The 137,132-nt window shown below is 40.8% G+C and overlaps 19 protein-coding genes and 1 long non-coding RNA gene across 31 annotated transcripts in view; 11 read left to right on the top strand and 9 right to left on the bottom strand.

Annotated features, from left to right (window-relative positions):
* The window catches only part of tmpob (thymopoietin b), a 3,974-nt gene extending 435 nt beyond the window's left edge, over positions 1-3,539 (bottom strand). Inside the window, exons 1-6 of the mRNA XM_047033899.1 lie at positions 3,002-3,539; positions 2,649-2,766; positions 2,343-2,513; positions 2,165-2,250; positions 1,959-2,062; positions 1-1,529 (exon numbers count right to left, since the gene is read on the bottom strand). The exon at positions 1-1,529 is cut by the window's left edge and continues 435 nt beyond it. Coding sequence (XP_046889855.1) covers positions 1,196-1,529; positions 1,959-2,062; positions 2,165-2,250; positions 2,343-2,513; positions 2,649-2,766; positions 3,002-3,229 — 1,041 coding nt within the window. The 5' untranslated portion in view covers positions 3,230-3,539 and the 3' untranslated portion in view covers positions 1-1,195. The remainder of the gene's footprint in view (positions 1,530-1,958; positions 2,063-2,164; positions 2,251-2,342; positions 2,514-2,648; positions 2,767-3,001) is intronic.
* A 1,795-nt stretch (positions 3,540-5,334) lies between these two features.
* On the bottom strand, positions 5,335-9,770 carry LOC124476641. The gene is made up of 5 exons (XM_047033898.1): positions 9,231-9,770; positions 8,912-9,029; positions 8,606-8,776; positions 8,146-8,186; positions 5,335-7,561 (listed from the first exon to the last, which is right to left on the bottom strand). Exons 1-5 carry the CDS (start codon positions 9,459-9,461, stop codon positions 5,861-5,863), a joined length of 2,262 nt encoding a protein of 753 aa, XP_046889854.1. The 5' UTR covers positions 9,462-9,770; the 3' UTR covers positions 5,335-5,860.
* A 16,692-nt stretch (positions 9,771-26,462) lies between these two features.
* Positions 26,463-28,492, top strand: pthlhb (parathyroid hormone-like hormone b). The gene is made up of 3 exons (XM_047034484.1): positions 26,463-26,812; positions 27,110-27,217; positions 27,853-28,492. The coding sequence occupies exons 2-3, from the start codon at positions 27,111-27,113 to the stop codon at positions 28,241-28,243; spliced, it is 498 nt and encodes a 165-aa protein (XP_046890440.1). The 5' UTR covers positions 26,463-26,812; position 27,110; the 3' UTR covers positions 28,244-28,492.
* Positions 28,493-29,451: 959 nt separating this feature from the next.
* LOC124476401 (galanin receptor 2a) lies at positions 29,452-31,554 on the top strand. The gene is made up of 3 exons (XM_047033521.1): positions 29,452-29,460; positions 29,563-29,637; positions 30,637-31,554. Exons 1-3 carry the CDS (start codon positions 29,452-29,454, stop codon positions 31,552-31,554), a joined length of 1,002 nt encoding a protein of 333 aa, XP_046889477.1.
* Positions 31,555-31,823: 269 nt separating this feature from the next.
* LOC124477274 (cytosolic carboxypeptidase 2-like) lies at positions 31,824-40,126 on the bottom strand. Its single transcript, XM_047034973.1, has 20 exons — positions 39,969-40,126; positions 38,921-39,123; positions 38,623-38,805; positions 38,381-38,488; positions 38,142-38,292; positions 37,266-38,051; positions 36,994-37,153; positions 36,759-36,885; positions 36,491-36,591; positions 36,278-36,375; positions 36,019-36,082; positions 34,548-34,631; positions 34,399-34,446; positions 33,919-33,999; positions 33,666-33,719; positions 33,443-33,518; positions 33,115-33,306; positions 32,979-33,033; positions 32,140-32,274; positions 31,824-31,910 (listed from the first exon to the last, which is right to left on the bottom strand). Exons 2-20 carry the CDS (start codon positions 39,048-39,050, stop codon positions 31,856-31,858), a joined length of 2,688 nt encoding a protein of 895 aa, XP_046890929.1. The 5' UTR covers positions 39,051-39,123; positions 39,969-40,126; the 3' UTR covers positions 31,824-31,855.
* Positions 40,127-44,067: 3,941 nt separating this feature from the next.
* Positions 44,068-45,911, top strand: LOC124477275 (shaker-related potassium channel tsha2-like). Its single transcript, XM_047034974.1, has one exon. It carries the CDS (start codon positions 44,448-44,450, stop codon positions 45,894-45,896), a length of 1,449 nt encoding a protein of 482 aa, XP_046890930.1. The 5' UTR covers positions 44,068-44,447; the 3' UTR covers positions 45,897-45,911.
* Positions 45,912-48,848: 2,937 nt separating this feature from the next.
* LOC124476831 (potassium voltage-gated channel subfamily A member 1-like) lies at positions 48,849-50,757 on the top strand. Its single transcript, XM_047034218.1, has one exon. It carries the CDS (start codon positions 48,949-48,951, stop codon positions 50,425-50,427), a length of 1,479 nt encoding a protein of 492 aa, XP_046890174.1. The 5' UTR covers positions 48,849-48,948; the 3' UTR covers positions 50,428-50,757.
* A 10,597-nt stretch (positions 50,758-61,354) lies between these two features.
* On the bottom strand, positions 61,355-68,696 carry cnot4a (CCR4-NOT transcription complex, subunit 4a). Its single transcript, XM_047034421.1, has 13 exons — positions 68,461-68,696; positions 67,030-67,245; positions 66,678-66,875; positions 66,182-66,268; positions 65,984-66,085; positions 65,693-65,818; positions 65,326-65,450; positions 65,014-65,217; positions 64,874-64,931; positions 64,518-64,773; positions 63,914-64,390; positions 63,418-63,642; positions 61,355-63,242 (listed from the first exon to the last, which is right to left on the bottom strand). Exons 2-13 carry the CDS (start codon positions 67,201-67,203, stop codon positions 62,908-62,910), a joined length of 2,367 nt encoding a protein of 788 aa, XP_046890377.1. The 5' UTR covers positions 67,204-67,245; positions 68,461-68,696; the 3' UTR covers positions 61,355-62,907.
* A 460-nt stretch (positions 68,697-69,156) lies between these two features.
* zgc:136858 (uncharacterized protein LOC678543 homolog) lies at positions 69,157-73,891 on the bottom strand. The gene is made up of 18 exons (XM_047034353.1): positions 73,632-73,891; positions 73,432-73,546; positions 73,121-73,295; positions 72,861-72,972; positions 72,665-72,771; positions 72,190-72,316; positions 71,749-71,869; positions 71,562-71,647; positions 71,216-71,352; positions 71,051-71,110; positions 70,908-70,971; positions 70,722-70,816; positions 70,497-70,625; positions 70,254-70,368; positions 70,001-70,138; positions 69,696-69,862; positions 69,506-69,588; positions 69,157-69,418 (listed from the first exon to the last, which is right to left on the bottom strand). The coding sequence occupies exons 1-18, from the start codon at positions 73,702-73,704 to the stop codon at positions 69,220-69,222; spliced, it is 2,103 nt and encodes a 700-aa protein (XP_046890309.1). The 5' UTR covers positions 73,705-73,891; the 3' UTR covers positions 69,157-69,219.
* A 228-nt stretch (positions 73,892-74,119) lies between these two features.
* LOC124476654 (interleukin-17 receptor A) lies at positions 74,120-78,227 on the bottom strand. Of its 3 annotated transcripts, XM_047033918.1 has the most exons (11): positions 77,956-78,227; positions 77,687-77,711; positions 77,432-77,563; positions 77,177-77,301; positions 76,968-77,082; positions 76,809-76,856; positions 76,562-76,716; positions 76,354-76,428; positions 76,193-76,262; positions 75,981-76,088; positions 74,139-75,794 (listed from the first exon to the last, which is right to left on the bottom strand). In XM_047033918.1, exons 1-11 carry the CDS (start codon positions 78,040-78,042, stop codon positions 74,890-74,892), a joined length of 1,845 nt encoding a protein of 614 aa, XP_046889874.1. In that variant the 5' UTR covers positions 78,043-78,227; the 3' UTR covers positions 74,139-74,889. The 3 variants fall into 3 exon arrangements, with proteins under 3 accessions (XP_046889871.1, XP_046889873.1, XP_046889874.1); XM_047033915.1 differs by having other exon boundaries at positions 74,120-75,794; positions 76,809-77,082; XM_047033917.1 differs by having other exon boundaries at positions 74,120-75,794; positions 76,574-76,716; positions 76,809-77,082.
* A 1,108-nt stretch (positions 78,228-79,335) lies between these two features.
* LOC124476558 (troponin I, slow skeletal muscle-like) lies at positions 79,336-82,836 on the top strand. The gene is made up of 9 exons (XM_047033763.1): positions 79,336-79,414; positions 80,593-80,624; positions 80,759-80,762; positions 80,876-80,917; positions 81,088-81,219; positions 81,372-81,461; positions 81,560-81,733; positions 82,182-82,271; positions 82,381-82,836. The coding sequence occupies exons 2-8, from the start codon at positions 80,614-80,616 to the stop codon at positions 82,266-82,268; spliced, it is 540 nt and encodes a 179-aa protein (XP_046889719.1). The 5' UTR covers positions 79,336-79,414; positions 80,593-80,613; the 3' UTR covers positions 82,269-82,271; positions 82,381-82,836.
* Positions 82,837-83,418: 582 nt separating this feature from the next.
* Positions 83,419-86,220, top strand: tnni4b.2 (troponin I4b, tandem duplicate 2). Its single transcript, XM_047033764.1, has 7 exons — positions 83,419-84,494; positions 84,617-84,620; positions 84,807-84,848; positions 84,969-85,100; positions 85,346-85,435; positions 85,541-85,714; positions 85,873-86,220. Exons 1-7 carry the CDS (start codon positions 84,484-84,486, stop codon positions 85,957-85,959), a joined length of 540 nt encoding a protein of 179 aa, XP_046889720.1. The 5' UTR covers positions 83,419-84,483; the 3' UTR covers positions 85,960-86,220.
* LOC124476561 lies at positions 85,611-87,191 on the bottom strand. Its single transcript, XR_006957049.1, has 3 exons — positions 87,075-87,191; positions 86,883-86,925; positions 85,611-85,691 (listed from the first exon to the last, which is right to left on the bottom strand). It is a non-coding gene; the product is annotated as an uncharacterized LOC124476561 (long non-coding RNA).
* Positions 87,192-87,738: 547 nt separating this feature from the next.
* Positions 87,739-90,513, top strand: LOC124476556 (troponin I, slow skeletal muscle-like). The gene is made up of 9 exons (XM_047033761.1): positions 87,739-87,793; positions 88,705-88,737; positions 88,851-88,854; positions 88,940-88,984; positions 89,140-89,271; positions 89,393-89,482; positions 89,689-89,862; positions 90,033-90,126; positions 90,218-90,513. Exons 2-8 carry the CDS (start codon positions 88,727-88,729, stop codon positions 90,120-90,122), a joined length of 546 nt encoding a protein of 181 aa, XP_046889717.1. The 5' UTR covers positions 87,739-87,793; positions 88,705-88,726; the 3' UTR covers positions 90,123-90,126; positions 90,218-90,513.
* Positions 90,514-91,222: 709 nt separating this feature from the next.
* Positions 91,223-93,570, top strand: tnni4b.3 (troponin I4b, tandem duplicate 3). The gene is made up of 8 exons (XM_047033762.1): positions 91,223-91,277; positions 91,814-91,845; positions 91,979-91,985; positions 92,193-92,237; positions 92,356-92,487; positions 92,707-92,796; positions 92,931-93,104; positions 93,239-93,570. The coding sequence occupies exons 2-8, from the start codon at positions 91,835-91,837 to the stop codon at positions 93,317-93,319; spliced, it is 540 nt and encodes a 179-aa protein (XP_046889718.1). The 5' UTR covers positions 91,223-91,277; positions 91,814-91,834; the 3' UTR covers positions 93,320-93,570.
* A 404-nt stretch (positions 93,571-93,974) lies between these two features.
* bpgm (2,3-bisphosphoglycerate mutase) lies at positions 93,975-97,479 on the top strand. Of its 2 annotated transcripts, none has more exons than XM_047033759.1 (3): positions 93,975-94,073; positions 94,659-95,293; positions 95,838-97,479. In XM_047033759.1, the coding sequence occupies exons 2-3, from the start codon at positions 94,693-94,695 to the stop codon at positions 96,011-96,013; spliced, it is 777 nt and encodes a 258-aa protein (XP_046889715.1). In that variant the 5' UTR covers positions 93,975-94,073; positions 94,659-94,692; the 3' UTR covers positions 96,014-97,479. The 2 variants fall into 2 exon arrangements, with proteins under 2 accessions (XP_046889715.1, XP_046889716.1); XM_047033760.1 differs by having other exon boundaries at positions 93,981-94,073; positions 94,671-95,293.
* A 211-nt stretch (positions 97,480-97,690) lies between these two features.
* Positions 97,691-117,733, top strand: cald1b (caldesmon 1b). Of its 7 annotated transcripts, none has more exons than XM_047034762.1 (17): positions 97,694-97,822; positions 104,527-104,614; positions 104,940-105,045; positions 108,322-108,459; positions 108,566-109,010; positions 109,161-109,691; positions 110,036-110,077; positions 110,213-110,277; positions 110,574-110,823; positions 111,069-111,203; positions 111,949-111,992; positions 112,155-112,233; positions 112,376-112,507; positions 112,857-112,952; positions 114,064-114,135; positions 114,852-114,888; positions 116,185-117,733. In XM_047034762.1, the coding sequence occupies exons 3-17, from the start codon at positions 104,972-104,974 to the stop codon at positions 116,199-116,201; spliced, it is 2,157 nt and encodes a 718-aa protein (XP_046890718.1). In that variant the 5' UTR covers positions 97,694-97,822; positions 104,527-104,614; positions 104,940-104,971; the 3' UTR covers positions 116,202-117,733. The 7 variants fall into 7 exon arrangements, 5 of the variants coding, with proteins under 5 accessions (XP_046890719.1, XP_046890718.1, XP_046890717.1 ...); XR_006957088.1 differs by lacking the exons at positions 97,694-97,822; positions 104,527-104,614 and adding exons at positions 101,624-101,646; positions 114,248-114,272 and having other exon boundaries at positions 116,188-117,733; XR_006957087.1 differs by lacking the exons at positions 97,694-97,822; positions 104,527-104,614 and adding exons at positions 101,624-101,646; positions 114,248-114,272.
* Positions 117,734-117,962: 229 nt separating this feature from the next.
* On the top strand, positions 117,963-122,466 carry tnnt2d (troponin T2d, cardiac). Of its 2 annotated transcripts, none has more exons than XM_047034768.1 (13): positions 117,963-118,117; positions 118,854-118,905; positions 119,022-119,032; positions 119,126-119,143; positions 119,224-119,245; positions 119,361-119,418; positions 119,526-119,642; positions 119,745-119,822; positions 120,151-120,264; positions 120,394-120,506; positions 120,692-120,782; positions 121,021-121,064; positions 122,277-122,466. In XM_047034768.1, exons 2-13 carry the CDS (start codon positions 118,871-118,873, stop codon positions 122,320-122,322), a joined length of 747 nt encoding a protein of 248 aa, XP_046890724.1. In that variant the 5' UTR covers positions 117,963-118,117; positions 118,854-118,870; the 3' UTR covers positions 122,323-122,466. The 2 variants fall into 2 exon arrangements, with proteins under 2 accessions (XP_046890724.1, XP_046890725.1); XM_047034769.1 differs by lacking the exon at positions 121,021-121,064 and adding an exon at positions 121,368-121,405 and having other exon boundaries at positions 117,968-118,117.
* A 95-nt stretch (positions 122,467-122,561) lies between these two features.
* Positions 122,562-131,806, bottom strand: dnm1l (dynamin 1-like). Of its 2 annotated transcripts, XM_047034766.1 has the most exons (19): positions 131,506-131,806; positions 130,171-130,315; positions 128,781-128,827; positions 127,995-128,066; positions 127,765-127,851; positions 127,409-127,571; positions 127,198-127,318; positions 126,858-126,989; positions 126,535-126,741; positions 125,981-126,101; positions 125,681-125,836; positions 125,303-125,392; positions 125,086-125,178; positions 124,944-124,997; positions 124,675-124,746; positions 124,000-124,158; positions 123,807-123,916; positions 123,521-123,680; positions 122,562-123,318 (listed from the first exon to the last, which is right to left on the bottom strand). In XM_047034766.1, the coding sequence occupies exons 1-19, from the start codon at positions 131,605-131,607 to the stop codon at positions 123,262-123,264; spliced, it is 2,148 nt and encodes a 715-aa protein (XP_046890722.1). In that variant the 5' UTR covers positions 131,608-131,806; the 3' UTR covers positions 122,562-123,261. The 2 variants fall into 2 exon arrangements, with proteins under 2 accessions (XP_046890722.1, XP_046890721.1); XM_047034765.1 differs by lacking the exon at positions 124,675-124,746.
* Positions 131,807-131,899: 93 nt separating this feature from the next.
* dnajb9a (DnaJ heat shock protein family (Hsp40) member B9a) lies at positions 131,900-134,104 on the bottom strand. The gene is made up of 3 exons (XM_047034767.1): positions 133,919-134,104; positions 133,439-133,667; positions 131,900-133,319 (listed from the first exon to the last, which is right to left on the bottom strand). The coding sequence occupies exons 1-3, from the start codon at positions 134,000-134,002 to the stop codon at positions 132,883-132,885; spliced, it is 750 nt and encodes a 249-aa protein (XP_046890723.1). The 5' UTR covers positions 134,003-134,104; the 3' UTR covers positions 131,900-132,882.
* Between the last annotated feature and the right edge of the window lie 3,028 nt (positions 134,105-137,132).

Below are 137,132 nucleotides of genomic sequence, written 5' to 3'. Positions count from 1 at the left end.
CAGATTTTATTGGTCACTGACCAGATTAAGTAGAACTATTGGACCACAACTCAGTGCTGTCTGTTACAGATTAATTCAGTATACATGGAACAATAGGAATAGGACTGTATGGGGGAACTAATTAAAACATCCAGTGCCAGTGATGGGACTGAATGATCAGGTTCTTCATTTAGCACAACAGCACCAAAACAAGTCAACTCAGTTACATTGGGATGAGTAAAATCAGGGGCAATGAGCCAGTTTGATGCCATGCCAAACCAACTAGACTGCAGTTAAAACTCTAAATTTAAGAGCATAACATCATAATCACCATCAGTATTAACTGATGAACATAAGCAGTAACACCTATTGTGTTTTTAGCTTGAAAATAGACAGCATCCTCATTCAATTATAAGACCTGATTTGACACCATTAAATCAGAACACCAATCACTTTAAATTTAGACAAAAATAGGCTCCAACCCCTGACCATTGATGCCTGATGAATGTTTAAGTTCTACATTGCAGAAATTGGTTATAAAGTAGTTTATAAGACAATTGTTCTGTTTTTATACTTTTAAAAAGGTATCGATTGGTGTTTTTCTCCTACAGTACGCACCTGTCCAAAAGAAAAGTCAAGTGTGTAGAGAAATTGTCCAATTAGACCTGAGCACTGTTTAAAGAAAATCTGAAATGATTCTACATCTAATCATACATTAACACACAGTGAAACCTTTGTCATTATTAGCATTTTTTTCTTGTGCTATAAAACAGGAAGGAAACAAGTGCCAACAGTATGCAGACACTTCACCGTCAGAAAAACGCCTGTCACAGACCATTAGAAAACTAGTCCTTAACTACAACCATGCACGGACACTGTCCTTTCCAATTCACATTGAGTTCTACATATACAGTATACACACAAAGACAAACACTCCACATTCTCATGAGACTGTGTTTTTCAGGTGCTCCTGCTGTTGGGTCAAGCAACTTCCTTCTACCACACGCAAGTGAAGTAGGAACAAAATGGGGAGAAAATCTACCCTTCTCAATCCCAGGTCTGTCCTCAAAAGGGTTAACCAGGTATAAAAAGCAGAGCTTAATCAGAGGATAGTATAAAAAGCAGAGCTTAATTAGAGGAGGATAGCAAAGGTGTGGTGAAAAGAAGCAGGTAGAAGGTATATGGTGACACGGGGAGGGTGAGGTGGTATGACGCCTTACTTGCCGCCACTCTTTGCGGCACTCTCACTGCCGATGCCCAGGGGGGTGGCCACCCTGTCAAGCAGGCCTTTAAGGGAATTGATTTGCTCTGTGTCTAGGTTCTCGTAGGCGTAGTAAATAGACCCGGCCACCACAATGAGCACCAGCAGCCTCAGCAGCACAGAGACAAAGCCTCGTCGGGCTGGGGTCTTCCCTGGGCCTGCAGCATTTGATAGACCCTCTGAGTGGCTCTTAGTGAGCACGTTATGTAGCAGGGACTCATCTAGCCAGTAGTCACCAGGCTTAACTGGTCGACCCGCTGCGCCTCGAATAGGTCGTCGACAGGTGGCACTGATGAAAGAAGCAAAGCAGATTATGTTCATGATCCTTATCTCTTTTACACCCCTAATAAAAGATCAAACTGGTCTCATTGTATCATCTTCAGACTTCACCCACACGTATAGACAATTTGGGTCAAGAAGTTGATTGAACCAGTATCTGACATGGTTAAACTTCAAACATGCCATACTTGTCTGCTAAGGAAGTATATCAACAGAAACAACACAGTAGTAAATTGTGTTCTGGGTTTAGTATAAATGGGCCTCCTGACTTCTTAAATCAACTTCAAATGTACAGGGTCAAACCCCTGTTTATAGTGTGAATGGGGTGTTCCTACCTCTGTCAACCACTGGATGTTAACTTATTTTTAGTCAGAATTGTATGTTACAATTCAAAGAAAGCTCCTCTGTAGACAAAGTGTGTAGTCAAGGACTGACTTACCCGATTCCTATGGGTGTACTGAGCTCATTAGCAAGTATATCTTCAACCACATTCTCAGCGCTTTTCTTGGGGGTCTGGTCACCAGCTGCTTGCTTCCCCTCCACCTGTAAACAACCCCCATTATAATTAAGGTATTTTACCTGAAAACACTTTTGAAGGGGCCATTTGTCAGAAACTTGGTAAAGTAGTGCCGGAACGACCCTCACCTTACTGTGTCGTCTGCTACTGGTCCGCAAAGTGACAGGAGTCTTGCCTCTGCTTCTTACAGGCTTCTCCACAATAGGAACAGGCTCTGTCCAGATCAAATCCAGATCAATTTATACAGAACACGTTTATCAGGTAGAGCTAATTGTTGGTGTATGTCGGTCAATGGTCTGAGCTTACCATCTTCCTTGTCACTGTAATGGTCTGAGTGTGTGTTGCCATTCTGAGGACTGTCAGCTTTGGATGCCTCTGTAAGTGCACTAGCAGTCTCGGGTAGGCTGGGTGTCATCTCGAGTGCAGACTGGTCCAGCAACTTTGTTAGTTTATTCTCATAAACTTTCCGAGTGGAGGCTGAGGGGAGAAGAGGGAGTTCAAGAGGGTAAATATTTCCTTGGAAAAAATGAAAGCATAATGCTATTGGATGTCAATACTACTTTCTCACACAGATGACCTAATACGACTTGAATATTTTCCCTCTTGACTCACCTACAATGGGTCCGGCATCTATCCCATGCTTCATCAGCTGGTCTTTCAAGCCTTCATCCGTCAGATCTGTGACTTCTACCTCTTCAGAGGCAGGCTTATCAGTCTTTCTTGTTGCTTTCTGTAAATGCATTATAGGAGTGAATGTGAGTATCTACAGCAAAAGCGTATTTGTTTACAGATGTTATAATACTGAATGTGAACCTTGCACCAAGCGTTTGCTTTAAATGGAAAGGCCGGTTGACATTGTTAATTGTACGTACAATTATTATAATTTCATGCACAACTACAATTTTATGAACCATGTATTCTACTTTAAACTACTTAAAATGCATTTCGGGGTAAAACGAACTCACCCTCCCTGATCGACTTTTGTTGGAGACCGGAGCAGGCAGTTCTTCGTCACTAGAAAATGTGTCTGGCGGCGAACTCTTTTTGTTCAATACGGTCAACGTTTTCCGATACAACTGGACATAGACTTCTTTTTTATGTTCTCCACTGGGCAGGGTCACATTGTTGGCCGTAAGCTCACTTTTGAGCTTATCCTTTGTAAGAACTGACGGATCTTCAAGGAATTCTGCCATACCGAAAACGTGTTAATGAAATAATGTTGCCAAACAGAGAACGCGCCAGGCGCCGATTTAGCGAGCCAGCTAGTGCTATTTAGTTAGCCAACTATATTTAATATTATGCTATTCACCGGATACTTAGCTCAACAGTCAACCTAGCGTTACGACTGTTTAACAGACATAAATAAGCACAACAATGTTTTGTTTCATTTAAACAATTGTATTGGTATTTGAAAGTAATTAAGTAATTTTCAAGCTAGTTATTTAGCATCCGTATCCAGTGGTCCGCGGTCGGAACATGCAACTCCACAATAAGGAAGCGCCGTATTGGATGCAGTCTGCCAAGAAACCCGGGGCTGATTGGTTTGTTCTGAATGGAACGTCAGGGCCCGCCACAAAGAACCCCCGGTCGATATTTCTGGCAAAACCAGATTAGGCTGCTTAAAATAAAAACCGTGTTTGATTCATTTTCGAAAAGACAGACAATAACGTGAATAAACAACTCACTTAAAGTATTATATATTTCGATCAATATTCTGCAATTTGTTTTCAGAAAGCCCTGTCATTTTGGTAGCCAACCTTGTCAAATCTGTCTTCATTAAGCAACCAGCAAATCATATTCTAGGCCTATTATATGTGAATGTTGTTTTTAATGAAATTTAGAGTAACTATGTTCAACTCATATCAGAAGATGGCAGTGTTAATCTACCATAGCTGCTGTGGAAGTGTGGAGTTGGTGGTCCTTATTAAAACATCTACATCCAAAATCCTATTAGATTTGGAACATCATCATTTTAAGAATGATCTATTAAACATGCAAATATGCACATTATTATTACAAGAACGCAACTCAAATCCCCATCATGGATCATGTTATTCTATATGGTTGAGTAACATTGTCTCAACATGTTTGTTTCAATTCAACATTGTTGAATATACTATAACAAGGGGCAGCTTGCTGTGTGTTGGACTCATCATAAATATGTATTGAAATCTGGTCTGGTGGTCTGGTCACCAGCTGCTTGCTTACCCTCCACCTGTAAACAACCCCCATTATAATTAAAATATTTTACCTGAAACACTTTTGAGGGGGCCATTTGTCAGAAACTTGGTCAAGTAGTGCCGGAACGACCCTCACCTTATTGTGTCGTCCGCTACTGGTCCGAACAGAGACGGGAGTCTTGCTTCTGATTCTTACAGGCTTCTCCACAATAGGAACAGGCTCTGACTCAGGAACTGTTATCGCCTCTGACAAATAGGCATTCAAATTAAGAATGAAGGCAAAATCCAGATACAATTATAGACAGTGTTGGGAATGATACTTTTAAAACGTATTCCGTTACAGAATGCACGCCCAAAAATGTAATTTGTGACGTAGTCCGTTACATTACTCAATCGGAGTAACGTATTCTGAATACTTGGATTACTTCCACATTGAATTGTACTGTAGGAATGCGGCCATCAAATTCTGCTTACTAAACAGGCCTATTCTGGGGTGTTCTTCTGTTCCAACTGGCTGAATGTGTTCGACCCAAGTCTCCGTGAAAGTGCAATATATTATGATTTGCTGTAGAGGAACAAAGACTATAAGGGGTATGTTTATGCAAAATATGTTTTGCTTGGTTAAAAAAAGAGAAGAATTTACCAATTTTACCTTTTGAGTTTATTTACTCAGCTGTTAAAAGTGGGAAAATAGACAAACAAAATATTCTGTTTCTGTACAGAATTTGCCATTACATGTATCGTTTTTTTTCACTAAGCGATTAAGTGCATAGGAACTTATCATCTTAAAATAAAAAGCACCAGAAGGAAACCTGCATTTTCCCTTACCCCTTTCCTAATTTTACAGGATGAAAACATAACAGGATGATAAGAAACATTCCATAAAAATGTAATTTGTTACAGCTGACTATAATCACATTTACATTTATTCATTTAGCAGACGCTTTTATCCAAAGCGACTTCCAAGAGAGAGCTTTACTAAAAGTGCATAGGTCAATGATCATGAACAACAAGATAGCCCCAAAAACTTTGCGGGTAGCCAAAACATGAAGTATACATTGTGAAAAGCAAATCAGTGGCAATAGGAAAAAACATTAAAAGCATGTAGTTAAACAAATTACAAGTTAAACAACATGAACCTCAAAAGTGCAAGACTGCACCTGTAGGAAAGCAAGCAACAATAATATAATATACAGCGAGTTCAAGTAGTACAAGCGTACAAGTTGTTAAATCAGTTAAAAGGAATTATTGTTTATTGTTCTTTCATTAAGAATGACACACTAATAACGGTCCATCAAAATAAAACAGAAACTCAAACTGAATGTGATGATGGCAAAATATATATATTTTTTTAACTTTGCCACCAAATATAATTTTACCCACACCAAACAATGTTATATTGAAAAAACAACATTACTTTTTGATAATGTAACAAAGGCTAGCAGCAAAAAACTATCCAAAATGTCAAGGTTGTACATAACATAGGGTGAAAAACTATTTTTTTGCAAACATTTGCAGTAGGAATGTAAGGTGTTGATTTTATATGAATGTAAGGTGAGAAAAAGACAACAATTGGTTGAATGCCTGTGAACTTAAGGACCAATATGTTTTGAGCCACGTACCTACATATTTGACCCACCTACTCTACATGTCAACACTCCAGTAAAGTCGGTTGTATCGCAGCAGGATAGCCTGCTCAAAGTGCTTATCTGTCATTTTGTTACAATGTGGAGTGAAAATAAGTCCTCCCTGGCTAAAAAGCCGCTCGACAGAAGCACTTGATGGCAGAGTAGTATTGTACTTTAAGAAGAGGGCTCTGATCATTGGATACCTCTTCAATGAAGCCAATGACTTGTCTGGATCCTGGAGATACCTCTGCACCTCTTCCTCCGCTGATGAACTTGTCATCTGTGCTGTTTCAAAAGCAAAGAAGTTGTCATCGTCTTCTGGATTTCCTCCAACTGCGACCTTTCCAGTGGTGCCGGCATCCTCAGATGGCTCTGTATGAAGAAGACGAGTCTCTTGGACCATTGCTGTTTTCATGGCTCCCCTCTCTTCATCAGCAAGCCACCACAGTCGAAACCTTGGGATGGTGCAAGCCGCCAGCCTTGCCTCGTGGGAGGCCAACACCTGCCCAAATCGAGTGTCAATGGCTTTTATAACAGCTGAGAGGATGTGGGTTGAGAACTGCACTTGGGTCAACTTTTCAGCTAACTTGGCTTTCAGGCTGAGAATGGTAGGAACTATGTATCCAAAGTAACAGCTATTTTCTCCCTGGAGCAGCTTGATTGAGTAGGCAAGAGGTTTCAGAATGGCTGTGTACTCTTTTAGAAACATTGTCTCTTGAGGATGCAGTTTGGCCACTTTCAGCTGGTCACAGATTCCCTTGAGCTGACTCTCAGTGAGACTCATTAACTTCTCGACTGCATGATACTCTGAGCTCCACCTAGTCACTGAAGGTATCAAACATCTCATTTGGGCAATTTCCGCAATTGCATCAGCAGCACCTGATGAGCGATGAGCCTTATTCCAGATTGCAGCACATTTTGACATTGAACTTCTGTACAATTTTCGAGAAACACCCTGTGAGGCAACTTTGTCAAGATCAGTCGTGGCAACAAGATTCAAAGTATGCGCGGCACATCGATGGTGAGGTGGCAAAAGAAGGTTTAGCTCCTCTTCCTCCTCCTGAAGAACTGCAGATACATCAGCAAACTGCACATCATCTGTGCTATCCATCTCATCATCCATTTCACACCCTCCATATTCATTGAATGCCTTAACGAAATTGCTACCATTGTCAGTGACTGTGGCACTGACTTTGCCTTGGATCTGGAATTCTGCATGAATCTGACTAATTTTCGCAGCAATTACATCATGGGTGTGGCGGCCCCATATCCTTTCACATGCCAAGGCAGCAGACTTTCGATCTAATGTCTCTGGCTCGATCCAGTGACATGTGATTCCCATGAAACTCCCATAATGAGACGTCCATATGTCTGCTGTTGTGCACACGGTTTGAACATCCTGAAGAGTTTCAGTAAGTGCCTCTTTCATATTTTGATATTCCCTTTCAATGCGCAGCATCAATGTTTTTCTGCACATGGGTGACCTACCCCCACTAATTCCTTCAATCATCTCACGGAATGGGGCACTCTCCACTAATGAAAAGGGCTGCATATCTGCAATTATGAACTCAAGAACCAAGGAGTTTACTTTCATTTTGGTGATTGCTGAGGTGCTGAGTGTTGCTTGTTTGAGAGGTGGTGTGGTGGGCATGGCACTTCGTTCACCACCATCATCTGATGCCATTTCTGCTCTTTGCAAGATACTGGAATGTTTCCTCTAAAATAAAAGAAAGACAGAAAGAGCACAAATTAATAACAATGAAATTGTTTTATGCTGGGAAGAATAAAGAGGACTATTGTAAATACAACATCCTAGAGGTGCTGATGGTGACATTACACTTGACAGTAATCATTACGCATACTCATCAATAATCATCTGTTTTAAATGTAATGTGTGAAGTCTACTACCACCTAGGCTATTCAACATACTATGTTATACTATGCACATAGGAGAATATAAAGTCACACGTCAACTAAGCAGGTAAGCTAGGCTACCTGATACAACAAAAAAATACAAGGCCGTAATCATAACATATAGTGGGGGGACACATCCCCCCCCCCCATATTAAAATCTGGTCAAAATGTCCCCCCCAATATATTGATATAAAAATATGAATACAAATATAAATGTGCTAAGCTACAACAGGCAACCACGCAAGCTGGCCGAAATCATCATAAACATTTTATTTTGTCCCCCCCAATGTTGACTCCATGGTTACGGCCTTGATAAAATAGCAAGGTGACCAGTAAAACTACAGCAGACGACTACCCCTGGCAAAAATAAATAAATAAAATACTTACTTTAAGATGGTTCTGCAGGTTGGAGGTGGAGTCTTTGGATGCTGAAAGGAGGTTGCACTGCAAAATTATATTTCGCTCTCTTTTCTCTTTCTTTAATGTGATATGCTGTTTGAATTTCCAAGATAGAAACACATTCCTGCCCTTCTGTTTGTGACTGATCTCACAAATAGCAAATTTTGTCATTTTCATATTGGGGCTTCTGGGAAATGTATGGAGTTGCCTTAATTTATTTAGAGAGTGAATACACTGAGTATCGTCATGTAATCCATTGATTTCAACAATGTAACTGTATTCTAAATACCAACTATTGAAATTGTAATGGAATACAGTTACTCATAATTTGGATTCTGAATACGTAACGCCGGTACATGTATTTCGTTACTCCACAACACTGTATACAGAACACGTTTATCAGGTACATCTAATTGTTGGTGTATGTCAATCAATGGTCTGAGCTTACCATCTTCCTTGTCACTGTAATGGTCTGAGTGTGTGTTGCCATTCTGAGGACTGTCAGCTTTGGATGCCTCTGTAAGTGCACTAGCAGTCTCGGGTAGGCTGGGTGTCATCTCAAGTGCAGACTGGTCCAGCAGCTTTGTTAGTTTTTTCTCATAAACTTTCCGAGTGGAGGCTGAGGGGAGAAGAGGGAGTTCAAGAGGGTAAATATTTCCTTGGAAAAAATGAAAGCATAATGCTATTGGATGTCAATACTACTTTCTCACACAGATGACCTAATACGACTGGAATATTTTCCCTCTTGACTCACCTACAATGGGTCCAGCATCTATCCCATGCTTCATCAGCTGGTCTTTCAAGCCTTCATCCGTCAGATCTGTGACTTCTACCTCTTCAGAGGCAGGCTTATCAGTCTTTCTTGTTGCTTTCTGTAAATGCATTATAGGAGTGAATGTGATTATTTATCTACAGCTAAAGTGTATTTGTATACAGATGATATACTACTGAATGCCAAAGTGAACCTTGCACCAAGCATTTGCTTTAAATGGAAAGGCCGGTTGCCATTTTTATGGACAATGTCTTCTAATTTAAAACTACTTCAAATGCATTTAGGGGTAAAACGAACTCACCCTGCCTGTTCGACTTTTGTTGGAAACCACCGTAGCAGGCAGTTCTTTATCACTAGAAAATGTGTCTGGTGGTGAACTCTTTTTGTTCAATACGGTCAACTTTTTCAGATACAATTGGACATAGACTTCTTTTCTATGGTCTTCACTGGGAAGGGACACATTGTTGGCCATAAGCTCACTTTTGAGTTTATCCTTTGTTAGAACTGACGGATCTTCAAGGAATTCTGCCATACCGAAAAACGTGTTAATGAAAGGTTTTTGCCAAACAGAGACTGACGGAAAAGTAGATTTAGCGACCCAGCTAGTGCTATTTAGTTAGCCAACTAGCTATATTTAATATTATGCTATCCACCGGATACTTAAATCAACAGTCAACCTAAAGTTACGACTGTTTAACAGAAATAAATACGCACAATCATGTTGTGTTTCATTTTAAAAAATTGTAGTGGCATTTGAAAGTAATTAAGTAATTTTCAAGCTAGTTATCTTGCATCCGTACCCAGTGGTCCGCGGTAGGAACGTAAAACTCTACAATAAGGAAGCGCCGTATTGGATGCAGTCTGCCAAGAAACTCGGGGCTGATTGGTTTGTTCTGAATGGAACGTTAGGGCCCGCCTCAAACTTTAAGGTTCAAAGAACCCTCGGTCGATTTTTCTGGCAAAACCAGATTAGGCTACTTAAAATAAAACCGTGTTTTATTTCATATTGGAAAAGACAGACAATAACGTGAATAAACAACTCACTTAAAGTATAAGATATTTCAATCAATATTCTGCAAAAATGTTTTCAGGAGGCCCTATCATTTTGGTAGTCAACGCAAAATCTGGCTTCATAAAGCAACCAGCAAATAATATTCTAGGCCTATTATATGTGAATGTTGTTTTTATTGACATTTTAAATTATTTAATGTCACCAGTTATAACTATGCTCAACTAGTATCAGAAGATGGCAGTGTTATTCTACCATAGCTGCTGTAGAAGTGTGGAGTTGGTGGTCCTAATCTACATCTACATCCAAAATCTATTACATTTAAAGCATCAACATTTTATGAATGACTATTAAACATACAAAAAAGCAACTTAAATCCCCATCCTGGATCATGTTATTCTATATGATTGAATAACATTGTCTCAACATGTTTGAGTCAATGTTTCAATTCAGCATTGTTGAATAAACTATAAGAAGGGGCAACTTACATATAACATACTGTGTGTTGGACTCATCATAAATATGTATTGAAATCTATTTAAAACTATTATGTAAGTGTCTATAACAGGGTTGACATTACATACTCAGCATTTATTGAGAAAATGTAACATACTGAGATGGCACTATACCCTCTTCTAAACATTTAAGACATGAAAGTCTGTCATCTGATACATGAAAGAATACATACACAATTATATTACATGGCTTGGAATGTATGGGATGTCACAGCATATGTTCCAGCTTAACTTTTCCTTGAGAAAAGGCACAGTTGAATAGATGTCCCCGTGATTCTTGCTCGGATCTTTGGGCAAGCCAGGCAAGAACTATGCGGCTAGTGCCCTAAATTGCCATGGTGGTTGTGGTTTGAGGTGGCACAGCCCCTCTACCTGTCCCCAGACCTCTTTGAGGCTTTCTGAGATGCTGCTGGATAAACCGAGCAATGGATACCACCACCTCAGCCTCAAACCACACTAAACATAGTACTTGAAGTACAGTACATGTTTTCCATGGTGGGCCAATGAGGTGTAAGCGTAAAACTGTTGAGCCCTTGAGAAACACCTCTTAAGGTTTCTTTGTATGTAATTTACACAGAAAATACACCATCAGCCAAGAATCATAAAAAGTGCCTCTTTAAGAATAACAGTCATGCCCTCTGAAAAATGATCAAAGTGGACTTTGTAATTATTTGAGAATGAAATTTAAGAATCACTTTGACAAACGATGCAAAGCCAACTGTATATGCATGAACGTTTATTGTTAAATCGGGCTATTCAATGTTAACTTAACCTATTATAGTCTATGTACAAACTTTATAATATAAATAATATCTACCAGCATTTCTTAAGATTTTAATCTGAAGAGAGTACCATGTTACAGTGGACTTCCAGTGATGTTTTTGTCATTATTTTTGGAAGATCAATTCATCATTGTGATTTAATGGGCCTCTTTTTGAATATTCATGTCACTGTGGGTGTTTCAACACTGTACTAAACTAGTGGGATATTTTACCTACACAAACCAAAAACAACAATCTCTAATCCTCAAAGGATGTTATTCATAACTGCCAAACTAATTAAGATCAGACCTTTTGCAGTTTCCTGTGCCAGAGAGAGTGTAGGATGCGGACACGCAGCATTTCACAGCCTGAAGAGATTTGTGTGTCCTGGCCTAGGAACAACCATTCAGTAGTGCTCACACAGTATATTTTCATTAGTTGACAATCCAAACCCTACTTAAAGGACACACACACTTAGTTGTAGGCATTTCTCTGCAGGAAAGTGAGCCTCCCCTTCTGGCCCCTGCTAATGCCCATTTGGCGCACCAGACACCCTTTAGTGCCACCAGTTAAGTATTTGCATTATTATTATGATTTGAGCTTTCGATATTTTGTTTGGCTGTTGAAGACAGAAAACACAGCTCATGTCTTCACTGGGTTTCAGACAGGTTTTTACTGTAAGCTCACTTTTACGTCTTGAGTGATGTAAAAACAAAAAACTTTCCTAAGGCCGCCCTTGGGATACAATTTTTGGCAATTTAGAGGAAAACTTTACTTTGACCCAAAAACTTCTCAACATGTAATATAGTCATATCTAATTAGCGCCCGAGATCAATGCCAACCTAATACTGTTTTTAAACTACTGCCCGGTGGCATGGACTTAAAATGACCAGACCAGTGATTTCAATGCTGTGTAGATCAAGGGTCCCCAAACAACGGCCCCAAGCCATGGCCCACGCATTTGGACCGGCCCTCTGAACAATGCCAGAGGCTTAAAACAATTATAATTATATATAATCACACTGATTCATATGCATACGTAAGTAAATGTTTTGATTTCAATAGCAATGAATGTGAAAAAAGGTCATTACGATAGTAATAATGCTCTTTTAATAGGCTATATACCCCTTGATATGTACGGATGTATGGTGCATAACAAAATAATAAACTTATCTAGAATAATAAATTAATTTAAAATCATAATAAAATCTCCACAATAATACTGGTAGATACTCTGGCCCATGTAATTTTTTCTGTTACAGACCGACCCGGCCCCACATTAAAGAAAGGAAAATTATCTGTCCCTCGCAGAAAAAGGTCTGGGGACCCCTGCTGTAGATACTTCATCTTTTCAGCAATGCAAGATATCATTGACCCTTGGTGCAAAGCTAAGCATAACCAGTGCCAATAAGTTACCATGTGCCAAACACATTCACCGCCGTTGCTCAAACAGAAATCTATCCACTGTCCCCGAGCAGGGACAGAGACAACCAAGCTCCAAGCAACCTACCTGAAGTACTTTACTAGTACATGGGGAAACACATGAGTTTCTAATGAATTTCTTAAGGCACAAATGTTGTATTCCATGGATGATGAAAGCTGACTGACGTGAGTGAACTGAGTGACTGTAGATGAACTGAGAGGGTAACCTTACAGGTGACTGTGACTGCCAGACTCTTGAGTTAACAGGAAATAAATATTTCCGTGCTTAACTTGGCCATGGCCCTTAGCAGACCTGCCTCAACTCAGTTTTTGTCTGCGCATGGTTGAACACAGCAACCATACAGGCACTGGAAAAGCCAGACTTCTCAAAAGCCCCATGTGATGTATTGGTGGCACAGGCATGCCCTCTGCCCATTCCCTTGTTCTCCTGGATGCCTCCAGTTCTGAGATCACCATCCTTCCACTCAGGCAGGTCGTCGTCCTGGAGCCTCGTCGTTAACCCTACCTAATAAATCAAAAGCAGACATTCAGCAGAACCTCACAAGCACTCACAAGTTAGAAGTGCCAGAATGAGGGACATGCCAACACCTAAATGTTTTTAGCTTTTCACTGTAATTTTTGGCAGAACTTCTGCTCAATTTTCAATTAAGGAAGGAAAAAATGGGGGGTGGTCAAACCATAGCTTACAATAGGAGTCTTGTTTTGGGATGCCTTTGTTAGAAGATCATTGCTTATCTTTTTGACAGGTTTTCTGTGCCATGTTGATACCTCTTCATACTGCACACTGTCCATGTTCTCATGTTTGGTCCACCTCTGGGTATAATCAGTCTTTGAATATAAAATCAACACCTGGTCTCTTAGCCTTTTACATGAATGGTCTAAAGCACAGTAATTATCTGAGACACAAATAATGAACTTTGTGAAACAGTCTTAGAGCTTTTCAGATTTTCCGGGTTTTTTTCTTACATCAAAAAACTTTCATTCCATCTCTGTTAGGGTGAGTCCTTCAGCCCCATCCTCAAAATGTTTTTTTTCAGGGAATTTGGAGGTGCATCAAATATGTTGACATGTCTACGGTTCTTCTAATAACTTGTTATTGTTTCATTTTTTTTGTGATGCTTTATGCTAATCCACGGAGCTCTATCAATGCTCAGAAGCTTCACAGAGTTGTTCATCCATGCCAATAGTAGAAAACAGACGTGCCAAAGTATACTGGGTTTGGATCTTTTCTCACCCCCTGGCTCTTAAAACCGATATATCCAGCTGAGGTACAATAATTTGACACCTCTTAAGCAGCAGGACCCTTTAGTATGACAACCGCTGCTTTGTTTTATATTCCTGCCTATTTTGAACGTAATAAAAAATTACAGTCAGCAACATCCAAACTGTTTTTTTTATCCACTTTGGATGTTTGCCCTTCCCCACCCCTTCCATCTTCTTTATCCCTTCCTTTCTTATGTGGGATTTAACATACACTTTGGGGTAACCTTGCTAAGTTATCGTTTTTTCCCTGTGCTCAACCCTGAATAAAGGCTTGTTTCTCTATGTCTGCTTGTTAAGACTTCAAAGACAGCTGCTTCCATCTGGCATGAAGTATTCCTTGTGCCAGTGTCAGGTTAGCTGACACTCTAGCACTTAAAGTAATGGCGATGTCTGTATAGTCATCTCCCATCAGGTACTCACCTTGGAAAGAGCTCCTAGCTCCCTTATCCCTAGTCACAGTGGTACTCTTACCACCCACTGAACCAAATCATGGGCATGAAAAGACAGATTGTTCCATGCACATTCTGTATGAAGGGGGCAAATGAGAACAGCACACATGGTCCACTTTAACATCCTCTTACAATTATTGTCGGAAATTAATTCCATAGAAATACAGTATGTTGCTAGTTTATTTAATGTATTCTATGTTTGATATTTAATTAGGGGCGTAATAATGAAAAATCACATTGATTCCAAGCTACTGTAGTTTGTGACAATGGGCAGAAGATTGTTCCTCCTTTATAAATCTGATTTTGTCTTTGGTGGTGCAAAGTCAGGATCCCTAGTGGGATCAAAGTGGCACCCACCTGATATCAAGGCTGAAATAGTTTCCAACTTTCCCCAGTACAAAGATCATTCTACTTGCTCTTGATACATGTTACATGAACCAATCATCTTTGTGTGATAAGAGACAGGATGTATAGAAGGTGAAGGTCTGGAGAAGGAAGCCACTTCAGGTTACAATTAACGTCAATGTGAATGTTCTCTTCTGATATACAGTACCAGTCAAATGTGTCCAAACTTTTGACTGGTACTGTACACCTTGTACGTGACTAGAGAGCAAGCTTAATGATAATGATGTCACTACGGGTGATTTAAGAGAATAACGTATTTCTCCCTTTGCAAATCACCCCCCTTCTCAATGAAAACCTAAACAGCTTTTAAGAATGAAGACGTTTTTCAGTTTGTGGCTAAATATAGTTCGGCGCAGTGCGATGTGGCAGGTTCCAAAGCCATTTTCAACAAAGATGAGCCCCAGATCCTGGCCAGGACCCGGCGGGTGGCAACTCCCGGTGGTCTGCCGTTCTCTCATGCACTGGCTTTTAAGCAAACACTGCAATCCTGCGGTCGCCTAAGGCAAGGCAGCTAGCAAAAGGACTCACTGTGTAGTTACACACACAGCTAGGGTGTGTTGTCTCCTTCACCCCTCTCAATCAACCCCCTCCTCGTCCCAGAAGGAGTTGAGAGCCAATGTCTGTGATCCTCAAGACCCTGCTGAGAATTCCTGTTGGGGGCAGTATTGAACCATGGCACTCTGGCACATCTCAGTATCCTTGATCAGGCAAATATTTTGTACATAAATTCTTGTTTTGCATCTTATTTTGCATTTCATATATCCATAGGAATCAAGTGAAGTCTTCTTTGAATCTTTGATACTGTTCAAAGGTAGAACATTTGGTTTATTATGATTTGGATAAGATGGCTACATAGCATTCAAATGTTTTGTAATTAAAAGAGCAGGTTGAACAAGTAGATCTGCAATTTAAGGAAACACTTTGATAGAAAATGTCAAATATCAGACTTATGTACCATTTGTCTATGGCAGAACAGTTCTGAATCTTTATTGAATTTGGTCATATATGGCTGAAATAATATGTTTGCTTATGAATTTAAGCCACTGCCATGCTAAATATATTAATTGTTAATCAATAAGCATTCATAGAACATTAAATTAGATAATAAATTAATCAATTTGGTTCATCATTATCACCCCTAATCAAACAGATTGAACTTGAGAGAAATGGATTTCATGGAATCTAACCATAATCAGTTTTGAAAAACTAGGGGCCACATGTAAGAGTTTTATCTGCAACTGTCCTTGCATTGCTCTCTCATACAAGAATATCATCATTTAAGGAGTCTCAGTGGCTACCTGTTAAGGACCACAGGGGTGGGAAAAGGCAGGGCTGTGGCTTTCTGAGGTTCTTAGTGGTGCAGGCAGAAGGATTTACGGTAACTCTCAGACAAGCGTTCACAGCTTGGACTCTTGGCAAGGCTGCAATATTGTCCCTGGCTAAGCATCAAACCTACAGGACTTGAGGTCCAAAAGTACCTACACATAAAACCCTAGGATGTTTGAATGATAAATCGCCGACCTTTAGTGGCAGAACTAAAAATATTGGCCTTGCTGTGGATATCAATTTTAATTAATTCACAGTGAGAATGCATACTAGGTGGTTTGATTGACCATAGATCGCCCCCTGCTCTAATTGACCGACTCTTCCCTTCAGGGCAGTATAGGGGTTTTCCTGCAAATTCAGCACAGGTGCAATAGCAAAAAGACACTCTTCACAGTTTGGGAGGGCACTACATGCCAATGGGGGTGACATTGAATACACCCTAAGAGTTCAGGTGCTTTGACCAAATTGTCTTCATGTTCTTTTTGTCTCTTTTGGGAACCCTGAATTTATTTCTCTATGTAACTGAACCATACCTCAATGCCTGCTTTGGCTTGCTACCTCCAATACTTATGGTTTTGATAAAAGAGACGGACACATTACATTTTCTGACTGGAGTTTAATGACAAAACCATAAGGCCCAAATACAGAAACCTGGAGTGTTGGTGAATTGCCAGCGGATGTCTTGACATTGTATGAAACAACGTCAACCAACATCAATAATAATTTCCCTGTTAACAGACATCAAATTTACATTAGGCTAATTGTTTTACTACAAAAGGCTTTCAACTACCTAACTGATTAAAATTGGGGACTGATATTTGAAATGAGTTATACCCCTTTAATTTTCCCATCATTTAAAGGGAGTGCCAATCTGAAGGCCATCCATGCAGTACTTCAACAAGGTGTTTATAATGCCAATCTACCAGGTGGTTATACTATAGCATCAAGCAATAACTGCAACACCAAATTCAACCAACCACCCCTGAGAAACTGACCTGGTGCTAATGCTGGGGGTAAGACTGATTATAGTGCTACTATTAGATTTTGGCATAACATTTTGCAATCCAAAAGCAGGAACGCCCTAAGCACTTTTCTTTGGTGTACATGCCCCAGGTCCTCAATGGCACACTACATGATAGTTCTGAAGTGCCAGACCAAACATGCCAAGGCGGACCGCAAAGTTACTCATGGCCCCAGCACATTCTTTTGAGGGTGAAATTTGAGTCACCCTTATTTTTCAGCAGCTTGTCAGCCTCAGTGTGGTGCATTGATGTAAACTAGGAGGGAGAACTGTTGTCACCTTTCTTTAGACCTAATTTCCTTTAACTCTCAACATGGTGGCAACATAACAGGCAAGTCTATTTACTGAATGGAAACATAGGAGTGCCTTGAGGAGGTTGTTCATACAACATGTCAATTAAAGTTGTATCTTCAGAAGCTCAGCAGTATTTTGTAATAAATCCCTATGGGGTGACTTTGGCAATAAAATACAGTTGAGCGTTCAATATGTCCGAGGCTGTCATCGAACAGAGCTAATTTGAATAATGCTTGTTTTGACTGCAACTAAAAGTATCCACCCACTCTCTGCACAGTGAAGAGGGACGAGGCAGAGGAAGGCTTTCAGTCTGTCGGGTCATACTTCATCTCAACAGGCTATTAGACTGTTAACACTGCAGGATGTTTCCGCAGAGTTGAAAACCTACTTGCTGTTATGGGGAACATGCACATGGCTCATGGTCTTCTCAACCTTCTGCTCACTAAAAGATATAAAGGCATCCATCTATCTACTCATCTAGGCTTCCATTCAGTTCTGCACATGCTGTAGTAATATAATGCTTCTTCCATACATTGTTCTGAGCCATCCATCACCAGTTTGACCAATTATACCAGCCGCAAGGCTCCACAAGCCGCAAACCTTAAACAATCTGAACTCTGAGTGAGTCAAGCCGCAAAGTTCTCATACTCATTAACCAAAAAACACTGTTCAAGTGCAGAAAAATGACCCTGGTTCCAATACATACAGTGAACCTCACCACCAAAATAGATTTAAATAAATGTTCATTTCCGCAGCCACTTAACGCATTTAGCGGAAAGTTATAAATGATCAAACAAACACCTCACAATAATTCTGCACCATTTATTTTCTTTCTTTTTTTTCCTCCATAAACCACACAAGAGAAAACTAAAGATCAGTTTCTTTTTTATACATTTCTTTTCCTGCATTTATCCATTTCCTGAGATGTGTTACTCTTTGCCACATCCTTCAAAGGTACCTCAATCAAGGGTTTCAAGCTCACTTCATCATTACAGTGGTATCATCTTCCCTGGAGACATGGTAGGATTGTACAAGTGTCTCCAAACCTGGTCCCTACCAAATTCACATACAGCCATCCATGTTGCAAACTACAACATACTGGATTATGATTTTCACCCTTCAAGCCAATTGAGTGCCCTATGAACTGTTGTCTTATTCTGGCCATGCCTATTATTGTTGAATTTATTTTAGGAGAGCAAATTATCATTATTTCTGTGTATCTGTTTGTCCTAACATGGTTGTATGTATGTGTAAATGGCCTGTGTGTGGGCAGTCTCAACGCTTGCTAGGCTGATTTTGGCTGCTACCCTTTGCTGGCGTTCAGTATATCTGTAAAGAAACAGCTGTAGGCAAAGCCAACACCAGTCCCACACAGCAGCACTCTGCCAGCAGTGACAGATTCCAGAACTTTCCATGGTTGTGAGTTGTCATGCCAACAACCTTTGGCAGGGAATAGCTGTCCTAATCTGCACACCTGGCCCACCTAGGGTCCAGAATCACTTCTCCTGTCACTGCGTGATGAACAGGTAATTTAGGACCGAAGTGTTTGTGTGTATGAGTTATGGGCCCAGGTAAAGAAAACACTGTGGCAGTAGACCACCAGTGTTTTACTCTAATCAAAGAGAAGAGCTGAGAACATGATAGAAAGTTGCAAAGACTGCAACTGACAGGATTTAACCAAACGTGCACTGTGGAAAACCTGCACCGAAAAACTGTTATGCTGTGGAATGGCAACTATTCTGCCACATTTGTGCAATGAGGGCACAAACATTTCTTTGGGGAAAAAACCATAATGGGATAAATTAGTTGGTTCTCTAAACAGAACCAGTGAACCACAGTACCATTCATATCAACCTCACATACTAGGGTTACCCCTGGTGGGAACAAACTATCAAAGTATTTTCACTGAGCCTTAGTCCAACTATGTAGTCCACAACTATATGAATTGGGTGATTTCTTGTACCACGGACATGAAAGTTATTTGTCTACCTGGCAATTAAACCTTTGATGACATTTGATCTGAAAACTCTCTGTGGATGTAGGTATTCTTCAATCGGTTGTTACTAACCACTCTAATTCAATTATGAAAAACCCATTTCAAATTCTGATATTGAAGGAGGAAAAATACAAAGTTATGCATGTCATTAAATTGCATAGTTCACTTAGTGTATTCTGGCTGGACGTTTTAAATATGAGGCCAAATGTTGTTTGTATTATTGGAGAAATTATAATTTCTAATAATGTACACTTGCAGAATACAGTACATATATGCTTATATATATAAAAGCATGACACAATATGCCTTTTTGACCATTAATATGCATATGGACACCTGAACCTTAGAGTGGTGACCTTAATAGACATTGTGAGAGGCAGCCAGCTCTGAGGGGGTGCGTGGGCATGTCCTTCCCAGTAAGTGATCAGGTGTTTGACTCTGTCTGGTAGGAAGGAAGTCCTTATTAATGTTGAGAAGGCAGAGTCTCAGCAACCTCAGGCATGCTTGGCCACACACACTCTCCCATCCAAGCAGCAAGAGCAGGCCTGCGCTCTCTGTGGTTCGTTACTAGGAGAGAGGACTGAATCCAAGGTGTGCTCTTACAGGAAAGACCATGATTGAGAACAGATATCACCAGCTATGAAGGTGTCTGAAAATGTGGGGACGGGCACTTACAGTTTTCGAAAATGTTTCTGTATTTTAAGTTAAAGCAACTTTAGTTTACCTCTGCAGCTTTATCCTTGAGTAAAAGGCCAACGTTTTGTAATTTCTGGAATGTTTTTTTGTAACATGGCAAGTGTATAAATCAAAACCAAGAAAATCCACCAGCAAGACTTGAGTGTGTTTAAGACACAATTCAATCCAATCCATTTTAAGAACTTGTATGCAACAATAATCAAGTATCATTCAAGTATTGAATGAGGATGATTAAGCATCTGTGCAAGAAATACGTGCCGTGACAGATGACACAGATTCAGTCGTTTAAGTTTAGAGGGGGCTCCACTCATTAAAACGCAGCTTTAGAGACAAGCAACACTTCTTTTTATCCTCTATGTATCTGTTCCCCAACTCCCCCTAGAGACAATGTCATGTAAACATACTCAACATGGCTCAATATTTCCAAAGCCAGCCACACAAACCGTATCCCCATCTGGGAAAAGGGAGTGAGGTCTGAATCAGTGCTGCTTTATTTACAACCCTTCAAAAACAAACTTAAAAACCCTAATTCCCTCTTGCTCATGCATTCGTTTTTTTTGTGGGACGGTAATGAAAGCTCAGCCTTATGTAGCAGCCTGAATGGATGAGACAGGAGAGTAGGGACGGAGGAACAGCACAACACAAACAGTCAACAGCTTTGCCTTCCTGCTTCTACTTTACAAAAGGAAGTAGATTGGAGATAAATGTTTGTGTGAGTAAATGAACTTATTTGTTTTAGTTGGTTGAAAATAAATACTGTCAGGATAAATATAAGCAGTGTTGAGGGGTTGTTTGTAATACACTCAGTGTTATCTTATTCCCTGCCCAGAGTGTACATGTATAATAACATGTCTAATGTACCCACTGTTTATAAATTAACACATTTGAACATTTACATAATTGAAATCCAACATATGCTTCCAATTGAAGTATAATTGTTTTGTTTTTTGGGGGGGTGAGCGGGGGTGATTAGTCTTTACACTTTGTGCCAGATACGATATTGAACTCTGTTTCCAGTCTCTTCTTGAACCAACACAAACTTTTGAGCTAATAAAAAATTATGATTATTTTCCTGAAAAATAAAACTGACAATGCATAAAAAGTGTATAACATGTAAACAATGAGTTATTCATAAGGCACTGACTACTGACTAACAGACAGGAATTTCAACTTATCAACCTAGTTGGAATTCCTGATTTATTGTATTAAACCTGATAACGTGTACAAAAGACACCAACCGCTATCTAGTTTTATAGTATAGATGCAAAACATCTTTGATTTGTTTGTACAGTAATAACAGAGTGACAGCAATAAATATTCCCTGAAATACTAATTCTTCTTGATAGGCTAACTGGAGCCTATAAGCAAGGTGTCTCTCCAGCACATTGAAGGGGATAATTGAACGCATTGGTTGTATTTAGGGAAAATGTTATCAAAATTCAAAGCATTTCCTTGTTATAGATCTGACTGGGATGTTAACTTAATTATATTTGTATATGATTTTAAAGAACTACACAGTTATTGTGAATGATATAGTTGTAATGCAGTTTTATGTATTTCTTTGTTGAGGAACATTGTGTATGTTGAAGAAACACTGGCTATATTGCCTGGGTTAAGAGGAGATGTCATCACCAAAATCTTTTGTTCTTTCAATAAACCCACAAAAGAAAACAACAAAAAATAGTTATAAAACAGAAAGGCACAATTCTCATCCCCAGAATGCAGCAAGGTTGAAGACTAGAGGTTGATAAAGTACCCTACAAAAAAGCCCTTACACAGGGTTATAGCTCTGCTATTAATAGTAGTATGTCCACTATTGTTAATAGACCAACAGCCAACACACTTATACTCTACACAATTATTCATCCTTTTACAAAAAGAATGTGCAAAGTGCTTTCTCAGAGAAAAGTTAGATGAGAGGTGAAAACTGAGGCCGGGAGAGCTATACCATTCACTGTGCCCTGGTGAGCTCTAGACGGGTGGCCTCTCCCCATGCAGGGTAAAGCTGTCCAGAAGCTGCCTTCAGCATCCGTCTCTGTCTGCCAAGCATTGCTCTCATGTCCCAAGGCAGGCTGGGGGAGGGGAGGGTAGGGGGTGGGGACAAGGTCGCTCAACAAGGCCTACACATTGAAAGGCGTCCATTTAAAATAACCTAAGGATAAATAAATATATGTTCACTGTACAGTAATTGGTCAGGAAGCTGTCGGAGGCAAGCTCATTTACAGTAAGTGGATCAGCTTCTAGTCAGTAAAATACACTTGGCTCCAACTGTGCATTATAAAGATTGGAAATTTCAGGTAAGGTTTTCTTATGTGTCCAAATGGTCACAGAAACACCCCAGTTTTAATTTTAATAGTAAGCTCTTCAGAACTAATGATAGTGAGACCCATGTTTTGTTAGTCTCTAAAGTGTGAAATCACGTTACATAGTTAGATAATAGTAGATAATAACAGGACATACCCGCATTGTGTATTTTCAGCTTTGAATAATTGCAATTGAAGTGTTGATATAAGATATCCGACTGCAACTAGATGCATGCATTTGTACACATACACCACCTACACCCACATATGCAAATACTGTGGTTGAACCAGCCAGCCATGTTGACCAACTGGCTTTACTGTGGTTATTCACTGTAAGCAAAGCACACATTAACAGATTGAATTTGCCTTTCACATAAACCAACAAACAGGCGGAGTCAGCCTTTATCGTAACAGTTTATGTGTGGTCGTTGGGGTAAACCTCTATATCATATTTCTTACAAATGTTGAGGGAGATAGGAAAGTTAGGCCATTAGCAATGAGACAGAATCTGTCAGAACATAACATCGGAAAGCTCAGAGAACTAAGAACAGCTTTAACAGCAGTTGTAGTTTAGCAGGCCATTCCGACAGCATTGCCATGGCACCACAAGCCACAGAACATAAAAGACCACAGTGGGTTTTAATGCTGTGTGAAAAATGCCACCATGACCAAGTGAGCCTACCCAACCCTCCACCCTCCCTCCCTCCCTCACACTCTACTACAGAGCTATCTTTACCTAGGCACTCGGCACAGAAGTAGAGAGAGTGTCGGACTGTGAGCAGTTCTGTGTGTTCTTTGGCAGCCAGGGCAGGGGTTTATGGAAATGTTTGGGTAGATAGGTCGGGAGGGTGACAGCCATCGGTGGTGACTGTTTGGGATTACAAGCCCCATCCAGCTGGCCTGGGGTCTGTCTCTAAGGACAGGAGCAGAGAGAGGAGGCATCAGACCTGGAGCTGCTTGTGGTCCAAGGAGGAGGAGCCCACCTTCTGATGCTGGAGACCCACGGTAGAGGAGGGCAGGCTGGGCAGCCACAACCAGACGTCCCCCTGATGCTCTGCTAATGATATCTAACAGGAGAGCAATGCTTACTAGCTAGCTACCACAGTGCCTACCTCAAGAAGACAGGACAAAGACTGTGGACTTTCTGCTCTTTGAATCTCAATTTTATGACTACGATGGGCATCTTTCTAACAATCATAGCAGGGTTATTTTTCTTGTGCGGTCAATAATAACTTTTCGACTTTAATGCCAGTCATTACGACAATTAATATATTTACATGGGTTGAAAAAAACCTTGTTACTCCATACTGGTGAGTTAGGTCTTAGAAAAGTAATTCCCAGTTGCAAGCGTATTGAAGTTATGTGTGTTCACATGTTGGATCAGGCAAGATAAACATGCAAAATCATAGCTGAATTACATACTAGTAGTGGACTAGAAAATGGGCAGCACTTTAAATTGAGGTGACTATAACTACCATGTACCTACACAGCACTACCAATTGTAAAAAAGCACAAAAACACTTCCCACATTCTGCTGTTTTATCCAACAGCAACCAGCATTTCTGAACAAAACATGTTTCTTATTGTTAATTTGACTTGTTTTGCAAATAACTGTCTTCACTATTGGACGTTTTGTTGAATGAAAGGTAACTCAGGAATATATTGCTCACTTTCCAAAAACGCTTTAGTTGAGGCACGTCAAAATTATACAAAGTTATACTCTAGTGTCTTCATGATTAGCGGACCTATGGTTGCCACTGTTTTGTTTCATGTTTTAAAACTACATGTCTGACATTAACAGTAAAACTTTTACAATCCACTCAGCGGAGAAGGTTCAGAATATGGGAATCATTGAAATCCCCAACAAATGTCCCATGGTCCAAATATATAAAGTAGCGCAACAATTTTCATGTGTTTCAGGATAAATGTGCCATGCTATGATTGTAAAGTTGTTGAAAAGGATTGGAACAGAGTTGGGGGAGGCATGGGGAAGAGGCTATTCCAAGGAGGATGACAGTTAAGATTGGTAGGTGTGAATGATTTGTAGAACAGACATTGTACAGTATACCTCAAATTAACTGAGAGAAGTCGTCTATAATTCACTTAAAAAAATATTAAAAGGGAAAGAAAAACTTTCAAAAAACTGTTTTTCAAGGAAGGTCCTTGAGGCCCTTAGAACATGTTTAAAACTTGGCTATATCATAAAAAGCTCATTATCAAATACAATTGTTTTTTTTTTCATACAATGAAGGCTATCAAATATTTTTGGTGGGTGCACTGTTAGTGTGTTCTGACAGGAATTATAAGTTTAACAACCATGTAACTACATAGCAATACCTTTGGTAAAACATTGCAGGTACACAGGAATTGCTATGTAATGTAGTGGTATAGGCTATTACATAGTGTAATAAGTCACAGTATGGGGAAGTGGTGTAATGGTAAATGGACTGCATTTATATCGCGCGTTTTCTACCTTAGCGGCACTCAAAGCGCTTCACAATTTTTGCCTCATTCACCCATTCACACTCACACTCACACATACTGACGGTGGCAGAGCTGCCGGGAAAGGCGCCGGCCTGCCCATCGGGAGCAACCTGGGGATCAGTCTTGCTCAAAGATATTTGGGCACATGGCCTGGGAGGAGTCGGGAATCGAACCGCCAACCTTGCGATCAACAGACAACCCTCTCTACCCCCTGAGCCACAGCCGCTGTGTAACAGTTAACTAGATGCTGTAAAACGGCAGGTGACGGTGGTGACACCGAAACAATTTTTTCAAGAAGGTAGAAAAAGAGAGCCAGAGAGTTCTGTAAGTGTGAATTTCGAAGTGTGTCATTCAGAAAGGATGACAAATGGACAGCGAATGTTATATGTTGAGAGTGAAATTTAGAATGAATCAAAAACAGCTTTTCTGGCTCTGATACTGTATGGTACTGTATGCCTGGAAATTGAGAAAAAATTTGACTTGACAGAATGGAATCAAATTAGGTGTTTTTTCCAGGTGTTTGGTCTGGCCAGTTAAAACTGTAGAAAGGTTTGGGGACAGAACCTGGGTCCGCCATTAACCGACTCACTACCTTGAGGCACTGTAGAATCCCTTGCTGAATTGAATCATGAATACTTTTAAAATACTGATCCCTAAATTAAGGAATCAGCCATCAGCTGTGCATTGCTTCTTTTACAAACAAACTGAAAAGTTAAGGCACTTAAAAATCTAATTTTTGATTTTTTCTATTCACCAAGAGACGAAAGTTGTTGAATCCAGTAAGATGATTTACTTATATGCTATATATATACTTATATGATTTACTTATACAATGGTCCTGGTTAGTTTTCACACTTTGTTTTCGCATTAGTGAATGACTGTTACTGTCCAATACAATGTGCAGAAAGTCAATGTATGTACACAATGTACAGCCTAGAAAGCAGACAGTATCCTGCCGAATGCAGGAAAGATACTTGAAAGGCTAGTAAGACACTTCACTGTGTCTACTCTGTGGCAGTCTGATGAAGAAGACCACTAGAAAATTGGGGAGGTGAGCCAGTAGTGAGTACAGTGCTGTGGGTTGAGTTACGTTGAGGTTACATTGGGGTTCCCTTGGGGACGTTGGTGAGGCCTAGCTATTTATCTTGGAGACTAGTTCCCACTGCTCCCTCCCTGCACCCTTTCAGACGGGTCCTAGTCCATGTCATTCAACTGAATGGTTCCACACACCTGCCATTTTTAACTACAGCTTGTATTCAATATAGTGAGTCATTGTTATTCTGGTAGCACTTGCACTTGTATTCTAACCAAGATAAAAACACATGACCACTATGTTTTATAACATAGTATAGTTTTAAACAGTTTTTGACATCAGTAAGGTGTTGCCATCGATGCTCGGGCGCCACCTTCCTGCTGGTGTTTGTGTGAGTAAGTAGGTGTGTGTGAGGTGCATGCGAGTGGGTGGAGGGATTTGAAGGAATGGGCAGGGGTAGTGCCTGCAGCTTCATCCAAAGCAAAGTTTCCCTCTCATTATGCTTTGCACTTGCAAACACACCAGTTTGCTCACAGTGACTAGGCGGCACAGCATGCAACACACGCTTCACCTCCCCTGCTACAGGAACGGCAACACCAACATGATGTTGTACCGTGCTTCATAACCTTGCAAAAGGAGCTACTGGCTTAACAGTAGCTGATGGGCTGCAGCTTGCTTCTCCATTTGAATGGAATAAAAAGCTAAACACAGTGTTGGAAGGTAACTCAGTGAGCCTGACACAGGGGAGTTCTCTAGGTTAGCATCAGACGGATTAATTCAAACTGATTTTCTTTGTTAGCTAGCACCAAAAAAGACAAAAGTCTATTTTGTGAACTTGTGGACTAACACATTTTGTGGATAACTTATTTTGGAGATCTGTTGCATGTAAGTCTTTTAGTTAACTTTAAAACCTTCTTGTCTTATTCACTTGTTTGTATAGTTTAGAACCAACAGGCTATAGCTCTTGATTTCTGTAGATGACTCATCAATTTGATATTGTGGGTCTCAAGGTAGTTGTATTTTGCTGCAACACTATAACACGCTTTATATAACAATGTTAAAAGGTTTTAAGTTACAAGTGATTTTATGATTAATATTACACATACTCTGAGATAAAATGTTGCCAATAATGGAATACATTTATACATTTTTACAAAATATTAATTATTTTGTGTTTTTCAGAATGTTGTGTTCCACAGGCATGTTTCACCAGTGGAGTCTTGCTGTTTTCTTGCTGTGCTCCACAGTTCCTCTCTACGGGAGGCCAATTGATGAACTTGGTAACAGAATGTAAGTTGCGTTGTCACCAGCAGCCAACAAATGAGCTTTTCCAATGTAGCTTCATCTTACATGATTTTTTGTGGGAGTATTTAAATGGTTGAGGAGATCATGAAGATTAGTTGAGTCTATTTAGTGGTCAGATGTACGAATACATTAACTTGTACAGTATAATGCTTTGTATGCCAGAGTTGAAATGACATAACCTAGTAAAAGTTATGTACTGTAGTATTGCATGGGTAAACCAAATGTATTCACAAAAATGTTAAAGATTTGCGTTTCTAACTTGCTAATGTACTGAAGTAAAGTAGATATTTATCTTTGTGTTATGTGCATATTGTCCTGTGTAGCTCAATTCAACAAAACTGTCAAACAAAAGTCAGTGGTTCAATTAATGATATATGGCTTAATGTTCGTCTTATATTTTATATTAATTTAGACATCACAATCTCAGCTCTCCCACATCTACCACGTTGTCTTTGTTAATGCTGCCACCTATTGAGGTCAATTGGAACATGACTTGTCAAATAACACTTCACAAATTGTTCCCAATAAGTGACAAACATAAATGTTTGACTAAATCAATCCTAAGACATTCTTTACTTTCTGAACATTTTAAACACTCCTAAAACCTTTCTTGTTTTTAGACAGAGGTCCGTCAGCCATGTCCAGTTAATGCATGATAAGGGCGACTCACTTCAAGAGTTCAAGCGTCGCCTTTGGCTCCAGAAGCTATTGGACGAGGTGCACACAGCTGATGAGCAAGCCCCGACCCTACATAACAGACCCAACATTCACACCTTTATCGGGAGTGTTCTCCACCAGAAGTCCACCGGAGGCACCAAAAACCCGTCTGTGTTCCATCTGGACCGGGAGGGGGGAAACCTACCCCAGGAGACCAACAAGTCCATGGCCTATAAGGACCAGCCACTAAAGGTGGCCGCCAAAAGAAAGAAGAAGGTAAGAGCAGGCCGGCGGAGGGAGAGTGAGAAGAGAAGAAGAAGAACACGTTCGGCCAGAACACGAGACCGTGGATAGTCTTACGTGACCATCGGGTTGTTCTGCGTAAGGACACTGACTAAGTCCAGCGTGACTGACTCCTCATTCCTTAAGACAATATGGCATTTGGCCTTTTTTTATTTTTGCTATCATTACTTTCTTCATATTTAGTGCTTAGATTCAGTGTAATTTGATGTATATGAGATTTACAGGCTAAGATATTTTTGTACTCCTATAACAACATTTATAACAGTAAGTGACTCTTATAATAGTGGGATTTTGTTTCAGACCTGGGTCAAAATACAATTAAATTAAAATTACATCAATTATCTGTGCTTGACTGCCCTTGTTTGGAACAATGGGAGGATAAAAAATGCAGTCCACTGCACACCCCAGTGTCACCCCAGAATGAAGCAAATGCACTAGTATTTGAAAGGATTCCAATAAGAATGTTCACCTAGGTCTATTTTGTATTCATATTTATTTGGGATTGTCTTGTCCGAATGAAAAAGTTTTTTTTATAAATGCAATTTATTATCCTGAAAGACTTCTAACTAACCAGATTTCCATAATTGATCAAGCATATCATAAAGAGTTTTTCGGTAAATATTGTGTCTGTACATAATGATATGACAAAAGGACAGAACATTCATGTTTTACTCTAAATTTAGTTTTTATTCTAGGTATTCAGTATTTCTAATCTATATCATTACAATAATAGAAATGCTCAGACATAATTTATTTCAGTTGAAGTGTATATTTATTTTGTGAATGTATCTGGGTGCTGCTGAGTTTATACCATAATGCACTTTAGTATTCTACATGTTCTCTTTTGTGGTTGTACATTAGACATTTTAGTTTATTTGTAGTTCCCTTTTTACCCCTAATGATCTGTAAATGATTGTGTCTATCATCAAACCCACTCTCAAGATTTTACTAAGAAGTTGTACGATGTTGACACTAATTTAATTTTCACTTGCACTGAAAACACACCATCGGTTATAAATATTAATTAAACAGTTACACATGAAAACATATTGATGTTTGTATTTTATGTTATATTATGTTTCTATTGGATTGGTATAGTTGTTTACTAAGTTTAATATTAAAAAAGATAACCATGGGTTAGAGCGTGGGATATCACGTGTTGCAATAAAAGAAAAAAAATGCGGATTGATAAAATAACTTATCAAATTGTTGTGTCATATGGTCTTGTCCTATCCTTTACTTGGTGTACCAACTGTGCCATGGCTCAAGTGAGATAAAATTGTCAATGTTTTTGTTGACTGTTCAGCATGAAATGGAACCAGATGAGATTGGTAATGTCACACTTGAGAACCATGTGGTGTTTTTAACAGTCTCTGACTGTACATGGTAATGGAGAGTACAGCAAATGCATCAGTGTAGCTACATCCTGTACTAAGAGCTGCAGCGTAAGCCATTAACAGACAAAGAGTCATAAACACTGTAGAATGGCATGATAAAGCCCGCATCGGAAGACTGCAGCTCACACCAGAGAAATCAATCTAACAATGGAAGAGGCATTAATAACTCACAGAAGAGGGACATACAATCAATAGAGAGGTTGTTTCCCTGAAAGAGTACACATTTATAAAGATACAATTAAATATGACACTAAAATATGCACTCCTGTTAAGAGCAAACATTTTCAAAGTAAGTCTCACAAACTAAAAGTAAAAAAGGCTAAGGATTAGTCACTGGAGTGTCCTACTAAGATCTCTTCCTTTAGTTTGGCATTAAAATTCAAGCTACTGCATGTGATTCAGGTAGATTAAAAGATCATTATATAGGTCAGAATGATGCATACACAGGTTTAGACACAATGCAATAAGCATGAAATTATGTGCATACTGACTTATTTAATTTATGTAATGTATTGAATCTCTGAAATAATGTTTAAAACAAATCTAGATATGGGTATGGTCTCTTTAAATCCAGTCAAGCATAATCAATCTGACCTTAGTGATGTTTGCCTTTCTCTCCCCTACATTCAGCAAAGTTCTATCCTTTGAAATCCCAGCCGTTTGAGTCTGAAGCCATGGACATTGCACATAAGGCCATTGTCCAACTTTCTGAAACGATGTAAATCCTCTAAATTGCAGAATGGCTAAAGGATTTATTTGTAGGACACCACTGCTTATTTATTTTGCTACATGTGTGGATTAACCAATGAGCATGAATATGAGGATCCTTCAATAATCACGCTATGGTGAGTTAATCACAATCATATGAATATTACATCCTATGCAGAGCATTTGAGTCAGGCAATAATTCTACCATTAAAACAAAATCCAAACTGATGTAGACACTGTTATTAGGATCTTTTTTATTCATTGCATTTTTTTTAAATTACTAGTTTACCAGAAACATGAATTGCTATAACCACTTTGTTTTTTGAACATTACATACAGGCAGTCCCCAACACCTATGTGCTAATCTTTGCCTGTACCTGTGGGCTGATCCTGGGCATCGGCTTCTGTGCCAACTTACTGGTCTTCTCCCTGTTTGCCAAATACAACACCCTTCGTAAGAACCGTCTGGACATCCTGCTTCTGAGCATGGCTCTGGCTGACTTCCTCACCCTGCTGCTCATCCCCTTCACTCTGGATTCTGCCATGAGCCACTCCTGGCCCCTTGGGGACACTTCCTGTAAGGTCTACCAGTTTCTCATGGCCTTTTCTCTGGCAGCAAGCACCTACTCCCTGTGTGCCGTGTCCATAACCCGCGCCATGATCATCACCAACCCATACCACCCGCCTACCATGGACCTGGTCGTCCTGATGTTCATCCTGGTCTGGGCTCTCAGTTTCTTCATCAGCTTGCCCCTGCGTATATTTGCCACTAAGGAGAGCCTGAGCCCTGGGCAGGTCAACTTTACCTTCTGCCTGCCTACCATCCAAGAGCACCACTACCAGGTTATCCTCAGCCAATTTGTGCTCTATTACTTTGTCCCAATGCTGGTCATCGCCTTCAACTACGTTCGCCTAGCTGTCTTCCTTCATAAGAGTCCAGTCATGTCCATAGCAAGTGCCAGGAACACCCGGCGTGCCTCCCTAATGGTGTTCCTGGCAGCGGGAACCTTCTCTGTGTGCTGGCTCCCAGGCTACGTGCTGGAGCTGTGCGTTTATTTGGGGCTGTACCACCACGGCCAAGCCTGGGAGATGTTTTACTTCACCTGCACCGTGCTCCAGTACCTGCACCCCTGTGTCAACCCTGTGCTGTACGTACTGCTCTCTAAGCGTTACCGCCACCGGAGGGCAGTCTGGCTCTTTAACTGTAACAGGAACAGAGTGCAGCCGCAGGTCATCAGTGTCACAGAGATCTTCTAGAGAGGACAGCTTCTAGCAGCAGGGCTCAGCTGGCCTCACTGAGATAGTAGACCATAAACTGCTTATAACTGTTTAGCAGGGAGGATTGTTTTTATGTACATTTGTGAAGCAACTGTACATGTGTTGAAAACATTGTGGCAATCTTTTGTTGATGAGACATTGTCTTGACATAACCACAAAACAAGTTGAATACTTATGTACTATAATTTTTACAGTGATTTCACATTTTAATAGTCCTAATGTTAAAGCAGTGAACAGTGTTATCTCACAGATATTGGGGAGTTTCCAGTCTGTAGGCGCTTCAAAACTTTCCTTTAGATTTCCCAGTTTTGCTCTTCTTCTTGTTGTGTTTTAGTCTGGATAAATGGATAAAGTGATAGGAATTACAATATTAATATATCAAAATGTGTGAATTATTAGTTATTCTGGTCAATCGGACTGTTGGGGATAACTCTATCCCTTAATCTGCAATGGTCTTCTATGTCACATGCACTAATCTTTGACAGTCATCTTACACAAATGTTTTGCTGTCTAAACAGGCTAATCATGCAAGAAGGGAACCAAGTGTCGTCAAGGGTCACTCACCTTTGGAAACCACCATCAACATGGTCAAATAAAGGGCATGAGGGTAGAAAGAGCCAGTCCATCTCAATTGACCTATTACCAACAGTCACCTCCTCAGGAATAGTCTCCCTCTCAGACTCTGAGGATGGCTCCGATCTTTGGAAACAGATTTGAACACAAAACATGACTAAATCTGGTATCCTTAAAGCACTACAGTAAAGACTGTTCCTTGTTCCGCCTGTAGTTCACCAGCTAGCTATTTACTCAGCACAAACATCTTTGGTCAAAAATTTTTTTATCTGGTGAAAATGTATGCATTCGTCTGGGGTAGACCTCTGTGTTACAACTGCTTCCATTTGTACAATTGCAAAATTATCATAGATTTATTAGTGCACTTTCAAAGCACACTTTATTTTCTATAGAATAGCGATAGAATAATAGATCACAAAGAAGGTTTGGTCAAATCTACTTGAGACAATTAGGAACCCAAACCGAGACTCATACACGACGCCTTAAATCATTTTGGAGTTGGAGGACATGAGGTGATGTAGCTAGACTCTTGAGACATTGGTTCATAACAATTTATTGAGAATAAAGTAAATTCTCCCTCTGATTGTCTTGTAAATCCTTAGTCTTCTTTAGTCGGGTTGTCCCTGTCGTTCACACCTTATTCCATGCCACAGGCGACATTTACACTGTTGGCCCTGAACTGTGCTGCTTTTGCCTCCTCTAATACAAAACACACAAACACTTACAGCAAATGTCATACTATATTGATAAAGCTTCAGCATGTTAGCAGACTCAACAGCAACTTTGTTCAGCATTGAATAATCAGCAGACATATAAATCTTTGCTCCTACCTGATGGACTTCAACTGTAGATTTTCAGGGGCTGTGAATAATTTGGGGCTTCTCCCTGGAAAGAGGAGGATAAGATATCCTCATATCAGTACTGAACTGTTAAATACCCAATGATAGTGAATAACATGATGATTACATTGGACCGGGGATAGTCTTCCAATGGTCTTGTCTCCTGCAGCAAACTCAGCCAGGCCTGGCAGTCTCCTGGGTCTAGATCGGCGATCCCGTGGCAGCTGTGAGGGGGGCAATGTGGGCCGTAGGTAGGAGGGCACACAATGTTGGGGCAGTCTTGAAGCACGAGGGCTGTTCAGAACCCCACAGTCATAGCCTGGAAGGAACAAACACACAAAACAATCGCCATTTTTTAAAACTAATTCATAAGATGCAGATTTATTATGAATCGCAACTGAAAAACATCAGTGTTTTTATGGTTGTCAAAAGTAACACATTCCTACTAACTCTACCATTGAAGGTCTGTCCGAGAGTTAACTGCAGCCGGCTCCTTACATAATTCTCCATTATGTGCTGTAGATATTCAGACTGTAAACAAAAAGAAAGTAATGAATCATTCCACATACAAACATAAAGCAAACATTTCCAGACGGTTTTCAAAGGCGCATACTATATTTATTAAATATGGTAATAGCAGTCCATTTGGAATAGCTGAAGGGTAGAGAAAGGTTATACCTTTGATGTCATGGCACTCCTATCAGTATTAAAGACTAGGTAGAGTACTGACACCTGAAAAGAGCATCACATGCACAAATCATGCATTAAACATGAAGTGAAGAAGTAGCAGTTACAGAAAAGTCCCTCATCAGACGATGGGGAGAAATAAACATAGAAATATTTCATGCATGCAGTGGGAAGCAAAATGCTTGATTATTTTTATGGATTGTTAATACAGGCCATTGGAGACAGTTCTCCTTGAAGGCTGTACCTTCTTGTCTGGGTGGCTAGACTCCAGAACGGGAAGTTGTTTGTCCGTCCATTTTGATAGTCTCACAGTAGAAGCCTTGAGCTACAACAAACACAAAAAGAGATAGGAGGAGAGAACAAAGGGGAAGGAAGGGGGGGGGGGGGGAAGCGGGGGGGAAGTGACCACACCATTTCTTCTAGCCAGACAGTGTGTTTCTCCTCTCTCCCGTTTTTCTCTGACTTGCTTTCCTTTTCATCAGATTGCTGAGAGATGTCGGCCAGGTGTATTTCTCATAAGGACGTGCAGTATCGAGTGTGAAGTTATTTGAATGAGCGGTTCGCCATAAATAAATATAAACAAAAGCTAAACTAAGAGATGGAGCCATGGATCCCTCCAACTCACCCCGTTTGCCAGATCACAAAAGTATTTCATTTAAACAGAATGAATGGCTAATGAAATTGGTTCATCAGTGATATCGAGGGAACATTATACCCAACTCACAGGCTTTAATCCGTTGCCTTTCTCCAGGGTATCTTTGACATCATTCTTCTGCAATGTAAATCGATAGATGAACTGCAGTGACAAGCTTCCTGAGTACATCTTATTGACATGTTGATGCTAGTCCGTGTTAAAGAGCAGAGTATGCTTACCCTTTTCTCTTGTATCTCTCGACCTCGCAAAATATTTGACATGTTCCTCTCCTTTTTGGACTTCAGCTTCTTAAGACTCAATACCTGAAGCAAAGGAGATGCAGATACATTAATGTTAGCTGTCACTTCAAATACAAGGCCAACTCATGGTTGATCTCACTGTAGTGGCTGGCCAAGCTTTGTATATTTCTGTCCACTAGGGGTGGAACGGTATGCTAAAGACACGGTTTGGTTCATACCGCGGTTTAGACATCACGGTTCGGTACGAGTTCGGTACAGAGGGAAAAGCAAAACAAACCAGGTTCCTCTATACAGGCGCATTGAAGATGACATGTAAATTCCGATGGCGTCAGTGATTTTTTTGGCCCTATCTATGTGTATCTAATGGCTGGTTAAGCACTGTAGGGAGGAGAAGTTGGACATTTTTTTTTGTCTAGTTCCAGTTATTGGCACACCTGGGTGATGTGGGTCGGATATTTTTAGTCATTTAGCACACGCCAGATGCGTATTTCCACTCACCCCACAACCAGTAACGTGTGGTTATGTCAGTAAGAGGCTAGGCAGTTATGAGTTATGAAAGCCAGATTACCTAATTAGGCTAATATGTCAAAACAGTAAACGCAGTAAACAGTACAAGCAGTAGTTTACAGCCGCTGAACCACATATAGCCATCTTTTTTTCATACCAGTCTGTTTGAAACGATCGAAAACATGTTGTCCCTTTTGCTGCAGTAGTCCATCTAGGTCTGGCGTAGACCTCTCTCTTGTTATTAACACATTTTTTAAATAAAATCGAGCTTGGAGAAAATCCTCAACTCCGTGACACCGCTGTCCGCTGCTGTCATTTTGACTTGAATTTTTCTGGGATTACGCTTACAATGTAGCTGGTGTAATGAGTTGTGCTTTTCAAAGTGCATGTTTAATAATAGATCGAAGTGCGCAAGTGAGTTTTTCGCTTGTCGTCCGCAGTGAACGGACAGTAAAAGCACTGCTTATTTTACATTTTTACGTTTGAATTGTGGCAGGGTAGGCAGTGCCTACCTTGCCTACCCAGACTGCATGTCACTGCCCACAACTGCTGAACTGATGTGACACACAGTGCTTGTCTCATCCACCACTCTCTCGCCTGTACTACTGTACCTGACTGGGAAACCAGAGTTTTCCCTCTATCTCTCGTGGGGTTGTCACCACTCGCCATACTCGTCCTTAGTCCTGATAGCTATCTCTGACTCACGGCGGCACCAATCATAGCTTTAGAGCTACAGATTAGATGTCCCTAAAGAACACGAGTATGTAACAGTTGTTCCGCATTACATTAATTAATTTGCAAGCGAGTTTTATTTATTTTTATACCGTGTATTCTCCGTGTAATTTCATGCACCGTACCGTGACGCCCGTACCGTACGGTTCGGTACGAATACATAAAACGTTCCACCCCTACTGTCCACGCAAAAACATAAGTAGTTATTTACCTTACTGAAAGTTTGACGATGCACAGGAGGCCCATCAGAATCTGAGCTGTTGGAGCCACTGGTGCTGAAATCAGAATCAGAATTTGGTTTTATTCGCCATGTAGATTTACACAACCACGGAATTTACTGTCATACAGGTTGGTAACTGAACACATCTGTATAATTCTGTGTATAGAAGTTTCAAGACTTTTTCTTTTTGTAATAAACAGAGCATCAGTGAAGGCTCAGTGACTACTGATGACATAAGGTTAAACCATACCTGACATCACATAGTGAAGCATCTGTAGGCTCAGTGTCCACAGACAAGCCAGCTTGATGTCTCACCATCTCCTGCAGCTCTCTCACACACACACTGTACTGCAAAGCAGAGAGACTGCTTAAATCCAGAAGTCTTCAGATTCATACAAAAATGTTTTTGATCTCTGGATCATAATGAAACAAGGCCAGATTTACTCTCAGACAAGCACCCCACCTTGGTCCTGTCGGGGTCACAATAGTCCAGTATTGTGTCACAGAAGTGAGCCCCCAACATCTCTAGGTCCTTAGTGCTGAAATGGGTTCCCTTCCTCTTCCCTAAAATCAATAAGTCAAAAGTTGACATTTGAGTACTATTGGTCCAAACCTCTGACAGTACTTTAACATGTGTGCAACAATAGCCTCAGCTAATTAATGTGTTTGGTGGTTACATATGTTTGCTATTTTCTCATAAACATTGAAACGAGTAGTAGTACAAGGTGTACCAATGCTGGAGCCACAGAAGGAGGTTTCTAGGGTGAAGCTATTGAGGACACCCAGCCTCCAGAAAGCCACCCTGCCTGTCCCTTCCTTACTGCGCTGCACCTTGAACTTACAGCTCTGGAAAGTGAACTGAACACACATGATATTGTGTTATGCACATGTTAAGCAGAAAATGCATTGACACTTACGCTTTGGACTGCAGTACAAATAAGGAGAGGGGGGAATCAATGGTAGTACCATGTCTGGGCAGTTTTTGCTTAGCATCAGTGGGAAAACACGTTCATGTGGATGCCTGTCAGTCAGACGGGAGTTCTCACAGCCGTAGATGAAGACGTTCTGTTTACGACTGTGTCCGTGGAGGTCACAGTATAACAGTACTTTACGTTCCTCAGACAATCTGTGAATACATTGACAAATTTCTACGGTGTAAAGGTCAACAACACACACTCTATTTAGGCTTATACCCACAGTGAGTGTACTAGCTAGAAAAGTGACTGGAGGAGCTGTACCTCTGGATCATGGTGCGTGTAGCACAAACGGTGGGAAAGGAGTCCCTCAGGATGGATTTGTAGTTGCGGTTCAGATCCCTGCCTGTCAAGGAGCAGCGGTAGTTCCCCACTATGACGCCGTCTGGATTCAGCATGGGTACCAGCTTGAATACAAAGGCGTTTCTGAGCACAGTGGCATCCGGCGAGTCCCCCAGTAGAAAGTTGAGGATTCCCTTCATCACCCACGAGCTGTTCGTCTCTCCAGGGTGGATGCGTGCAGTTAGAACTACAGCGGGCTTATTTGTGCCATCCTTTTCCACTTTCTTGGATGGATTGGTCACCGTCAGCACAGGAACTAGGTTCCCTGCTAGGGAGCGACACAGGGTCCGGACCTTACAGAAACGTGAGCGTCGAGGGTCGCGCTCGATCTCTGATAAGTAGGCCCACAGGTTGGAATAGGTGTAGGGGTAACAGTGGGCAAAGTAGCAGGTGTCCTGGTCATAGGGGAAGAAGAAAGTCCAGGCTAGGGAGTAGCAGGGCTGACCTGAATGCTGGCGGCCATTGCGGTAGTAGGATACTTCTTGACCCACTCTGTGCCAGCCCACTCCCTGGAGCCTGGCTTTCTCCACTGAGTACAGCAGGGGAAGCTGGCCCTCTTCATATAGGCTTGTCACCTTAAGCAGGTTGGTAATGGTAAAGCGGTATTGCTCCCTTACTCGGGTGTTTTGCACCCGGAAGTAAAACCACTGGGTGTGCTTCTCTGTGTAAAGGTCGGTCCTCAGAGAAAGCTCATAATCAAATTCACCACTGTAAGAAAATTTGATTTCACAATACATCCATGTCACAATCAACAAACTATTTCTTAAAACTTGGGTTCATTTTGTTAATAATTCTTACACTTTCACAGCTTTCAGCAGATTACCACTCTCAAACCGGCCTTCAAACAGCAAAGTGGAGTCATCAGGCCCATTGAGGGACACTGCTGCAGGGGAGAGAGAGGACAGGCAGCCCCTACCCACACGAGAACCAGAAAAGTAGTTCTCCTGGTCTGCTAAAAAAAAAAAAAAAACGAAATACAGAATATGTATGTGTTGAATATAGCATTTTGGGGAATTCTTACCTGTGTGATAAACTACCTCCTTGTGTGTTGTATACAACGGTGCCTTCCTTCTCTTCTGGGGATCTCAGCCAATAACTCGTGTTGACCTTAGAACACAGACGCTCTGGGAAGGGAGGAGCCCACTCTAAACAAACAAAAGATACAGTCTTTGTCTGTGTTCACAATGTTCTTGCAAGGTTAAAGACCAATATGATCTGATAAGAATCCAATAACTGGTTTTTAAACATCATCAGATGAGTATAGCTTGAAGTGACTCACCAACATGAAAGACTTCTCCTAAGATTACCTCACATTCAAGAGGCCAGCGTGGCAGTGTCTGGGACACATTGCCAGACAAACCATACAGATGGTGAGGCTCTTTGAGATGAGGCACAGCTCTTCCTGACAAGTACTCAAAAACCACCTGGTTGGTTCTGGGTAGTGGAAGCATACCAGTCACATCTGTGAGAACAAAATATATATATTTACAGCACATGGTTAGAATACAAATTGTGTCTACTTTTTTTCACTCATTTTACTCATTTAAACTGTCAATCTCTGTTGGTGGTCATTTTACCCTTTTTCTTGTGAGAAGGGTCCTTCACGTCAAACTCCTTCACTACTTTATCCTCCAACTTCCCCTTGTCTTCATTAAAAGATGAATAGTTGGGCGAGCAGGGCAAAAGCCCACCGACCTGGACTTTCATGTCATCATCTGTGTTACCGGCGGAGTGGCGTGTGGATACATATGCTTCCACTGTGGGTTGATATCTTTATCCTCTAAAAATGCGAAAATAAAAATTATAGTTGTAACTTTTTTTTGCAACTTATTGTTTGACGATAGAATACATATATTTTATGGTCATCCTTCTAACGGGATATACACCCTAATCATCACTCCTGCACCATCCACTATTGTCAGACAACCTTTTTTATGAGCCATTTTGCAACACTGTTGCGCTATTTGGGTGATGGCATATTTCCAGAGCACTTCCACTGCTGCCTGGAGTACCATTATACTCTATTTTAAAGTGGTTATCGCCATTTGACCAGTTTGCAACAAGGAACCAAACTCTCCTTAGAGGCTAAACGTTAGGAAATGGATGAGGCGGTGCCAGTTTACCAAAATTAGCTAATCAACCAATTAACAGTAAAACAGAAATACTGAACTGTAGGCTACTACTGTTCTAGCCTACTTTTCTAATGGTAGTCTACAACTAGTATTACAACCTTTGTTAAATAATACTAGTAACCTAGTAGTATAATAACAAAAACCCATATTATTACTGGCACTACCAATGCCTTGCTTCATTAAAAACCATTTTAAGATGATGAATTATTGACAATATAGATAGCTAGAATAGCTATTTAGCTACCAGAGTCTCTACAGTGTAATTGCAAAATGGTGAATACTGTAGGCTACTCGCTCAACATTTGGCATAGGTAGTCTAGTCATCTGCAACGCCACACACGACATGATACAGCTAAAGTTACTGCCAAACTGCTAGGCTAACTTAACGCTAGTTGGCTGGCGAAATTAGATAACGTCGTTGGCACTGCCAAGTCAATGCAAACCATACGCTACCCCTCAATCCCATAGCAATATCCATTAAAGCATAACCTACCGCAAGACTGAAAGCATGCTTAACTCAAGCTGTTTGAGGCCTCCAATGTCCGGCTTCGTATTTGAACTGGTCTGAAATGGCTTGGTAATTTGGCTGAGTTTGTACCGGTTGTTCTGTCACCATGACAACTAGCATGGCGCGAAAACACCTGTTTGTGACATATGGTATGTGTGTAAATAACTGATTTAGAAAGGTAAAATTATTGTCTGCTGTAACACTTAAAGGAAACACAATTAATTTACACACTTGTTTTGTGGCACTGCCTATATTGGAGTGCAATATTGCACCAAGAAGGCGCTGGCATTGCCTAACGCTTGGGGCAGTGTTCACTCAGTGTTGTTCCCATCAGAAACTGTGACCGCATCAGTATTCGCAGTAGTAACTATAGTAACATGTTTATCTGAAGGTAAATCAAATATAGTAAGGTAGCTTAAATTTTCTCTGATATGTTTCTAAACATGTATCTCTTTGTGACTGCATGCACGAGTTACATTTGTAATAACCTACCTAACCTAACACTAGAGACCTACATTTAAAACCTTGAATAATCATATTCTACTGTGAAGAAAAGAAAGAACGAAATACGTAGCCTAATGGACCAGCACATTGGGTAAATAGTCAAATAGGCACGGGCAAACGATGTGCAGCTGCAGTCAGTTTGTGATAGGTTGCAGCTTTCGGTGCAATACACTGTTTGGTGCTCAGGTGGGCCCGGGCCTTTCTGTGTGGAGTTTGCATGTTCTTCAGTTACATGATACTGTAGGAACAGGCTGCAGTCAGATAGGAACATTCTCCTCTACTGGATAATGACACCAGTGCATTACATGTATTACTGCTTTGCCCATGGCGTTTGGAGTATTCCATAATCTCATGCCTTGAAAAAAAACATGCAATTAAAATGTATTCAACACAGAAAATAACCTGCATAAAGCATGTCTAGGCTGACTTAAAATACGTGATAATGTGACAAATGTATTCAATTTTTTAAACATGGAAAGAAAACAATAATGTAATCTTGCTGCTCAAAAGTTATCTTTTCATTACGATACCATACAACCATCAAATATTTGTGGTAATTTGCTGTTATACTTTGTTAGTTGTTTTAACTGTGACAGCAATATCTTTGGAGGTATGTTTATAAGGATATACCCTTGAAGAGAAGGAATAGGTCTATTGCCATGAGCTCATCATTCCATGTGCAGTCCAGCCCAGTGTTGCCTGTTTATTTATAGACCTCTCTAAGGTTCCCTTGCAAAGGGTTGCTCCCTGAGCTGTAGCCTATTTGGTTACAGGACTTCTCTAGTGTAAGATGAAAATGTGTGAGCGCAAATACTAAGGAGGGGTCTCTTGATCTATAGGTTGAAGTTCATGAGACCCTGTGTGTTCTTCTTGGTATTCTGATAATATATAATATTTATGAGCAGCTGTATCATAAAGAGTACACTTTTAGAAGATTTCTTGTAGACAAATTATTTGAATAAAAATGTAAGACATCTGAGGAGGAATTTAATGCTGTTCACTCAATTTTTTAGTTAAGAAGCTCCATGGGGAACCAGGATTAGATTAATTATTACAATAATAAACCTTATTCAATTTAAATCCTACCTGTGTCTCTGTATTGTAACTGATACCCCTTCATATACAAGTGCTTTGAGAGGAAGTCCCCATGCTGTCTACAAAAAAAGGGTAAGACTTGATCAAGTAGCCAAATCATAATCCGGAATAAGCATGAGGACCAAGCATGCAGAGCATATTCCAATGAACCAAGCCTCCTGGATCCTGGGTGTCCTGTTTCACCTCTTGCTATATGCCTGGTCACCTATCAGCAAAAACATGGCCATCAACTTCAGATGACAGCTTTCTAAAATTGGTGGCAATCAAAACCCAGGAACTGGCATGTAGCTCGACTGGGGTGTCTCCTTACAAGAAAGTAAGACTTGGTCCTGAGACACTTCAGGGCGAAGGTGTCCTTCTCACACACTAGCGGCAAATGAGAATATCATAAACACAGCCTAAGTTTGATTCAGCCAACAATTTCACACTCTTAATTAAAAGAAATTGTGCTCAGTCTTGTCATTTTAGCATTTCATATTTAAAATGCATTGGATAGGACATACAAGCTGTAAATGCAATCACAATGACACACGTCAACTTCAATATAGGATTTGAAACTATGTTGTAATGACACATTGTCATTATTCTTATCCATACTAAAAGTCCTGTAAAAATCTGTATGGGGAAGTCAGACAAGTATGCTACCTGTCACACATTAGCTGCATCTAGCTTCCTTTAAAGTATTTTGTTGACCTGAATTTACTATTTAACCTGTACATGAACAGCAACAAAAAAATCTTAAATGAAAAAGTTCACCAAAGAAACCTTGGTCTGAATGGTCACTGAAACAGACTACTGCATGGAAGGAAAGCTGCTCAGGTCACCCAGGCACTCACCCTTCTCACTGAGGCCCTGTCATCGCAGTCCCTGCAATGCATCCATCTGGCCAAGTCAACTGCCCCTTATGTCATTTCCAACAACATAGTTGGCATGAGAATGAAATGATCCGAAGGCCGTTATCTGGAGCTGTTGACTGCAGACTGACTTGCTAAAAATCCTGTTTTATAACATAAGCACATTGGCACTTTACTGTAATATACTGTACACAGCATGCCAAGAGCAAACACACACATAAACAACACCTACCGAACAAGTCAAGGAAGTCAGACAGAAGTTCTAAGTGATTACCTCATGCTTGTAATGGAGAATGCCCATCTGAATTCATAGTGTCAGATATCACAGGAGTTACATAAAACGGAATTTTGGGAGGCAAACACCCCACCATATCTACTATCTACCAAGAACAGGACCCTACAACTTATGACCATCAGCTAATCAGATCCTTCCCTCACCTTCACCTAAGATACACTAAATCTTAAGAATAGTCATTATGCCATATACAAACATGCACCCTTCTCCTAGTCATTACTCTTCTCCTTCCACTCTTCCTCTGCTTTCCAGATTTGATTATGTAACAAAGTCGAATTGGTTAAACTCACTCTGCAGTATAAATACCAACCATTGAATTGCTGGGCTTTCAGTGGCATTTCTGGATAAAGCAGTTCTTATGAAAGGTGGTCAATTGCGTGCATGAATAGCCAAGACTGAATACCGAAGAGGGCAAGTGAGGAATGAAGAGATACTGACAAGTGACACAAAAACACCTATGACACTTAATAGTTTCCAACCATCTTTGAAATTAGTGGAGCTCCGGGAAACCACGGTAGACACCCAGAGTGCCTGTCATTCATTCATTCCTGACGTTTCTAAAAGTACAACCACTCAATGACATGTGTTGTTGGTGTGGTCCTTTTTCACTTGTGAACATGTGTATAAGCAGAGTATCTTACATTTGAATCAACATTGTCATTTTACAAATAGAATATTTATTAATATAAACAAGCATAAATATTGACTGCTAGGAGGTCAATACATGCAATACAATCACATGACTGACCCACCTCAAATGTTCGTATATGTGTAGTTTTACATTGTGTGTAAGGGAGCAGTGAGCAGTCATTTAAGATCTTGACTTGAGTGCATGCATTTTTTTTTTCATGCACCATGCATTTTTGGGAAATTTACCAATTTGTTCACCATCTTAGTTGCGGGGATGGTAGATTTACTGAACTTAATATTAAATTGGGCAAAGTGTACATACAGTGTTTACACCCGAATCTCTCAATGACCTAAAGGCTAGGTAGGTCAAATTTCTTCAAGGGGCCCCATGTTCCAAGTTGTAAAATGCAACCCTTTAAGCACTGGAACTGGGGAGTGTTATTTTGGCTGTGGCTTCCTTAGGACACTATTCTCTGTGGGTACTCAAGTGTCAGTCATGCCAGCAGTTTCCACTAAAGCATAGTCCATGAGGAGTTGCAAAGATTTCTACTTCAATGACCTTCAATAATTAATTTACAAAAACAAGAAATTCAACAAAAAAAGACCTCAAATCTAATACCTGTTTTAATTGTCTTTATTCAATTTTATATTATATTAAGTGATAATTAAGTGTAGGGTCATTTAAAAGTTTGACAGTCATCAAGGCAACCAGAGAGTTTACTAATGGTTTGCTGTACTACAGAGAAAGAGTGACAGGGACTGTGCAGCAGTGTCATCAAGTCAGTCAACATGGGGAGGGCTTTGGGGTTTAAAATAGTGATAATATGCCTGTCATCTGTAGCCTACACAGCTATGAGCAAGACGAGGAGAAGATCTTTTGACAATTAGTATAACATTTCAAAAGGACATTTTTTAGAGAATAACTTTTTTCTGACAAGACTCAGCACATTCTGGGGTAAACTTTTTCCTGAGCGCTTATGTATACATTTACGTGGACATATATACTGAAGAGAGGGGATATAACACCTGAGAGAGCGAGTGTAGGGGCCTTAGGGTGAGTGAACCATTACCCTTGGCGGGTAAAAGATGACTCTAGTGTCCCAAGAGAACCAGGATGAGACTTTGGTAGTTGCTCCCTTATTCCAAGATGTGTGCGACTTGGAACAGGCTGACCAGGAGTGCAGCGAAAGGATCGTGATAAACGTATCTGGGTTGCGCTTCGAAACTCAATTGAAGACACTCTCCCGTTTCCCTTCAACGCTTTTGGGAGATCCACGGAAAATGATGCGCTTCTTTGATCCTCTGAGAAATGAATACTTTTTTGACAGAAACAGACCCAGCTTTGATGCCATCCTGTATTATTATCAATCTGGAGGAAGGCTTCGGAGACCCGTCAGTGTACCTGTTGACATTTTCATGGAAGAAATTACATTTTACGAAATTGAGGAGGAGGCCATAGAAATGTTCAAGGATGATGAAGGTTTGATAAAGGAGGAAGAACGTCCAATGCCCAAGAATGAGTTTCAACGCCAAATATGGTTGTTGTTCGAGTATCCTGATAGCTCAGGGGCTGCAAAAATGATTGCTATAGTTTCAGTTATGGTGATTTTGATATCCATCATAATTTTTTGTCTGGAGACGTTGCCAGAATTCCGGGAAGAACACAGTGTAGTGTCTAATCATCTTGTTTCAAATGGAACTACCCACGAGAAAAAAACTAATCATTTTACAGACCCGTTTTTTGTGGTTGAGACTCTCTGCATTGTGTGGTTTTCCTTTGAATTTCTGATGAGGTTTCTGTCGTGCCCTAGCAAAGCAGCTTTCTTTAAAAACCTAATGAATTCTATTGACGTTGTTGCTATTGCACCTTATTTTATCACCCTTGGCCTGGATCTCGCTGAAACCAAGCAGGGAAACGGTCAACAGGCAATGTCTTTAGCCATACTCAGAGTTATCCGTCTGGTACGAGTCTTTAGGATTTTCAAACTTTCGAGACACTCCAAGGGTCTTCAAATTCTCGGCCAAACTCTTCGTGCAAGTATGAGAGAACTTGGACTGTTAATATTCTTTCTGATCATAGGGGTTATTTTGTTCTCCAGCGCGGCTTACTTTGCGGAGGTTGACGACCCACAAACTGGATTTACAAGTATCCCCGCTGCATTCTGGTGGGCTGTGGTGTCCATGACCACAGTTGGGTATGGAGACATGTACCCAGAAACTATTGGAGGCAAGATAGTGGGATCTTTATGCGCCATCGCTGGGGTGCTTACAATTGCCTTACCTGTCCCTGTCATCGTATCAAATTTCAACTATTTCTATCACAGAGAGCATGACCAGGGGGAAAATACTAAATATACACACGTGACATGCGGACAGCAACAGTCATCATTGGGGGAATTCAAATCAAGTGACAGCATACAGTCGTTTAGGCCTACTAAAACAGAATACCTGGATGATGGGAACGTTTTGGATACTATAAGATATTCAACCTTAAACCCCTTTGAAACATACACTGGCAAACTGACAGACGTTTAAAAATGAGAATAGGGCCTATCTATCTTGGTAAGTGCAGTAGCCTACTGTAGGCTATAGGCTATTTGCAATGAAGCATAGCCTCTTGGTCCATTTGTTCCTTTGTTTGCGTAGCCTATAGTTTAGACATTTATATAAGATCGTATTACATAAATTAAGTCATGATAGCCTACATCAGCTGTGTTATCTATGGACACCTAGCCTATTAAAGAGGTAGTTTGGAGCGAATTTTCCCGGCACTGCGTTTAGTGGTTCGCAACCCTTCCAAATATCTGAACAACTGGCGCCACACTCTGGTTAAATTGTGATGGCGCAGACTTCTCAGGTTACACATTTTTTTATGATAGAAATATACTTAAACACCAAAGTAGAGATCTATCTCATTTTATTATAGCCTAGTTGTAGGCTAGGCTGTGTATTGCACTTGTATATATGTGAATGTTGACTGATTTATGGATGTTGGAGAAGTAAAACAGTTTCAAGTGCACATTAGGCCTTCCTTCCAGGATTTCCGATTGTGAACGGCATGTTGCAAGACATTGCTGGAAAGTTGTTTCCTGGTTGAAAATGATTGAACTCTCCAGAAGTTATGATACCTTTTTCTTCAACTTGCAGCAGTCTCGAGACAAGGGAATACTTGCCTTTCTGCCCCTGAAAGAAAATCCAGACATTCTCCGGTCCAGATGCTATGGCTTGAAAAGTATATGTTGTATTTAGTCCTACATTTTGAAAACGGATTATTTTTACTCAGATCTTTGCAGTAGCCTGTCTTCAAAGCCTTCAAGTTGTTAGACACACTGCTTGAGATTAATTGATGTAGCTTATAACGTTGTGAAGCAGGCATAGCCTAATATGGGTTCTGTAATAGCCTAGAAATTCTTTAGATGAATCACTTAGCCTAATATGAAATTACAGATCTATTTTTATAACATATTATTTGTACATGTATATGATCTTTTGATAAAATAAATAACTTGACAATACATTTAAAAAAATAAAATAATTGCCAGCTTTAACAAATAGGTTTATTTTAAATAAAATATTACGCACGTGGTTTCAAGCTGTGTGGAAAAATGCAAGAAATGAAGGAGAAAGGGGGAGTCTTAGGTCTGAACTAAAAGTTCAGACCTATTCAGTTTGTATTGTAATAAACCCTTTAACTTAATGAAAGTGTCATGTTGATGTAGGCTACGTGATGAAGGCTACTCATCACTTGCCTCTAGTAGGCCTATTAGCAGATTAGAGAGCATTGCGATGATTTGGGCATGGGTTAAGCATAATTCAAAAACATTGTCCTAAAATGAACTCGCTGCTGTGTGCCTTAAACTTAAAACTGTGTTGACTGACGTGATAACGCCGAGATAACGGGATAACATCGAAAAGGCTATAGATAAACGAGAAATAATCTTCTGCAACGCTCGCAGTGCGCTGTCCATGGTGGTGAAGCCACTCCTAGGAAGACGCTTTATTCTCTCACACCACATGAACCGGAGATGTATCAACTGAAAAGTGACTTCATCGTAATCTTACAGATATATATTTAGGCCTTTAGCCTATTTTTTAAGTCTAATGATGGAAACAATATTAGCCTACTACACAAAACAACGTTCTGATTTACATTCTGACTCAGCTAAATAAACGGATTAGCCTATTATTGAACCAGTTCGCCACCAAAGCAGATCTTGCGCCAATGCTGGCACACAAATGTTCTTGTTTTTGTGGTGTAGCCAATAGAGCACTCGTGGCAGCGTGCAGCGTTAGTACAGCCGGTCTGCATTGCGTCGAACCCCCCCTCCCCTTTCACACACACATATATACACACACACACACACATACTCACGCACTTTCTCCACCACCACTCTCCCTGCATGTGAAATGCCTTACAAAAATATGCAGAACACAATTAGGAAATTATTCTCTCCTCTATAATCGATTCCCCCCTAATTAGACACATCGAGTTTACATTACCTTAAGAATATGGCGAGGAAAAACACATTCATCCCGTCATCTTGTCTACTCGTAACAGGTAATTTCTGCTGATGCGGTCATGTCTGGAAATGGCAGGGGTTCGCTTATTGCCCCTTAATGTATCTCCCCACCTAAATTGCAGAACAAGAATTTCTCCTGCGGTATAAGCCATTCACGCCAAAGTGCCGGCGCACAAGCGGCTCATTGACTTGGCTGCTTTTCTTCGTTTTTGGTGTTTTACGCATTTCCCTTCACTCCAGACTTTACATCTTATGTGAAGGAACTGCATCAAGATGTGGACAAATAGGAAATGTGGGGTTGACTTGAGAGATAATGGTTCAGTGATAGGCTATGTTAATTTCGGTTCTGCACGGGTCTTTTTTTTGTTGATCCGCTTGGCTTAAGTGCTAGGCTGCATGAACACAGGTCTGACAACTGGCCACGGGTGTCCAAGCGTTGAATTACTTCGCGGACAAGGCGCATTCCTTCAGGACCCTTCAAGATCAACCCAAGGTAAGCAGAGGAACTGTAAGCTGATCAGTAACCTGAGATATTAAATGCCTTATTAATTTGATCTTACAGGCTATGTTTGGCATAACAAGCATTTTCTTGTTAGCCTATCACTAAATGTCAATATAGTGGTATATGCGTCAAAACAATGAGGTGGTAGGTTACAACAATATAAGACTGTCAGTTAACGATCTGTAGGCTATGTAGGCCTTCAAAAAACGTTAAACTATAGTTTGTTACTGTAATATTTGCTAGTTTAAGTTCAGAATAGATAAATAATTAAACACGTAGATGGCAGAAATTGCTGAGTTGGCAAATATCTCCGCTGTTCGATCCATTCTTTTTTTCTCTGACTGGGTGACAGAGGCAGTAGCAGATGCAGCGGGGAGCAGCAATGGTCGAGTCAGCGAGAATCGCAGTGGAGCCGCACTAAGGCAAAGCAAGCTACTCCCCAGTCTGGGGACTAGGACAACAAATAAGGGGAGGGGAACAACGTGGATTTTTTTTACTGAATGCCTGCTACATTATTTTAATCGGAATTCCACAATTCCTGCAGAGCTCCAAGTTAACCTGCAAGATGACTGTCGTTGCGGGAGATAACATGGATGAGACCTCGGCGGTGCCTGGGCACCCGCAGGACACATATCCCCCTGACCACGATGACCACGATTGCTGCGAGAGGGTGGTCATCAATATTGCGGGGCTCCGATTCGAGACGCAGCTAAATACTCTCTCACAGTTTCCAGAAACATTGCTCGGCAATCCCAAGAAGAGGATGCGGTACTTCGATCCCTTGAGAAATGAATATTTCTTTGACAGAAACCGTCCCAGCTTTGACGCTATTCTCTACTATTATCAATCTGGGGGTAGGCTGAGGAGACCTGTGAACGTCCCGCTGGATATGTTTTCGGAAGAGATCAAATTTTATGAGCTCGGGGTCGAAGCGATGGAGAAATTCCGCGAGGATGAGGGTTTCATCAGAGAGGAAGAACGCCCATTGCCAGAAAAGGAGTTTCAGCGACAAATTTGGCTGCTCTTTGAACACCCAGAGAGTTCTGGCCCTGCTAGAGGTATTGCAATAGTGTCTGTGATGGTCATTCTGATTTCCATAGTCATATTTTGTTTAGAGACTTTGCCTGAACTGAAAGAGGACCCAAGAGGTCGGTTAAAGACAATAGGCAACACTACTTTTTACTACAAACCAAATATCTTGACCGACCCTTTCTTCATTATCGAGACTCTCTGCATTATCTGGTTCTCCTTTGAATTGATAGTTCGCTTTTTCGCGTGTCCCAGTAAGGCGGCCTTCTTCAAGAACATGATGAACACTATTGACATAGTGGCTATCATTCCCTACTTCATCACACTGGGCACGGAGCTGGCTGAAGACCCCAACGACGCCGAAGAAGGGGTAGGAGAACAGGCAACATCTCTGGCCATCCTCAGGGTGATTCGTCTGGTCAGAGTGTTCAGAATCTTTAAACTGTCAAGACATTCGAAAGGATTGCAGATTTTGGGCCAGACACTCAAGGCCAGTATGAGAGAGCTTGGATTGCTGATCTTCTTTCTATTCATCGGTGTCATCTTATTCTCCAGTGCCGTATACTTTGCTGAGGCAGAAGAGGGAGAGTCCCACTTTCACAGCATCCCGGACGCTTTCTGGTGGGCAGTGGTGTCAATGACAACAGTGGGATATGGGGATATGGTCCCAGTTACAATAGGGGGCAAGATTGTAGGCTCTCTGTGCGCCATCGCTGGAGTGTTGACAATTGCGCTCCCAGTGCCTGTCATTGTTTCCAACTTCAACTACTTCTACCACAGGGAGACCGAGGGAGAGGAGCAGGCCCAACTCCTAAATGTAAGCAATCCAAATATATCTGAAACCAATTCTAGCCGCCGTAGCTCATCAACCGTCAGCAAATCAGAATACATGGAGATTGATGGAGACATAAATAATAGCATCGACAACTTTAGGGAGGCCAATCTCAGAACTGGCAATTGCACTATAGCCAACCAAAACTGTGTAAACAAAAGCAAACTCCTGACAGATGTGTAAACGGATGTAGAATCTGTGGGACCTCAAAGTCACATGGAATAGACCATCCATTTGAATGCTTCATGTACCTTCTTAAAGCGCTCTAGCATTACTACAACCAAGCTCAGCAACTGAAAGGAACCAGAAAAAAATAATCTATTAGAGCATATGACAGGTAGAGTAATAAATTCTTTGAAACAATCTTTCAAATATACACATATATTGCAAAAAAAAAAACATTTAACAAAAAACGAACATCTATTTAACACACGCGTTTGAGCCCTGGACAACTAACAGCAGCCACAATGACTGTTCTATCTGACACCTGCGTGATCATTAAACGTTATGCATGGATTACAGATAACATTTCAGCAAGTTGCACAATGCATCTAGGAAAATGCATCAGAATACTCTGCAGATACATGCAAGCATCTGCAGATCAGTGGTCGGAGCCTGGAGGTTGACCCCCCCCCCCCCCCCCCCCCCCCCCCCCCACCCCTTCCCGACTTATGATCTACTATCCAGCAAAGCACCTTAATGGAAAAAGACTGATCTCCTGGTTGGATGTTAAAGAGGGTCTACTTGCCTCAAGGACATCCGCAATGCTGCTATTTTCCAGCAGATGCTGTAATTATGATATCACCAAGTGATTCAATGCCATGCCCTTTAGATGCAAGACAGCACAATTATAAAAAAAGAGCTTCACACAAGCATGTTTAGAAAGACTCCCCATTTGATATTGGCATGCGTGAGACATTACCTCATATAATGGTAAAGATGTTCTTTTGGATCCCTTAACTCATTACCCCGTTCTCATTCGTTTTAACAGAGTGCACTGGTTAGATTTAATTTGAAAATGCAAATCATTTAGAAGTATCTAGAGACTGAATGTTAAACCTTAAGGGAACAAAGTAAATAAATGAGATCATAGCATGATAAAGTAACCTGCATTATGGCCTATTGACTAAGGTACTAAGTATCCTAGTATATTTAATGCATGACATCAATATACAGCTTGTTGCAATTCAGGCACATTGGGTGTCTTATATTGTCAGGGAAACTAGGGAAACAAAATCCTGGACGTTTCTGAAATGTGACAAAATATATCCAAACCCAACTTGGGGATGCAGACTTTCTAATTTAAAAGGCAGTCAAAGAAGCTGAAGAAATATTATCAACATGCATATAGCCTACTCATAGTAAGCACCAGTTAGGCCTACAGTATTACTTCAATAGCGCAGTGCATGGACCTTCTTAGAACAAGAAAAGTTAACATATGAGTCATGCTTCCATTTCACTTCAAAATTTTGGGAAACAAATTTCCTGAAGTTATGTTAGATATTGCAAATAATTACTTTTACATTAGTTGCTAGTGCCTTTACCCCTCTCACCAACAGGATCAAAGAAAGTGCCTCTGTGTACAACAGTATTCATGCAGTTGAGCAGATTTGGTGCAGTTCCTGTTTTTTTAACTATGCTGTTATTGTTGTTGAAGATGTTGTTGAGGATTATTGTTATGATTATAAAGATTATAGATACAGTGAAAGAATGTTTGCTACAAAAAATATGGTACAACTTTAAGCTGTCATGCACTTGCCCTACTGGAACACCATACAGTACTTTACCTGTCCATCTAAATCAAAATGAAAAGGGAATATTCATTGTTTTGAGTTGGCCTTTCTTTTTATATAGATTTTTGTGCCATAAATCTTTTAAATGTCTACCTCAGTGAGGTCATTACAAAACTAACTGCAGATATGTAGTCTACTCCAATGCAGAGCTCTTTCTTCCATATGCAAAATGCCACCTAAACTGTGGTTATGCCATGTTGAACTCTAGATTAGCCCTATTTCATACACAAGCCTGTACAGAAGCACTTATGATGAACAGTGTACCAACCCACCTTATCCCCAGCCCTTTTCCTTTGAAGCTACGCACAATCAAAAAATGTTTAGGCTTTAGTAGAACATACATAGATAGACTGACTCCAAAAAACATGTGATATATGGTCTGTTGGACTGCTGAATTGGGTAGTTTTGGAATTATTGCGATTCCATAGAAATACAATGCTTGAAAGCTGTTTTGTTGTTATGTTTATTTGTCAAAGAGGGACAGTGGAATGTTTGAAAATGATTGTCCACAATGGTCCAATTTCAGTTCAATTTGAATTCTTGGGCATTACGCACCCTGGGTGCAAAAAATCTGGTAGCACGCTTCATTGCCTTGTTAGATGAATCTTTATTGTTAGTTTGACCTTCAGCTCTCTGCATTGCGTGTTCAAATAAAACATTTTCCCCAAGGGCCAGATTTTATAGTAAGCTCAGCTATCACACTGTTTTTATCATGTAAGTTGAGGAGTCATGCATGACATGGACATTCAATCCAACATATTGATATTGCTTAAAATCATGCTCACTGTTGAGATGAACACAACGATCCCTATGACAATTGATGTCATTTGGATGACAAGTACTGTACCCCATTTCATGTTTGTATTTATTAGCACTGCTTTTGTCTCCTTATTTCAATGCAACTTAATGTCTCAGTTAGCTTTTGGTGTTTAGTTGGTGCAATGGCTAACCTTGGTGGACCATTGAAAATCACTTTTGGAACAACTCAACACACTGCAGCCAATAGACAAGACCTGGATAAGCAAGCTTTGTAAAGCCATGTAAACAGTTATGGCACAAAGCATTTTTGATTCTGTGAATCTAGTTGCTAGTTGATTTGTTGCTGTTTGATTGGTATAGGCTAGGTCCTCCTGTTTATTTGGCCATGATCCTACTGTATTACCAGAGACTTACAACAGTGTTTGCATCAGTTCAGGTGTCTTTTATAGAGCCTACTTAGAGGTCTGTGACAAATGGGTGTCTCAGGACTATTCCACAATGGTATCAATGCTAGAATGTTGTCCAATCTAAGAACAAACACAGATAATAACCCAATGCCACACTGACAGAGGGATTATCCAGAAAGATGCAAAATGTAGTGCAGAATGACCTCATTCGTGCAGTAAACATATCAAGTATAGACATGGTTTTCCCATTTGCATTGTGTTTTGAGTGTGGTTCTGAAGAAGATTTCGATGAGTCATTCACTGTCTGGCCAAACGTCCTACTCCACTAAATACCCATGATTAAACAGTTCAGAGTGAGGTTCAAGTGAATATGTAGGAAACCCCTTACACCACCAGTGCAGCCACTGATTTGTGAGGGCAATATGTGTATGGTGCTATACATCCAAACATTCTACAAAACAATGCATTCTTACAGCAATAGAATTACAGGTACCTGTTTCTTAGACTCTTTTGTAGAAACGGAAATGAATCTATATTTAAAAGGAGAAGACACTGACAACATTAGCTTTATGTGTTCAAACCTCAGAGCTTTTATTGTCGTTGACTATGTTGAGATCTGTGAGGTCTGTCGGAGTTAGTAATCTTTGCTTGAGTTAGGCAATTAAAACCTATGGTCAGGCCAAATATAGGTACTGTATATTAGACAACCCACTCAACATCATAGAGTGGGATCACCAAGAGTTGTTTTCCAGTCAGGGAACAACACTGATGAAGAAGCAAAGCAGCCGATAGCACAGTCCCAAAGGAATAGCCAGTAATGCACTTAAGAGGCTGCAAGCACTGAGCCATTGGATTGAATGGCTGTGTGTGGTGTGCAGTGTGTGAAAGAGAGTCAGAGAAGGTGCTTCTATGGTTTAGAGACATTTTTGCATTTCTTTACTGATTTCTGTGAACAAGAACATGAGTGAGAAGGTCTTTAAAATCTATAACAGACAACATAAACATTACCACAGTATAAGAACACTGTTCTATTTAAAGTCGTAAAACAATGCAATTTTAGCTACATTAAAATAGAATAGAGCAAATACAATATATATATATTGTCAAAGCAATTATGAATATTAACATTTTTATTGTGTGTCTTTTGTTTCTGTGGCACTATACTAGGACACATTTATTTTATTTTAAGGAAGAACATGCCATATACTGAAATATCAAAGACTCAATGTGTTTCTTTTGGTAAGCCATGATGGTTAAACTGCTATTATCAATGACTGTATTTTGAATGATGTGGATATCAACTATAGAAGCATCAAGATGTATTTTGTCTTTTTTTTTGTTTTAAGAAACACTGAAAAAACATCCAAATAACTCCACAAAGAGAATTTTCCAAAATCCCATCACAACTCACGAACCAAACATAAAAAAAATATAGGTACAAATCTCTACAGCAACTAACGGATCGCGTTGTTGCATGATCAATGGAAGACTGCATGAGCTTTAATTTTCAAAACTGTGGATCTCAACTCTATTATGGTTGCATCATTTAAAAAACCCCTTGCTTTCATCTGCACTAAAGGCTTTATATATATCACAAACACATGCACACTACTTCAGTATGATTTAAAAATGTTCTTGTTTGTAAAAAGCAAAAGAGCCTATTCTTACGACCCAATATGTTTGCTTTGGCAGCACTGTACAGAATTTGGTTCATTCAGATCATGCAATACTTACAGAAGCAACAAATCTGACTTCACTTAAAATGGTGAGGAAAGGTAACCAACAATGACACGATCTTGGGATGACAGCAATGGATTGATAGACATGTGACTGTTACAGTATGAGTTGATAATACCATGAAGCATGCATATAATATGAATGTGACCAAGTGCACTAAATAATGTATGGTGGCTCTCTGGGAGCTGCAAAAAAGACACAAAGGACTGTTGACCCTTGCTCTTCTTCAAATCCATTTGCCTACGAACATCGGAAATGTATTTTATTTATTTTTTACATTTCACATTGTGTCTCCAAGGATTATGCTATGTGTTCAGTTTGTCAGTTAATGACAAAGGCATGGTCTGTGATCTATGCAAGGGTATTTTTTTTCTTAAATCACTTATGATTTCATGTTACATTACCTTCAATAAATTTTTAAGGATCTGATCATGTACCTTCATTTTGTAATTTGAGTAGAGTTTGGTAACTTATGTGGCCAGATTTGGGGGCTTTATTTAACCTAAACTTTACCTGGTTTACAGAATGGTCTGTATTTAAAGCCTCATATGAATGTAACACTCAATGTTAATGGTTGTTATACATATCCTATCAGGCTAGGTACATAACTGGGTTGCAAATGGATATCTCATCATTATCTTTATTAACAGATAACACAGCAGGAACAATAGTTCAACATTATTCCTGAATGACACTTTTTTCCCTGGATGACATGTTGTGTCCCCCGTTTACTCCCAGAGTAACACAGCAGGAGAAACCAAAAAAAAGCAATACATACAACGCAAATGCACGAAACACAAACGGCTCTTTCCAAACCCCACCTTCGTATACAATACTTTTAGGTAGTGTCGAATCACAATCAATTCGTAATCCGGTCAAGTCTGATTGTGATTAAGGCCTCATTAAAACAATAACAGTAAACTAGCTATTACTGTTCAGCATAGTGAGTTGTAGATTCATCTAAACTCACATCCCAGAGAACTGATGTGTGAGTTATTAAAATCCATTGAAAGGCAAGCCCTCTGCTATGACACCTTTGGATCATGGCTCCTTAACCTATGTGCTAGGGCTTTAGAGCTCTCTCTCTCTCTCTCTCTCTCTCTCTCTCTCTCTCTCTCTCTCTCTCTCTCTCTCTCTCTCTCTCTCTCTCTCTCTCTCTCTCTCTCTCTCTCTCTCTCTCTCTCTCTCTGTCTCTCTCTCTCTCTCTGTTGGTCTGCTGGGCCTGGTGTTTGGGATAGTGCGACCCTGGTAACAGAGGGCTCCTCTCACTCGTCCTCTGCATTGCCCTCAGGAAATGCAGCACTTCTCACTCTGCAGGCAGCAGCAGCATCAGCGGCAGGGGTGGGGTGAGCTGGCACAGGTCCCACTGTTCTCTCTCTCTCTCTCTCTCTCTCTCTCTCTCTCTCTCTCTCTCTCTCTCTCTCTCTCTCTCTCTCTCTCTCTCTCTCTCTCTCTCTCTCTCTCTCTCTCTCTCTCTCTCTCTCTCTCTCTCTCTCTCTCTCTCTGTCTCTCTCTCTCTCCCCCTACTTCTCTGCCTCTCATTCAACCTCTCTCTTTCTCTCTCACTATCCATCTCCCTCTTTCGCACACTCTTTCCCCCTTTTCTCACTACCCCTCTTGTCCCCCCTTCCTTATCTCTCTTTCCATTCTCTCTCACTCTTTCTCTCTTTTTCTGTCAAGCACAATAGCCTTGAGAGCTTCCCGGTAGCACACAGTACACCAACCCTCAGCTCAGGCAGATGTACATGCGTGCCACACACTCAAGCAGCTTGCTCCTTCTTCCTCGTCCATCCATCCATCCATCCATCCATCCCCTCTCTCTCTCTCTCTCTCTCTCTCTCTCTCTCTCTCTCTCTCTCTCTCTCTCTCTCTCTCTCTCTCTCTCTCTCTCTCTCTCTCTCTCTCTCTGTCTCTCTCTGTCTCTATCTCTCTTGCCATGTCTCTCTGTTTTCATAAACTTAGTTTTTCTTTCACATTTTGCCTCCCACAGATGTATGTTCTGCCATGTGAGAAGGGCCACACACGTTTACACACACTTCAGCGTTGCTTATGAGTATATATAAAATATTTAAATGTATCAAAAAAGTTTTTGTCTCCCTACTAGGAGACACTAGGAGATCTTACTACATGCATCTAGCTGTCTCAATAGGAGAGGGGAAGATTTAATTGAAACTGTGGTGAAAGCCACTGTCATGGTAATCCTCTTTTCATCTGCTGCTATACTTGAAGGACTGTCAGTCAGTGGAATAGCAGTCAGGCCTTGTTTCCAGAACCTGTCTTTCTCCTCCTCCTCACTCCACCTCCTTCCCCTCCACACGCCTGAGGCACACACACACGCACGCAGACATGCGCACACTTGAGCACACACGCTAGGGACGACTGTTTTTCCTGAGTCAGGCTTCTGGCTCACTTGATATTCTAGATTGATTTCCTTAAAGACAGAGACTCACCACACATCCCTTTTAGACAAAAATGCCATTCAGTTCCTGTTATCATCATCCAAAAAGTTTCTCAAGATCTATTTTATTGTGACTGTATCATGATGGTTAGCATAATTAAATTGCATAAAATCACACAAGTCTCTATTACAATAAAAAAAACTGGTTTTGACTTACTGGTGCATGAACAAGATGGCAACCTTTTAAATATCTTCTTTGACTGTCAATGTTTTGATAAAGTCGACTGGTCAATGTTGTGCCTATTATGAACAGATCACCCCCACCACCCACTCTCCACTCCCCAAACCACTTCCCCATGGCCTTTTTGCTATGGTCTACATTTTTGCATTACCATCATAGCACGTTTGCTGGACACACTTGTTCAATAATTAAGGCCTTGTTCATAATTCTCCTGTGTCCTTAAGGAAGTCCACAAATGGTGGAAGACCACTAAAGGTCCAGTTAAATGTACTTTACCCATGGCCGCTGACAGCCCTACATCGACCAAGTGATAAAGCCATGAAGGATAGGAACAAGAAAAAGAGGCAAGGAGACTGAGATAAATGCAGCCTGGATTACAACTGTATATCTTTTTTGGCCTAAATGTGTAGCAATTATGTATTAGATTGTACTCCAAGTACTATCCCTTTATCAAAACATCCATCTTTCTGCCCATCCTCCAGGGTAGATCAGTACACCAGTCTTGATGAGTCCAAGTGATACCCAGGATTCAGATCTCAGCTTACCTCCTGCCTGTTCAGCATGCGGAGTCAGCGTGCAGTCTGGGTAGAAAAGAGGAAAGTTAGCATTGTCGCAGCAACCATGCCGAATGACCTTTACGGTTTAGATTACAACATAACGGCGCAGTCCTCAGGAGCTAAGCCAATATACCACATAGGGTGACAGCACAGATATGTGCATATGTGCTCAAGCACATGGTTGTTGCCAGTCATTGGTGGCCATTGACATAATTCACAGCTGAAGAAAACAAACACCTAAGCCTCATTCCCTCCCTTACCCTATTGATCACATATTGTCTGGCTCAGATTCATCCATGCAAGTCATCCATTTAAGGTCTACTGCACTGTGCATAACCTTGATTGATTTTGTATCGCCTCTCATACTTCTGAGTTACAGAAAACCAAAAGCTATAGCCATAAACAACACATGATCATGAGTCACCCATTACAGATTGGGCGACGATGAAGGAGCCAGCCTCTTCCCTTTCATGCTAACCAGACTGCTGTTGAGATTAACAGAGGGTGTTCTTAACAAATATGCATCCAGCTGCAGCCACAAATAGCACTTATATTTTTAACAATGTACATCCACTGATATATCCTAGAACCATCAGCAGAAGCAAATATTTAACCAGGGATTGTAAGACCTAGTCCTAAAACAGAACTGTCGCTGCAGTCAGGATATCATAGAGGTCCTCCGTGGATGTTTTGTAAGGTGTGCAGCAACCAGAGAGTGAGCACCATTGTTTCTGCAGCTTATAGAGGCTGACAAATGAAGAGAGTGCTTTCTGCTGAGAGCCGTCCCAACAGGTTTCCCAGGCCAGGTAATGACGTCGTCCTCATCTCACCCCCCACACCCCCACACCCCCAGTTGGTTTCTGGAAAGGACGACAAGGTCAAAAGGCATTGCAGCTAGTGTTGCCTCCACAGACATACCATACATGTGGCAGGACACACAAGCGTGCACACACATAAACAAATGTGGCACACACGCACTTGCACATGCTAGCATGCTAATGCACCACACACATGTGCACAAGCACACACATTTACACACTCTGCAGTCATTTAGTAAAGCAGGATTTCAGCATTTTGCCACTCAACTCCCAGTGGAAAAAACTTGATGCAGCTGCAAAACTGGAGCTGCTCTACTGTACTTACATTGGGAAGAATAACAGCAGCATTTGTACACCTGGGGTTGATTCCTCATAGTTCTAAGTGCACTACCATTATTACCATTAACACTATATCATTCTCAGTATTGTATCTTCACTTTGTCTCAAAGCAGAAAGCAATATAATAATGTGCTTGATTATGCAGTTCCAGAAAAGCAAGCACATCAGTAATTAAATCAATCCTTTTCAACCCAATGGTTACAAGACACTATAAAGAAACCAAAACTAAGTGTTCTCTGCCAGAAGCTAAGCTCACTCAAGGAATCTGACTTCCACTGTTTAAAAAAGCAGGGGGATTTTGAATGACTAACTCATTAAACTTAATCAACCAATATGAAACTGAAGAATGCTTATTCCTCAAATTCCCATGTTTGGTCATAGACCTTTATCATAGTAATTGCCCTATTATGAAAAAGCTCCTCATATTATGAAAATGAACAAACCCACAAAAGGGTCTTCTTATCCTTGCTCATCAAATTGTCAAAGCTTAACCAGAACCACAACCTAATCAGAATTGTAATGGGATGAGCAGTAGTAATCAACAAATCAAAGTCCTCACACTCTAATATACTGTCCATGGAAATCTGATATCATATATAGATTTGTTTGGATGACTCCCTGTTGCCTATCCTTTCCTCCTACAGGTAATTTATCTGTTCACAAAACCAAATGATTTATATTCCTGAACACATCACAGGTACAACTTTTGCAAGATTACTCCAGCTGTTCGGTGCTTGTGTGAAAGCCTTCTCTATGTGCTTGTGTGTTTACTTCCATTCTGTCTGCCAATATGTGTGTGTGTGTGTGTAAACTGAGTGTATCAGTCAAGGAACACGTTCAGCAGAGCCTTCCCTCCTCTCTGTGTTGCTGCTGACTCATTGTCACAGTCCTCAAATCTGCTGCCTGTCTGCATTATTCACACACACCTTCCTCAGCATCTGGCCACAGGGCACTGGCCTGGCAACAGGGCTCCGAGGGCAGCTCAGCAAGCGTCAGCTCCAGTCATCCAGCCTGGACACCGGCCGATGATGAGGGCAAACTGGGGGTGTGTGAATACCCACTCGGATAACATGGTGCAATAACAGCTTGAACTAATCCAAATGGAATAAATAAATCCAAAATTACTGATGTACAATTAGTTGATGTTAGTGTGAAATACAGTCACTAACATACAGTATACATTGTTAAACTGCTCCTGGCTGCCCTGGAAGGAAGAACAGAAAGATGAGAAGAAAAAAAAAATGCTGAATCCAGTTTCTCTTGCGGTTGCTCCGGCATGCGTGTTTGTGCCACTGTTGTGGATGTAATAAAGGTTCCTTTTCTCATCTCCTCCTCTAATTTCAATATGAGTAACTTACAAAGAATACATTTCTTAATTGAGTCTAGATGTCCCAAATGTCATCTTGACACAAGATAAGACAATTGTGTTGGGACTGTATCATTTCTCTCTCAGCCTGCCTACCAACACCCTCACCCTCCCCCCAGACCACTTTCCTGCAGTAGACTACTGCATTGGAACAGGGTGCAGAGCCAAAGGTTGAGTAATGCATGTTCACACTTTCATACACATACCCAATCACTTCAAACATCATGACATACTATTATTATTACTTATTAAAAGCACAAGACTGCTAACAAAATGCCAAATGAAACAGAAGTCTGTTACTGCACTTCGAAACTAATAGATGCATTTTACAAAATTGCATTAGACTCCTGGAGAGAAAGAGAGGACATATAAAACATAGTAAAAATATGTTTCGATATCACTTTCCCCATATACACCTATACAACACACTATGCCCTTGTTTTTTTTTTACAGGGTTGGACTGCAGAAATTCATCAATGACAGTCAAATTGTATTCTGCCACCTAGTGGAAGAACACTTACTTTTAAAGCAATGTCAAATACAATAGACATTGTCTTCCGCAAATCTGCAAGGCAATCAAACTATCATGTGTACAAATGTGTCAACCCTAACAGTTAACCGTATTTTTAAAGCTGTATAAGGGTTATAAACAGAAGACAAGAGAGTCAACAACAGGGAACGAACACACAGACACCTGTCTTAAGTTTTCAGTTTTATTTAAGGTTCGTTTTTCAGACCTGCAGAGGACATTTCAATTCCTTTAACCTCAATTTGTTTTCTCAGCATCATGTTAAAACCCAGTGAATTAATGTTGGATTTCCTGGATGAGTTAATTTATCTGGTGAATACCGTTTCTTAGGGGACAGCAGAAAATAGCAAGAGATAAAGAAGGGAGCAAAACAACAGTTTGAAGACTTTGAAACGTTGTGGTGGATGACAAGTCATCGTCTGGATCCAAAAGGCACCCAGCTCCTTGAATTGCTAGTACTGCTGTTTGTGTCATAGCACCTTCCTTTGTGTCCCTTGTGTAATCTAAGTTTACATCCCATTTTCCTTGATTTTTCTAGTGCAGATGCATATTTTCAGCAATCCTGACACTTTATTTCCACTCCAATCATTCAAGCTCCTTCTCATCAATCATATAAGGCCTCATTTAAGCCCTCAGGAGGATGAACAAGGGGGAACTTAATTAACAATAACATCCACCCATTGCTACCCACAGCGGCTTTAGCTCCAGCGTATCTGAGCTGGTCTCTACCTTCACCCCATGTCATTTCTCTGTGGTCTCCTAGTGGCTCTCCTGGTAGTGGTGGGTGGGGGGCTAACTACTGGCGGTGCCACATAGTGGCACTGTGAGTATCACAATACTGCCCCCAATGTGTGCCTGTGCCTTCCAGCTAGCCTCTGGGTTGTGACCCCTGGCTCCCCAGTTAGGCAGTGCTTCATCCTCTGATACAGAGGTTTCAACAAAATCTTCCCTCCGCGGGATGGGCCCCCTCTCCGCCAAAGGGAATGTGGGCTTTATGGCGCTCTCAAGAGCCAGTGTGTCCCTGCCTAACAGAGGGCCTATGCCCTCAGACTAGTCCCCCACCCGACAAATTTGTCTTGCGATGGTCCCTGGAACCACCTACTGAGTCCCGTCTTTCCCTCCCTGTCGCCATTTTTTTTTTTTTACCAATTACCATGTGCTGATAAGAGGGTGCCAACCTTTCCACTTTCACTTCATCTGGCCTGGAGGAGGACTGGGGGGGTAAAGCTGAGAGTCTTTGGGCAAAGCTTTATGAGCAGATTGACTTGTTAGCTTTCTTCTTCACAGCAATCATCATGACTTTCATACTTACAACACTCGTTTCATGCTTAATCGTTCCTTTAAAGTTATCTTGTCAACTCAACGTTGCATTCGTCGTCAACTGTGGTGTCTTTCAGATCACAGAGAACCCCGGGCACAGCTCACAGCAGCCTTTCTGTCTGTCTGATTCCAAAGTACAACTGGAGCTCGGTCGGGTAATCGGGAGTGATGTTGGTAGCGGACAAAGGGTACTGTTAACTCGTGCCACAAATAAACATGTAGGCCTTCAGAATAGACAAAATAAAGAAGGGGGGGGGGGGTACGTTTGTTGTTATTCTTCTTAATGATTTCATAATTTGGAGATTGGTGTGTATTGTGTCGATGGGACAGGGGTGGGTTTAGGATGATTTAGGAGTTTAGGAGGAGGTTGAGAAGTGGGCGTAGGATGTTGTTCTGTCGTTAGTGGCGGTCCATGGTGGCGCTCTGCAGCTCTGTGGCAGGCTGGCCTGGGGGTCTGAAGGCTGTCTGGAAGCCTGGTGGGGGGGAGTGGAACTGGCTGGCGGGGTTGACTGTGGGTGGGGGCAAGTAGGGAGCCCAGCCGCCTCTGTGGTGGGTGTCCAGAAGGCTACTGTGGAGGGGAGGCTGCTGCTGTTGCTGCTGCTGGGGGGGGTTGCTAAGCACAGTGGAACTGGGGGGGGCGTCCATTTCTGTGAGTGCCTGCAGAGACTTGAGCCAGTGAGGCGGGTTGTCGTCCTGGAGACAGTCTATACTGTTGCCAGCTGTGGCTGGGATGCCTGTAGATGGAAGAGAGAGGAGGAAAAAGAGATGAAGAAAGTCGGCCAGTTGAGAAGTGAGTAAGTAAGCTAATAGAGAGGGGCTACTAAAGAAGCTACTAGATAAGCTAGTAACCAATATAGTAGAGGCTTGTTGATGAACAACTCGATCAGGTAAACAGAGCAACGTGGCTACCTGTGATTATGGCAGGGTCCATCCAGCTTGCCGTGCTGTCCCAGCTGAGACTGTGGGACATACCCGCTGGCCCGCCAATGTGATTAACGCTGGAGGAGGATGAGGAGGAGGAAGAGGAGGAGGAGTTGGGGAGACCGCCAAAGTTGATGTTGATGTTTGGTAAGAGTGCTCTCAAGCCATCCTGCCATTCTTTTACATTTAAGCCATCTATGGAGCTGCTGTTTTCTGCAGGGGACACAGGAAAAAAAGAGAAAGCGTTAATGAACGTCCCTATTCTTGGGTAAGTTCAAGAAGCCATCTAGTGGTTGAAGCCGGAACTTCACCTGCATTGGTTATCACTTGTCTCACATGAAGGTTAATAAACACTTGAAACATACACCAAATAACCTCCCGACTACCACAACAAGTTTTGAAATTCTATACATCAGAATGTTTTATTGGCTGAACATGTCAAATGTTTTGAAAATCAAAGAGTTTACCGGGGAGTGATCAATACCTGAAATGGGGATGCCTCCCAAGCCTGTACTGTGGTGAGGATGCACATTCATGTCCAGGAAGTTGCTTTGTGAGACTGCGTTGGCCGAGTGGTTCATGTGTGTGAGGTTACTGCGCGTGGGGGGCAAGCCCATCCAGGGATGGCAGACTGGTTGGCTGCTCTGGCTGCCAGGGAAGCTAAAGGAACTGTAGATGGCTCTGTGGTGGAGCTGAGAGAGGCGTTGGGGTGCACTGGGGAAGTGGGAGGTGTTGGGGGGGAGCAGGCTGGGTCCATGGTGGTGGGGTCCTGGGTGGTGGAAAGCCCCGGGGGACAGAGGGCTCTGGTCCTGCACAGACAGTTCCTTCTCGATCAAATCAGCCAGGGCTTTGCGAGTCACGTCGAACGGGTCGAAGCCCAGGTCATCGTCCTGCTGCTTGCTAGATGAGCCGAAGCCGAAGGCAGCCTGCCAGTCTGTGGAGGAGGAAACTGGTATTGTGTCTGGGGAGGGGGGAGCAGATGGGGTTAGGATTCATGGGAGGAACAGTAACATTAAGAACATAAGGAGGACTGTAAAGTCTAATCCAGATCTTACTGTATGTCTGTTTGTATTTTTAGGCAAACAAACCTGACGTGAAGAGGCTCTGTGGTTCGGGGGTCATGGGCCAGTCGGAGCCCCCACGGGGGGAGCTGGGGAAAGGGGGGAGGCTAGCGGGAAGAGGGTTGGGGTGTCTGAAATTGCTGTTGTCTGAGAAGAGGGATTGGGACTCGGCGGCGGCCCCCTCGAATGGCGAACGGGCCATGAGGTCAGACACACTGATGGGCACCACCAGACCGGGTTTGGTCAGGCCAGGAGGAGGGGAGGGGGAGTCGCTGTTGACCATCTGTAAAGAAACAGAAGAGGTATGGAAGTAGGTTTGGATACTTAACTTAAATTCCATGGACAAACTGCAAAGACAGATTCATATGGCGAGCTACCATTACCTTTTGTGAAGTTTCTCCATTCACCATTGTCATAGATTCAGGAGGTTTGTCGCTGGGACTGGAGAGAAAAACAACCAACATCAGGCCCAATTGTTTCACAAGAAGGCTGAGAAAACCTTAAATGATCCTGGGTGTTTTACCTATTACTGTCACAGTTGGAGGAAAAGGGGGACATAGTGGCCCCTTGGCAAGGCCCCAGTTCTGAGTCCAGCATGTCTGAGGTCATGACCTCTTCCAAACAGCAGTCTAGCAGCGGAGGGGACTTGCGATCCTCTGAAAGCCCATTGGCCAGTTTTCCAATGCCTAACAGTGTAGGCCAACTGTCTTTGTTGCCATTGTTGGGTCTGTGATAAGTATTGATTATAATGAAATAAGATCATCATCCAATGAAAAAGTGAGATGTTGTGCGTTGGTCAAAGAGAAGTGTGTAATAAATGAATTAACAAATATACTTTTGTGAAGAGTTGGATTTGCTCTTTGCCTTCTCTGTTCCACATGTTGGGGTTTGTAGAAAACTGGGGTTGATTTTGTAGAGGTCTTGAAGTAATTTCTGCTCATATTCTTGATGTTTGCCAGCCTAAACACAATAGGGGATTACATTGCATTACAGAAAACACCAAACAAGCTAAACCTTTCATCAAATATAGTAGTTAAACAGTCTTAATTGTCAAGGAACGAATAACATGATTGCTGAGCTAATACTACTAGAAGACAGAAAGGGTGAAGAGTTAGCCATCTTGTCCCCCTGACCCCCATTCACTGAACAAAAAGCAGATTGAACAGATCACAGAGAAGTCAGGAGACAACTATAAAGTTTACCTGCATCTCCTCTTTTGTAAAGCTAGCTGCCTCATCCCCCAGTTCATGTAGATACATGCAGTCGGGTTTAGGACATTGCATACTTTTGAGGAAGTAACTGCAGTATTTTGTTGTGCCTAAAGAAGCCTGTGGAGATAAAAAAAAATCCAAAGATCAAGATAAATAAGAGCTTAGTGAAATAGCTTACAATGGACATCACTGCAAACAGGTCTCTTGAGGTAAGATCTATCCATTCCATGTTGATAATATTCCAGTGGTAAATAATGCATTATTTTCAAGGTAAACACTCACCTTGAGTGTTCTACCATCTACAACAACATTGTTTACACATTGTATAGCTCGAAGGGCGTCTTCAGAGCGGATGTAAGTGACATAGGCACTGGCACTGGGGCCCTATGGATCCAAACACACAATTAGATAATATGTAACAGGCATCCTATTGGAATGTTATAGCAGGAAATCCCTTTTAACAGTACACCCAGCCCTTACCTGTGAACCTGCATATGATGTGCTGTTATTGATGACCACTTTATGGATTTTCCCAAACTTCCCAAAATACTCTGGTCGTTTTAGAACCTAGGTATTGGGACAAAGTAACGTGATGAATAATACATACAGGCTACACTTAGGTTGGTGAGCATCATCCCTTATCAAGAATAGGGATTGAGAGAATGTGTTGTATGGACAAGGCATTAGCACAATGACTGATCACCAGCAGATACGGCTGAACATACTGTACAATTGGTTGATGGGCGGGCCATAGAACAGATTTAACAACTGCCTTGGAAAATAACATTCAAATGTTCAATGCTTCTGACTTTCCAAACATCTACATGCTAAGTCATGTTGAATTAAAACAAACTGCATCTACTCACAGACAACCATTTATTCACCTTAAATATCTCACAACCTGACAACTTGACAGCCCAAAACTCCCAACCACACAACATATGTGACAACAAGAGGATATTAGTGATGATTTCACCTCTGGGTCAGCAAGCCTTTGCGAGAGCCCCACCACAAACACCAGATTCCGCTGGACCACCCTCACACTGGCCAAGTGCTTGCGGTTCTCCGTGACCTTCTGCTTCTTCTCGTTCTGCTTCTGTTTCTTCTCGTTTTTTATCCTCTGGATCTCCTCCTGTGACAGGGGCTTGTAAACCGCGGGATCTTCTGGGTACGGCTGCACAGGAACGGAAAAAGAAAATAAGATTTTTTCATCTTACCTGGACACATGCTTCCCTTAAGTGTCACTCCAGTGTCAGCCACTTTTCACAGTAAGATTATAAAAATGCCCTTCCCGAATGATGACTGTCAATGACAGCTCCAGGTGTCACCTTTCTGCAGGCAGGGCAGAGGCCGTTCTCGTCTGTGCGGATGCGGTGCCAGCAGAAGCGACAGATCTGGTAGCCACAGGTGCAGGGGAAGAAATTTACGTCGTCGATCTCCAGCGGCTCCATGCACAAGGGGCACTCCATGGGGTCGTCCTTCGTCTCAGGGCTGTGGGACATCCTATGGCACTGCGAGGTGTGGCTACAGGGATGGCTGCAAGTCTGAGGACAGATACACACAAGGTTGGGACTCAGTTAGAGCTGTACAGTAGTACTGCTAGTAATCATTCAGGATAAATAAAACTTAATTTTTGTATCTAGCGTTGAAACATGCCACTGATTATAGTCAAGCGCTTATCAACAAACCATTGCAGATTGTGACTAACTCGCAAGTTTGTTAGCTAACAAACACAAATAAGTAACACCAGTACCATCAGGAGTATGTGAAATAGCAAGGTGTCACAACATCTGAATGACATCTTTGAACAGATGAAACAATTTTGAGGAACGAACTGCAAGACAGACACCGTTGACTTAGCCTACTCCGTGATAGCGTAGCTAATAGATCGTAACCACACAGATGTTGCGAGAGACATCTCACTGTTAACTAGATAATGCCATAATTTGTTCTCATCATATGTTTTACTAAAACAATAGAAAGCCACGTTGATCAATGAAGCATCAAACTAGGCTGTAAATAGACTGTCAACTGAAATCAACCAAGCTAGCTAGTATAACTGAGCTACTGTAGATGACGTTTCCATTTCCATGTAAATTGAAAACAGCAAACAGGCAGAGGTTTGATATGTTTAATTTGTAATTGCTGGCCTGAACAAGAACTTTGCGCTTACAGTATATGCACTATGCTCTTGAGTCTTGTACAAATGTACTGACAGCAGCAAGCACTAACTAGTATTACTGGCTATCTAGCTTAGCTTGTTAGCTAGCTAGCCTAGCTAACTTACTGAGTCCCTTCATGAAAAGCAGTCCTTGCAAAGAAGCCGGTCAAGTGTTCAAAAGATTTTACAAGGTGAACCTTGTCTAACAAAATAAATAAAAACGCATATAATCGTTAAGTCGCCTCTACACAATCTTAAGTTTTCACGACGTTATTCCGGTGAAGAAGAAATGACAGCTTGTTAAACGCATGCTAGGCTAAATTAGCTATCTGTATCTTCAAAAGCTGTTCCGCTGAAGCAAGCTAGGCTAGCTAGGTGGTTTGCAAATGCGGCCTTGTAACCCAGGCTAGCAAATAGTACATTGACATCTCAATGGCTACACCACTACGAAACTATCCAAACAGTGCGTTTGATGACAACACAAACTCTGACTTACTAAAGGTACCCATGTAATAATGTACCCTATATAATTCAGTACATGATAAATCTGTAGCCAAAAGAGATCTACAATAGTTTGTGATGCTGGCTAGCTACTTACCCTGTTCGTATTTAGGGTAGGGATTCCACTCCAAGGGACCGTCACACCAAATTGGGCGGGGACTGGTAATGTCTCTGAAATTTCCAAATTTCTATAAATAGCCACTTTATCCTACGTTAGGTTTAATATTCCACTACAATTAAAAAGGCTTGAGAGATGTTTTGCCCCTTTCTTGTCTTAGTATTGTAGAGACAGTTTACGCTCTAACCACCATCTTAGCTAGCATTAAAATAGGGAGGAGGGAATGGGGCAAGTATTCAGTTGATCTGCGCCTGCTCAAGGTGTCCCATTACCAGTGCTTTGTGGGAACTGAGGTTTTCTGTAGTTTATGCCAGGAAATCCCTATTAGTATGACTAGCATATGCTATAGCATATATATATATATATATATATATATATATATATATATATATATATATATATACATATACATATACGCTATAGCATATATACGCTATATATGCTATGAGAGCATTGGTGGGACTTGGAAATAAAGCAGGGTTTCTAATATAATGTTTTAAAATGAAATATGTCAAAATCCTGCATAGGCTGAATGTATAGGTTTTTACTATCCAATATATCTCATAATTTATTATATAACAAGGTTTCAGTTATTGATTGACTCAATGTATTATCGAAAGCCAACAAACAATCAGAGTCTGGATCATGAACACTGATCACACTAACACATTTTAATTTAACGTGTCGAAAGGTCAAATCAAACATGAAAAAGAGATGGCATGTCTCTCCATGACCCTGCTATTCCTCCATCCACATGAAGGTAGGCAGAGGCCAGATATGAGATGAGACTTCATTTGGGTCCACGGAGCCAATGGTAACAGTGGGGGCAATGGGGTGTGGGGAGGCCATTGACATGCGTGCAGCCAGTAGCCCCATCCGAACACAGCTGTGTGTGTCTCGCCCGAGGATGATCCCATTCATTATCCCACTTGCAAGGCTGGGGAAAGAGACGGTTTAGGTGCTTTGTGTGTGGCCAGATGTCGGTTGTGTGTCACAATATAGTGAAAGGGCGGGTAACCATTACCTATCTCCTGCTCCTGAAACATTCACTATTTCCTCTGCGGTCACAGGCAGAGCTGGGTAGTGTGCAGCACAGAGGCGTCCTCTCTGCAAACAGGTGCAACACTGTCATCATCATCATCATCATCATCATCATCATCATCATCATCATCATCATCATCATCATCATCATCATCATCATCATCATTCCTTACCCTCTCTTGCCTTTTCAGCTGCAGATTAACAGCTCCCTTGTCATGCTCGCCACACAACAGCACTCCCATGGCCCCAAGAGTGACCACCACACAGTGGAGGTGCTCCAGCAGAGGGCATGAGAGGGCCAGGGCGCAGCTCACAATCTCTTCAAGGGAACTGGGTAAAACTGCAGACAAAACAACACAACCTCAGAAACTCGTACGAAATCAGCAAAATAATTGATTTAGGCCTTTTAACAGACTCTAATATAGCGTATGACGGCTATGCAAGCTGTATGGCCTCCAGACAAAATTTCCTGTCATACCTGTAGGGGATGGTAAACCCAAGGTCTTATTCATGGTACACAGTTCTGCCAGGTTGGGGGAGATGTAGGTCAGGGATTTCCAGCTCTCTGACAGGAATGGCTTGCAGGCTTTATCAGAATCAGTTGGCTCATACCACACTGGAACACATGTTAAGGATGTCAAATAGATACAAGTTGTACTGATGGAAAAGAAGGTAGATTAATCTTTATGGTTGACAGTAGTTAAGAGAGCAGCCACATAATCCAAACTCACCTGGAACTATCTTTTTTTTGGCAAAGTAACAAACATAGTCAATGGTGGAGACAGGAATGTTGCCATCAAAACACACAAGACTGGCTGATGATATCTGCTTGTCAAACTGGGACACCTATGGAGGTTTTCAAAGTAAAAATGTCCTTGGGCCTTTACAGTAAAACTTGTAGTGCTATGATTTTGTTGTTGTTGATCTTTCTCCCACAGTTTATGACTTTAAAATGAGTGCATGCTAATACTCACATACTGCACTGTGATTTCTTGGTGAATATCCATGTCACCTAGACCTAGACTCAGCTCCCCACTCTCAGTTATCACAGCACAATACGTAGCAGTACGTTGATCTTGAAGCCTTGCCACAGCACCTATGTTCTTCAAAATAATTAAGACGCAACAACATATAAATACTAACAGAAGAGATGTAGAAACAAATATTGTATTTCAAACCACCAAATGTCAAACACATACCATGTGTTTACAGTAGTTCAGTACAGCATTGCTGTGTGAGTCAGTCCCAATAGCTGAGATGAACAGGGGTGTCTGTCCCATGCGACAAAGAGAATCTGACAGAAGCAAACAACACAGACTGAACTCAAATATTCCTCCATTAACACCAGCTGTTCTATCAGACTACACCGCAGACAAAAAACGAACCAGCAATGTTCCTTCCAACACCCCCGAATGACTGACAAACACTCCCTGGATTTGTCTGTCCGAACTGTAAAAGGCAAAATCGGAGTCGTGAAGATATGATGTCATTTACAAAACTAAATATAAACATATTTGTGTTGGTATACCACTAGCTTTTCTGTTTTCCCTTTGGCGATGAAATCCACATTGATGCCACCGATGACAACCTGTGAGAAAGAAGTATAGCAGAGAGCACATGACAGAGAATATGTCACACTTGACTTCTGCAACAATGTCAATCATTATGAAATATGTATTTAAAGAGCACTCACAATGTTTGACTTTGAGTCAGAAACATTTTCAATCTCTTTGAGCTGAACAGCAGGTGTCCCTTTTTTCCTCATGCAGTCTGACAGTGCACAGGCGATCTGACTGCCAACCTTGGCATTATTATGTATGAGAGCTATGTCTACAAAAAGTATAAGTTAAGGGACATCAGTGTAGAGATAACGTCATTGTTGATATTAGGCACAAGGGACTATCACAATTTCAGCCATCTGCTTATGGCTTTATATAATACAGTACTTGTTCAACACTTTTTTGTCATTTTTTGGATGTGCAAGTTTGATATGTTTATTTCACTCTGATGAGTTGACACAGTTGATGTCTGAAGGATACTGGCCTGAAGTGACTTCCCTTTGGTCAACTCATTGACCTTCTGAAGAATAAACGGTGTCACGTCTTTCCCCGTGATACCTTTAGAACTAAAGCAAATTAGAGGGAAAAAAACATGAAGTAAATAGTTTGATCATTTTTCACACAAAAAATCATGAAAAAGGTCATCTAGTGAGTCTATCTTCTTCACCTGGCTTCCGCCACTGCAACCTGGATGGCCCCCTCTATCTCCTGGCCCACTGCAGCGTGCTCGTCTGGGATGGGCACAGCCAAAAGGAGGCCGCTCTGTAGACCCAGGGAAAGTGTGCTCGCTGTAAGCCACAAAAAAGGTACATACGTTCACTTATTTGGACCAACAGCAACTAACATGTTATAATAATAATAATAATAATAATAATAATACATTTAATTTATAACACACTCTACATTCAGCTGAATCTCAGAGTGCCACAGTACATAGTTAGAACACAGTTAAAAACAAACTGTAATAAAATAAATTTTAAAAAGAAAGAAACGCCTTTCTGAATATAAATGTTTTTAGGCCATGTAATGTTGTTCATGTCTCTAAGTTGGTTCAAGGGTTGTGAAGATAAGGACGGTGCAGTGCTGGTGTGAATCAGATTTTTCTCACCAATCAACTCAGCTGCGTCTTTTGCATCATTTACATGGTAAGGGGAAGCAAATCCACTTTGAGGAGAAAAGAACGCTGGGAAATTGTTGGACATCCCATATGTGGCCACACATACTCCCTGAGTCTCCTGATATAGCATAATACATGTTATAAACAAAACACAGCATTTTCTCAATTTTGTGATTAGTTATGGTTTGTGAAAAAAATGGACAAAAAGGAAATACAAAGGACCACCACAACCTTACCCAATCCACCAAAAACATGTTTTGTGATGCTGTTTGAAGTAGACCGGCACAGCTACACTATGTCACACCAATTGTGATAGATTTTTTATCAAGTTTATGGAAGCACTTTTTTTTACATAAGTCGATGGTTCATGGACATAGTTTCAGGTTCGGTGATTGCATTCAGGTTTGGTGATTGCATTGCTAAACTATCAAAGCAATTCCAAAATATGTCTCCACAATAAACTTACTAAGAACTCAAGGGTGCGACCAATATCCAAGATAGACTTCACTCCAGCGCAGATCACAGCTATAGGGGTCCTGCCCAGCTCTGTGAGATCTGCACTGATGTCCAAACCTGAGAAGATTAGTAGTCCATTCACATCTTTACAGGACATCAATGATGAGTGACTACATGTTACCAATACATGTATAGTACTAACTTACTTTTCTCCCCACCTCTGTGTACTCCACCAATGCCCCCTGTTACAAAGACAGGAATGCCAGCTTTGTGTGCTGCAATCATAGTGCCGGAAACAGTGGAGCCTCCACATAGACCCTGGAGAGATACACTGTACCACATTCATACCAATGCAGCATATACACATCTATACCCATGAAAGTACAGATAAACTGGGCCAAAGTAATCAAGCAGCTAAAGGAGGAATGGATTGGTTTCAATGAGACTAGTTTGACCGGGGTCTCACCTTGCTGATGGCAAAAGGTAGATCTCTCCGAGAGACTTTGAGGGAGGTCTTGCTGCGGGCCAGGTAATCCAGCTCCTTTGAGGACAAGCCCACATGAACCCTCCCATGGATCACTCCTACCGTTGCAGGAGTGGCACCCTCAGCTCGCACTATGGCCTCCACTTCTTGAGCTGTTCTACATGAGACACCATTTATTAAAGTCCCAATATCAGTCACTTTTAACTTGACCATATCACTAATACAAAAAAGTTAACATTTGTTCAATTATGTAATTTGGGTGTTTGAGATTTTAATGTTTCTTGTGGGCATACCTCAGGTTGTGTGGATATGGCATGCCATGAGTAATGATTGTGCTCTCTAGTGCCACAACTGGCCTGCTGTCTGCTAGCGCCTGGGATACAGAGGGATGGATGATGAAGAGGCCATCTAGGGGAAGAACAGAATATTTTTTTGTATTCATATATATACAGCACTGTTGCCATCAACATAATGGATACGTGGATGCCTCTACCGTTTTTGCACAATCTGTTAGGAAATGTGGAAATGCCTCTTTCAAGGAGGTGTGCAGAAATCCTCTTCAGCATTTTCCGTTCAGAAGGAAAGACTGAAAACAAAATCAACAGTTGAAGTTCATGAGGTAATGTGAAAAGGTCAATGGTTTGAACCAGCTAATCCTAATTTTCAAGTCATTTTGTCTGATGATGATTACCCACCTGATTACACACATGAATTCCATATCACTAACCAGCACTGACTATATTTAAACACTACACAAACTGTACTGTCAAGTAGGTGGAAGTAGGTTTCTTGTTAGTCAAATTCTTCATAGTTGTCATTACATTCTTCATGGCCTTTTTATATTAGCAGTATAGAAGAAGTTATTTTCTGTAACTTTAACTATAAATAAAATTACCTTCATTTCATGACAGAAAAGAAATCCTAGCATCAAAGAGAGCCAATTCACGGCAGACAGGCAATTCAGTCATTCAGTAGATTTTCATGCTCTATTTAGAAGGGACAAATCCCTTCTTTTTGAGGCACTCTCACAAGTAACCTAGCTACACCCAAATTCCACAGTTGTTTGCAGTATTGCAGTGAGGGGTCTATGCTCTGATCTGACCATGTTAAAAAATGTAGCAAAGAAATTGTTTACGGTTTAATTTATTTCGTAGTATGAGCTCTACTAAAACAGGATGACAGTCAATAAAAAAAACAGTTTATGCAACCACAGTTAATACATATGACATGTAGACTACTTATTTTATAGCACACAAAAGAAAATGTTAACATATTTTGCATATCATTTATCTTCATATAATGAAAAAAAGCCTGTCTCTCCCTGAACAGCTCAGTACTCACCCTTTCCTGCGTGCTAAATGCTGAAAACGTTGCTGAAAAAAATGAACTTTGACCCAAGCACTGTTTGCACAGCTTGCTTGCATAGACTACACTACTCAGTACCTACTAATCACTGAGTTTTCACAAGTTAGCACAACTAAGTAGAAAGCATAAGTACAGAATTGAACCAAAACATATTTTCATTCATAGATATACTCTACAATAATTACACATTTACCAAATTTGTAACTTCAAAAATAAATGCTGCTTGAATGTTGCCAAAAGGTAGATCAAATTTAGTAAATGCTTTTGAAAGTTTGACCCATAAAGCAGTGTTGTTGGATGAGAGAATGGATCCTGGTCGGACATTCAGTCTCTCCCTCTGCAATTCACATCTGGACCTACAGTAAGGGGATTACTGTTATCTTTGATCATGAATCTACATTATGTTCTCGGTAAAGCAGTGTGGAAGCTGGTCCTTTGAAATGTCTTGTTTTTCTATCATTGTGTTCACTTTGATTATTCATTGATGAGAGCGAAAAGTTGAGTTCTGACAAACTCTTAGTGATGACACTCTCTGCTGTTTCTGCCCTTGTGAATGCCTCAAAAGAACATTCATCCAAAAATTCATCTTTTATCAGTTCCTCTTCAAACCAGTGAGGGTGGTCCAGCTGGTAGGCATGGAACTCCTCAATGGCGTCCCTCAAGGCTCTTCCTGAGGAACAATGAAAGTACTCATCCTCTGCTAAGCCCTCTATACGATTCATTCTGCCTGGCTCCTGCTTTTCAACATCCAGGATTCTGAAAAATACCTCCTCAAAGTGCTTCATCAACTTGTACTTCACTGTGATGTTGAACGGAGATGGGACATCATCTTTTGAACTCACATTCTCAAAATATGCAACAATGTACTTTTGGAGGGATGCTGAGTGCACCAAGTGGGGAACCATGATACTGAGGGCTGGTGTGAGCATGTCGCCAACTGGTGACTGTGCGTCCTCTTTCAGAATGACTGGTTCCCCGCCGCACATAGCACTCCATTTGGCCCTTACCCCCCTGGAACACAATATCAGTATTTTATCTGAAGTCCTATCAATCTTCTGCCTCTGCCAATCCAACCACTGCAAGCTGCCCACCATACCCAGTCTGGTAGAGTCCAGCAGATCCAGAACCACCTCTGTGCCACATTTGGCCAAAAGAAAGGCACAGAGTTTGAGCACAATGTTCCTGTATAGAGGGTGATCCAATGAGTAGACAATGAAAACCTTTTTTCTTCCTTTCACTAAAATGTCCTCAGGTTCAGCTTTGGAAGTGTTTGACAGGCTTTCTTCAGAAGCTATGCGGGGTGACAGAGAAAAAGGAAAAGGATTTGTCTGTTTTGTACTGTCACAGTACTTCCTCCCAGCATACTGTAGCATGTCCATAGACTTAAAGCAACATTAATATTTTAAATGCTGTATGCTATTACACATTTTCCATTTGGTAAAAGAAATTCTGCAGGTCTGTTCTGCTTATAACTAACCTGTCTGTGATGCTCTTAGTCGTAACCAAGCTAGGAAACCACAAATCACTAGTCCCAATGTTGTCATTATTATTAAAGGCCATCTATAAGAGGGTAGTCTAGGGTAGTCTGTAATTAAACATTATGAACAAAATTAGTATCCAAAGAACAGCTTGAATAAATCGAGATTGTTGTTATTCAAACCTTTATTTGGGAGAAGAATGTTTACTCACAAAAGCAGTAATCAAAGCTCAGTCTGTGATGCTTACAGTCATTCTTGCACTGTTTAAAAAATGGCTGAATCTTTTGATAGCGAGTGTTTAGGATTAGTTCAAAATTTTTAATTGTTTCACATAGTTTTATGGGTATAACATAGATGGGAAAAACTACTTACCCTGAAGACAATTTCACAAGGAGGCAGCTGCAATTTATTCAACTCAAAAGTCACATTTAAGGAAGTTCTGTTCTCCTGTGTGAAAACAGTAAACACAATAAATGAGAAACATATTGGGATTTAGGAGAGATTGTTGTTTAATATCGATATATTATAATTTAACACACATTATTCACAGTTAAAACAATTTTCTTTGAGTTTACATCACCATATACTGTACCATCGACACATTCTGTGTGTACTGAAAGCCAGGGTAATGGATGGATACCAAGTAATGTTCAGAAAATGGTCCTGTGTCAAACGTCAATACTATCATTTCTGTTTTGTTGCCATCCACGACCATGTGAGGATCCCAAAGACTGCCTGGAATAATACAGTATAAAATATGTTCCTAAATGTTATCCACTTCACGGATCACCCACTGAATGAGCAACTACTTTGCATATATACCTTACCATTCTCCACACATACTCTGGCCTCTTGTATCTTAGGATCCTCACATCCTAAGAAGAATATTGTCTTGACTAATGGCACACAAGGTGGCAGCTTTACAGCTGACTGTTTGTGGCAAATTTGTGCAATCTGTGTGTGTAACATTTTCTGTAGTGACGTACCTGGAATTGCAATTCTTTTTTCATTCTTGAAATTTAAACCCATTGGTAAATTATTAACTGAGACTAAATATGAGCTTCTGGGTTCCACCACAACATTATCTAATGAAAATGTCCACTACAAAACAAAAGGCAAAAACAAAATACCATTAAATACAATACATAAATGCAAATTGTGAAAACAGAAATACTACATAAACTGATTGTCTCACCATTTGACCATTTGGATTCCTGGTATTCCCTAATTTATTATGGAAAATATAAGTCACACACAAGCTTTGGTTGCTGGTTTCATCTAGGATGTGAACCTCAGTTCCTTTTAGCCTGGTAACGCTACCTGTAGAAGGGCAAAGGGGCTAGGTCGGACAAGTTGAACAGAAGAGAGGCTTGTGTGTGAGCTATTTGGCGCCATGGTGACCTACAGTAAATAGCCACAGATTGAGTTGGAGAAATGCAGGCTGTGTTACCATCAGCAGAAGCACTCCATTTGACAAAAATGACAGGTTGAAGGTCCAGCTTTGTTATTTCCACAGGCAGCAACATGGGACGACTAGGGGAATGAGAATTGGGGACAATCCAGCCCTCACCCGAACAGTTGTCTGATACAGTTGGTGGAGAAAAATGCTACATGTTAAGCTTAATTCATAATTTCAATCCTTCTCTTCAATCTACCTTAATACATACAGTAGATGTGGTTGCACTTCTATGATTAGGATACTTACTAACTTGAAAGCTGCATTTAAGGTCCTGGAAACAAAAATAGGGTGAATATGTAAAAAAGCAATGTATATATTGAACGTTTTTGAAAAGCATCAATACAATAATTTAATCAGTGGCCCTTCGCATCAGTGCATAGTAGTATCAGGCTATCAGAGTAATAGTCTACAGACAGTTTATTTAATATGAGGACATAACAGACATCAGATGTAACACGTTTTTCCGTAGTCCTAATGAACCCAGTTTGTTTGCACACATAAAAGTACCATCCTACCTGTTGTGTGCAGTTTGGTTTGTCAAGAATTCTGAGAGCTGATGAAATAACAAGTCCCGATACTAGCCAATAAATATGTAAAAACATGATCAAACTACAAGAAACCTCCTGGCAGTTGTACCTCAAAATTGTCCAAAGGTTTAAAGTAGATTTGTTTATTTAAAAGATTTTCGGTTGATGCAAGTTGTCAGTCGGCTATAAAACTCAGAAATCAAGAAAGCGTTATGTGTCGTATGCTGCGGAGTTTTGTATCATGACCAGCAAACTACAGATCTGTGTGTTACAGGAAGGATGTTCTCTTATCTCTGTGGCTTTCAACTCTTCATTTCCTTTGCAAATAGCAGTGCAATTTGAATTGAACTAATGACCCAGAAATGCTTTCACATATTATTTAAACTAATGTTAATTTTACAGAATGGGACAAAGATTCCAGACAAGGGGATGGATTGTTGTTACTGTATCTTTAATCCACCAGAGGACAGCAAAGTACAGAATTCTTTTTCTAGTTGAGGTTTATTTTAGGTGGCATTTGTGCCTTTTAAAAATGATTTACTTCTATCAGAGATTATGTATTGGGAGAGGACCGAAAATGTGTGGAGAGAGGGGATGACATGCAGTAGATTTGAACCCAGGCTGCCGGCTTACGTGGTGTGCACATTACTTCAGTGAGCCACCAGGGGACACTAAAATACAGACCTTTTATGAACTTTGTGATACTCACTATCTTAAGATGACAACTACTCCACAAGGGTACCCTGTAAGGCAGCCCCACTCATACCTGCATATTCACAAGTTGCCAAACAAGTAAATGGGGCTGTTAATTGTCCAATCTTTATGACAAATCCCCAAAGAATATACATCCATCTTTCACTTCATTCCAGGGATCAAGTTGGTGATCCAACCCATTAAACAGGCTTTTAGCAGTGAGCCCTAAATATGAGTGACTTTATGCTTTGATTATCTGGGCTTAGACTCCCAAGACAAATCTGTGACCATGGCTTTGTCAAGTCCTTACTCTTTGTGCAGGTATTTGTTCACCGCTGGAGGAAGCACAGGGTATAGGTTAACAAAAAGACACCTACCACTGTACAGTGCAAGCAAATCGTTTTATGATAAAGATAGCTACAGAACACTCTAATTTGACTGTGAATGTAAAGTACAGTGTGTATGTACTATACTGTGTTCACATAAGTAAATGTGTGTATGTGTGTGTAGAAGTGATCCATGCGCCCAGAGGAACCATAAAAACTAGATGTGTGATCGTTTTAGGACAAAGCACTAAAGGGTTCAGAAGCAATGGGGCAAATGTCAGGAGGAGCCACATAGCAGGGGGTCTATTTTAGTGAGCCATTCACATGAGAGTTTGAATCTATAAATCTATCACAAAAAATCATAAAATGCTTTTCCCTCTCCTGCCTTACCACTCCTCTCATTCTCTCAGATTGTCCTCATCCTAAAGGTAAGCTCTATAACAATGATCAAGGTATGCAAATGGAAGCATAGACTATAAAATGTTGTAGCTCAATAGGAAAATAAAAGCCAATCAACTTTACAATGCACATTATAGTATGTGGGGCAACTTCAGAGTAGTTAACTTGCGTGAGTGAGGGAGTAGACACAGCCCTCAGCAGAATGTACCTCTCTGCCAGTCTTACTTGGGGAGACATGTGGTGCCTCGCCTTTATGCAGGGATTAGTGAAGATTGTGTATCTCTATGACAGTGACATGCATAAAGTGGCATGTATCACCATCAAGGAATCTGTGTCATGCTATTGGTTTTGTCATAGCCTTAAAGCAACTGCTCAAACATTGCTCTGTGGTTATGACTTGCTGTGACCCAGTGAAACGAATCCCCAATCTCCTTATCCTCAAAGAGGGGATGTATGTCATCTGAGGGTATCCTGGGTGCCAAACGTGTGCCGGGTGCTAGCGGTCCCTTTGCTCTACTGAGGTGGCCAAGAGCCTCAACTGTAAATGGTGATGATAGGTGGGGACAGGCAGCCTTGTATGAGGACTTTATTGGCCTCAGCACCATGCCATTGACATGAAACTGAACTTGGAAATAATATCCTAGTGTATGAATGTCCCAGGCTTAAGATTGTGCGGTTTCTGTTTACAATATTTGTATTTGGAATGAATCCAATGTAGTGTATTTAATGTGTTTCATTTCTATTTTCATGTTGCGAGAGAGAGAGATAGAGAGAGAGAGAAAGGGAGAGAAAAATGGGAGCGAGAGGGAGAGATGGGAATGGTGCTCTCTGTATTGCCTCCGCAATTGCTGCCAAAACATTTTACAGTGGTGGTCTTTGATTGGCATCATCAAGGCCACAGCTGCTATTTGGGCCATAGGAAAACATGAGAGCCATGTGGTCAAATATAGCTACCCAGGAGCCCTGGCTCAAACTGTTGATAACAAAATGAATTATTCTCCAGTGGCATCATACTAAATGTATTCATTTAATGATAAATCATCAGAAGACCATTTATGAATTGCCTTCCAGACCACATCTCGAGAAACCCTTTGTTTGACATGACAACAGTAGTACTTTATATAAATGACACTTTTGTTGAGGTAAAGCAACACATTGTAACATTTCTCATGTTGTCACCTAAAGCTGATATTTCCCCTTTACCCAGGGAACTTAACCTGCAGCAGTCATGTCTGAAGGGTGAGTGATCATTTCCCCCCCCCCCCATCACCTCAGAAAATAAACAAACACTTGTGTGTGAAAATGCAAATTCATGTATTACACAGCCTAGTAAATGTTATTCTCTTGTCTTCTTCCATCAAATCTCAATACAGACCGGTGAGGCCCCAATTCTCATGTTTTCAACGAATGAATTATATATGCATACATTCATTCATATTACTGTATGGTGTCCCAATACGGTGACAAAAGGTTTCTCTTGTTTTTCTAAGAAAAAGACAAAGTATTCAGCAACACGCCGCCTGTACTTAAAGGTAGATTTTATTCCAATTTCTTTCATTTCTTTATTGATATAAATTGTGAAAATTCCTTATTAGTGGCCCTTAAGTGCAAATGTCATGCACACATGGGCTACAAGATTATTTGTTGTAAGACCTTTTACCTAAAACTTAAGACCTTAAACCTCATTATTGTTCCTTCTCAGACCAAACTACTGAAAAAGGCATCGTCAATGCTGGTTGCCGAGTATGAAGAGAAGAAGCGTGATAGAGTCAACACTCTGAATGAGAGAGTCCCACCCCTCAAACTGTCTGGTCTGTCTGTTCAGGAGCTACAGGTACTGAACAATTATACTGTACATCCACAATCGTCAAATAGTTGGAAAATCCACAGTCTCCATTGTATTAATGCAGTTAATTACCGCAAAAAATGCCTTCTTTTATTTATCTTCGGTATGGTAACTTCTACTAACCTGCCCTATTCTTTCAGGACCTTTGTAAAGATCTACATAACAAGATTGATAGTATAGATGAGGCTCGATATGATATGGACATCAAAGCAGGCAAAAATGAAAAAGAGGTATTATACATTCTCTTGTTTGGAATGTACACACCACCTCCAATCTGTCAAAAGTATGGACAGGTGACAAGTGCATGACATGTTATTTGTTACCACAGATTCAAACACTAATTCAGAAGGTGAATGAGATGAAAGGTATGAAGAAAAGGCCTAACCTGAAAAGGGTGAAGAAGTCTGCAGATGCCATGCTGGATGCCCTCACTGAATCCAGCAAACTCATGAAGGCTGACTTCAAGGCCAACCTTAAGACAGTGAAGAAGGAGGAGGAGAAGGTGAGATTGGTGGGATAAAACTGTGTAAGGCTATGCGTTTATTGGAATATGCCGACACAAGAGTGACTCTCAAGTTCATGCAGCAGGTTCCAACACATACCAAAACAATATTTATGTTTGTTTATTTTATTTAATATTTAATATTTTATTTAACACCATATTGATTTTGAATATGCATAGCTACCCAGAACACCACAATATCAAACACAATTCATTTAGAATATTGAGCAACATGTATTACAGAAAACTATGAAAATAATTGTTTCAACAACAACTCTCTCCTACGGGATCAAACAAATGCAATTTCAGATAAACATGCTCAGAAAAATTTGCAGGAAGCAGGCAAGTTATTTGAATGTCAGAGGAACAACAACAACTCTAAAACATGTCCAAAAGAACATTTTAATATATTTTACTCTTACAATGCCTTGTATGTTTCTTTACACAGAAAGAGGAGGTGACTGACTGGCGTAAGAACGTGGAGGCCATGTCTGGAATGGAGGGCAGGAAGAAGCTGTTTGATGCGGGACAATAACAGGTATTTGCGATTAGCAAATCTCCATGAAACTGTGTGAAGCTGTTAAAAGGACTCAATCTCTTTCATAATTCCCTACTTTTACTAATAAAAATGTCACCTCTATTTTCAGACACATCCAATCTCATCATAAAGAGAAGCACACATCAAGTTAGCCACTCACAGAACACCATGTGGAAAGCTCTGTCATTAGAGGTGCAAAGTAAATTATCCTATGTCAACCATGTTCATTTTCATTGTGTCAGTTTCATGTGTCACCTAGACAAATACTACAGAACATTTGGTATGCAGTATGATATCATATCTTGTTTACAACATGAAAGTAAACAAGTAGGTAGATGAAATGCTGCATTAATGTCATCTAAATGTGGACATTTGGATAATAATGACAAATGTAAAAGTGTGAACTGCACATTATTCTGTAATGTTAATTCATGTTATTTTTTTATCTAATCTTCCAGATAGTTTGATATAGGTTAGTAATGGTTACATGAAAGTATTGACCTATATTTCTTCTGCATATTGGATGTAACAACTCCCTCAATGAACATTGATGTTGAACAACTTATATTTCCGTTGTTTTATTTCTGTATTTTGTGATGTTTTTTTTGCTCATCACAAACAGTTTGCTAGGAAGAGAACACATTTTACATAAATTGGTAGCTGCATACTTTACCATTGTGAGGATGACATACTTAGGATACCTTTCAGAGTCACTTCATTTAATCACTGGAAAGACTGTCAATCACAGATTCTTTTGGCAGACCTCCCTCAGTTGCCTATGCCTCCCATCTAAGGTTGAAGAATGAGAGGTAAGATTGCGATCTTGTGTTTGGGGAAGCCTGTGTGGTGGGACCATACCATACTACAGGAGAGAGGGATTATGGACAAAGGGTTTATTTTAGTTAGCCACTCACAGAACACCATGGATGCCATAAGATTTAAACAGAGGTTTTCCTGTAGTACTTAATTGAAGTGGGGCACCACTCATTCTATCAGTCTTCAAAAAAGGAATAAGGTATGTTTTTGTACGAATGTTTTTTGTTATAGATAAGAATTACATGTAGGACCTGAGCTTTAGGATAAAGATATACTCTGATGTCTGACAACAATATGTCAGGTTGATTTACTGTTCTTGAATGTAATTAATGTCATAATAATCAGGAACTATGAAAGACGGAATGCATACTGTAGCCATTCAACAGACTGTACCACATGAAGGTCCATATAGGACATAAATACATCTTTAGCTTGTACAACAACTAAGTATTAGCGCATGCATACATACATACTCTGTAAATCTATGCAGTCTTATGTGTAAACACTTCATACATACATACTTGTGTGAATAACTTAAAAACAGATATTAAAAACACTCAAGGATATACACGCTAATAAACATAATTTTTTTTTAATCTTGCATGGTTTGTTGAACACGCATAGATTCATAACTGAATCTGTTGTATATTTTAACAAAATATTAGTTAGATTTGTTTCTATTTTTTATAATCTGCAACATATTCAGTTAGGACTGTATGTATGATTTTTTTTGCACAATGTTATAGAACAAGCCTACCATAAATAAATTGTGGAAAATAAAAACCAACCCACCATAACCCCAACTCTACCAATGCACAAGCAAGGTTCCAGTACACAGATATTACAACTGGCACAGCACTGTACCTATGTTAGTCTATTGTTCTTCAAACCTCATACATCACAAAACCTTGTTGATGTATTTGTGCATACTTTTTTGAGTAAGGATTGTGGTTGTCATATTACTTTCCTGTCTTTTGTGGCTTTTTACAAACCATGACTTACTACATAAAATGTAGTTGTTTTTCGGGGTACATTTTTATAAGCATATCAAAAACAAGACGTTAAATTTATTGTATATTTGACATAGTTTGCAATAACTAAAATTTTGGGGTAATTTTCTGCATTCAATCTATAGATGTACAGGCTTGGTGTTGGATGTATTTTGCTTTTCCATACCATGAACAGCTTGAAATCTTTGTCTCCACGGGACATTCCAAAAGAGGCATCATGTTGAACTGTGCAATGAGTACATACAATGTTATGAGCTGAATGCAATGAGAGACTCTTGTCTATAATTTCTTAGAAGCAATGTAAAAATTAAATGCATTAGTTAAATTATGTAATTTTCAATTGAACACAACTGATTGTATTTCAGAAAACAAAGTAATAATTCAACATGTCTGAGGGGTGAGTATAAGTTTGGCATGCTTTTGTACAACAGGTAATCATTAAGTAAGCTTTGAAAATATTTGATTTAATATTCATGCTTTGCTGTTTCACTGTTGTCCACCATCAAATTTCCGTCATAGACCGGTAAGCAAATTCTCATTTTAAGTTCACATTTTTTCAGATAGGTTCAACTTATTATTTCTAAAATATACAACGTATGATTAAGTGGTGTCAATTTATTATAACACATCTGTGTAATCCAATCAAATCTTATCTTATGTGCATTAATTGGAAAACTTCATTTATTGAATCTGTGTCTTGTTTGTGTAGAAAAAGGCGAAGATGTCTGCTTCTCGCAGACTGACTCTCAAGGTATTGTCTTCTTTTATTCCAAAAGTTTAATCAAGACATTTTATGTTTGCAAATTGCGTCTGTATTAGTTTGGTCTCCAGTAGGATGATTTATGTTGTGAACCACCTCCTATACTTTCAGACCATACTTCTGAAAAAGGCAGAGTCTATGCTAGTGTCAGACATTAAGGAGAAGAGGTCAGAGAGAGAGAACACTCTGAGTGAAAGAGTGCCACCACTCAAACTGTCTGGTTTGTCTCTGCAAGACCTTCAGGTATCTTTCTTTTGACTAAGAGAAAACTAATAAATGTTCTTATCATAACAGTATGAATTAAATGTGAGATCCTTGATGCAGATTTATAAGGCATACTTACATTACTTATATATAGATCAACTTGTCAGACATCTACCATATCTTTTTTATTTCTACCTTTTTCGGGCAGGCTTGCATTGGTCTCATGATATATGTTTTTCTCCATAATATTGGGTTATGCCTCTCTGTTAATCAAATTTTTACAGGGACTGTGTAAAGAACTGCACCATAAGATTGATGTTGTTGATGAAGAGCGCTATGACATTGCTGCCAAAGTAGCCAAGAATGATAAAGAGGTGAATTCATGGTATATCATGTCATGGATATTCCAAAAATAAATTTGGAATTAAGAACAGATTAAAATCTATTGTTTTACAGTGAAATAATGTGTTTTCCCACAGATAGAACATTTGTCACACAAGATTTTTGAGCTTAAGGGCAAGATGAAGCGACCTGCTCTGAAAAGAGTGAAAATCTCAGCTGAGGCCATGCTTGGAGCTCTGCTGGGGAGCAAGATGAAGGAGACAGTAGACTTCAAGTCCAACCTCAAAACTGTGAAGAAGGAGGAAGAGAAGGTAAGTAAACTGCAGCATGCAGAGTGAATGGTTGCTTTGTTTGAAATTCCAAAGTCTACTAATCAATCCAACCTAAATCTGTTCAAGATTAAATACAATTGCTCTGGCATGTGATTAAATTACTAATCATTAGAAATGTATTTCCTTCCTCTACACAGAAAGAGGAGGTGACTGACTGGCGTAAGAACGTGGAGGCCATGTCTGGAATGGAGGGCAGGAAAAAGCTGTTTGATGCTGGACAATAGATTTCTGTCAATGGACTGCATGTGGTGTGTAATATGACCACCAAAGACTTAAGCATGACAACTGAGACAGCAAGCAGCTAAACAGCACACTAAAAGAAGATCACATCCGCAGTCAATACCATAAGTCATAATGCAGTTTAGGGTTACACATGGTACCTCCCATTAATAGCCATGGCGTGGCATAGAAAATACTGTATCTACCATGTTTAGCGTTTTGTTCTTGCCATTGTATTGAGATATATACCCTTGGACCCCCGTGAATCCGTCATTTCCCATGACTTTTTTCAAAACATTAAAATGATGTGCCCTCTTCTTTAACTTCAGATGACTCAAATGTGTCTTTTACAGTATTTCCTTATTTAAGTTATTTTACCACAAGGATTTCTGTTTTAAAATACTTGTAAATACTTCAGATTAATGCAACCATTAGTCTGTTTGAAATGTCTATTTTCTTAAGGAGACTTTAGTAGTACCCTGATCCCTTATACTAATGTCTGTAGCTGTTTCTTGTTTATACACTGTCAGTTTCAAACAATGTTTCTATTCCACTTGAGAATGAAGAAAATACATTAAATGCATTCCAAACAGAGTGTAGGTACAAGGAACAGGGCTGCTGCAGTACCAAAAGAAGCCCATCCAGGGAGGTCGCCATTCCATCACTGGCATTGCTGAAGGGACTGGATCAGCATAGAGTACTTCTGAGATTATCACTGAGAAGTCAATGACAAGCTCTAAAGCTCGGAAATTGCTCTGGTTGCACATGCATAATAAGAGGTTTATTGTTGATGCTTCCAGCAGATGCTTCTGAAAAGTTGGAGTCTTAGTAATGAACAAATCCTCAAAGATGATAAGATAAAATATCTGTTAGCCAGCTCCCTAAGGTTGTTCTATCTGGGCACAAGTTACAGTGAAATATTTCTTACCGATTAGCAGCCTTTGTACCTTTGACTCCCCCTGCGTACAACACTAACACAAGGGATGAACGGGTCAGTTTACACTGCATCACAACCGGCACCTGCTCCTGTTAGTCTAAATCCCAAAATAAGGCCTCTCAAAGATTTATGTGGCTTTGTGGAGCATGAATGTGTTAGCAGATTAAGGTCTCCCATACTCACTTAAAAGGTGTAGTTTCCTTATGGGTTGATGGTAGATGCCAGTTCTGCTGTAACTGATGATAGAATATACCACATTTCACTGTTAAAAAGTAACCAAGAACAAAAGGAAATACTCGATCAAAGTCAGATGGTTTTGTTGGTGCTGTCTAAGGTGCTATTATTAGATCTGCAGTAGATTGATTGCTTCTGGTGAGGGTCCAGATCTACACAGACAACTCTAATGCAGCTATGGACAGCTCCACATTGTGTGATTTTGCCATTGCTATACAATTAGAGCTGCTTGACTTTATTCTGTTATTTCTGAAGCATGAGCCATGAGTTATTTGGTCCTTACTGGATTCTTAGGATTTGTTGAAACATTTTGGGAGAGTTTGACAGCAGAACAGTTCAGAGATCTACACAGCTCTAAATGTGTATGTTTTGCTTGGCCTAGGGATGTATCCTTCCTGTAGTGAATACTTAATGACTTTTACCACTAGAGGTGATGTCAAACTCTAGTAACATTGTGTCCTCAAATGTCCAAGTCCATAAAGTTATTTTATAACACTTTCTGTTGACCAGTAAATGTCAGTGTCAGAGGCAGAATGGCACAGACAGGGGTCTATTTTAGTGAGCCATTCACATGGGGGATAGAAACTATAAATCTGAAAGATTTTCCCCCTACCCTCTCTCAGCTCGTTGCTGCTCACCTTCTCAGGACTTTTCTTTTCACTTTAGAGGTACGTCTAAATAACAATTTTGGCTCAATATTAAGGAACTTTGTTAGATATACATCATCTCTTGTGTGGACTTGAAGAACGGTTATGTATGGCAGGAATGCAAATGCCATGAGCAAGCACAGATTGACCAGACTGTTCATTGAAGGTTAAAGCTGAATAAAACCTTATATTTTGTTGACCTTTATATGACTAGAGGCTAGATTTTTGTAATTGTTTTATGTCTTGGAACAATGTAGCCTATTCCTGTATTATTTTGCTGAACACTGACAGCCGAGTAGACATGTCTTTGAATTAGTTGGTCATTCTCCCATCTTGTCACCTATGCTGAAACTCTTGTCAGCTGTTAAAATATTTTACAGCTCAGCACTGAAAAGGTTCAGGTCAACATTTATTATGTCCTTCTACTGTATACAGTAATAGACCTTAAAGTACTAATTTCTCCTATTTTGCTTATTTCTTTCTACTTACAATGCATAAATGTATTAATTGTTATCCATTAGGTTTTTTAAATGAACTGTCTCTAATGATGACAGACTATGCTAGTTGGAAATTAATATTTTTTATGCATGTATTGACATCCTGCATTAAGGAGATAAGTCTTTAAGTTTAACCTGGAACCTATTTTAGATATCCCTTTTGGATGTTTGTGGGGGGGGGGGGGGGGGGTTAACACATACATTGAGTAGGTGACATACCTAAATCAATGAGACCAGAGCAATCCATCAATCCACAACAAACAACTCAATTGCCCCATGTGAAAGAGGTATTATAACTACTGTTTACGTATGGAAACAAATTAGGGTAACTGTGGTATGGCCATATATTTCATTTAGACAGTTCTACTGTACAGTGTCCAATCGTGTTAATAAGCTGGTATGTCCTCTTTTTCAATTTTGTTCCTCCAATTTCAGAGTCTAAGATAAGAAGCCAATCATGGCGGACGCGTAAGTATTGTTGTGTAAATTAAAGTGAGAATAAATATTAAAAACAAAACATTATGGTATGCTCTTTAACTATTATTTTATTCAAACCCACGATGCATAAAATACTGGAACAGACCGGTGAGTTTAACTTTTTATTCATAAAATAAATGAATGAATAATGATTAGTACTTGATAGATTGATCAATGTCTATCTCAATTTCAGAAACAAAAGTCAAAGATCACCTCAGCACGAAGGCTGGGGCTCAAGGTTAGAAAAGCATCTCATTGTTTAAGGAATGATTTCTTCATGATAGGAATCATGGATAAGTAATTATTCAGTTTTAGTTTTTACACTGTTAACCAATATTTATAAACCTGCACCTGCCCATGTTCATGCTTCCCCCTTCTCCTACACCCCTTCAGATCAGACTGTTGACAGTGGCCGCTCAGATGCTGCAGACAGAGAAGGAGGACAAGAAAAAGGAGAGAGAGGACGCGTTGGCAGACAGAGTTCCTCCTCTAAAACTATCTGGTCTGTCTGTACAGGAGCTTCAGGTGATAAAATGACCAACATGCATACGCAGTGTGTACACACAAATCCACACAGTCTCATGTTTGACTTGAAAAGTCAAGATCAAGAGATGTAACACTGTTATTTTGGTTCCTTATCTAATAGGACCTGTGCAAAGACTTGCATCATAAGGTTGATGTTGTAGATGAGGAGAGATATGATGTTGAACTCAAGGTTACCAAGAATGAAAAGGAGGTAAGCTGCTACAAGCATTTTGTGTCAGCAATTCCCATTTTTTTGGCTGGTTTTAAAGTAATACTAACTAAACATCGCCCCCAAGTGGCTGTGAAATGGATAGGACTTGTTCAGAGTTTTACAGTAACATCCTACAATCTGGATTTTAAAAAGCTAATGGAAAAACATAGCAAACAGAAATTTATTTGAAGCATCCTCTGTGGCAGATCAAAGACATGATGCTGAAGATCATCGAGCTACAAAGCAAGTTCAAGAAACCTACCCTGAAGAGAGTGAAGATCTCTGCTGAGGCCATGCTGAGTGTTCTGCTTGGCTCCAAACACAAGGAGTCCATTGACTTCAAGGCCAACCTCAAGAAAGGCAAGAAAGAGGAAGAGAAGGTACGGTTGGAAGTTCTCATACCTGTCATGATCAGAATCAGAATCAGACGATGCCTGCAAACATAATGGTGATCAATGAGTCTAAAAAAGGAACCTTTTTGACTGTCAAGCATGTGATGTAGGTAGGTATGTGGGCTGGGTTTCATGTCTACATTTCCGGTTCCTCACAGAAAGAGGAGGTGACTGACTGGCGTAAGAACGTGGAGGCCATGTCTGGAATGGAGGGCAGGAAGAAGCTGTTTGATGCGTCTGGGAACTGAACAGGTACAAATAATGTCATTTCATTGATTAATTAAAACCATAATCTCAAATATTTAACAGATAATTATAAATAATTGTTAATCTCATTTAACAGGTACAAGATGAATACTAATCGTTTAGGTTTGGTTTGTCTGGTCAGAAAGAAAAGATGACTCAATATTCCAAAGACGGACAATGAAAATATCAAGAAAGCTTATAAGATAAGATAATGGAGTGAGTGTTTAAAAGGGATGGGTTACCTCTGAATTTAAGTGGTTTTAAATTATTTTGTATTTCTACATGACATTGCCCATTTTTAATGACTGTATGGCATTTTAGCACTGGATTTGGTAGAATAAGTGATTTGGATACTTGTATACTTGATTCCTAGAAAGTGGTGTTTCCTTATGCTCTGCTGTAAGAGTAGTAGTGTCAAACCATAATAAAACAAAGTGTGTCATCTGTCGTGTCCTGTAATACTTACGTTTCTTCTGAATGGCCTGGAGAGGGCAGTATAAACCAAAAATCAGTCTGCAAAAGACATCTCAGGAAATCTCTAATGTCCTTGGCCTATATTTGATTGGTATTGTGCAAGGTATTATTCAAACCCTCATATTCTGATCATTGTGCTATTGTAAATGTAATCATTCAACTACAACAAAGAGGACAATTAACAGTTTTTCCTTTAACTAAAAACAAGAGCAATATTGCCATAATGTAAAAAACTGATATTGTTAAATAATATGGAAAACATCTTCATCCAAATGAAGTATGATTGGATTGCTCATTACACAAACATTGTGAGGTCCCTACAGGGTCCCTACATGTTCATCTTGATACATTCTAATAGTTTGTGTGAATCCATTTCCCATTTTGTTTTCAGTTTAATGTCACACACAGTATTGTGGTACTGTGTTACTCAGTCTTCACACCCGTTGTCCCCTGTTCCCAATGAAGCACTGACAGACAACCAGTCTGTTCCACAGGTGGACAGTCACACACTAAGAACATTCACATTCAAGACTTTGGGATGTGCAGAATTTCAGAGCAAGAATGGTGAGGACAGTCAATCTATTTTAGTTAGCCACTCACATGAGCTCCAGAATCTATATATTTACCTCCTTTACATCCTGCTGTCTCACAAAGACAACAAGTGTTTTCCAGTCACCTAACAGGTAAGCTTTGTGCTCTAAAACAGCACTCTTAAAATGTGATTGTGGAAGAAGAGTTTGAGCTGTCTGCTCTGACAGAGGTTGGCTGTTTGCAAGCAGTCGTCTCTCACCCAAAGGTCAAGTTTAAGTAATAAATAACATGACATTATAATTGTACATTTGATTTACGTGACACTGTTAAAATCAAAGGCAAATATTTGACAGTATAACAACGGGTTTTCACTAGACATTTATATGCTGTTTAGATTGAATTATGATAGAATCATAAAATGCTTGGTGTTATCTATTAGTTGCAGGTGTATCGTCAAGTCAATGTCAGTTATTATACAGTAGTAGTTTTCTTAATTCATCTGAAAATTGTATAAAGTCTTATAGTATCAAAGATGCTAAAGGTAGAGACAACAGTTACATTTTATGATACAGTAAAGAATGTGATCAGCATATTGTTATGCCAAAGAAAAAAACAAATACACGCATTTGTGTCACATAAATATATCTATTTACTTTTAACAATATTGTTCTCATTGTATCTATGACAGGAGACACACAAAACAGCAAACATGTCAGAAGCGTAAGTATTTCTGTCTTGCAATGGCTACATTGTACAGAAATTTCGTAAAAATGTTTTGTATAATTAGTGAAAACTAAATGACTCATTATCCTGTGTATGTAATTTATCTCCAAATTATCTGATGTTGTTCCAGGGCTCCGGTAAGTTCATTCTTAAAATGTACTTGCTAAAATTAACAGAAGCTTAATATGTTAAACAAATGCCAAATTGGCATTTATTTGACCCAGAAGCAAAAACTAACCATGTAGCATAAATAAAACAATATATATTTTTAATGCTAGCACATTTTGTATGTTTTCTCCATTCTATAATCAGTAACATCAATAAACTTCATGTATTTTTGGCAGAAACCAAAGCCAAAGATCTCTGCATCTCGCAGACTATACTTAAAGGTACTATTTTGTGTGATCTGGTATAAACCTTTTGCTATGTTTAAGAGTATGAAATAATAACAAATCTTCCAAATGAAGTGTGAGTCATGATTTTGGATTACTGTGTGGCATGTCCCAGACCAAGCTGCTGAAGCACGCTGCGACTATGGTCCAGGCTGACAAGGAGCAGAAAGTATTGGACAGAGAGCGGATCCTGAGTGAAAGGAGTCCACCACTCAAACTGTCTGGCTTGTCTATACAGGACCTTCAAGTACAATCACCCTCTACAATTCTTTGACAATCAAAGATGTGCATGTAATCGTGTAGTTCAAAGTTGATTATGGGCTCTGACATATTCTTACACATTTGTAATGATAATTTATCAAGGAAAAATCTTCAGCAATACCATAAACGGAGTCAAACTATGGTATGCATTACTTATTAATAGCAAACCTATTCCATGTATTAAATGATGGTGTTCTATCAACAGAATCTTTGCAAGGAGTTACATCAGAAAATAGATGTTGTAGATGACGAGCGCTATGACGTTGCCTCAAAAGTGTCCAAAAATACTAAAGAGGTAACCAATGCAAAAATATTCACACTGCTAAATTGAGTCTGATTGTCATGTTTTCCTGTTCCAAATGTTAGGCATGGAGTAAGATACATGTGCCTCAATTGTTTTTGCTTACTTCAACATTCTGGTGTACACAGATTGAGGAACTTTCTCATAAGATCTTTGAGCTAAAGGGCAAAATGAAGAGGCCAAATCTGAAGAGGGTGAGAGTGTCTGCGGACGCCATGCTGGGGGCTCTTCTGGGCGCCAGGGTCAAAGAGTCTGTCGACTTCAAGGCCAACCTTAAGACAGTGAAGAAGGAGGAGGAGAAAGTAAGGGGTCACGTTTTAACTCTACTTATATTGGTAGAAGGGAGAACCTTGTTATCACGTCAAGAATTGAATGCCCTAATTTACTGTAATGTATGAAAAGTGTTAATCGCCCTTTTATTCTGTTATCCCCACAGAAAGAGGAGGTTACTGACTGGCGTAAGAATGTTGATGCCATGTCAGGAATGGAGGGCAGGAAGAAGATGTTTGCCTCTTAATTTTGGGTGGTGCCATTTAATCAAATGACTGTTTATATAATGACAGTCGAAACACAGAAGCTTCAGTCTCTTGAACGACATGTACATTTATTTATGTGTATGTGACTTAAACACTTTATGTCATATGTTGATACTCAAACTCAATAGACATGTATTTTATTTGTACATAATAATTTGAGTACTTGATGTTTGGGGGGAAATGCTTGTGAAATGTCAAACGTTGTATTTGACAATAAAACACTGAATCCTACATACACTGTGAGTTTTTAACATTTTTCTGTGAGTGTGGTTGTGTGTGTCTATGTGTGTTATAAAGAGAGAAAGGGAGAATAATAGCTTACACTATTTTACAACAGTATACAACAGAACCACCATGTTCATGTTGTACTTTTTGTTGTTAACTGTCATAATTTACCCCTAAAAAGGTGAGATGTCGAGCAAGAAAAACAATGTTGATAACATTCACAACACAAAGTATCGCTACTTTACTGTCCAGCCACGTTCAGTAAGTGCTACAATGTTGCTGTATGTCATGCCGCGCCTCCTTTCTGATGACAGTTCCAACTCGAGGCGTTCACAGTCCTTAAATGGAACATTACGTGACGACGGTACAGCCCTCACGCGGGACTCACCTATTCAATTGGACAATTTTACTGTCAATCATTGACGTTTAAAAAAACTCTCTATGGTGGTCTAAATTTGTGTCAACAGTCACGACTTAACGATATTCGGGCCCGGCTGGATCACACGCAGGGTAAGACATTTCTAATGTTACTGGCATAAAATAATATTTTACACAATCAATTTTTCCACTTACAAACTTGCAGGTTGGTCTCGGGCGTAAAAACACGTTTTGCTCGCAGCTCGGAAAGGAGATCCGTTAAATGCATCTAGCTAGCGTAGATAAGTCAACCAACGTCCTCTTGCTGATGATGCTAGCACTGCTGTAGCTTCCCTACATCTATATATTCCGTACTTCAATTTTTTTGTAAACAATTAATAAGTTGTGAGCGCAGTAGTGGAATTTCCTCTAGTCATGTGTCCTGTTGTCTAGCTGTTGCCTAGCTGTTCCTCTACTTAGTTGCTTTCATGCTTTATTGCATTTGAACGATGTTTGCTTCTTAGAATGTCAGTTATTTCGACAGACACGCCTACAGTATTTTTTTTTTGTAAAAACTGAAATGAAATGGAATGTTTATAGTATGGATGATTGCTTGCTTTCCCCTCACAAATGAATACATTGGTATAGACTGCTGAGTTGTACACTGCTTATTTTTTGCTTCAGTCACGTTAATCTTCTCAGTAAGTTTAATCATCATTTGTTCTGTTTTTAAAATAGTTTGTGTTGCAGGCACCTGCTGCCAACTCTTCTGATGTCCAAATACAAAGTTTTTCTGCTGAGGCATGGAGAGGGAGCGTGGAACAAAGAGAATCGCTTTTGCAGCTGGGTTGACCAGAAGTTGAGCGAGGATGGGATTAAGGAGGCTCAGGAGTGTGGGCGCCTCCTGAAAGAGCAGGGCTACAAGTTTGACATGGTGTTCACCTCCCTGCTCAGCCGCTCAATCCACACAGCATGGCTGGTTCTGGAGGCTTTGGGGCAAGAGTGGGTGCCCGTGGTCAAGTCCTGGAGGCTTAACGAGCGTCACTATGGTGCCCTCATTGGCCTCAACAGGGCTGAGATGGCTCTGAACCACGGAGAGGAGCAGGTGAAGCAGTGGAGGAGGAGCTATGATATCACACCCCCGCCAATCGACAGATCACACCCTTTCTACCTGGAGATCTATAACGATCGCAGGTACAGCAACTGTGATGTGTCTAAAGACAACCTTCCCCGCTCAGAGAGTCTGAAACAGGTGCTGGAGAGACTGCTGCCCTACTGGGACAGCATTGTGGTGCCAGAGATCAGGAGTGGTCGAACTGTGCTCATCTCCGGCCATGGGAACAGCTGTAGAGCCCTGCTGAAACATCTGGAAGGTATGTTGCTACATTGCATCAGCAATGTTAGTATTCACTCAACTGCTGTCCTTTCAGCCTTTGTCTGTGCAGTTCTAGTATTTGCTGGTCACTTGCACTGAATACACAGTCGTTTAAAGAGAACCAATCTTTCCATTCCAGAAATGGTATGATGAACTTACACAAAAAGGGCACTGAGTTAATGTTAGATATGACTGCTGCCATGATATCTATTTTGACCTTTCAGCACCCTTACTGTATCTGTGGGGACTTAGACTGCTCAGTAACTTTACAGGGAGTTATATAACATGGTAGGATCTAGTTTAGCTTGTTGGACATTTTTTGTTGTGAAACATTTATTATAATTTTTTTCATTGTTACAGATTAACTTATTGTTATGAGATTTATATTTAAATGTATACAAATAGGTGTTGTTTGGACAAAAATATTTTTGCAAGCTAAAAACTTTGATGACAAACGCATCACAAAATAATTATATCTGTCCAGTACAGTAGATTAGTAAATGTGTTATTTTCCCAAGTATGACCCAATTGTTTATCAACAGGTATATCAGATGCAGACATTGTCAACGTGACTCTACCCACAGGGACTCCAATTCTATTGGAATTGGACGAAAACCTTCAATGTGTTCGACCACGGCAGCTTTTGGGAGACCAGGCAAAGATTCAGGCTGCTATAAAAATGGTAGAAGACCAGGGAAAGGCTAAACGACCTGCCTAAGTTCAGTGAAGTGGTTGTGTGACTGCTCCTAGCTCTACGATTATCACCGGCCGCTTATGCACCATATCTCAAAGAAAAGTGGATTTGGTTTTGAGTTGTAATTAACCAATAGCAGGGAGTTTTAGTCAGAGTAAAAGCCTTTCAGAAAAGTCAGTTCATTGACTGTAGGCATAAATGTGGTATGGACTTGATCGAGAATCTTGGCACAGCCCAAACAGGCACAACAAGGAAGTAAAATAAAGCAGAATTGATAATCTGGCATTGTAGGATTATGCACTAAGGAAGTGGCAGGTTCATATATAAGATGATCTTCCTGTTTTTAAGAGATAAAACATCCATAACATACAGAGAATAGGCAATATAAAGATGATATATGCTATTTTGTGTTTGAATTGAAAGAATTATTGTAAATTGTAGCTGTTGAATTGATACTAATAGCCTGTTATATGAAATCTAACTTTCCCTTGCAAACCTTTTCAAACCTTCATAACATGTGCTTTTGGTGTCAAATTGATTTTGAGTTGAAAGTGCAAGTAACCTAGATATACAGTACATCCATTACAGTACGTATGAGTTGCTGCAGTTGTATTTCTCAACAAGAAAAGCACTTCGTGAAACAAAATACCTCACAGAAATTGAGAGCCAGGCTATCCATTCCAAGACGGTGGTGATTGTTAAGCCGCTTACAGTAGACATGCTGTTACTGTGTTCTATAAGCAAATGTGATCCTGTTCTTTGTTATTTGTCCATGTACCCTTCTTCTCTAGTTTATATTTGGAGTGAAGCAATTCCTTCTACAGTATGAATTATAGTTTTTTTTCCCCTACCAAATTGAAGACATTCAGTTTTGTATCACATGATGTAGGCAACATATTTCCTGGCCTGTCCTTGATGAATGATCAAGGATTATGCACTAGGAATTTCTGACAAGTTCCCCCTTTTTAATCAGTGTACTATTTCTAATGACATGATATAGACTACTATGTTGTGTTCACTGACATATTTTTGTCTCTGTGAATTTATAACCATGTGTAGTGGTTGGTGCTCTTGTTTTCCTTATATGCACTGCTATTAATGTGAGTACATGCTCCTTACATGTGATCTGTTACATGTACAGTATTTTGTATGATCGAGATGGATTATTGTGAGTTCTACTGTTTTTTCTTTCTTTTTTTACAATGTAAGAGAAAGGAATTATGTGTTTGACTTGGTGTTAGGGAATTTTAATGTTGTTGTCTAATCAGTTTTTATGCTTAAGAATTCTATAGTGCATTGCCCACCATTTTGGAGTATAAAAGGTCAAATAATTGTAGAGAAATACATCGCCAGAAAGCACTGCTATGTTCTTAATGTTTGTTTTATCCACAAAGTATAATTATATGAAGAAACTTGACAACACTGTAGAACCTGACCATATAATTGTATGTTTTAAATAATTGAAATAAAAAATGTGACCTGGTATTTGACTACTTTGTACAATAGTTGTTTTATTTAACAAAGGTTTGGATGTTCTGTACAAGTATCACGACTGACTGACATACAACTCCTAACAGAGCATTTTAGCAAGCCACTTATTAAACATTTCAGATAGTAAGGTCTGTGGTCATTCATTCTCACAATCGACCACAAGTAGGCCTACTGAAAGAAGTAGGCTATATCAATCCATCCAAAGTAAACATAACAGAAATGTGAACGGCCAGACAGGAGGGGCCACAACTACGCTGTGTGAGTGGCCAAGATATAAACAACACACATCTCCCAAGGGCTGACATCGAACTGAAACAGCCGAACTTCACTTCTGCAGGACTGGTAAGTTTTCAATCAGTAGCCTATAGTAAAGATAATGTCCATCCATCCTTAGCTTCTGCAGATGCGTTTACCCTGATAATGGTGCAGGAAACGTAACATTCCGAAGAAGTGTAATGGTCTTTTACCCATTTTTTTGTTATTTCCTTTTCGATATTACATAGTAAACATGAGTGTTATAGTGCTTAAAATAATTCTAGAATATTCATGAGAAGTGTTTTGTAGGCGGTTACTGTGAACGCGCGACCCTCACCTTACGCCTCCGCATGCACTCAATGTAATAGATAGCGTCTTTATCAAGTTCACTACAGTACAGTTCGAGTAATAGGAAACGTATCTGTTTAAATTGTTTAAGATATTCCTTAAACTGTACATATTGTGTTGTGAAATGGATTGTACATGAAACAATCGGTGCTGCTTCCTTAGTGTTAACAAGACTTGGCATGGCTGTGACAGGATGTTATAAGTCCTGCCCAATGTTTCCGGACTCTGATGGTCTCTCTTCAGAAAGCAGAGTAGCTTGCCCCCACACTAGCGCGCTGGACCCTGCCAGTCATCCATGAGCTGTGGCAATTGCTTTCACACTGAAAGCTGTGATGACCAGACAGTTCTATATTTTTCATTTTCCAAAAACAGAAAACCCATATGAATCAAAAATAATCACTGTGGTGGGTGATTTTATTTCTTCCTAGAACATCCCTAGAGCTCATGCCAACAACTGGTGAGTGTGAGAGACTTTGATGAGCCGAGATGAGCATTAAAATAAAGGTAAAGGAAAGCAGCAATGGACTTAATATGTTTTAAGTTTTTTTCCCAGCTGGGCTCTAGCAGAATATAATTGGATGGCACTGACTATATCCGAATCCAAACCACACACTAAGTTGTGTAACCAAAGCTATGTTTGGAACTCTGGGACATGCATTGCACTGCAGAACAGGGGACGACAGAATTGACAAAGAGAGCATTCCTATTTTATGAAGTCAGAGTACATCAAAACCCATGCATTTCTTCATGTAGGTCTCTGCAAATATGTAGTTAGTAGCTTGCAGATGTTATACTAGGCCCATCAACATCAAAATGTATTTTTCCACCCCTCCCCAAGGATGGATTTTTCCATCTGGTCTGACCTGAGCTTTAAAGGATGCCATCATTTGACTTTGCACTCTGTTTGTCATACATAAAACAGGCGTCTTGCATTGGATAGGCTGTGCCGCAGTGCACATGCCAAGTCAGGATCTTATTCCTTAGATGGTATTGAGCATGGAGACTGCGAGTGACGTGTTAGAGTGTGTGAGCAGTAGTCTGCTGATGAACAATGATCTTGTCTCCTGGGGGATGTGGAATGTGTTTTGGCCTCAATTAAGATGCCATCTTAAAATCACCCACTCCTCCACTGGCCATTGGAATGATGTTCATCTCCCAATGTTGGACTGATGTATTTTCCTGGTTTACAGGCAGACTTGTGAGGATTGATTGGATGTGAACTGCAGATGTCATTGGTTGTAGATGGGAGAAGCCACATATTTGGCTATAGGCCTGCAAGTAAATAAAAGTAAATATTCCCTTTCTCGCTATGTACTTGTGTGAAAACATCCCACAATCCCACGGGTGGGACTTGAGTTTAACACAACTCTAACAGCTGTAACCTTTTCCAACATCACCAAGTGTAGAAATGACTAGAAACTATATTATCTATCTATATATCTATCTGTCTGTCTGTCTGAGCATATCTTAGCACAATGAGCATATCTTATTCATGTAAGACCATTCTAGCTACAGGTATTTTCTAGAGTAAGCCATGCTTTATGTTCATTGCCAAGTTACAACACTACAACACCAACCATGCCTGTAGGCCTACTTTGGGTTTCCTTATAAGGAAGGATAGACCATTCCAGTTGATGGGATGTGAAACTAGGGAGTGCACATAGCTGCATCTATTTCTATTTGCTCTCGCTTGAGGAGGAAACTCCAGTCCAAGAATATGTTTGAATATAAACCATCTTAGAACAAATGTCAGAGCACTCATTAGATGGGACTTTTTCTGTCCCATTAAAATGCTCCAGTTTTAAAGGTCAGGTCTTGGTAACCTCATCATCACAGGCGAAACAGTTATGATGACAGACAAACAAACGTCTCCAAGAAGAGCTGCAGCTGGTGTTCTGGGCAAATGTATTCTTGTGAGAAAGGTCTGTCAGTTTCTAAGAGATTGCTATTGAGACAAACATTTACAAAAATATGAATTTGGTCACTGAAAGGCCAGGTGGAAAGGAAAAAGTGAATACCCTCATCAGTTTGTTCCAAGATATTGATCGTTCCCCACTTATTACAACTGCACCTAAGGGCTGATGGACTTACTGTATCAAAGGCTTTCTTGAACAGGTCGACACTCCTGATGAAATGTACAGTACCCAAATCCATACATTCCATACACTAATGATCTAATGTACATTACACAAATATCTCCCTTGGGTACCTGGGAATCTTGTAAACCTTTGAGAGTGTGTCCCAGTGATCGTTTCCCCCTCACACTACCATATTTGGCAGTTTGAAACCACGCTTGATGCACATGGGCTTTCTAAATTGATTGCACACGCCTCTTTGACACATTTATTTATGTACTGTAGCTGTGTTGTAACGTTTGTTTCCAATGTAATTGTCTAAGTCAGATTTTGGAATATTGGATCACCTTTGAAAGGTCTTGAGGACTTTTTACATGTACCATATAGAGTGAAACATTCTTTGCTGAAAATCTTCCAGCAGCCTGCAAATTTTTCTCTGGCCCCTGATGTAATTTGTGACTGAGCCTTTAATTGCCAACGCTAATGACAATTATGTTTTTATAAGGGACTTAAAAGTAACAATTTTATACTGTGTCTCTTTTATTTATCTGATGAATGAACAGTCTGACAAACTGTAAATTAAGATCCTTTCATCTATGTAGTCTGTTAGCGCTGATATACAAATAGTACATGGAACATATATCACCCAGGAATGCATGGGGACACAAGGAAGTACTATGTGTTGATCAAATTAAAATCCCTCAGTGGAACTTTCTGTACACTTCCAGATGACATTTTCTAGTCACGTAAGACCTATTGTATGTCTACCTAAACTGCTTTTAGTCGCAAGACCTGAACAAACCTCCAGGAACCTCTTTTTATTCCATAGCTTTGGCAAGTATTGTGGTTTTTTGAATGTTTTCCAAATGTGTTATTCATGTAAGGTAACTCAAGATTTGGCAGGAAATCCATTAAATAGGGAACAGGTACAGTATACTGACGGGGTAGTTTGAGACCAGACAGATGTTTTCTAAATTCACTCGAGCTACAGTTGATTTTGGCCGATGATCCTCACATCCTACCACGATGTGGATCCTGGCCCTCAAGTTCTTTTTGTCCAGATTCTGAAGTGACAGGATTCATGGTCCAGCTTGTACCCACTTGAAGTCAGTCTGCAGACATTGATTGCATCTCATCCAGTTTTAGTCCCCATCACGACTGTTTTATGCCCAACAAACTGACTGGTTGCCTTGTCACTATTGTTTTTCACTCTACAAAAGAATCATGATAAATTGTGGTTGTATGTTGTGACAAAATTCACGCGGAGTACCTGGTAAATGTCATGCTATCATGTACTTGATGGATTGCCAGCGACACGATCATGCCCTAAGCAGGTCATTCATGGAAGGAAGAAAGAAAGATAGCGAAGAAGCGAGAAGGAATGCTCTGATACTGTTCCTGCCTTGTGTTTCATGAGTTTCAGCAGGCCAAATAGGAGCAAGAGAAGGAGGAGAAATAAGGAAAGAGGAGGAGAGGGCAACATGCCCAGTAAGTCAAATCAGTTACAGATGTGTAAATTAGAATGTGTCCTCAGCCCTCGTCATGTGGGAATGATTTGTGGCAGGAAGACTGGACATGACATAGGAAATCTATAACATGGACTCAAAAGCCCAAACATTTTGAGACTCTTACACAGTTCATACAGTATGATGTCATTTTGGATGTTTTTTAAGGGATCAGAGGAGTAGGACAGTGTTAAGACTTCAGTAGGTTCTGATTTGTTTCTACATATAGTACCGACCAGTTCAATAAATTCATCACACGTCTTAGCTACTTCAAAGTAAAACCCAATTGAGGATTTCCATCACTGTTGTTGTATCAGAGGTGAGACTTAAGGATGTAAAACACCCCCCTCCTCTTCCTGAAGGATCACCTGTCTGATGAGAGATGTGACTGTTGTGCACAGTCTTAGAGAGAATGTGTGTGTGTCTGTGTTTGGCAGTCAGGTGCGGGGGATAACAAAACACATCTTTGACTGGTGCAGTTTTCAACTTGACGCGTGAAGCCTCTCTCCACACCAGCGGCAAGATTCACACGTCCGGCTCTCCTGGACTCGAGCCAACCCAAACAGGTCTTTAAGCTCAAGTAAAAGCAGCGGCCTGACATGTATGGTAGCCATTGGCCAGTCGGACAGCCAGCTAGGTTCTGGAGTGCCCCTGAACTGACAGCAAACACAGAACAGCCTTTGTCAAACCCGGCCCTAATAGGTCCCATATATATGTGCAGCTGTATGGCGAGTGATGGATCAAGGTGTGTCAAATGTCGGGTTAAAATGAAGTTGCACATTAGGCCTTGTAGGCTTCTCACTGAGCCTAAGGAACCAGGGAACTGAAAGGCCCACATTGCATATTTGCAAATCAAGTAGTATTGTTCTCAACGATTATAGACTGTGCCATTACTTCTGTTGATAATAAGGATGGTGATGGCAATCATGATGGGGATGAGAATACCTCTTATAAGCCAGACACAAGGTGCCCTTGAGCTGATTATTGAGTGAGGTTAGCTTGGTTCTATGCTCTAACAAGGGGGCCAGAGTGCACATAGCTGCCATACCTCTCATAGCTGCTCTGAGAGAGACACTTTGTATGATGCTGAAGGATGTGTGAATAGGAGAGAACATTGGCTAGTAGCTGTATGGAAGGGACTGGACGTCTTTGACTCCTGGCCACCTGCAGCTGTGTGGTTCACAACCCCCATCTTACCTTATCGAGACACACACAGAAACGCACATACATTAAGTTGTGGACACATGGGGGTCAGATGGCTGAGCTGTTAGGGAATCGGGCTCTTAATCAGAAGGTTACCGGTTCGATTCCTGGTCGTGCATTTTACGTTGTGTCCTTGGGCAAGGCACTTCACCCTACTTGCCTCGGGGGAATGTCCCTGTACTTACTTACTGATGAATGTAAATATAGTGCATTCGCACAGCCAAATGCAACCCTCTCAGTAGAGGAGAAAGACTGCAGTTGAAAGAAGATAGTTTCCTTTCCAAACCTTACAAAAGTCGTCTTTGTCATGTAAACACTGACATCATCCCACATCTGAGTTATGACTGGACACCACGTCCTTTCAATATGTTTAGTTACTCTTTAATTCCTTTTTTACAAAGTTTTATGAAATTAACTGAATGCCCGAAAGTGGCCTGTTTTCTTTTCTCCTTTTTTGTTATTTTCTCTAACAAACAAGTCATGATTCTGAAATGGAATATCCAGGTCTTAGAAATCCCACTTTGCTGATACATGGTTTTATCATGGTGTGTCAAGTGATAGTGCATGCTGACTTGGTTGCAAATAAGTAAAAAGGAGAACAATAGTTGGTAGATAGTATGAATACAAATAAGTATCATAAGGGATGCAAGGCCATGAACATGGGACAAGAAGACAACCGTTCAGTCTCTGTAATACCACTAAATAGTGTTTTGTAAACTCCAACTCATAATTGCAGAACTAAATTGTAGATGGTCTGAGTCCCCTTATGCCATTAGCATAGCATTGGAGTTTGTCATTTGTAAACCCTAACCCACAATTCAATTCTGTTTACTCCCCTCCGTCAAAGAACTGCCTTTTTATTATTGAATCTGTCCACCAGGCCAAAACACTTCACTGAAGAAAGCACACTCTCTGAACATGCACATAAAAGTACATATTTTGGCCTCTCAGGGAAGAGGGACTTCATTTATCAGCCGGTTACAGTTACGGAGTTCTTGAATTGGGCTTATTGGGATTACATCACTGACTGTGTTCCTCCATACAGATTCACTACTAAGAGATTAGAAGGAGTGTGCCTCTGATTAATAGTAAATAGACTGAGAGTATAATTCTATAATGTGTTTAAAATGTTTGCGTCCCCCCATCTAGTCTCTCGTCTAAGAGCCCAGGGAGAGGTTGCTGGTTTGTTTTGGCCAAACCATGGTGTTTGATAACATCTTTATGGTCTCGAAATTTAGCCAGATAGTGACAGCACTGAAAACAAAGCAGGCTGAAAAGAACAGGTAGATAGGGAAGTGCAAAAGAGAAAGAAAGAAATGACAAGAAAGATTAAATGAGGAGAGGCTTGATAGATTAGATTTGAGGTGAGGGAAAAAATAGTAGGAAAGAAGAGCAAAGTTAAATTGAGAAGAGAGAAAGAAAGAAATCATATAAATAAAGAGACAGAGATACTGCAAGGAGCATGAAAGAAGGAGAGGAGACAAAGAGAAGCTATCGTATCAGGGACTTGGTGAGCAAGAGCGACCAAAAAGAGTGAGGAAGACTTGAATATAAAGAGAGAAAGAGAGAGGGGAAGAGAGGGAAGGAAGAGGCAGGCTTTGCCTTTTCTGGTAGTTAAAGCTGCTGAAAGGGCAAACAGGAATTCTTTGTGCTGCTGCAGGGCTAAGATATAAACCAGACTGCCGAGGTGATATAGTGAGAGAGAAGGGAGTGCTGCCCATGGACTAAACGTTGCTGCTACAGCCAAGGTATTGTATAACATTGGGACTTTTCTCCCCTCATAACCCTCCCATAGACAGCATATGAATTTGCTTCATGTTTCTTGGGTGGTCCTCCCTACTGTGAGTTATGTACACTGAATGCTTGAATGTTTTCTGTGCGACAAACGACGAATGCAGATGATAACTGTTAATATTGCTTTGAGTTTGCCAGCGATACCAAGACTTGGTTATTCTGTGTTGCTTTTAGCCAAGCCAGTCCTTGTATAGAGGGATTGATGACGGAATGACAATGACATGAGTGGGTGTCATCATCTGATATCATACTGTTCCTATGACTATTTGCTTGTTTCAGACAAAACAGGAAAAAACCTTTGCCGTCCCACCATGGATGATGACTTTGACCGCCGTATGGAGCTGAGGAGACAGAGGAGGGAACAGATACGCCTCGAGGCAGAGGGGTGAGTGGCCCTGCGTACTGCATGTACAGTCAATGATACACGCTGACACACATGCATTCTAACCCACGAAACAATACATCACATAAACACACAAACAGACAAATGCACACCGTACACTGTCTTCTAACAGGTAGAGATTATATTTGATATGGGTCAAATGTGGTATAGTGGAATTTCAGGATTGGGAAGTCCCACTGTGATTTTCTTTGTGAGTTCTGAGCCTTTAAAAGCTCAGTTAGAGTCCCCTGATCTCCCTGCCAAGCAGGAACCTGGGAGCTCATCCCAGCTTTGTTGAACTCACTGGGCAGCTAACTGTTAAATCTCCTTTCACCCTACCGAGATTCAAACATTTTTGGATATTCAGCCGCAACTCTGCAAAGCTGGCTTTTGAGGTGGTGGTTTTCACTGAATATAACACACACATGTTGACGAACACACACACACAGAAATAGAGACAAGAGTAGCACATTAAAATATGCTTCTTCAAAGGCACGTAATAATAATCGTGTAGTAACGTAATGATAAATAATTTTATGTATTAATATTTTGGGGTTCAGTTTCTTTTAAATTGAGTGTGTGGATGCCTTTCCATATCACATTGATTCTGTCACAGTGGACATCAATACTCCTATATAATCTGTAACACTTTCTTTCTTTTTGGTAAATTACTTTTTATCATGAATGTTATGTTTAAAGTAATTCAATAAATAGTTCAAGCAATTAATTTAGGAAGGGAACATTTGAACCACATAAAGCGACTAGAGTTTTTAATAGCGCGGGACAGCCAAGCTATCAGTTTACAATCATAAGGCCTTTATTTCCAAGGCCTTTCTTCCTTTCCTATTTCTTCCTTTATGCATGATTCTGCACCATATAAGGGAGTCAGATGGCTGAGCGGTGAGGGAGTCGGGCTAGTACTCAGAAGGTTACCGGATCGATTCCCCGCTGTGTCAAATGATGTTGTGTCCTTGGGCAAGGCACTTCACCCGAGAGCGTCTGCTAAATGACTAAATGTAAATGTAAGGGCCTAGAGACAGATGTTGAGTGGTTATGACGTGTGCATGTGAGTTTCAGTGTTTGTGTGTGTGCATACATACGTTCACATAAGAAAGTACAAATACTGTTTGTGTGTCAGGGTACATGTTTATCGAGAATGTGTAAGTGTCTGTGCCTCTGAGCCCATTCACATGCTGGTCTCATTTAGCTGACAGAGGACTTGGGTGCTGCTGAGGTGATGATGGCTTGATGAGCTCTTTTGCCTCTCTCTCTCTTGTTGGGAAGCAAATTGCTTGTGTTGTTTGGAGAGGGCCTCAGACTGCAGTTTGCAGTATGTAGCCAGGCTGTGTCTGGAAATTTGCAGGGCTCACTCCTGTGGTCTGACAGGCTAAAGCAGATGCTCTCCTGCACTGTGCAGGACAGACACCAGAACTGATAGACACCAGTCCCTACAGATACCTGAAAGAGTGGTACTGTTTTGCATTGTTAACATGCAGTAGCTTTAATTCAGTGATTAACACACATTGAGGGAAATCACCAAATCATGTCCAAGAAGCCAGTCTGCTGGCGACAGGGTCAGAGGGTTGGTGCCAGAGTTTTCTCACTGTCCAGGCTGCCCTGCCTTTCCTGCCCTACCTCCCTGCCCCCCTCTCACTAACACATTCTCTCTCTTTTTCTCTTTCCTTCTTTCTCTTGCTCTCTTTCTTTCCCTGCAGCCCAGCTCAGCCCTAGGAAATGGTGCAGACTGTGGAATGTTTTGACTGCTGTTTTTATTTCGGAGCTAAATATTCATCTGGAATGTTCTAGACTTTGACAACTTAGTGTAGCTCCTTTCTCTTGCTACCACTCTTTCTCTTTGTCTCTTTCCCTCTTTAAGTTTTTTCTCCCTCTCTCACTCTCCATCCTTCTTTCACTCTAACCCTACTTGTTAGCTAACACCTCTTTTTTGTTGTTTTTTGTATTCTTCATGTCAGTCTGCTGGTTTGAAGGCTATTATTATTGGTTTGTAATGATTCAGGCTTGAGTTGACTACTGTGTGACATTGTTTTGAGAAATTGTTTCTCTCATGTTTGCTCTGAGTACAGACCTCTATCTTTTGGAAAAACCTTCTTTGGAGCTTGTGTTAGATTTCTTTTTTCGGTCTCTGTTTTGTGAAGGGATTCTTGTGGTTCTCATCCTTCTCTTCTTCTCCAAGTCACATCTGTAAATCATTTTGTTGAGAAGTCAGGAAGAGAAGGGGGAAATAATAACCATCCTTTATCAATGGACCATTTCAAGCTCTCTCCCTGCCTCATAAACCCTGGGCTAGGAAAGGCGAGACACGGCATGGCATGTTCCAAAGCTCAGCCACTGACACCCCACTAACTCACTCCATCTTCCCATCTTTGTCTCCTTCTTTTTCTCTTTCACTCTCTTTCTCTCTTTGGTTTTGTTGGTTGTTTTCGTCTCTGTGACCCCCATCTCAAATATCCACTTCTGAGTGTTCTGAACCCTCCACTATGACAGGGTATAGTCATTCTCTATCCCTGTGATCGTTCAGGAGGTCATCCTAAGACAGTGTGTAGAGAAGGATATTGGATTGAGGCCCTGGACTGTGGATCGGCACAGTCAACATTTTGATTGACAATAATGTTAATTCATCTTTTAATTGTAAATATTTTAAGTTGGTTCTTATCTGAACATTGTAGATGCCTGGCTCTCAGTTTCAAAAATGAAAAGTGGCATGAACTACATTTGCTGTACACAATCGGCAAGAATTAGGGATACTAGTGGCAGAATTACAGTAACTACAGACCTGGGTCCTTTCATTTACCTACATTGTCATTCTAGCTTACAGCCATCAGTGAAGGCCTTTCTGGGCATGAATAACAGCTCAAAACCTCAACATACAGAGGGGACTGAAGGGATGGGATGTCCTTAAAGGGAATTGCAGTTTGGTGAGGATCAACATATAGACTATGCTACAGTAATTACACACTATCTGTCTGTATGGTAATGTAAACAAAGTTTATGTTCCTTCAACTAGTTGAGTCATCTCAGAACAAGAGTACAAAGGGTTCCTCAGCTCCCCTATATCCATGTTTGGTTGTATAATCTCATGACACTCTGTAAACCAAGGTCCTAATAAATCTTGCCCTCAAAATGTACAAAATGTCGCTCTTGAAAATGTGTCATAGTTCCCTTTACATGAAGATAATTTGACCATCACAGTACCTGGAATACCTCCAGTATAATGTGCAATGAGCATAGAGTAACATAATGTTCCCAATAATTTCCCAGTACGAGCTACGGTTCGACCAATGACGATGACGAGGAGGGGGCCCGTGAGAAGAGGAGGCTGGCTCGCGAGGAGCGAATGAAAAACAGGGAGACTGAAAACTCCAGCAGCACTGTGGATGAAGTTATCAACACCAACAGGTACAAAGTAGATCAGGGGACACAATGATCGAATGAACAGATCTTCATGTCAATCGTGTTACAGTATATGTGTAGTACATACATACACCTTTGTCCTTTACTGCAGCGTGTCAGAGACAGAGTCATCTTCTGTCAGTGCTGTGAGCTCGTCGGGCGTTGTTGAGGACGACACAGTCCTGCTGGATCGTCTGGCCAAGAGGGAGGAACGCAGGCAGAAGAGGATGATGGAGGCCCTGGAGAGACAGAAGGAGTTTGACCCCACCATCACCACCACCACCACCAACGGCACAGATGTCAGTCCAGAGGATCAGTCCTCCAACCACAGGGGGCACCACCAAGAAGCAGAGGAGAAGGAGGTAGGGGTAACCTCCGAGACTAACTCCTGGAGGAGAGAAGAGGAGGAGGAGCAGAAGGAGGAAGTGAAGGTGCAGAAAGAACCCCTGAAAGAGGAGGAGTGTGAACCTGTTCCTGAGCCAGAGCCAAAGAAGGCAGAGGAGAAGAATGAGGAAGAGGTGGAGGAGGAGAGACCAAGTAGGTCTTTGAGAGAACAGGTAACGGTTCATCTACAGTATGTACACTTTAAAGTATGTCTCCAGTTCAAAATTGAATGACATGTCATTTCAGTATGTTTTTTGTTGTAACCCTAATGCAAAATGTGTTTACTGAAACTGAGAGAAAAATGAATGTACCTTATCTTATAGGAGGAGGTTGAGGAGAAGCCGGTAGTATCAGACAGAGAGGTAGAGAAAACAAATGTAGAGAAGGAAGAAGAGGTAAAGGAAGATGAGACAGAAACATTGCAGAGAGAAGCAGAGGAAAAGGCCAAGAGAGAAGCAGAAGAAACAGCTAGAAGAGAAGCGGAGGAAATGGAAAGAAGAAAAGCCGAAGAAAAATCCAAGAACGAATCAGAAGAAAAAATGAAGAAAGAATTAGAGCAGAAATCTAAGAAAGAGGCAGAAGAAAATGCAAAAAGAGAAGAAGAAAAACAGAAGAAAGAACTGGAGCAGAAATTGAAGAAAGAGGCAGAGGAGAAAGCTAAGAAAGAAGCACAGGAGAAGGCAAAGCAAGAAGCAGAGGAAAAAGCAAAAAAAGAAGCACAGACCAAAGCTAAGAAAGAAGAAGAAAAAGCCTTAAAAGAGAAGAAAGAGATGGAAGAAAAAGCTCAAAAAGCAAAGAAGGAGGCTGAAGCAAAGTCTCAGTTATCCAAAAAAGCTGAAGAAAAAGCCCAGAAAGTAAGGAATCGGGAGGCGTCTGTGTGATGCTTAGGGCCATGTGAAACTTGGTCGAATTTTAGAATCTTTCACTTCAAGGTGTGCTCACAGATCACAGTGTGTTCAGGGAATGCCACTTGCTTCATGGATCAGTCTGGATGTTTTATGTCCCCGACAAGTCACAGTGTTTTCACAGAGTGTGTGTGTGTGTTCTGCATCAGCCAGCATCTACATTGCATTCACTTTGCAGGCTTGACCACTGCAGTGTGTGGCATTTGGACTGGCTTCCGCATTGCTCTGTGCCCTTAAACACTAGTTGTTATCCGTGTTTGACCTTTCTCTTTTTCTTCGACTGTTTCCATCAGGTTGTTGAGGAAAAGCCACACAAACTTGGCCTACGGGAGAAGGTACAATTAAAAACATTTACTTTGAAGAACATTTATTTTTTGTATCTGACTGAGAAGTTAAGCTGAAAAGTAAAGTAGGAAGTTGTACAGTAGAGTAAATTGCATAATAAGTCTCACTCGATGTTTTCCACACAGCAGCAGAATGGAGGTCTCCATGACAATAGTGTGTCCAAAAACAAGAAACCAGAAAGAACCCTAAGGTAGGGGGTGTCAGATAGGATCACACTGCAGATGAGATGCCATACTGATGCATACTTTACGTATATTTCACACTCGTAGATGCTGGGGGGGGGGGGGGGGGTTTAAAAAGACAGACAGAGATAGTAGAGTTTGATAGAATTACAAAAATAGTATAACTCAATGTGTTATTCTATGTTCTTTGACAAAGTCCATGTCCATGCTTATTGGGTGTAAATTGAAAGAGAAAAAATACATTGTCAGGGCTGTTCATAGAAACTTTCACATCCCTGTATGTGTGTGTGTGTGTGTGTTGTAGCCCTGGCACCACCGGCTCCACTGAAGCAGAGGACCTGAAGCGTCAGGAAGCGGAGCGTAAGCTGGAGGAGTTGAAGCGTCGCCGCGACGATGCAGAGAGCAAGGAGTTGGAGAAGATGAAGCAAAAGCATCAGGAAGCAGAGGCAGAGGTGGGGGAACTGAAGAAGAAGAGGGAGGAGAGGAGGAAGATCATAGAGGAGGAGGAAAGACAGAAGAAAGAGGAAATGGCAGAGAAGAAGGCCAAAGAGCAGGTGAAGTCTGAAACCTAAGAAAACTCTTGTGGCCGCAATGTCAAACCCAACAGTTCCCTATGCTACCTTAAACAATAAGGTGTACTGTTTCGAAAACCCTTTGTAAACTCCACCCCACTTGGTGCAAGGTAGAACCACTACTGTGATAAAACAAAAGGGTTTTCTCACAGGACAAAAAAGAATGACCTCGTACTACCGTGAATGCACATGCACATAACAACAGTACCTCGGTTTGGTTCTGACAGGAGGAGAGGAGGAAGATGAAGGAGGAGATAGAGCGAAGGAGAGCAGAGGCTGTGGAGAAGAAGAAGCAAATGGGGGAGGGATCTGCCGACGCAAAGCTGGCCTTCTCGTGTCTCACCCCCAAGGGCTCCTCTAAGGTGGGTAGCCTACTCACCGTCACCCTGGGCCAGGATACCAGGGACCATAAGTAAAAACAGTCTATGGTATCATACAAAAGGTGTCTCTTTTTTTATTTGGTATAGTATAAGTGGCCATGTTCTGTCCTCAGAGTTGTGATTCTACAGTATGTGTTCTCTAAGTACCTGAAAAAGTTTTCTTTATCAAAAATGAACTACTGATAATGTTGCTTCAAAGTATGCTTACATATGAGTGTTTAGAGGGCCCTCAGACTTGGGGAATTTCCTATCTTTCCAAAATTGTGTAGGGTTCTTTGGAAAAGTGTGTGTGTATGTGTGTTTCTGCGTGTGTTTGAATGCATCTGTGTATGCGCCTGTGTGTGCGTGCCTACTGTGTGCATGTGTGATTTGAGTTGCCATTTATCACAAGCAGCAGTTTAGGTTCCCAGCCTGCTGGCCAGAGGTCTGACAAGACCCTGCTTACACTGGCACTCTGACAGCCTAAATCCTCAGCACAGAAGTCAATCACCATCACAAGGTTCTGCCCAAGAATGGGTATAATGGGTTTGATAAGGAGGTATGAAGGAAGCGTGAGGGGGTAAACATGGTTCAGAGAAAGAGAGAAAGGGCTTAGTGGGTCCGGGAGAGAGAAAAAGAGAAAAAGTAGCTTTGTGATGTGTTAATGCAACAAGTATTTGGGTGTTGCATGTTAATATGTATTAACAGCGACAACCACTTACTACAGTGCACTCCTCTATGTTTACAGATTGGGGAGAGGGCAGAGTTCCTGAACAAGTCAGCCCAGAAGAGGTGAGTGTTCAGAATTTTCTCATAATCCTAGTCCAATATCTTCTTATATCCACTGGGGATGTTTTACATAAACCTAATCGACTGCAAAAACTGTATGGCTTCTGTACCTCACCTCCAGAATTTGCTGTCATGCTAATATGTCATGTACTTATATATTTACAGCAGTTCAGTCAGGACATCGCACACTCCTATTGTCTCCAAAATAGGCAACAGACTGGAACAATACACTACTGCCATCCAGGTGAGAAGACACTGGTAACAGCTACATGTTCATTCAGATCCACGCACGGTATTCCATTGTATTAACTGGCTTCTTTCTAAACCGGTGTGGTCTTCTCTGCTGTTTCCCCTTTCGTGATTGGTATATCTCTTTGTCTCTGCAGAGCAACAAGGACATCAAGTCACCCAAGTCCCCAGTCACGGACCTCCCTGTGGGCGGCACACGCAGCATCAAGAATATGTGGGAGAAAGGCAACGTCATAGGGGCTTCTGAGAGTCCAGCTGCTACAAATAAGGTCAGAGGTAGAACGAAGGGAGAGGGGGACAGAGAGAGAGAGAGAGAGAGAGAGAGAGAGAGAGAGAGAGAGAGAGAGAGAGAGAGAGAGAGAGAGAGAGAGAGAGAGAGAGAGAGAGTGAGAGTGAGTGAGTGAGTGAGTGAGCGTGAGAGTTAGAGGTTAAATTAAGAAAAAGGGAACAAAAGAGAGGAACAGAGCTAGAATGAGAGAGTAAGACAGACAGACAGCGGTCGGAAGTAGAATGGAAGGTGAGAGAGAACAAGAGAGAGAAACAGAGAGAAAGACAAAGCGGAAGGCCAGTCTTATGAGCCATGTATGACAATGTTATTTTCCTCTTTCCTCTTCCCAGGATGCCGCTGGTATCAAAGTGGGCGTTGCAGGGCGTGTCAACGACTGGCTGGCCAAACCCCCAGAGGCGGGCAAGGCAGCAGCCAGTGCGCCTGGGGTGAGACCTATTTGAAATGCCGTTCCACTAGACACAGAAAAAACACTCTTCTTACTGTACACACTGTAAAAAAGAAAAAAAAAGTTTATCTGGCAAATAACGGTTAACGAAAAAAAAACCCTATCTATACCTCAAGGCAACATTGGCCTCATTACTTAAGATTATCTTAAGTAACTGTACAGTAGATACTGAATAATCAGACATTCCAAACAATCAACTATTACACCCTACCCCCATTTGGCACAACCAAAAGCTTGTGTCCTTATTTGAACAGTTTTGCCTTGGGGACATGAATGTCAATGACACTGTGACTCCATGTTTGAGCTTCAGAAAACAGCTTCCTCAGGGCAATATGATCTCTATGATAACCAATAACCTAAACCACTTAAGTCTTCAAGTCTTCAGCATATTTTATATGAGGTCATTCCAGTGTTTCTTCAAGGGTTCACTTCTGCCTGCAACTCTCTGTGCCTAGACAAACTCTGTTTCATTAGCCTGCACTGAACTCTATTATTCGTGTGGCCCACAGTCTAGTGGCTAATCATGCCAGCACTTCTAAGAAATTGCAGTCTATTTGTTCGCGCAGAGAGACTTTTGATAAAGCACATTGTTCTATCTCAAAATATACCAAGGACATATTTTTAGTCTCAAGTGTTGGTTCAGGAAATAGGTCTGCTGTTGTGCCAATGCTACAACACTTCCCTCTCCTGGAAAAACTTTGAATAACACTGCATGAAGTTAAAATACATACTGTACAGTTATTATTTATTTTCCCTTTCTTCCACTTTGTTAGCTTCGCAGTTTTCTTCTTCTTGGCATTCCTCTTCAATTTTCCTTCCTTCTGGATTAGTCTGCCCTATCCTCTGCTTGCTCTGCTCTCTGGAACAGGTATTTTGTCATATTTATCAATACCCAGTGCACAATTAGGCAAGAATGATCACAAAGAAGTGATCCTTAAAGTTATGAACCGAGGTTTCTGAACCATCATTCTGAACCGCATTATTAAAACAGTCTAGATGAGACAATGAATGCTCTCGGTTGTAGGGATTGGGGTTGTGGTTTTCAATGGAGGGACTCCAAAGTTGATTTACCGCTGGATTGTTGTTGATAGGACCTGAAACCAGTTGATGTCACTAACAAGCGTGGCCTATGGGAAACCAAGAAGAGCTCTACCCCTGCCAAGGTCAGTGAGGAAATCAATCACATCAACAAAATTATTGTTGTCATGTATGTTTCAACATACGTGTGTGTTTCAACATACGACTTTGTAGTGACTGTGACCCATTTTCATACAGTCGACTTAACTGATGGGGAAAGGAGGTAACAGTATTGAGTTGTGACTTAACATTGTGCATGCTCCACTAACCACACAGACACGCTTAGTTAGTTTCACTGTTCTCTTTAAGAACACACAGTCACTTTACTATCTCCGTCACAAAGAACCAGGACATGCTCCATGCATTGTGCGGGGAGTGCATATTGATTGCATTGCATAAGGGGCAATAATAATAATAATGCACAGCACATGTATAGAAACTTAAGTGACAACTGGGGTCAAATTAAGCCAACTGACAATATTAATTTCTCAGGATTTTTTTGTCTTTTTGCCCCTCATTGGACATAAGTTCTGCACCTTCTGTTTGAAAAAAAGTACATTTAGTTAGTTGATGTACATTGTTACAGTTCCTCACTGCTTGACAGCCCACCTTTAAACACATGGCCTGTGAATGAATAGAAATGTACAACTATTGCCTGTAAGACACAATGAATCACCTGGCACTATGAAATGATTGAGAATACATGGTAATGCATTGGAGGATGCACTTCCACAATGTTCAACACATTTTAAATGTATGAGGAGATTGTACTGACATTCTGTCCCACAACCCCATTTAACAGGTGACTGATGGAAGCAACATCAAATCTGTCACTAATGGTAAGAATGAATTTCCCCACCATTTTGGGAATGTGTCAGTGCGTGTGCACGTGTGTGTGTATGTGTGTGTGTGTATGTGTGTGTGTGTGCCTGTGCCAGTGTACAACCAAGCTTCATCCCAACCTTTGGTGACATCCCCTCCTCCAAAGTAGATGAGGTTAAGTAAAGTGTGTGTGTGCAGTGTCCTGAAACATAGAGGGATTCTGAGTTGGTGGACTGTTCTGATGATTTACAGCCACCCATGAAACCAGAGTCGTAACTCTTTTTGTCCTCTCTATGCCAGGATAGTTGCCCTCTGTAAATCAACTCTTCTGTTGGAACTTTTTTGGCATGGCTCCCTCAAATGTCACCCGGCAGAGCATGTTGCTCTATATTTAAAAGGAGCCGGCCATGACCTTGTTTTCCAGTTTAAAGGAACCCTGTAGAACTTCTGAGATGGCTGTTGTACCTCCTCGTTGCATAGGTCACCCCACACCACCTGGACGGCTGCATACCATGTCGGCTAGCTGCCAGGCATGCCGCAGTGCAGCTGCTTCATTGTCACATTATGGCTGTGTGCTGTGGAGGATTACCAGTGATTTAGGCAGCAAAGTTACCTCAAACACCAGGCTTATTCACTAAATGTTAATGGTATTAGCGTTTGTGGTAGCTTACCACTAATAGCTAGAAACAAGGCCAAAGGTATTTCGGTTAACACTGAAAGAGTGGAGATATTGCTCTTGTTGCTCCATCATGCTGTTACTGTACACCAGACTCAGCTTGAGTATCATTTTAGTATTCACACGACCGAAATGCCTAGTTTAGGGTTTGGGACAGTCTCTCTCTCTCTGGACCCCCAAGTACCCGTTGTCTCAGCCAGACAGCCAGAGTCCAAACAAAGGGAATGGAAAACAACTCTGTGGGGTGTCAGTGTCACTTTAAATAGAAAGCTGAAATAGCCTCATAGGGAATGGATTGAAGGGCAAATGACAGTGTTACAGCTATTATTTAAACTAGTCATGGCTGGGCTCCTCATAGTGTGTCAACAGCATTCGCTGCACACACACATGCATGCACACATATACACAATGAGCAATGTTCCAAGTTTTGATTAACAACACAGACAGGTCAATCTCTATAAACACCCAGTCAATTCGGATAAGCTAATCATTTTTAAAGGAACATTGCATTGAATATTTGCATTGCATTGTCTTCCCTCCACTTTCTCTCTTCTCTCTTGCTGTCTCACTCTATCTTGGTCTCTCTCTCTCTCTCTCTCTCTCTCTCTCTCTCTCTCTCTCTCTCTCTCTCTCTCAGCAGGAAAGGGACACTAACCATTAAATACTCACTGAGAAGACCCTGACTGATCAAGTGCGATACTCAACCATGTGTTTTCATGAACTGAACTACACATCACCTCCCAGGGTACATGTGAGGTTTTCAGAAATGGGCAAGACGAAGGGGTCATAAAAAAAATTATGTATATAAACAATGTATTTAAAACCCTCAAACTTGGTGGAAAAGCACTTGCACAATGTCTATTATTCCTTTAAATAATGTATGCTGTGAAACAAAGATATTTGATCAACTTGATTTAACCATCAAAAACATTTGTGTTTAAAACCACGTCCCAACCATTATGTGCTTGACTTAATTTCTTTACTGAATAAAAGAAATTCAAAGAATGACAAACTTTACAATTGTCTTCAGAACAGTTAGACCTTACAGCTTTGGTAACCATGTTGAGCAGTTATCCCAGCATACAGAGTCATTTGAAGTTATTGATATGGGTCGTTGGTCCCCAGTAGCCTACTGTTTCAAACATTTATTTTTGTAAACGTTTCACGTTAGCTTGCTGTCTTGCCACATCCTACCAAATTCAGGATAAATGAATGTCACACATTCATGCTCATGGTGTAATGTCATTGTGATGTAGTGCATATTCTTTGCATATGAATGGGAATTGTAGTCTCATATTTTATCGTCATACACTTATCACAGCTTTTTAGAGATATAGTCACATTTTGATATACTCACATTCTGATACTGAAATGCAATATGAGTGAAATAGTAAATAGTCAAAATAGACAGATTGTTAGATCACAGTAGATTTTCCAAAAGGCTTTGTTTTGTTTTTTTGACCACAGATTTCCACTAAGCTGGATAATGAGTGATTAGCCTGTACTTACTTTTTTTTGTCCAGTGAATAAATTTGAAAGAGAAAACAGAAATCATTAGGATAATATGCACTGGTGGCTGTATCTATTTAACACCTCTGAGTGGCAATGCCTCGGACTGCAGAAGTTTACCAGATGGTGAACAACCCCTGTCCATAAGTGTTAGTTTGAAACCAAAACAATGCAAAGGCCTAACCTGGAAAAGTGGGACAGAATTGATAAATGATTCAGTCATATGTTTAACAGTTTTACTTGTATGCCAGTTTTTTCTTAAGGAACATCCCTTCAACGTCAGCAACACAAAACATATGGGTTCACAACTAAATATCTCCACACCATGAATTAGAATGTTCTTTGTGAAAGAGAACAATTATATATTTGTTTACAATTTTAAATGGATATTTTAATGGGGGATTCTCACACAATTAGCTTCAATATGATGCCTTGTTAGTTAAGGGAATTTTTGGAACCTGTACTCTAGTTTCACAGAAAGAGTCTGAGTATGAAGTTGATCTCAATGAAAGGTCAGTTTGACACCTGTCTGACTTACTAGTAGTCTTATTAGTATTGTTGTTATTATTAGCCATTTCTGTTTGCATTTTGGATGATTTTGTTTGAAGGTCATGTTTGAAGCTTTGCCATTGTCCCTGCTTCAGCAAAAAAAATAAATGTGGAGTGTTTTGTTGTCATTTGTGTGTTATTTCCTCATGTATTTACCATATTCGTTTTTTTTAGTGGAAGTCTTCTGATCAACTGCCAGTGTTTGAATGACGTGTTGAAAACTGAATGGCAGTTGAATGCTGTTAATGGATCTATGGCGGCTGTCATGGCAGAGAATGTGGCCAAAGAATCTGTGTGTGGAGGTGTGTGTGTGTGTGAGTGTATTGGGCTCCTTTGTCTAACCTTCTAACAATAGACGAAGGTCTCTTCCATGCTGACCAACCATAGGATGGTGAAGTCACATGAGTAGGAGGGCTCCACTGTGTAGACTTGATGCCCAAACTTGTTTGAATTCTGAACCCCCAGGAATTGGAGTGAGTCTCTTTGTTCTACTCTCTCAGTCTGGGTGTCAGGTAAGGAATTATGATTTTAAGAGACAGCACTACATGAAATAAATCAACCATATTTGCATGTTGCAGTGGGGTGATTGTAAATCGGTGAAATAATTTGCCTGTGTGTTAAAATACAATCTGGTTATTATATTGGTCTCTGTCTTCTAAAGTGAGATGTTGGTAGGTTGATCATTGAAATATAGATAATTGTGTTTTTAAGATATTACCAATTATATTTATATTTTACAAACAGCCCCTAAGATATAATAGGTAGATCTCCCATCTCTTTGATGAGACGTTATTTCTATTCAGTCTAAACTAAGGGATGGCAGGGTTGTCAAGTCTGTTGCTTCAGTTAAACTGGCCAGACCCGAGTGTAATGGACTGTCACTCATGTTGTACTGGACAGGTGGGGACTCTCAAAGATCATCACCTCTAAAGGAGTAACAATATCAAACTGTCCATGGAATCCATCATGTCAAGGCTTCTTTTCAGACTCTCATATGATACTTCAGAATTCTGAATGCGAGGCATACTTTGGCCACTCAGAATTATGCACACAGTCAGATTTGTGTTTTTGATCATAAACATTACTTATTTTATAAATATTTAAACATGCATTTAATATAAATTATATTATTTATACATCTCCGTAGAGACCTGTCATTCCATTAAACAATACAGATGATGTGATGTCGAGATTATCTCACCTGGGCAGAAAGACGTGGTGACATTTATTTTATGTATTACTTTTCAGGACTCCGATTACTAACAATGTCAGACACAGAGGAAACGGTGGAAGAGGTTCAGTGAGTAAAACCTTGTGTTTTGTTTGAATAATAGTCATAAAGATACAATTCTGCAAACATGTTCAACATTCCGTGTGTAATGGGGTCACTGTATTTTTTCCACTGCTTGGATGAAGGGAGGAAGAAGGTAAGAATGATGTTTCTTTCCTCTCATCATTCTAGAGCTCTAAATTAATATGATTTGAAATAATGTGTATATTTATACATTTTTCACATACAGCCCAGGAGGAGGTTACAGGTAATGGGTTTCATATAATTTTACTCACTAGAGGGTAACTGAGTCTATTTTGTAATATTTCTCTCTGTCTTTTATCACAGATGAGTCCAAGCCTAAACCAAAGTAGGTTATTACTGCACCTAAAGTAAAAATTATGTATATATATGTATATAAAAACATACTAAAAAAACACCCCAAAATGAATCTAAAATGTTCCCAATGTAACACCTTTCAACAGGTTTGTGCCAAACATCCAGCCACCAAAAATCCCAGATGGTGATAAAGTGGACTTCGATGTGAGTAGAATCACCTAAGACACACACACACAGACACACACACACAGACACACACACAAACACAGACACACAAATTATTGCTTCCTTATGGGACACTGTCACGGCAGGACATACACAGGAAGCGGCAGGAGAAGGACCTGTCTGAACTGCAGTGTCTGATCGAGGCCCACTTCCTTCAGAGGAAGAAGGAAGAAGAAGAGCTCATTGCCCTCGTCAACAGAATCGTGAGTGACTATATGAAGACACCCGTGCTTGTTCCTGTGATACACCAAAAATGATGGACACAAACAGGATGAAGATGAAACTGGTCTTGTCTATGTGTACAGGAGAAACGTCGTGCAGAGAGAGCTGATCAGCAGAGGGTCCGTGCAGAGAGAGAGAAGGAGAGGCAGGCCAGGCTCGCAGTAAGCCCCGATGACACAACTTCCACATAAGGACCAATTAATTCATTTTTATTTATAACCTTTATTTAACCAGATAAAAAGCCCATTGAGATCAAGACCTCTTTCACAAGGGTGACCTGGCCAAGAAAGGCAGCAGCGCAAGTCATAGTGGTCAAAACAGACAAACAACAATAACAAATCTAAAGAAGGAGAAAAATAAGCAAATAAGTGCAGAAGTTAACAATACAATATATATGTATATCATATCATAAATATGTATTTTACAATAGATCTCCCTCAGCAGGTTTTCCAATGATAAACTGTCTGTATTCTCCTCACCAATGTACAGGAAGAGAAAGAGAGGAAGGAGCAAGAGGAACATCGCAAGAAACATGATGACGATGCCAAGAAGAAGAAGGCTCTTACTAACATGACTCACCAGTATGGAGGCATTCAACAGAAGGTCAGTTGGCAAAACAGATAAAGAAGCTCATAAAAACACAATTTCAATATACTATTTAAAACCAACTAGTCATGTATGGAAGAAAGGTTTTGAGCTACAAATGATGCTTCCTCTTTACCTGACCTCTAGAGTGAGAACCGGAAGGGAGCCAAGAAACAGACAGAGCGGGAGAAGAAGAAGAAGCTCTTGGCTGAACGCAGGAAGCCTCTCAACATCGATCATCTCAACGAGGACAAACTGAAGTGAGATAGGACTTGTCATTTCATTTCCTGGCACAACACTGGCATCTGCTGTAGTCCTAAATCTACAGAAAAGCCTACTAGCATCTAGTACATCTCATAGTCTCATAAAAGTATATTTATTCTAACTTCTGAAGAAATGTGAATTGGAAAATGTAATACAAACCTGAATTTCTGTTTGTGTCTAGGGAGAAGGCTAGTGAGATGTGGCAGTGGATGATGGAGCTGGAAGCTGAGAAGTTTGACCTTAGCGAGAAACTCAAAAGACAGAAGTATGATGTAAGTGACATCATAGTATATTATGGGCAATACAATTGTTCTCTTTTGTTTTACAACCATAATCTCTTCCAGTCCTTGCCAGCAAGAAGTGGATTTGAACGAGTCGGGATGAGCCTCAGTTATTGTTGGATTTTAATATCATTAATTTAATTTGAAACTAGTGTCGTTCCAGTCCTCTCATCTCTGAATGGACCCTCAACCTCGTGCATGTACTTCTAAATGTGTGACTTGCTTTCAGATTACTATGCTTCAGACCAGAGTCAGTGATCAACAGCAGAAGACGTAAGTTTCGGGTGGTTACGAGGGAATGTCCCCTCAGCACCGTCTAGTCTCTCGTCTTAGCTTGTAGTCTCTTCTGAGACTGGGTGTTGCCTGCTGTCTACTGGCATGGTAATGTCACAGGTCAGGAAGGTCGTGCAGGCAGGGTAGTGGATGTGCTTCAGGTGAACTACAAGGTCAGCAGATCTTTAGGTTCATGGGCTCCTCCTCTCAATGGCAATGGATCCTACAGGACTCCTCAGTGATAAAAGGTGTGATCAAATGGTAAAGCTTGAAACGCTTAGCCAGGCTTATGTGTGTCCTCAGATTAACCAGCTTCTCGCTCGTGTCCAGGACCACCAGAGGTAAGTACTTAGAAGAACACTGAGACCTTTCCCTCTCGCTCCTAAAGGGACTGGACACTGGGCAGTAATTGGACCACGTCCTGTGCATGGTCATTTCTAATAAGGAATTGCCATCAACCCACTGTCCAGACCCTTTTTACTCACATGGTCCAAAACCAAACTGGAACAGGACAGATGTGATGTGCTAGGGGATTTTTTTGTCTCGTGTTCTTCATTGGTCACTTGTTCCTTCCATCCATACTTCCTTTTTCTTCATGCCATCCCTCACTTCTGAACCAGACATGGTCATGGTCAGGGTGAATAAAGTTTAAGAACTGTTTTCATGCAGAACAACTTTTATTTAATAAGACCAAATACAAACTTTGAAAGGAACTCAAACTAAAATCATGACCATCCCCATGTCTAATCACTCATCCATTTTTACTGTTCACATTACTCTGTCGTCTCCGTGTTCAATCTGTAAGTATGAATGTTTGTTTATTGGCATTTCATGTTGCATCTGGTCACTGCATGATTGGTAGCTTTCATGCTTATCAGATAGAAGCTTAAGTGGTCACAGGACACAGTGAGGGCAAATGTGGTGGGGTCTCAAAATGCAGCAAAAGAAAGAACATTCAACACAAATTCACACAAATAAATAAACACCCTGTTCTCCCAATCCAGCACATTTAGACCTTTCAGACATGGCAACAACACACATCCTGAAACCACACAAACATGAACACCTGAGTCATTTCTAGACGGAGGGCTGCACTTGCGTGACCCCCACTGGTAAAGCTGGCACACTACCTGGCTGCTAGCACCTGGCTGATGCAATATTAACTCTATCCTGCCCCCCCCCCCATCCCCCCCCCCCCCCCCATCCTTTTAGTGCCAAGGGTCGCGGCAAGGGCAAGATGGGAGGGCGGCTGAGGTAAAAGAGCTGCCCACTGGGCCGAAGTTGAACCCTGGGATCGGTCTGCGTATCTTGTGTGTTTCTGTCTTTGCTGTTCTGTATGACCATCTGTCAGACATAACTGTATCCATCACTGTACCAAAGTATCAATAAATTAATCACAACATCTGCCACAACGTCTTTCTATAGGGTTTAGATGATCTGAAATGTGACTACACAAATGCAGATCAGATGTTAGTACACCGGGATAAACAAATACAATAATTTCAATTCAGCAAAATGTTTACATATTTAGTGCATGGTGTACAGATGGACAACAATTTGACTTGTGTGTGTGTGTGTTGAAAAAAGGCTCTATTGCTAGGGTGTCAACAAGTAACCACTCCAGTGAAAAACTAAATGTACAAATGGTAAAATGCTGATCGCTTTGAAACTATTGCTAGCTTGTTACCCTATAATGAAGAAACAAGCTGTAAAATAGACATAAAAGGTAAATCCTCAAATGTAACACATAGTACAGGATGCAGAATCCAAAGCCATAGATTACAGATCAGGTAGATTTTTCATTTCTAGTTTTAATTTATATCTACATATAGAGACAAACATTCCTCTGTAAGCTCTACATTCACACTGCGTTGAGTCGTTTGTAGCAGTCTATTTACTGAATACATTATCAAGGATTTAGCGTCTACAATAGGAGCCTATGTATGTGTGTGTGTGTGTGTGTGTGCGTATATATATATATCACTGTAAGTGGTAGAGGCGTCGACTGATGTGCACTACCCTTCAAATGCAGGTGAAGTCCATGTAGTACATGAAAACTATATAATACGAGTGCATTTTCAAGTTGGCTGTCTCTGCTGCCCAGGGTGTCTGAGACAGAACAGGGATGAAGGGCTTGGCGAGAGGGGTGAGTCCATGTAGGAGGGAGAGGATTGGAGGTAGAGACCCAAGCCTCCTCTCACCACAGGTGAGTTTCTCTGATCTCTGCGATCACCTGGCTGGCTTTTTGCAATGCCTGGAGATGCAAAAAGAGGTAAATACAGGTCTACATAGTAACCCTGCATACATATTTGTAGTTATATTCAGCTATATAGATATATAGATATAGCTATGCACAAAGGTTAAATCTGTCACATGTTACACTGTTGTTTCACTCACTTAAATCAACGTTCACAAACCAGACTTCTAAAGAGTCCTATTCAACTCCCCTATGGTACCTTGAGCATGTCTGCTGCCTCGCTGCGGCGCTGGGCCATGTCCTCGGACTCTGTGAGAAGGTCATCCAGAAGGCCTGCCTTGTACAGCTGACCCACCAGCTCACTCTGCAGGCTGTCCTTCACGTGGTTCACCAAGAAGTGCATCACTGCCTTAGGTACACTACAGACAGAAGACAAAAAGAGAAGGGACATAGAAGGAAGGAGAAAGAGAAACAGGTCAGTAATGATCAGTAATAATGTTGGCAAGGTATATAGCCTGGCAGCATCAAACCGACCAGGTCCCTACCTGTCTTGGATGTTTTTCCGTACGATGAGGAAGTATGACTTGATGAGCCTCTCTATGACCTCACAGTCCCGTTGCTCTCGGGCTGACAGCTTCCTAGACACTGGGACAGGCTGTGTACCACACAAAAGAAACAACCATTCAAAACGCATGTTGTGCGCAGTGGTGTATTGTGGGTAGTGTAGTCTGTACGCACCACATCTAGCAGGTTGACAGCGTGGCCCCTCAGAGGACTGCCTTGCAGGGAAGACTGAGACTGGCTTCGGTCAGACATGCCATCCTCTCCCTTCTTCAGCATGCCTCTCCAGTTGCCAGTCCCGCCATCTCCCTGGTCTCCCTGCACCCCCCCTGCGCCCTGGGGAGGGACAGACACATACGTTTGCACACACGCAAACAACACAACGATGCAGTCAGTGTCGCTGATCCCGCTTGTCTGGATCACTCCCATGATGCAACACCAGGGTCTGTTACAAGATGCATGTACAGTGGAGGGCCACTGGCACACAGACACCATTCCAGAAGGTTCTATATCTCAAGCATAGGGACAAAATCATGCAGTGGTGAAGTACAGGGGGAAATGTTCAGTGCAGTCACAGCGTTAAAGGTTACCCTCGGTCAGGGTGTCAGGGTACACGAGAAGGGCTCTGAGGAGGTCCTTTCTCGAAGAGTTAGTTGTGGGCCGTAAAAAAGGGAGGAATCTTACTGTCACTTAAGGTCTCACTGTGAGAGGTTGACAGAGAGTATTACAGGATGGGTGTTTGGAGAGTGGGGGAGGAGGTTGTGGGTAAGGCTTAAGTGGGATGTTTGGGGTGGATGGGGGGTGTCATGCCATCAGACCAGCAGGCAGGGACGAAGGGAGAGGTGGACACACCTTGGGTCCCTCGCCCTCATTGGTGACAAGCTCAGTGGGGGAGAGAGTCTGCCCACCTGGGCCTTTAAGGGACTGAGAGTGAAGTAAAGAAGGAGCGAGAAAGAGAGAGAGAGAAAGAGAAAAGAACCAAGGAGAATAGAAGACTAGAAATCTTAAAGCAGAAAGTGGGCTAAAGTGTTTGGCTCAAGAGTAGAGAAAACTATTGAAAGGAAAAAAGTGTAAACTGTAGCCATGCTAGCTGGCTTGGTGTTTGTGTCGCTGCACTGTACCTTATCTCTGGGGACGGAGGAGGGCAGCTCTCTCATCCTGTTGCGTCTCTGCTCCTGTAAGACCATATTAATCATCATCAATACAGGAACTACTTTGCCTTTTTCAATGGCATATACACCTTGTGAACACTCCTTTTTTTACCTCTATGTTGTTGTTCATGAGGCCACAGGCATCAGCAAAGTCAGGGTGCTTGGTATTGATGTAGGCCAGCTCAATGGCAACCAGGTTGTGGACCTAAGAGGAGGATAAGCATGAGATGAAGACGGCAAATACACGAGTCCACCAGACAAGATAATTCAGGTATTCCTACTGAACGTGTATGATGAGGAGGAGGGGTAGGTAATAAAGGATGCCTCACCATCTCATTGGTGACAGGTAGTCTTTTCCTGAGGAGGGAGGTGACCACTTCTACAATGGCGTCGTGGAGCTTGGGAAACCTCAACAGCTCCTGGGGGGGGGGGAGCATTTGATGATGCCAAATCTGATGTGCGTATGTGGTATTTCAGTGTTGTTCCTGTCTATGTGTGTGCGTATGTGTGTACGCATGGAGTCAGGTGGCTGAGTGGTTAGTGAATCAGGCTATTAATCAGAAGGTTGCTGGTTCAATTCCCGGCCATGCAAAATGACATTGTGTCCTTGGGAAAGGCACCCTACTTGCCTCGGGGGAATTCCCTGTACTTACTGTAAGTTGCTCTGGATAAGAGCGTCTGCTAAATGACTAAATGTAAGTGTGTACCTGTGTGCTGTAGTTGCTGCAGTGCTGGATGATTCTCTGCATCTCCTCGTGGACCAGCTCCACACAGCGCAGGCTGGGCTCCTCCAGGCGCTTCACCTGCCTCTTCACCAGCAGCTCAAATGACACCTCAGGCACAAACAGGGCAGGCCTCGGGCCCTACACACACACACACACAAATTCATCAGAACTACATTACCCACAATTCTCTCTGGTTGTCTCAAGCCACAAGGATACTGATGCCAAAAAAAACTGTGCAATGGAAGAATGAGAGCGTGGTATGAGCAGAGTGACATGACGTACCGTGGCATTTCTGATAGCTGTGAGGACATCTATAGTCGTCAGACCCCCCAGTGGATCCACAGACTCCAGTGTGCGACCAAATGTCTCATGGAATATATAACAGATTCGTGCTCCACCACAACTGCAAGAAAAATTACATTTTTACATTTACATTTATTCATTTAGCAGACGCTGTTATCCACTTCTAAGAGAGAGCTTTACAAAAGTGCATCGGTCAATGATCATAAATGAGATAGCCCCAAAAACATTGTGGGTAACCAAAACATTAAGCATACATACATAAGCAAATAAGTGCCAATAGGAAGAAACATAGGAACATGTAGTTAACCAATTACAAATTAAACAACCTGAACCTCAAGGGGTGCTCAACTTACACTGTTGTACACAGGCTAAAACCATGAAGGGGGGGGGGAAAAACATTTGTCCAACAACAAGGTCACCATTCTGACAGTTATTGAATAATTGATAAAAACACAGCCCTCTAGTGTTGAGTGTTGGAGATGCAGGTGAGCAAACGTTTAAAGGCAAGGGGGAAGGAGGAGGGTGTTACTCACAGTTCAGCTGTCTCAATGTACTTGGCCGTCCCCTCTATGGTGTGGCAGTACTCGGCGGCGAACTTAGTAATGAGCTGAAGCAGCGTTGAGCTTTTGTCGTCTACGGGCTCACCGTAGCTGCTGAGGAGGGACTGGTACTGGGCAGCCAGCACGTTGATACGCGTCTTCAGCTCGGGAAGGCAGTCTCTGATGTGGTGCATCAGCAGCCTGGCAGACAGGGAGGGAGTTTAAGGCTACTTCTTGTCGGTATCTACAGTGATTAAACCCGACGTTAGTGAGGATTACCACCCTTGGATGAATGGTACAGGAATCTGGCGCCATACCTGTTCAGTGTTCTGGCTAGGTATTTGGTTCCGTTTCTGTTGGCGAGTGAGGGGTACTTCTTCTGTAGGAAGGCATATTCATCACGAATGGCGTCTGATACTTGTTTCTTATTGTTGATATCTAGCTGGCTCCTGGAACGGAACGGAAAAAATTGTGTATTGTAGGGGTGGGGGGAAAAAATAGATTCCCTTGAATCGCGATTCAGTCTTGTAGTGATTCACGCGATTCACAATGTAAAAAATTCTATCCAATTCTAGGTATATACGTATATTGATTTGAATTAGTGTGTGTAATTTCATTTCAGATGTGTGGATTGAGAAAAAATAAACTATTACCAACCTGCTCACTACTCCAATAAGGCCCAGTTTGACAGGGATGACCCTGCCCATCAGTACGTCCATAGCATCAGTGCCAGCATCCATGAGGTCCAGCTTGGTTACCACAGCCAACGTCCTTCTGCCTACACACACACGAAAATATGAACCATTTTACTGTGAAAGAAAAACTAAAAGAGCATAAACAGAGAACATCAACACGGGGAGTGCCTCACCGTCTGGGTCGACATCTCGTGCCACTTTGAGCGCCTCAGAGGTAGCCATGTCTGTGTTGGCTGCGGTCACAGCCAGGATGATGGAGTTGGGGTTGGAGATGTGCTTCAGGATCAGCTCTCTGATCTGCAGCTCGATGTCTTTGGGCTGGTCTCCCACTGGTACCTGGGTTAGCATATGCACACACAAACATTGATGTACTCTCCCACCTCCTGTCATTTCACACCAATGTCTTCAAATGCATAGGTATTCATAGTACATTCACTATTAACCTGCCCAACAAAAATGTAGGGCCAGTACGATTTTAAAATTGTAATTGCCAGACACGTCCTTTTGAAAGTTATTGTTTGCAGTTTACCTTTGTGATGCCTGGCAGATCCACCAATGTGAGGTTGACAACGTGAGGTGAAAAGATTTTCAGGTGAATGGGCTCATCGCTGATTCCCTGCGAGTTACAGACAAATTTAAAATAAAATCACACTTGACAACCCACATACACCAGTTTACTTCTTCTTTTTTATCTGAACTGGCATGAAATTGTATTTAAACTTTTGCTTTTGCTTTAACATAGGAGAAAGACTGACGCACCTTGTTACTGCCAGATACTCTTTCCGTTTCAGTCACAATCTCTTGCCTGATTTCATCAAAGTCTGTGTAGATCTGAATACAGAGGGTGTAAAGAGTACACACACTGCTTTAACATCGGGAACACCATCTAGGAGCTGTTTTATAAGTACATTACAAATGAGTAAGATAGTTAAAGTTTAGACTAACATACTTTAAGTTGGACAATGCACATTTTCTGAACTCTTATCTCAACAAAAATATATTCCTTTATTAATGACAGCATCAAATCTGTTGTAGTAGCCTGCATGACAAAGGCATGTCTGTAGAAAGATGAAAGGGGTTATGTATCAGAGATCAACACATTCTATTCAACTGTTGTATTCCCCCTAGACATTATCCCTACTTCCTTGAGTGTTTTTTAAGCTTGGGAGAGGATGTGTGCCTCATCTGATTTGTGTTACTTTACTGCCAGGCAAATTCCACATCATGACACAATGACATCCCCGTTCTTATTGATCCTAGAGAATTGATACATGGCTGATTGTTTGGCCTATATTTGGATAAGCTCATTAAATATTTAAGTGAAGTCATACAGTTTGCAGGGAAAAGTAACTCTACAGCGTTAACCATTGAAATGAGAAGTGCCTTTACATCCCCATGCTAGCTGAAACAATACAAGGGCTGATCCTTGACCTATGATCAGTGACCTATGCTCTTTTGTAAAGCTCTCTCTTGGAAGTCGCTTTGGATAAAAGCGTTGGCTAAATGCATAAATGTAAATGTAAGGGCTGAAACTATGTAACCTACCTTGTTTTTCGTATGTAAAAACTTCCCCCATTCCTCTCCATCAATGCCTAAGGGAAACATATAACAGATGGCAGTTAGTGTCAGTCCCTGCCTGTTTGGCAGTTGTGATATGGGGCTGTCCTCTTGAGACCCACTATCATTATGTTGAACGTCTCAGGAGATGAGATCACTGCATGGGGGCTCAGCTGGAAAGGGAATATATTTCCAAGCCAGCATCCCACAGCACAGGACCAGAGATTTAAACAAACAAATAAGGAATAAACTTGCTTTTGGACAACAGCAAAAGAATCATTGGCTGTTGAACATAATAAATAATCAGAGAGCACTTGTTCATAACATTGATGGGCTATTGATCCTAATACAAAACAGTGAGGCCTATTTTTTATTAAGTCAACCAGTAATATGGAAACCATATCAACAGAGTGGGGGCTATTAGTTAGCTAGAGGATGCTACATGAAGACATTTAGGAGGTGTTTGTTTGCACGTCTAAATGAATAGAGGTTGTCTTCCCATGCGCTAAGAGTTGCGCTTAAGCCAAGACAGACAGCTTAAAAACTTTGTCTGAAACAACTGAATCAGAGACACAGAACTTACAAGAGTGGTGTGAGCTAAACAAATGCAGTTGAAATAGAGGCAAAGAAAACAACAAAGCCAGGCTTGGTGGCTGGATGGGGGTGAAAGGGCAGAAGAGAAGCTACTAAACAAACACACTGGCTAAAGCAAGTAACAAGGAAAAGGAGACCTTTATAAAGGCGACCATTTTTCCAGGTATTCGAGTCTGCGGTTAGAGAGAGATAAGAGGAAAAAAGGGGGTTAGACTAGCTGCAGAAGAGGCTGCGGAGGCAGTCTTTTTCTCATGATCGCATTTATCCCAGGGCGCAGGCTTCGGAAGATGTGCATATCTTTCTCATGAAAACCTTAACAAGGTGTTTCATTTTGACTTTCTATTTGGAGATACCGGTTAGGGAATATCTGTCACAGTCCCATGAAAGCACCTTGACAGCTCTCTTGTACAGTTCTGTAAAGACCTCTGCTGCATAGGCGACCACTGCAGTAGAGTGACACCAAACTCAGAATTGGCCAAGCTAACATGGAGCTTCTTTATTGTCTTCCTGAATCATGCAGTGTGACACTCTGGTGCCAATGACATAACCCAATCTGACGCTGCCTGGCAACAGTTCTAAAAAAGACAAGCACACACAATACAAACAACTGTGTCTTGAACAGACACAACAACAACACAGTCACACTTCCTGGTGCACATTTAGAGTCATCCAAGGTCAGACAGGAGAGACAGTTTTCTCCTCCTCCTCCTCCTCCTACACACACACACCAAGTGAAAATGAGTGACTTGGTTAGTTTTAAAAGTGAAGTTGTGTTTGGCAGTACCGTTTTCCTCGTTGCTCTTCCGCCGATCCTCTGGGTCTACGTGAACCAGCTGGAGGATTAAGGGCCGCCTGGTGACGATGCCTGTGCCACGAGGCAATAGATCTCTGCCAACTAGGCTCTCTAACACCGAACTCTTGCCACTGCTCTGTAAACACACAGTATCATCACTTCATTGACCAGAACCTTTTGTGAATTCGAAATGACGATTCACTTCTACAGTCTAAGTCCCATATGCTACTGTCTAACTTTGTCTCCCTAAGTAGGGTGTCCTGGACTTTGATTCAATAAAAGATGCACGAAGATGAGCTTGTATGTAGAACTGATTTGTTTTTAACCAGATTCACCTGTGGTAAATTTAGACCTGACAGAGCAATGTAATGATCTAATCAGCTCATAGATCTTGATGTAAGTAACCATGATATCAAATTAACCCCCCTTTGTGTCTTTGTTTTGACAACACACTCATAAGGAGACATACTCTGCACTAGAACACAGGATGGAAATCTGGGCAGTCGTTAAGGCTGCCAAAAGGCTGAGACATGCACATCCTCTTAGCAGACCAGTAAAAGTAAACATCCCTGGAAGAGAATCCTGCTGTAAACCAATTAGGCTCAATTGAAAACTATTCTGATTATATGATTCTGTACTGCATTCACACACCATGATAAATAACGTAAGAATTGTTTGTAAACTACTGTACATGTACTAGGAAAGGTCAGATTGTTTAGGTTTCTTGATGACTGATGTCACACAATTGCTGTTAGGTTATTAGCCAAAGCAACAATTTTCTGTAAAGCAATTTAACTTTGGCAAGACTAACTAGTCTAGAATTATACACTTTGTGAGTACCAGAAATAGATGTGAAACACAAGTCTAGTACTAGTAGCAAAGCTACCTCGCTAGTGCTAGCGTTAATGACAAGGGTAGAAGGGCTCATCTAATCAGAATAACTACTTAAATTAGCAAACGTACAAGACTCATTGCTTATTGATAATAAAATACGAGACTGCTCGCTTGACAGTAAAGGCTATCTTAAAGGTGAAACAGAATTCCCCTTCCTTGTCTGCAAGCATGCATTCAAATAGGCTAATATTTGCTACCGCGTTAGCCAACTAGCTTGTCTACAATATATCCATGTTAGCTGGCATATTAGAAAGATTAACAATTATCGAGTAAAAACGCAAACTCTCAGATAATTACGCCTTTGTGGGGCACCTCAAAAAACTAATAAACTAGCGTTAGTTAGTGACCTGCAAGTGCTTGTATCCTAAGTTCTGTAGCTAGATGTCAGTGTTAAGGTTGCTAGCTACCCACACTGTGGCTGGCTATTCTTACCTGTGTTCCAACAACAGCAATTTGTGGTAGCTGGATAATATCCGCACCGACTGTATTAAACACATCTTGTAATTTATTTATGACGGGTATAAGGGCTTCCATTGCTCTTAAAATTAGCTGACTGTCTAAATGAATCGGACTAACAATTCAGTAAGACTGCTACAGCGACAAAGTCATCCAATGTCCCACCCTCATGCAACCCGGGCCCAAAAAACAACTGCGCACAAACTAATTCAGCGGTGCACTCTGGGAATTTGAGTATTTGCAATGGCAAACCTAAACGGACAGCAAGTCATTTGTTCCGGAAACCAACTACATTTGCAAACGCTTACTCTCTCACCGTAAAGAATCCTCAACACAAGGAGAAACACATTAGATAATTTCTCATCAGTAAAAGATAGCTTTTTACTTATTATTTTACATTCTTTGATAATAATACCAAAATAAAACATGCCAATAGGAGGATTCATATTATAAAAGTGCTTTAACAACTGAAGATATTCTCCACAATTGACAATGTGGAAAACTTGGGGTGGCAGACATACAATATTGCACAACAAATCTGGAAAACTTAAACCTCTCTATTCTACATGAAAAATAAGGTAACGGGTGATATGCTAGCTAAAACCAAACATCAGCAAACTATCATTATTACTCTGCTGGACTAAATGTTGCTTAATAAGTGCTAATTGCTTTGTTCCCTTTTTAAGACTACATTTTCTTCTATATACTTTTGACTATGAGTGGTGGGCAAAACCAGCATAATATACTGTCCTTTTGTTAACATCAAAATAGGGGGTTCAACTAGGGCCTAGCTAAGCTATATGTTCTGACCGGACAATTTTGCTGACAAAGTTGCACCTTTTAAACAACACAAGCGAAACTGACCCAGTGTTTTTGTGGCCCACCTCTTTTTGTTTACACCATGGCAAGATTTACAATAGGGTTTGGCTTAACAAACTAGAGAGAATACTAACCAAAATGTAGAATGTAAAAGACAAAATGTTCTCATTTGAAGGTGCTTATGGCATTACCAGATTAGATTTGGGAGGAACTTACTAACTAAAGGCTAATTAGTATTTATCAGGGGTTTAGATGTAAATGTGAAGGGGTCTGGCACAGATTAACAATTAATATAGCTTTAAATGTCTGCACACTATAAACAGACCTATCGTTCCAACTCAGACCTATAGTTTATGTAAACTGAGAAAGATGTTTTACAGATCAGTGCTATAGTGTTGAAAAGTATCTGGTTAGTCTTGACTAACACTCATATCACAGCATTAAAACTAAGTTGTATCCAGGCAACAGGTGCCTTTGCAGTTGCAGTGTGCTGTGGTAGGTCACATTAACACTAGAAGGCTTTCCTTTGCTTTATTAAGACCCAGTGCAGTCAGTATATGTAGTCACCATATTCCCTCTACGTTGTGTAACCGTTCTACAGTGCTGTTTTGCAGTCCCTTGAAACGTACTGTCAGTCCGCTTGTGGTGCTGGTCAAAAGTGAACAACTTTTCCATGTTGTCAAACACGTCATCAAAAACAGCACCAGCGCCAAAGCTTCCTTGAAAGTTCCTCTTGTGCCTAGCGTGGGCCTCCTGGTGGGACCGAAGGTGCTCCTCAAAGTGTCTCTTATGCCGGGAATGTCTATTCTGACTGTGGATATCAAAGTCCTTGAACATGTTGTCAAAATTAAAGTTAAAGTGTTGGTGGAAATGTTGCCCCTTTCCACCTTCAGTGCCCTCATTAAATATCGCACTGTGTCCAAACTGGTCGTATTCTTGTCTCTTCGCCTCATCCGACAATGTCTCATATGCTGTTGAAAGAAGAAAATTGAATTTGCTTTTAGACAACAGTCTTAAACTTCTCAGGCATAGTTACAATGTTTTAAAACTTGCAGCAACATTTAAACATCCATGGTCCAACTTCCCTTACCCTCTGCAATTTCTCTGAACTTCGTCTCAGCGTCTGGGCTTTTGTTCCTGTCAGGGTGATACTTCATAGCCAGCCTGTGAAATGCCTTTTTTATCTGACGTTCAATGGCATCTCTGGGCACTCCCAAAATTTCATAGTAGTCCTTTTTGGCAAGTATCAGTTCTGTTATCATCAGGACGCACACTGCAAACGTAAGCGCTGATTGTGCAGTTGCCATTATCCTCCCGTACTGTAGGAATAGCGTTAGCACTTTAAAAGGAAGACCGTACTACAAGGGATGATCACTTTCATTGCTTTTCTGCTGTATAGCTAGCTACCATTCATTTATAGAATACAAATGTGAAACTGCATACATAGACATCAATATCACACAGAGGACTGTTGTGTGATGACTTTTGAGATAGCTCACTAGCTAACTAGCCGAGCTAGCTAACAACAAACCAGAGAATTGTGTTACCTTTGCCTACACATAGAATTTACCTTTGTACATCTGCACACAACGAAGGCACTGTTTTCCGCCAATTGTTCAGCTGCGTAGCTAACATGAAAAACAGTAGCAAACATTAATGTTTAGGAAGTAGGTAGCTAGCAACCAAGTCAAAACACATAGCTCCTAGTGAAGAGATTGATACTACTAGGCTAGCTACCTAGTTATCTAACCACAAAACGAAACAACACCACGATTCGCAAAACGATTGGTCGGCTGCTTATCACATGGCTCCGCAGTCGAACTTACCTCTCGCGGGCTTCTGTGCACAGAAACTGGCAACCCCAACCTACCCCAGTTTTGAAATTAAATTCACGTTAATTAAGCACGATGGAGTTTAACGCCTACTCGTAAATCATTGACGGGCAATGTCTCTCCACCCCGAACCTTCTGGAATATACTATAGTGTTTGTAGAGCTAGCATGTTGGCTCTTTCCTGCGCAAAGAATCCAAACATAAAAACATGCAGAACACACTGCATGTGTGTTTGTGTGTGTGCGTTTGTGTGTGGTGTGTGCATGCGTGTGTGCGTGTTGATCCGGCCACTCCGTGCACGCTACTTGCACGGAACATAGTTTTTTTCTTTTTCTCATCCAGTAGGCTATCTTGATGAACTAGCTCCCGACAAATCTGAAATATTTTTACTAGGAATCTAACATAATGGAACCTGTGTCAGCATTTAAATGCGGCAGGTGTAGCCTATGTATGGCTCAGACCCCAAGGAAGTGCAGTGTTGACTGTTCGTGACAAATAAATATATAGCCTATATACGTTATATAATTGAAGAGCAAGCAACCAGTCACTCTGAAATATAAGCCTGGCACGGGAACTGCAATATTGGTAGGCTACTAATGATGTCTGATTGTAAGCTACGGCCTATAGATCAAGCAGAGCAATTGTCTGCAAATCAAGAGGCACTCGGTTGAAATCGTTTTCTCTGTATAAAAGCGTACTGATACATTATAAGCTACATTACAAACTATAGTAGGCTAAAGATATTAACTCATTAATTCTATAACTTCAATAGCTAGGCTATACATTCAGTGTGTATACATAATCATCATCTTTTCTACGTTGGTCTGGCACTCTGAGTGTACTATGAGTGTGGGGAGGCTCTCTGTCCCAACATGCTTCAGGCTCATCTGTGCTGTGGCATAAGGAAACATTGTTCCCTAGAAACCCTCACACAGCCCCCCCCCAAATCCTGTCTCCCCTCTTCTCCCTCCACCTTGCAACTATGAGCCGCCAATCTTAAGTGTACATTTGGATACGATTATGTAATGTTCCCATGAAGCAAAGCAGCCTAATGGGTCGACTGGCTTTGGTGCCAGTTCTCCTGGAAGTCATCTTAGATTCTGGTTGCCAGGAAAAAAAACAGGGGCTTGTTATTGTTTTATTATGCTCAGTTTACAAGGAGAGAGAAACCTGTGATGCAAAGTTTGTCTAAAGAAAGCAATGTCTTTGCTTTGGTGCTGCTCAGTGAGAGCATTCAAGACTGTCAAAGGTAACGTGAAAAACTGCTATTCCTTCACTGTGCCAAGATAATTTAGAGGTACTTATATATGCTACTGTCCAGTCATCTGACTGTCAATTGTGCAATAATGATTGGATCCCTTTAAAAAAAACATAGTTAGTCCATCCATTCCAATTACGTTGCTTAGCAGAGTTCTATATACAAATGTACATGTCTATTTCGTCATTGGGTCTTGTCCATAATACAGTCATTCATTTCTATGGAGGGCTGTAAAAAAAAAAAGCAATCTTTTCCCTTGATAGACTCAGAGAGGCAGTGTCAACAGAGCAAGGAGAGGAGGAGATGTTAGAGGGAGTGAAAGGACTGCTTATAGCTAAGGCGCTGTGGCCCCACATCGTGACGAAGGTGAGTGATTAGTCTGAACATTGAGCCACAGGAGGGGCATTAATGGACACACAGCTGACACAGATATCAAGATTCCCTCTGCTGGCGGGAATGATAAAAGATGTATATGAAGTTATTTAAAATTATGAATGTCATTGTAACAGTATAAAAGAATCCTTACATACAATAACAATATAGACAACATGTCCTTTTTCTATTTGTTAGAGTATCTTAAGTGTAAAAAGTATTGCCATACAAAAAGTGCCTTTCATGACTTCATGATGCAAAAAGTCTTTTATAAACCTAATATAAAATTATGAATGTATTGGTTATCTAGTTCTTTATATAGTTATTTATTTATAAGAAATGTGTTCCATGAACGTTCTTAGTAAAGTCTGTATGCACATGGCCACATGATACTAATTTAGGGAAGGACATTCCTATTTCAGATGTGAAGGGGGTACCTTAAGTGTCTTATATTTAAAACTCAGGACAGGTATTTAAAGATGTCATAAATTACCTATATCTTGTTTGTCATTCAGTCTGTCTCTCCCTACCTGCCAGCCTGGTACAGTTGATCCACTGAACCCTCTAATCCAATACAACTTTTTAAGTTGACGATTTACATGATTTAAACTACACCTACTTCCTCAAAAAATTGATTGAAGTGTATGCATTAGGGGGTGCATTTTAGCATGTGAGTGTGTGTGCGTGTGTTCTTGCCTGCACAGTAAACAGTGTCCACACACCCACTGTAACAGTCGCCTCAGCACTTTTCCAAGAGCTAGAAATGTGTCACCCTAAAGAAAAGGACTCCTTGTTGATTCCATAAAACTGCAAGAGTCAGCAGAATTCCAACAAGTTTCCTTGCCATGAATCATATGTAGATGTATTGACGAGTTAGGATGGAAGACAGAAGTCCTATGTATACTTATTTTAGTCTGAAACAGATGAGTTATGTGATGACTATAGTACCTGTCACCCCCTGGTCAATAGAGAAATGACACATGAAGTGTAAATTGTTGAAACACTAAGTAACCCTTATTAACGCTAAGCACAAAAAAGAATTGATCTTTGTTAGGTTTGGTCAGACAATAACTACTTTAGTGTGGAGCTACATTTTTACAGAAATGTGTTGGTAGAAAAGTATATTCATGACATTTCCTATTGCATAGTTGATTTTGTGAGTCATCTAACCACAATGGCCACATATACAATCCATTTACAGTTGAGTCCTGTCCAGTTTATGAAAACATTACTTGTCTTGTTCCAAACTACTCACTGGAGACTTAGAACGAAGGGTCCTTACAAACATAAATCCAGACACTCAACACTTTTAACAACCGCAG

This window comes from Hypomesus transpacificus, chromosome 14, assembly GCF_021917145.1.
Source record: "Hypomesus transpacificus isolate Combined female chromosome 14, fHypTra1, whole genome shotgun sequence".
NCBI lineage: Eukaryota > Metazoa > Chordata > Actinopteri > Osmeriformes > Osmeridae > Hypomesus > Hypomesus transpacificus.
The sequence above is the reverse complement of the archived record's forward strand: the minus strand, read 5'-3'. Positions and strand labels throughout refer to the sequence as shown.

Bases quoted from the DNA above. Each gene is read 5' to 3' on its own strand.
- LOC124476641 (XM_047033898.1), bottom strand. From the start codon at position 9,461: ATGGCAGAATTCCTTGAAGATCCGTCAGTTCTAACAAAGGATAAACTC. The intron at 9,030-9,230 runs GTGAGTTCGTTT...ATGCATTTACAG, and splicing joins ACAAAAGTCGAACAGGCAGG to AAAGCAACAAGAAAGACTGA. The intron at 8,777-8,911 runs GTGAGTCAAGAG...TTCTCCCCTCAG, and splicing joins AGATGCTGGACCCATTGTAG to CCTCCACTCGGAAAGTTTAT.
- pthlhb (XM_047034484.1), top strand. From the start codon at position 27,111: ATGTTGTGTTCCACAGGCATGTTTCACCAGTGGAGTCTTGCTGTTTTC. The intron at 27,218-27,852 runs GTAAGTTGCGTT...TCTTGTTTTTAG, and splicing joins GATGAACTTGGTAACAGAAT to ACAGAGGTCCGTCAGCCATG.
- LOC124476401 (XM_047033521.1), top strand. The intron at 29,638-30,636 runs GTAAGCCATTAA...CATTACATACAG, and splicing joins CCTGTACTAAGAGCTGCAGC to GCAGTCCCCAACACCTATGT.
- LOC124477274 (XM_047034973.1), bottom strand. From the start codon at position 39,050: ATGAAAGTCCAGGTCGGTGGGCTTTTGCCCTGCTCGCCCAACTATTCA. The intron at 38,806-38,920 runs GTAAAATGACCA...TTGTTCTCACAG, and splicing joins CCCTTCTCACAAGAAAAAGG to ATGTGACTGGTATGCTTCCA. The intron at 36,376-36,490 runs GTGGGGTGCTTG...TCTGCTTTGCAG, and splicing joins GTGACCCCGACAGGACCAAG to TACAGTGTGTGTGTGAGAGA.
- LOC124477275 (XM_047034974.1), top strand. From the start codon at position 44,448: ATGACTCTAGTGTCCCAAGAGAACCAGGATGAGACTTTGGTAGTTGCT.
- LOC124476831 (XM_047034218.1), top strand. From the start codon at position 48,949: ATGACTGTCGTTGCGGGAGATAACATGGATGAGACCTCGGCGGTGCCT.
- cnot4a (XM_047034421.1), bottom strand. From the start codon at position 67,203: ATGTCCCACAGCCCTGAGACGAAGGACGACCCCATGGAGTGCCCCTTG. The intron at 66,876-67,029 runs GTGACACCTGGA...GTTCCTGTGCAG, and splicing joins TCTGCCCTGCCTGCAGAAAG to CCGTACCCAGAAGATCCCGC. The intron at 64,391-64,517 runs GTTTGTTTGCCT...CCCCCTCCCCAG, and splicing joins ACAGAGCCTCTTCACGTCAG to ACACAATACCAGTTTCCTCC.
- zgc:136858 (XM_047034353.1), bottom strand. From the start codon at position 73,704: ATGCTGAAGAGGATTTCTGCACACCTCCTTGAAAGAGGCATTTCCACA. The intron at 72,973-73,120 runs GTGAGACCCCGG...GTATCTCTCCAG, and splicing joins TACCTTTTGCCATCAGCAAG to GGTCTATGTGGAGGCTCCAC. The intron at 72,317-72,664 runs GTAAGTTTATTG...ATGCTATATCAG, and splicing joins GTCGCACCCTTGAGTTCTTA to GAGACTCAGGGAGTATGTGT.
- LOC124476654 (XM_047033915.1), bottom strand. From the start codon at position 78,042: ATGTTTTTACATATTTATTGGCTAGTATCGGGACTTGTTATTTCATCA. The intron at 77,712-77,955 runs GTAGGATGGTAC...TTTTGTTTCCAG, and splicing joins AACCAAACTGCACACAACAG to GACCTTAAATGCAGCTTTCA. The intron at 76,717-76,808 runs GTAAGGTATATA...GTATTATTCCAG, and splicing joins CAGAGTATGTGTGGAGAATG to GCAGTCTTTGGGATCCTCAC.
- LOC124476558 (XM_047033763.1), top strand. The intron at 80,918-81,087 runs GTAGATTTTATT...GTTCCTTCTCAG, and splicing joins CACGCCGCCTGTACTTAAAG to ACCAAACTACTGAAAAAGGC. The intron at 81,462-81,559 runs GTATTATACATT...TTGTTACCACAG, and splicing joins CAGGCAAAAATGAAAAAGAG to ATTCAAACACTAATTCAGAA.
- tnni4b.2 (XM_047033764.1), top strand. The intron at 85,101-85,345 runs GTATCTTTCTTT...AAATTTTTACAG, and splicing joins TGTCTCTGCAAGACCTTCAG to GGACTGTGTAAAGAACTGCA. The intron at 85,436-85,540 runs GTGAATTCATGG...GTTTTCCCACAG, and splicing joins TAGCCAAGAATGATAAAGAG to ATAGAACATTTGTCACACAA.
- LOC124476556 (XM_047033761.1), top strand. The intron at 89,272-89,392 runs GTGATAAAATGA...CTTATCTAATAG, and splicing joins TGTCTGTACAGGAGCTTCAG to GACCTGTGCAAAGACTTGCA. The intron at 89,863-90,032 runs GTACGGTTGGAA...GGTTCCTCACAG, and splicing joins GCAAGAAAGAGGAAGAGAAG to AAAGAGGAGGTGACTGACTG.
- tnni4b.3 (XM_047033762.1), top strand. The intron at 92,238-92,355 runs GTACTATTTTGT...GGCATGTCCCAG, and splicing joins CTCGCAGACTATACTTAAAG to ACCAAGCTGCTGAAGCACGC. The intron at 92,488-92,706 runs GTACAATCACCC...TTCTATCAACAG, and splicing joins TGTCTATACAGGACCTTCAA to AATCTTTGCAAGGAGTTACA.
- bpgm (XM_047033759.1), top strand. From the start codon at position 94,693: ATGTCCAAATACAAAGTTTTTCTGCTGAGGCATGGAGAGGGAGCGTGG. The intron at 95,294-95,837 runs GTATGTTGCTAC...GTTTATCAACAG, and splicing joins CCTGCTGAAACATCTGGAAG to GTATATCAGATGCAGACATT.
- cald1b (XM_047034760.1), top strand. The intron at 105,046-108,321 runs GTGAGTGGCCCT...ATAATTTCCCAG, and splicing joins ATACGCCTCGAGGCAGAGGG to TACGAGCTACGGTTCGACCA. The intron at 112,508-112,856 runs GTCAGAGGTAGA...TCCTCTTCCCAG, and splicing joins GTCCAGCTGCTACAAATAAG to GATGCCGCTGGTATCAAAGT.
- tnnt2d (XM_047034768.1), top strand. From the start codon at position 118,871: ATGTCAGACACAGAGGAAACGGTGGAAGAGGTTCA. The intron at 120,783-121,020 runs GTAAGTGACATC...ACTTGCTTTCAG, and splicing joins TCAAAAGACAGAAGTATGAT to ATTACTATGCTTCAGACCAG. The intron at 121,065-122,276 runs GTAAGTTTCGGG...CCATCCTTTTAG, and splicing joins AGTGATCAACAGCAGAAGAC to TGCCAAGGGTCGCGGCAAGG.
- dnm1l (XM_047034766.1), bottom strand. From the start codon at position 131,607: ATGGAAGCCCTTATACCCGTCATAAATAAATTACAAGATGTGTTTAAT. The intron at 128,828-130,170 runs GTACTGCCAAAC...TGTTTCCCTTAG, and splicing joins GAAGAGCAACGAGGAAAACG to GCATTGATGGAGAGGAATGG. The intron at 126,990-127,197 runs GTTGGTAATAGT...GTTCCGTTCCAG, and splicing joins CTTATTGGAGTAGTGAGCAG to GAGCCAGCTAGATATCAACA.
- dnajb9a (XM_047034767.1), bottom strand. From the start codon at position 134,002: ATGTTTGCTACTGTTTTTCATGTTAGCTACGCAGCTGAACAATTGGCG. The intron at 133,668-133,918 runs GTAAATTCTATG...CTATTCCTACAG, and splicing joins TTGTGTGCAGATGTACAAAG to TACGGGAGGATAATGGCAAC. The intron at 133,320-133,438 runs GTAAGGGAAGTT...TTCTTTCAACAG, and splicing joins GTTCAGAGAAATTGCAGAGG to CATATGAGACATTGTCGGAT.